General features: G+C 39.2%; 2 protein-coding genes across 4 annotated transcripts; both read right to left on the bottom strand.

Moving 5' to 3' along the window:
* Window positions 1–344: 344 nt before the first annotated feature.
* On the bottom strand, window positions 345–96,275 carry LOC108701192 (putative uncharacterized protein MYH16). Of its 3 annotated transcripts, XM_018235494.2 has the most exons (22): window positions 95,948–96,275; window positions 95,347–95,550; window positions 91,513–91,608; window positions 87,806–88,332; window positions 82,620–82,710; window positions 69,322–69,378; window positions 51,674–51,760; window positions 50,087–50,332; window positions 42,652–42,769; window positions 32,549–32,676; window positions 28,138–28,334; window positions 26,967–27,099; window positions 25,485–25,701; window positions 24,845–24,981; window positions 15,992–16,095; window positions 14,215–14,407; window positions 13,276–13,479; window positions 9,223–9,348; window positions 5,174–5,344; window positions 1,847–2,047; window positions 1,036–1,182; window positions 345–929 (listed from the first exon to the last, which is right to left on the bottom strand). In XM_018235494.2, the coding sequence occupies exons 2-22, from the start codon at window positions 95,482–95,484 to the stop codon at window positions 789–791; spliced, it is 3,459 nt and encodes a 1,152-aa protein (XP_018090983.1). In that variant the 5' UTR covers window positions 95,485–95,550; window positions 95,948–96,275; the 3' UTR covers window positions 345–788. The 3 variants fall into 3 exon arrangements, with proteins under 3 accessions (XP_018090983.1, XP_018090981.1, XP_018090982.1); XM_018235492.2 differs by lacking the exon at window positions 95,948–96,275 and having other exon boundaries at window positions 95,347–95,692; XM_018235493.2 differs by lacking the exons at window positions 91,513–91,608; window positions 95,948–96,275 and having other exon boundaries at window positions 95,347–95,691.
* An 11,159-nt stretch (window positions 96,276–107,434) lies between these two features.
* rcvrn.1.L (recoverin, gene 1 L homeolog) lies at window positions 107,435–114,496 on the bottom strand. The gene is made up of 3 exons (XM_018235491.2): window positions 113,987–114,496; window positions 111,286–111,397; window positions 107,435–108,168 (listed from the first exon to the last, which is right to left on the bottom strand). The coding sequence occupies exons 1-3, from the start codon at window positions 114,365–114,367 to the stop codon at window positions 108,053–108,055; spliced, it is 609 nt and encodes a 202-aa protein (XP_018090980.1). The 5' UTR covers window positions 114,368–114,496; the 3' UTR covers window positions 107,435–108,052.
* Window positions 114,497–114,791: the final 295 nt, after the last annotated feature.

Genomic DNA, 114,791 nt, shown 5'->3' with positions numbered 1-114,791 from the left:
AGTTCACCCTTTGATAAATACGCCTATAAAAATCCCATAGAAATGAATGGAGAGTGGCGGAATTTTACTCTAGTGGCGGAACTTCACTATTAACTTCACTCTTTGATAAATATATAGTGAATAAAGTAGCCCCTCTTGTAAAATATAAGGATATTATAAGTTACCGAGGAGTTTCATGACCATATAAAAACACGAGGCCGAAGGCCGAGTGTTTTTATACAGGTCATGGAACTCCGAGTTAACTTCTAATATCCTCATATTTTACAACTGGGGGTACTTTATTTATTATAATACACACATTTCAGTGAGTCATGTGACAGAAATGACATCAACACTCACCGTTTATAACTGATGACATCAGAACTCACCATTTATAAGGATATAATTTACAAGATATTCATAGCTTTTGTGTATTATACCCCTTTATGTAGTCGTATGCACTTTAATCTAGCTTTCTGAGCTGTATCTTTCAACTTTTTCCAAAGTTCAGATGAGCTACTGTGTTGAGAAATACATGAAATGTGAGGCTCAGTTTCAAATACACATTGGAATAAATGGCTTCCTTTCTGCAAATGTCCAAGGATATGCATGTAGTATTACACTCAGTTTAACTGCATTTTAGGAACTATTTTCCTTTTTGAACATGTTTGACATTTTGTGCAAATTTATACAAGTTCAAAGTATATTATTATTTAATGTTTTCATTAAGGCAACAACACTTAGGTTGGTTTTTTGGATAAAGCATTGTTTATGCCTAAAGTGAGTACCCATGAATACCTCACACAAAGCTATTCTGCCATTAATTTCTTCAGTGAGTCCAGATAAGCAGGAATTAGTGATGTTGTTTCCTCCTCCGTCTTCTCAACCCGACCATCCAATCCTGTTAAGCTGGGGGATCTGACAAGAATAGCCAATGGGGAGGCACAGCCCTGTAATAAAGCAGAAAGAGTCTTGAATATGATGGCTACTACTTTGTAGCTTAAGGCCTTGCATATTCTTTATCAGAATAAGATTTGCTTTAAATGCGCCACTTACCGAGGAGAAGCCTTTACCAAAACTAGCTCTGTTCTTTGTGCGGATTTTAGAAAGTGCAGACTCTGCAATATCTGCTCTCTCTTCTGCATCATCAAGTTCGTTTATGGTCTTTCTATATTTGTTTAGGTTCAGGTTTGCTTGTTCCTCCTACAGTGAAAATCAAAATGTTCAGAAATGTTCAGACTGGATGTTATAGGTTATTTATTGCAGGGGGTGTAAACTATTTTCCACTCTGGCTACTCTAAAATTTGTGGGTCACTTAGACTCAATGTCAGGTGTGGTTCCAGCAATGGTGGGTGTTAATATTATCTGCATTGTTCTCCCAATCAGCAGTAGGAGAAACCTTTTAATAAATCCTGCCTTGCTTTACTCCTTGCCTGAACAAAATTTTGTTGAAAAATCTGTCAAGCCTTTGCTTGTGTATGATTTTGGCTTGTTTCCTGACCATCCGCTTTTTCTCATCTCTTGGCGCTACGTTTCTCTGATTCCTGTGTATGACCTGGCTAGATCTCACAAACTGCTCTGTTGTGTGTCCTGATTGACACTCCCCAACCACTGACTGCCCTAACTTCCAAGCAAGTTTCTACATTGACAGAGTTACCTTCTCATACCTGTGCCTAGCCTGCAGCAGTCCTGTAGTACTTGTAATGGGGGAAGAGTATATGCAATTCATGCAGCTTGCAACCTGCCCTTGGTGTGACCCACTGGGGTCTATTTCCCAATGAATCAGATTCCTTAACACTCAGCTGCATACAATGAACCCCGTGATGTATTGTATGGTATTACCAACAAACATCAGCAGAATACACACCGCTTCTTCTGCCATTCTCTTGTACGTCTTCAGTTTGCTCTGCAGCCTCTCAACAAGGTCTTGGGTCCGCTGCTGAGTCTTCTGATCTTCTTCTGCCTGAAAGATTAGCTCCTTCATACGCCTTTCGTATTTTTTTAAAGTCTTAGTCGTTTCTGCGTGTTTTTTCTGCTCAAAGTCCAGTTCTGTCTCAAGTTCTTTTACCTTCAAAAAACACAATGTAATGCTTCATGTCAAAGTTAATGGACTTGTATTTTATTTACTTCTTTTATTCAGCTTTTCAAAGGCTTTTTAGCTAAGTAAATATGGCCACTGCAATAAGTTGAAGGGGCTTATTTGAGAATTTTTTAGGTTCCCAAAGGCAAGTGTTCTACCATTTTTAGAAAGCCTGTTGGGTAAGATTTGCTGTGAATGACAGATGCCCTGAATACTCCAGGAACTATAGCAGCGTGCTTGAAAGTTTCTGAAATCTTCTATATTTTTATATGAATGTGACCTAAACATTATCTGATTTTCAAACACATCCTAAAAGTTGATGAAGAAAACTTAGCTCAACAAATAAAACTAAAATTGTTATATTTGGTCATGTATTTATTGAAAACAATTATCTAATAACATATCTGTGTGTGGCAAAAGTAATGCAAAAAAAAAAGTAAAAGTGGCAAAAGTAAGCAAATCCTTAGGATTATCAAATAATTTGAAGGCAAAATCAGAGACTTTCAGTCAATGGGATGACCTGTAACATAGCAAGTTTGGTTGAAAAAAGACACACGTCCATCAAGTTCAACCTTTGAACTTTTTTTTATACTGCCTAACTACTAGTTGATCCAGAGGAAGGCAAAAAACCCCATCTGAAGCCTCTCCAATTTGCCTCAGAGGGGAGTAAGAGAGAGATCCTGTTTTATTTAAAGAATGGGGATCCAGCACAGCCTGATCACAAAAAATATTTTTTTTTGATGTGTATCATGGCTTGAAAAAAGGAGGTGTCTGAGGACCTGAGAATAAAAGTTATTAATGCCTATAAAGTTGGAAAAGGATTACAAGACTATCTCAAAAGAGCTTGGACTCCACCAATCAACAGACAGACAGATTGTGTACAAATGGAGGAAATTCAAGACTACTGTTACCCCTACCCAGAATTGGTCAACCATCAAAGATAACTCCAACCGCAAGGCGTCTAATAGTTCGAGAGGTTAGAAAGAAACCCAGGGTAACTTCTAAGCAACAGAAGGCCTGTCTTACATTGGCTAATGTTGATGTTCACCATTAGGTGAACACTGAACAGCAATGGTATGTATGGCAGGATAGGAAGTAGAAAGCCACTGCTCTCCCCCAAAGATATTACTGAACATTTACAGTTTGCTAATATCCTGTGAACATACCAGAACAATACTAGAAAAATGTTTTGGACGGACGAAGCTTGCTTTTTGGCTTAAAGGAGAAGGAAAGTCCTTTTATACTTGGGGGTGGCAAAAGTTGGGAGAAAACTGCACCGGCCTGGGATTCTTCCAGCGAGCACCACAGAACAATCATCTTCCGGCTACTTCTTTCTTCTTTGAGCGAAAAGCCAAACTTTAACAAAAAAGTTGGCTGTTTTGTTCTACTGCCAAATGCGTCTGCCCCAGAAAATTTGAAGAAAGAAGAAGCAAGAAAACGATTGCTGTGCATTGCTCATTGGAATAACCCCGGGCCGGTGCAGTTTTGTCCAGATAGGAGCACCGGCCCGGGGTGTCAAGTAAGTAAAACCTAACTTTTGGCACCCCAAGTAAAAAGGAATTTTTGTTGAAGCGAAACTGCTCAGATGCACCCATCATTGAATTGGAACAATGAATTCTAAACTATAACAGTAAATCCTAAAGGAAAATGACAATACATCTGTCCCTGAACTGAATCTCAAGAGTTATGCAGCAAGACAACGATCCTCAACACACAAGTCCTTCTAGCAAAGAATGGTTAAAGCTGATGCTACAGAGCTGATGACTAAACTCTTTTGCTAACTGTGCTGTTTCTGAGCTTCCATGTACCAATAATCTGAATTATTTACTAATTAGCCCAATATTATGACATCTATATTTATATATTCAGTATATTGTGAGTGGGTCCCTAAGCTCAGTATTTGACAGCAGCAAAGAGAATTTGCAGTGAATCAGTAGAAAAGAAGATGGGGAGCTACTTGGGCATCTTTGGAGACACAAATTTTTACTGCTAAAGGGCTGTGGTTGCATTAGGCTGGCACAGAACCACAAACATCACGTACAACATTTCTAGCTAGTTCTTTAGTTCAGATTCAGTTTTCCTTTAAGCTTTAAAAGTACATTAGAAGGCATTATAGACAGATAGTGGGGGATCTTTTTCCATAGAAAAGACCAATGCACCACAGACCACCCCTTTAGACTTGAGAAACTGAGCTTGGCTCTTCATGTTGAAGGCAGTGAGGTTGTGGAATTGCCAGCGGAGTGATGGCAAATTCTATTCTAATTCTCATTATTATTGATTTCTTGAACAAACATATTATCCAAGGCTATTTATATAAATTTTGACGCCCGCATTAAAGTCAATGGGCGTCCGATTAATGTTGACGTGCGACAGTTTTGGCACTCGTGAATTTTCGCCTCAGTTTCGCGAATGTATTCGCTGTCGGCGAAACGCGGAAATTAGTCGTTGTTTGTGTATCTATTGCAGGTTTGATAGGAGGGGGTTGAACTTGATGGACTTTGGTCTCTTTCTTTTGGAAACTAGTCTTAAAGGAAAACTATACCCCCAAAATTAACACTTAAGCAACAGATAGTTCAAATCATATTAAGTGGCATATTAAAGAATCTTACCAAACTGGAATATATATTTAAGTAAATATTTCCCTTTTACATCTCTTGCCTTGAACCACCATTTCGTGATGGTCTGTGTGCTGCCTCAGAGATCACCTGACCAGAAATACTACAACTCTAACTGTAACAGGAAGAAGTGTGGAAGCAAAAGACACAACTCTGTCTGTTAATTGGCTCATGTGACCTAACCGGTATGGTTTGTTGGTATGTTTGTGAGTACAGTGAATCCTACGATCCCAGGGGGCGGCCCTTATTTTTTAAAATGGCAATTTTCTATTTATGATTACCCAATGGCACATACTACTAGAAAATTATATTGTTATGAAAACGGTTTATTTACATGAAGCAGGGTTTTACATATGAGCTGTTTTATGCAATATCTATTTATAAAGACCTACATTGTTTGGGGGGTATAGTTTTCCTTTAAAGTATTAGTGCATTCTAATGAACAGAGCCTTGTTACCCCTCAGCAGTATCACAGGTGGACCTGATGTTTCCAACTCACCTTTCCTTCCAGTTTCTGAATGAACTTTTTTTCATCTTTTAAGGTCATCTGCTCAGCTTCCTCAATTTTGGCATTTAGTTCTCTAATCTGATTCTCTAGTCCTTTCTTTATCTTCTGTAAGTGGTGTGTGAGGCCTTGTTCATGGTGCAGTTCATCTGCCATTCTTGAAGCCTAGAAGCAGTAGAGCCCCAGGTTTTAATTTTAGAAACAAGATGAATAGGAGGGGTCTCAACAGAAATAGGGGTAATAAAAACCATAGTAACCAGCAGTAACTAGCCATATAGAGCACTTGTTTTTTAGATGGGATCAGTGACCCCCTCATTTAAAAGCTGGAATGAGTCAGAAGAAGAAGGCAAATAATTCAAAAACTGTAAAAAAGAAACAGTTGTTTAGAATTAGTCATTCTATAACATACTCAAAGTTAACGTAAAGGTGAACTGCCCCTATGAAACAAATAGGAACCTTCTGCAATCCAAGATATTTCATTTTTGAAAAAGTTCGAGAGAAAAATAATAAATACAAGTATAGGACCTGTTATCCAGAATGCTTGGGACCTGGGGGTTTACGGATAACAGATCTTTCCATAATTTGGATCTTCATACCTTAAGTCTACTAGAAATTCATGTAAACATTAAACAACCCCAATAGGCTTATTTTGCTTCCAACAAGGATGAATTATATCTTAGCTTGGTTCAAGTACAAGCTACTGTTTTATTATTACAGAGAAAAGGGTAATCAATTTTTAAAATTTGGATTATTTGGGAGACGGGAATTCCGTAATTCGGAGCTTTCTGGATAACAGGTTTCCGGATAACAGATCCCATACCTGTACCTGAAAAGAAAGATTGAAATAGTAATAATTTAGTAGTCCATTTTTGCTTAAAGGGCATGTAAAGGCAAAAAAATAAAATCCAATTTTTACTTTCTTTAATGAAAAAGAAACCTATCTCCAATATACTTTAATTAAAAAATGTGTACCGTTTTTATAAGAAACCTGACTGTATGCAGTGAAATTCTCCGTTTATTTACTGCTGTGGATAGGAATTGTCAGACCGTCCCTAACTGCTGAGCAGGGAAACAATCATATTATGAACAGCAGGGGGAGCCCCCGCCTTACTTACCAGCCATGCAGAACTCAAGCAGCTTTGTTTAGGACAATCCCTAAGCAGCCCAGACCACACTGAGCATGTGCACAGTCTTAGTCTTGCAAAGATGTTTAACAAAGTTCTAAGATGGTGACCCCCTGTAGCCAACTTTGAAAGCATAAATTATTTGTTTGATTAGGCTTGTGGTGCAGTAAGTTCATGTTTATATTTAGTATACAAAATACAGCATTTCTAGCCTTATTCTATTTTAGACTTTACATGCCCTTTAAGGAATCACAATTTAAATCATCAGAAGGCAGGACACCCCTACAGTTCTTGCCAGCTGGGAGAATATATAGACACCAAAAGAAATTGAACAAATCTTGGACTCCCCCTTTTTTTCTCTACTCATTTGTCTCTATGCATAAAGGTTTTAACAAATGAAATGTGAATGGTATGACATTTTCAATGTATTGACGATGATTTTTTATCAATTTAATGTTGCTGCTGTGAATAAATGTATCAATATGATCAAAACATAAATAATTCTGGGTTTCTTTTTTTTATTGCTGTTTTTTAATTTTAAATTGATTAAAGCATTAGATGTGGCCTCAAAAAAGTGATAAGAAATAAATGTATTAGATGTGCTTTGCTCATGCAACACATTGTTACAAATGAACACTAGATGGAAGCACATTCCTTCTCAATGAATTTTCTCTGAAAGGCAATACACGTCTAACACTAAAGCTTTCAGTTGCCTTCTTCCTTTATCAAAGATATTTGGTATTTTGTAGAGATTGCCAAGTTTTATACAAGGTTCATTAACTGCATTTATAAAATCATCTCCATAGCTATGCAGCTTACTCTCAGCATTTGTCCAGATATTTATTGGCTAGCAACACCTACAAATGTGCATCAAAAATACTAGATATATGCTCATTACAGCCTCAAAAAACATTAAACCTTTGTATGCACTGCCCAGGTAAACTGAAATATTATTAAATCAGCACCATGCATAGTATATTGAGGCACCTATTTTTAATTGTTAATGTAGATGCACCAACTGCTGCAGCCAGGGCCGGAACAAGGGGTAGGCAGAAGAAGGACCTGCCTAGGGCGCAATGAAAGGGGGGCGCTGGGCATGTACCAGTCTTCTGCCTACCCGTAGTCCATGTTTGCGCTCCCTCTCCATTCCCTTTCAGCTCTCTATCGCCCTCCCCTTCAGTTTTTTCCCTCTCCTCTGGCGATATTTCCCCTGCCCTCCCTTGCCAAGCTCATCTCTTCAGTTTTCCCCCTCCCCTCCGTAGCTCTGCGCATGTGTGCGCACGCTGGATGGAGGGGTGTGCACGCGGAGAGGAGCTTGCGCACACACGAGCATGGAGGGGAGCGCGATGGCCGGCTGGGTTGCCTAGGGCGCCCAGTTGGCTTGGCCCGGCACTGGCTGCAGCTTATCCCAGCACCACTTGAGAGGCACCTCCTGTGCCTTCCTTTCCATTAATGTAGTTTGTAGAGCAGGCACTCAAAGAGCAATCCTCCAGGCAGTTACAGTTAAAAAAGTATTTATTGAAGTACAAGTATGGATTACAGCCTTACGTGTTTTGTGTTTTCATAACACTTAATTCCTTCCCACTAACTCAGTTTACCTCCAGTGGGATATGGTTCTTCTGGAATTCCCCCAAGTATTTTCTTCATTTCCCATAAACCCATGCCTTTTCAAACCACACAGCACTTGCCATCTCCTGCTGCCAAACCTTGCAGCTCATCTTTGGAGTTCCGATCCATAACTCCCCCATAAGGAATGTCCCTCTCTCTTTTGAAAACTAAACTCAAATATTACCTTTTTTGTCACCTATAGACCAAGGCCCCAACTATTTTTAGGAGGTTATTTATCAAAGGCCCAGTTTGTGAGTTTTTTTTCTACCTCAAACTCACAACTCAAATGTTTGCTTGTTTATGAAAAAACCCAAATGTAAAAATCTTGATTGAATGCAATCGGGGGGAATAAGTTGAATACTCGAATATCTCAAATTGATCGAGTTTTCGAGTGTAATCCACTGAAAAAACCTGAAAATCATGAAGGCTAAAAACAGCTTCATATGGTTCAAGGGATTTCAAGGGATGCACCGAATCCACTATTTTTGATTTGGCCGAACCCCTGAATCCTCCCCCCTGCGGAATACCGAACCAAATCCTAATTTGCATATGCAAATTAGGGGTGGGAAGGGTAAAACATTTTTTACTTCCTTGTTTTGTGTCAAGAATTCACGCAATTTCCCTCGCTGTCCCTAATTTGCATATGCAAATTAGGATTTGGATTCGGTTCGGCCGGGCAGAATCCTGCTGAAAAAGGCCGAATCCTGGCCAAATCCGGAACCCAATCCTGGATTCGGTTCATCCCTAATTTCTACATGATTTTGACAGGTTTTAGCTGGATTATTTTTAGATTCTGTTTTTTTGCAGTTTTGGGGCATAATAAATCTAGAAAAAAGTTTTTTTTTATCCCGTATTTTTTTTCTTTACTGAAACTACTCTTGAAAAAACATTATTATCTATTGGCCTTTAATAAATAATCTCCCAAATGACTGGTGTAATAACTATTCTGTACATTTCCATAAATTGGAATAATTTCCATAGATTCATAGATTAGAAGATGTTTGGGGCAGGGACTTTTTTTCAGCATAATCCTTTAATCTTAGTTAAAATTGTACATTTTATACTTTTACACATTGTATATTGTTCCCTTTTTTTTTATATTTTTATAGTACATAGATATAAATATATATATATATATATCTAGGCACATAAATTCTTGTCTTGAAAATCATTTTTCACCCTTGCATTCTAAACATTCAGTGTTGTGTATAATAGAACAATAAGTCTCCTACTAACATTTTCTGCCATTAGACATTAGTTGAGTGTGAAATCCATAAATATACATGTTCCATGTGAGATTTTGTTTCTTACCTCCGTTGCAGATTTCTTAGCTCTCTCTTCAGCATGCCGCAGCTCATTTAATAAATCTTCTTTCTCGGCAGTTACCTGCTGCAGGTTGGCATCTTGCTTCTTTTTTGAAAGAGATACGCACTGGAGCTGTCAGATTTTAAAAAAGATCACCCAAAGTAAAAATCAACTGGATCAGTTTATTAATAATAACTACTGTTTTCGTAGGTTTCGATTTAAATGATGTTTCATTATTTCTTATGTAATATGATCTTAGCCTTTTTTTTCCATGCAAAGGAATTACTGGTTTACTGATTTTCACTACAAAGTTATTAGTTATTATATTTGATATATTTTGCGGTTAAAAGTGTTCGTGTACCGTCCTCATGCATTGTGTTGGCTTTAGAGGGTGGCACCTGGATCTTCTAAAGCAAAAAACAAAGGTCTGTATGTGCAAAAGTTCAGGGTGGATTAGGTATTTGCTATACTTTCTGATAGACAAACAGAAGGCTGCTTGTAAGAACGATTACAGTGGTTTCTACATCTGCTATTTTTTCTGTGAGCACCAATTTATTGCTGAAACCACAAGGAGATTGATGGGTTATTTTCACCAAATAGTTTCCAATATTCTAATTAAGTTTTCTTTTTAGGCTACTACTAATGTTACATTCAAAGAAGAAAATTCACAATGCAAGGCCAATCCATTTGTAATCTCACCAGTAGTAAATGGGGTCTGGGTGCACATGCTGCAGACCTACAGCTCCAGGTGAAGGCATCCAACCAAACAGAAGACAGCAGGCACTCACAGATCCCACAAACAAAACAAACTTGTAAAAGAACTTTATTTCAGGCCACAAAGTAAATTAATACATAGCCTTACGCATTTGGGCATTTAAATTGACATCTTGTTCTTCTGACAAAGGCCTCAGAACCACATGGTCCTGTACCTGAAAGAACTGATCAGAAGACTATATGGGAGTTCAGGATGGAGTCTTCTCATATTCTCTAAAGATGTTGCCCGTGCGTCAGAAAAGTCGCTTACGTCAAAACCATTGCACGTCAACATTATTCGGAAGCCCATTGACTTTAACGCCGGAGTCAAGATTGACGTGGGGTCAAATTTCAAGTTTCGCTAATTATTCACCGTTTTGCGAATTTCGAGCGAAATTCATGAATTTTTTGGCGAACCGAAACGGGAGAAATTCGCCCATCACTAATTGTGAGTAGACTGTAAGCTATGATTATTAATCTTTGAATTAATGTGTTACACTATGGGGCCCATTTACTTCGTTTTAGTGAAGGAATAGAGGAAAAAAAGTTAGAATTTCGAATGGCCGAATATGGCTAGTTCGAACATCGAATGGGCTACTTCAACCTTCGACTACGACCTTCGACTTCGATTCAAACTAAAAATCTTTCGACCATTCAATAGTCGAAGTACTGTCTCTTTAAAAATTTCTTCGACCCCCTAGTTCGCCACCTAAAACCTACCAAGGCCAATGTTAGCCTATGGGGAAGGTCCCCATAGGCTTCCTAACAATTTCCTGATTGAAGGAATATCCTTCGATCGATGGATTAAAATCCTTCGAATCGTTCGATTATTCCTTCGATCGTTCAATCATAGGAATAGCGGTAAATCCTTCGACTTCAATATTCGAAGTCGAAGGATTTTACTTCGACGGTCGAATATCGAGGGTTAATTAACCCTCCATATACGACCCTAGGTAAATGTGCCCCTTAATGTGCTTCTTATCATCTTTTTTATGATGAGCTTGGCAACTTATTAAGGTACTCGTTTAAGTCTATGCCCTTTGGAGTGGTTGAGCCTTATATCTTATTTAGTGATGGGCGACACAAATTTACGGGTTTCACCGCACGCAAATTCATTTGCAAAGCTGCAGGCGAAAAAAAAATTAGGGATGCACCGAATCCAGGATTCGGTTCGGGATTCGGCCTGGATTCTGCCTTTTTCAGCAGGATTCGGATTTGGCTGAATCCTTCTGCCTGGCCGAAGCGAATCGGGCGGGGAGGGAAATTGCGTTACTTCTTTCCCCTTCCCACTCCTAATTTGCATATGCAAATTAGGGCTCGGATTCGGTTCGGTATTCGGGCAAATCTTTCGCGAAGGATTTGGGGGTTCGGCCGAATCCAAAATAGTGGATTTGGTGCATCCCTAAAAAAAATTGACGTCAAAATTTGTGTGCATCAAAATTGTTTGGACGCCCATTGACTTTAATGCATTTGGACCAAACAGTCACGTGCGTTATATTTTTTGCCTCCAATCACTTTTATTCGCCGTTCCGCAGTAAATTCCCGGAAACTGCACAGAATTGCCCATCACTAATCTTATTCAATTCGCTTACCACATGTTGGGGTGAAGAGGAATTATTGTTCTGTTGGGGTGAAGGTGAATAACCATGAAATACACTGGTCGCTTTAAAAGTTTTATGTCACACCATAGCCGTTCAAATGGGTGTATATGTTTTCACTAAAATACTACAATACTATTTTGTGAACTTCCTTGTAGCTTGGCTTCTGGTTCACTGTGTTTATTCACTGTTGTTTATGATTGGACTTGTACATATATGCACAATATATTCATAAGGCTTTGTCATCTACCACTTAGACAAAATTGTGGGGGTAGGTTATAACAAAGGAGCGTTCTCAGTTGACACTGATGGAAGACCAATAGTAATATTATTCTTTTTTTCAACTAGCAGATAGACTGTATATGTTGGAGCACATATAAATCTTAGAACATTTTCTGTGGCTTTCTAGGAAGAAGAGCCTAAAGCTATTACTCCTCATCAGGAAATATTGCTTTCTCTGGGTAGTCGTAGCTTTTGTAATAACTTTGTAGGTTGGTGTATTCTATCATGGAAAGGTTGTTGATGTATAAGTCTATTAGTTTATGGCATGTGACCAGGTCAGTATAAAGTCATTATATGTATGTGTGTATATATTTATATGTTTTGTTTTATTGAGTCAACCTTTTTTGGTTCACTGTTTGTTTTCAGGTAGGATAAGCAGAAGGTTACAATCAGGGTCGCTATCAGAAATCATAGGGCCCTGTATGACAAAATTTTCAGGGCCTCGTCCACGCCACACCAGAGTAAAAAGGCCACATAGACATCAGTGCTAAAACAGTAAAAATACCCCCATAAAAGTTATAAAAAGCCATTGGTGGTCAGGGCCCCCCTGCAAAGTTAAAAAAAATTAGGTGGCCTGGTCCCCATCACAAGTTAAAAAAAAACCATTAGTGCCCAGAGTCCACCTATAAGTTAAAAAAAACAAAAAAAACACTGGTGGTCAGCCCCAAAAAAGTAAAAAAAAATATTGTTGGGCAGGGTACCCCATAAAAATTGAAAAAAATATTGATGGCCAGGGTCCCCCATGAAAGTTTTAAAAAAAATTGGTGGCCAGGGGTTTAAAAAAAAAAAACAGAAACAAACAATACAAAAACCAATGGTGTTCAGTGGAACATACCTTTACAGGTCTTCTTTGGCTCTATTGGGGCCTTCCCCTCTACATTGGCTTCTCGCAGTGGCTTTTGCCACCTTGTGCTGCCCTTTGACTACATTTAGAGGCTTTCGGCTCCTTTCGGCAGGGTCAGACTGGAGCATTGGGGCCGACCAGTCAAAATGAGGGGCCCTCCTGGCAGTCCCGAACTCCAAACCCCTGCCCATGAAAGATGCGGCACGCATGTGCGAAAGTCGCAAAAGCTGGGGGAGGCCCCCATGATGTTTATCTGGTTTTGTAGCACCACTTGGGTTAAATAGCAAAATTCTGTTTTTTGACATTATTGGTTTTTTTTATGTATCCCCTTTAGGTATCTGAATAAGTCTCCTGGAGCATCTAATTATAGCAACTGCAAATTTGGTGCCATGCTTTATAAGAATGGAAAGAGGCAAAAATAAATTTTTATTGATGGATGTGATGCTATATTGAATCACTATAATTGTTTTGGTAAACTCTGAAAATGGTCTCAAAGTAATTTTTCCAAGTAGTCAAGTAGTCTAGTTTACCTGTACAGTATTTCTTGCTACCGTAATGCATGTTATCAGCTGTTATGCTTACTTGGTTTTGGAACTCATTGCATTTCTCATTTATTTCCATCAGCTCCTGTTCTTGCGCCTTCCGGGACCGATCTGATGCCTCAATAGCATTCCTTAACTCCTCCAGTTCAGATACTAGCATGCCATTCCGTCTTTCCAGCAAATTCTGCTCTTCAACCACTTGTTCGTGTTGACGGGCTTCTTCTTCCATCTGTGTTTGCAGGTCCTACAAAGCATGGCATCATGTTGATATTGAATTTTATTTTACACATACAAATAGCAATAAAATAATGTTTTTGTTTCATCATAATTTCTGTGTTTTAACTGTAGGTTATAATTAACTGACCAATGTGTATTTAGTCCCAGTGTAAAAACCTCAGACTTAGCATTTCTGTAATAATACTATCAATTAATACTTGGCATTAATAACATATGTTGTTATGACTCCAGGTCTCCTGTAAGCAAGTAAGACACCAAATCTACTGAATTAGAATTTTAATTTAGATTATTTTTAGATAAATCTTACAGCCTTTGTAAATACTAACAAAAGATAAATATAGGGACTGCACACTCAAAATTTAAAAGGCAAAAGTTTATTACATTTACAAAAAATACACTCACATGTTCAGCTATGGCCCAGTATTGGCCCAATACTGGGCCATAGCTGAACATGTGAGTGTATTGTTTGTAAATGTAATAAACTTTTGCCTTTTAAATTTTGAGTGTGCAGTCCCTATATTTATCTTTTGTTTGATTATTTTTTGGAGACTTTATATGGGCGGTCTTCATGGGACAAGCACCTCACTATCAAATTGAAAAAAATCTAATTTGTTTGTAAATAGTAAAGATTTGGTTAAGTTGAATGTTGATTTTTCAATCATTATAATAGAACCTTTTAAGTCTAAGAACCTCTTAAGTCCCAATTGTAATGGTCCTTATCATTGTTAGGATATCAATTTACCTTCAGCTGTAGCTGTTGTTTTTTTACCAACTTCATCAATTCTCCTGTGTTTTTATTTGAATTTTCTAGCTGTATCTCCAATTCATTAATATCACTTTCTAACTTTTTTTTCAGCCTTGTGACTTCGGTGCGTCCTTTCACTTCTGTGTCCAAGCTGGCCTGTAAGGATTCAAGAGTGCGTTGATGGTTCTTCCTAGTGGGACGAGAAAGGTTCGTTTAGTACAATAGATGTAGTTTGTTTCAGAATTGAAAGGCAACACTGTCTAATTGTCTGTACCTAAGATGGCCTTCCATGAAAAAATGTTGCAGTATAGGAGAATTAAAGAAGGATTCCGAGCCCTCTAATAGGCTGTTAATGTTTAATTTCAAAACTTGTTTCTAAGATTCTATCAGGGAATTGTAATATATGAAATTCTGAGAGAGGGTTTACAGAGCAGCATTAATCTTTATTTATACTGATAGGCTACTCGTCCATATTCTTGGAATTTGCTCACTCAGTATACTACTGCCTTTTTGTGGCTTGGTTGACGGACTCCTCCTTTAATTTTTAGGGAAGAAAGGAAGTGTAGCACTGAAACTATACAATATTTCATTTTAAAGAATTTTTTCATTTGAAGATAACTAGAGGACCAGGCTGAAATTTTGGCTAGGACAGCTCCTATTGACTTCTACATTGACTTGCAAGCTTTTAGATGACAATGTACTACATTCAAGGACTTCTGAAACAATTCTACTGCTTTCATCTAGTAGCTCTGCTTTTTCAGTCCTGGTCGACTCAGACCTCTAACTACATTTTATTGATTGAGTGTACAGTATGTACCAAATGATGTTTTTGGTACAATCTTGTAGAAGCCTTGACACCCTTTTCTTTTTTGTAAACTGTCTGACTCTAAGAGGAGTTATCATAGTAGAAACAAAAGTCTCTGGCAATTCAGATAGCTTTTCATAAATGGAGAACTTTGGTTCCAACTAGAATTTTATATGATCGAACCAGGCCAAGCTTTATAAACCAGCAGTTTAAGGCTACGCTGAGCTAGTTTAATGTGGCTGACTCTAGCTGCTTGACCTGACCTTATATTGCTGTCTGTTCTGGTTTTGACCTTTACCCTTGTCTAAAGTGTGCTGTTTTGTCAATTGCAGCATTCGACTTGTCTGTCCTTGACTTAGCAGCCCATTTATTATAGGTTGACTTTTAGAAGCTTTTTGAAAGCATGATTAAACTAATTTTCTCTAAAATCATGAATGCCATGAGAGTTTTTAATAAATCTGAATATAAAAAGTAAAAAGATTAACAAACAACAAAAGGCTGGAGTGAAGCCAAAACATTGTCTTTGGCACTTAAGTAAAGTTTCTCACTTTTTACAAATATTAACGGAGTGCTGCTGTTTTTCCTTGATTTGAACGTTCCAAATAATAATACAAAGACCTCTAAAAATTGTAAGTTTTTTTGGAAAATTACTAGCAGAAAAGAATGAAAATTTCTAAAAGTCTGAATTGCTGAATAAAAGCATAAATGCAGCTCCCATTGACTTCTATAGGACTTTCAGTAGGATTGCTTTTAAATTGTTGAAGTTTTGTATTAGAGTTTTTCATGGTTTTGACATTTTTTAAATGTGATATTTTTAGAGTTTTAGAGAGATTTAAAAAAACTAATTTATAGAGAAAAAATTTGTAATAAAAAAGAAATCATTTTTTTTTAAATAATTTCTGACCCTTCCTACCTGTCTTTCCTAATGTCTTCCCCCCCCACCCATTTATTAGCATATGAATACTTTACCTGGTTGCTTCTAATTCCTCCTCTTTATCTTGGACTCTTCTGTCAATGTCTGCCTTTAGCTGTGTGATGTCTAGCTGCAGTCTAGCTACTTTGGCCTCTTCAACCTGTTAGAAGAATGTTAAATAAAATCACAGTCGCAAAAATACTGGCAACTAGGGTAATGGATATACTCCAGGTAATTCCATTATAAATTCTAGTTTGTTCAAACAACAAAGCAAGAGTAAGTTTTACAGTTTCGAAGGTTTTTGTGTTGAAATGTGACCCATCATGAGAAACACATTTTGGGGCACATTTACTAAGGGTCAAATTTCGAAGTGGTAAAACACTTGAAATTCAACCATCGAATTGTAGAAATTCGATAGTCTAAGTTTTTTTTGAGTGAATTTAGCCGTTTTTTTCAATCGAATTCAAATCATTCGACCGAACGTAGAAATCAATCGATCGAACGATTTTCAAAAAACTTCTAAAAACTTAGCCAAATACTGGCTATAGTTTCTAGGAGGTCCCCATAGGCTAACATAACAATTCGGCATGTTTAAGGTGGTGAAGTGTCGAAGTTTTTTTTAAAGAGACAGTACTTAGATTTTCGAATGGTCGAATATTCGAAGTTTTTTCAATTCAAATCGAATTTTCGCCTTATCGATGGTCGAAGTTTTTGAATTCGAAAATTCACTTCTAATTCACTTCGACCCTTAGTAAATGTGCCCCTAAGTGTTGTTAGCATCGCTTTTAACATTACCTATATGTTTTAATTAGGTGAATTCATTTTTAAGGATATTTATGTATAAATAAAGCTACAGGAAAATTTATTGGTTTAATTGATGTTTGGATGTTAGCTTGTGGTGTTGCCCCCAACATTCATATCAGCTATTGACAACTTCCTTTAGTTTTTTTATGTGGTGTAGTTCAGTGACTAGAAAATTGGTTTGATGGTGGCCGGCGGGTTGCTGGTCGGGTTGCGGTTAAGGCAGTTGCAGGTCCGGGTCGGGTAGCAGATCAAAGTGGATTAATATGCGGGTTGCGGTTCGGGTCGCATGCTGGGGGTTGGGGTCTTAGAAATTAGTTCCGTGCAGGACTCTAGAACATGGTCCATAAGAACATACTTGGGCGTTTTTGGACTCTCCATGTAACTCCATTCTGAGTGTTACATGATTAGTACAGAACACTCCCTACGACGGGGGACACAGGTTATTGGAAGGAATGAGCCCACAGCAAGCACTCTCTCGGTATGTCTCTCTCAAAGTGACTGGTATGTAATTTAGCTCTGCATCATTCGTTCTATAAATTTTATGTTATTTTAGTATAAACTTTTGTTTCCTCTAAATTTGATGTAAAAATCATAATTGAGAAACTGAGATTCTAAAAAGATCATGTACAAGTTGAGGAAACTGATGGTTAAACTGTGGATGTCAACTAATTTGTAATCCTGATACACCTAACTGTGATTAAAATGCTGCGTAAAGGAGCTGCTGCAATATTTATGAATAGAGAATTATGAATAAATCAACTGAGTTTATGATGACGCGTCCCCGGTAATATAAATTCGTATGAAGATTAAATCCTGTGTTCTGAAACTGTGCATTTTTAATCTCTCCTTCTATATTAATCCTCTTGACTAAACATGTAGAGTTCTTGTGCTGACAACGGTTATTTCAAACCAAGTTATTAAAATGAGTTCCTTTGATCTCCGCAAAGTCAGATCAGTAATTGGAAATATAGGAGATGAGGCAGTAAAGGAGGGCAAATTGTCTGTTTAGGTCTTTGAAAACATTGTGGAGATTGATGAGTGGCAAAGAGAAGACTAGTGAAGACTATAGTTAGAAAGGTGAGTCACTTGAGAGCCCAAAGAAGAACCCTGAACATGAAAAAACATTTTGGGGAGGCCTCTTAGCTCAAGATCATAACCTAAGGAAATGGTGTTTAGAACACAGGGAAACTCTATGAGTTGATTCTACACATTGGCAAAATACCAACGCTGTCCCCCAATTAGATCAGCTGCTGAGGTACCTGGTTTCTTGTGGCAGGTTTGGGCTGAGACTTGCACTGTTGCCAGGGAGTCTTGGTATTGCCCCAACACTTGTTTTTGAAGGGAGAGGATTGTACAGAGGTTAAAATGGCCTTATAACTCTGAAATCCTTGGATCCTTGAAAATTGCCCGACTGCACTTAGAGTCAAACACAAACTTGACTCTGTTTTGAGTGAGAAAGGTGTTACCCCCTGTAGCCTGAGAAATAACTTTGTCTAATTCATCTCTAAAAAGCTTAGAACCCTTGAAGGGGATGGATGATTGATGAATGATTTTGAGCTCAGGACCAAAGCTTCAGCCATAATCTTTGAGCTGCAACCTTCAAGGCTGAAGAACAAGCAAGCACCCAAGCCACATCTAGGAATTCATCTGCTAAACAAGTATTGGCCTCCTGGCTGTAGAATACTAATTGGATGATTTGGACCTTAGGGCCATCATCTGGCATGCAGAAAGGGGGAAAAAGGAAAAGCTGGACCAAGTCTCAACATCCCAACTCACCTTGGCTGAAGCAAGAATAGAACACAGCCAGTGGCGGAACTACCGGGGGAGCAGGGGGTGCAATTGGGCCAGGGCCCGCACCCCCTCAGGGTCCCCGGCAGCTCACGCACTGCCGATTTCCGGCCACATCGGTCGGTTTCGGGTAAATAAATCTGGTACGGAGGGGGGCGGGGGCCCAGCAGCATGTCCCGCACCAGGGGTCTTTAAAAGCTGAAGCATTAGGAACTGAGTATGGTAACTTTTGACAAACATGATACCGTAGCATCACCCATCAGAGGAGCACTCTTTTTCTCAATATACTCCATAGAATATAGGTACTGGAAAGTGTTTGGTGTCCTGAAACTATATTTCAGCTGTTTGCCATTCGTTTTGGATTAGCACTTCTAACAGCTCATGGGCTGTTACATTGTACTCCTGGCAAGGACTGAGACGGTCCACCCTGGAGCTTCAGAGGAGGTAGCAGGAACATGTGCCTTGCATTGTAAAGTGCCAACCAAGACTCCTGCCGGCTAGGAATCTGCCCCCAATGAGTAGAGATGTCGCGAACTGTTCGCCGGCGAACTTGTTCGCGCGAACATCGGGTGTTCGCGCTCGCCGGAAGTTCGCGAACGTCGCGCGACGTTCGCCATTTTGGGTTCGCCATTGTTGGCGCTTTTTTTTGCCCTCTCACCCCAGACCAGCAGGTACATGGCAGCCAATCAGGAAGCTCTCCCCTGGACCACTCCCCTTCCCTATAAAAACCGAAGCCCTGCAGCGTTTTTTCACTCTGCCTGTGTGTGCTGAAGAGATAGTGTAGGGAGAGAGCTGCTGCCTGTTAGTGATTTCAGGGACAGTTGAAAGTTTGCTGGCTAGTAATCGTTTTGATACTGCTCTGTTATTGGAGGGACAGAAGTCTGCAGGGGTTTGAGGGACATTTAAGCTTAGGTAGCTTTGCTGGCTAGTAATCTACCTTCTACTGCAGTGCTCTGTATGTAGCTGCAGTGGGCAGCTGTCCTGCTTCTGATCTCATCTGCTGACTGCTGCAATAACAGTAGTCCTTGTAAGGACTGCTTTTATTTATTTTTTTGTTGTTTTACTACTACTACTACTACTACTACTATAAGAGCCCAGTGCTATTAGTCTAGCAGTGTTGGGGAGTGGGACTGGTGTGCTAATCTGCTGCTCCTAGTAGTTCAGCAGCACCAACTTTAATTTTTTTTTTTAATATTCATTTTTTTTTTATTTTACTTTTTTTATTTTACTACCGCTGTAGTAGTGTATAAGTTGACCTTTTAGGCATTATTTGCCCTGTAGGCATTATTTGCACACTGTTTTCTTCAACCCGCCATCGAGCTGTGTGACCTTGTTCACATTCTGTCTAAATATCCATAATATTACCGTCTCCAGAAAAAACACCGGAGTCACTTTTTTCAAGCAGCCATAATATATTTTACGTAATCCGTATCCACCGCTGTAGTAGTGTATACGTTGGCCTTGTAGGCATTATTTGCACAGTGTTTTCTTCAACCCGCCATCGAGCTGTGTGAGCTTGTTCACATTTTGTCTAAATATTGATAATATTATCGTCTCTAGAAAAACCACTTGAGTTACTTTTTTTCAAGCAGCATTCATATATTTTACGTAATCCGTATCCACCGCTGTAGTAGTGTATACGTTGACCTTGTAGGCATTATTTGCACACTGTTTTCTTCAACCCGCCATCGAGCTGTGTGAGCTTGTTCACATTTTGTCTAAATATTGATAATATTATCGTCTCTAGAAAAACCACTTGAGTTACTTTTTTTCAAGCAGCATTCATATATTTTACGTAATCCGTATCCACCGCTGTAGTAGTGTATACGTTGACCTTGTAGGCATTATTTGCACACTGTTTTCTTCAACCCGCCATCGAGCTGTGTGAGCTTGTTCACATTTTGTCTAAATATTGATAATATTATCGTCTCTAGAAAAACCACTTGAGTTACTTTTTTTCAAGCAGCATTCATATATTTTACGTAATCCGTATCCACCGCTGTAGTAGTGTATACGTTGACCTTGTAGGCATTGTTTGCCCAGTTTTTTTGGCCGCAGCCACTGAAGCACAGAGGCCAGAAAAAATATGCCATATAAATGCTGAAAATAGTAATTTTTTGCCATACGTTGACTCAACGTATATGGCAAAAAATGACTATTTTCAGCATTTATATGGCATATTTTTTCTGGCAACTGTGCTTCAGTGGCTGCGACCAAAAAAATGCATATTTTCTGCATTTATATGGCATAATTTTTCTGGCCTCTGTGCTTCAGTGGCTGCAACCAAAAAAATTTATATTTTCAGCATTTATATGGCATAATTATTCTGGCAACTGTGCTTCAGTGGCTGCGACCAAAAAAATGCATATTTTCTGCATTTATATGGCATAATTTTTCTGGCCTCTGTGCTTCAGTGGCTGCAACCAAAAAAATTTATATTTTCAGCATTTATATGGCATAATTTTTCTGGCAACTGTGCTTCAGTGGCTGCGTCCAAAAAAACTGGGCAAACAATGTCTACAAGGTCAACGTATGGCGAAAAATTACTATTTTCAGCATTTATATGGCATATTTTTTCTGGCAACTGTGCTTCAGTGGCTGCGTCCAAAAAAACTGGGCAAACAATGCCTACAAGGTCAACGTATGGCAGTTGTTTAAAGAGAACAGTAGATTACTAGCCAGCAAAGCTACCTAAGCTAAAATGTCCCTCAAATCCCTGCAGACTTCTGTCCCTCCAATACAGAGCAGTATCAAGCAGATTACTAGCCAGCAAGCTTACTATCATCTGTCCCTGAAATCACTAACAGCTCTCCCCCTACACTATCTCTTCCAAGCACACACAGGCAGATTTTTCAGATACATTTTTGCCCTTGATCCCCCTCTGGCATGCCACTGTCCAGGTCGTTGCACCCTTTAAACAACTTTAAAATCATTTTTCTGGCCAGAAATGTCTTTTCTAGATGTTAAAGTTCGCCTTCCCATTGAAGTCTATGGGGTTCGCGAACCGTTCGCGAACCGCTCGCATTTTTGCGCAAGTTCGCGAATATGTTCGCGAACTTTTTTTCCGACGTTCGCTACATCCCTACCAATGAGCATGGGTAGGGTTGCAAGATGAGCAGGGAGGATCAACTTGTGAAGGCATTTTGTTCAGTCATCAAAGGTAACCATGGGGCCCTATTGCCTGTCCCACTAGATCCCACTTCACCCTCCCAGTGATGAGGGAGCTGGGATGCACAGGGCCACGCTGATTGGACCTCAGACTGTGATGTTAGAAACTGGAGACAGCCACTGCTTGCAGCTCCTAGATCAATGCAGAAAAGGTTTTTCTTTGGAATTTTTTATAGCCATTTCAGCAAAGCAGGAGGAGGCAGAGAGACAGCACACGAGAATTGGAAATGTTTGTTTTAATGTTTTCAATCTGGCCATTTCTGCAGTGATCTTGCTGGTTTTTCTAGGGTTAATGGGGTGCTCATTGTTCATTTTTTCCAGGTGTGTGTGGGGTAAATGGAGTGCTCATTGTTAATCTCTTCATTGATTTTACTGGCATGAGTGGGGTTCACAGAGTGCTCTTTTTCTAATTTCTGCAGTGATCTTACAGGCATGAGGGGATGGTGGACACACTTATGTTGGCAGCTGGGCCCATAAACTCCAGTCTGACACTGCCATTCCATGATGGTGCAAGTGAATACTCTCTTGTAGCCTCCCCAGAGGCCAGTCCTAACCTCCTGGATAAGGAAACTTCAAAAAACTGTCACTTCATGGCATAGGGAAGGGATCGAGGTGAAGAGGAAGGTATGCAGCTCTGAATTGACTGCAGTGTCCTTCCTGTGTGAGAGAAAAGTTATAAAGCTACGACTTTTGATGATTTGTTACGTTATTTTAATATGCAGGCCTTTAGGTTATTTCCAGGTAATCCTGCTGATACAGAACATCCCATTTTCCAGGTTTAGGACTAATTGCAAATCCTCTAAAGGCTTGAAGACTCCTTCCCTTGTTTATTGCAGCTATCAACTCTTATGTGCCTCAGAGAGGTATCAAGAGATCTCTTGTTTCTTCTAAAAGGTTTTGTTGCTGATTTCCATGCTAGCTCAATAGGCGTTTGAGTGACACATTTAGATCTAGGTCTGGAGTAATTTTTACAGTTTAATTTGAGCAAAGCCTTGCATGCAAATTTCCCAGAAATCATGCTCAAATTACAATCTGCAGCTGAAAATTGCTTCGTAACAACAAGTGCTGTGTGACAGATTGGACGGCATGTTAACTAGCTTCTCTAGGCTTTTTCCACTGCTTGTGTTTTCGTAGTCCCTGCATTGTTTAACATAATATTTCAAGACAAAATATTAGGGGGATTCATCATTTCCGAGATTTGTAAAATCTCTTTCGAGCATTATAGAACACACTATATAATGCGCATTTCCTTTAAACGTATTGAAATCTGAAATTGAAACGCATTTGAATTTACTAAAATCGAAAAATGTAAATAAATGTTTTTGCTTTTGCCACTTATATATCTAAATTCGAGATGTTCATAACTAAGGTGAAAGCCTAATTTGGGGTTGAAATATCTGCTGCCCTCTGAAGCAGACAAGCGGAACAAATGGGTTTCCGTGATATATTACTGTACACTTGGGGATTAATGAGAGGACATAGCTTGTTCACATTCTGTTACATGAAATTGAATCATTTCCCTAGACTTTCATTTACTCTCTAATTAAGCTTCTGTTTTCATGGGCTTGGACATCTGCAAGGTTTCTTTTGCCGCTGCCCAGCAATTTTGCTGGAAATGTCAATGCGGTTTAGTGTGGATCGTGAATATAAATGTATGTTGTATTTTATTGGCAAGTTAAACTAAGTGATGTATGAATGCTTTTCCAACATAGATATCAGATGACCTGTCCCCTAGAATGGATTGCTGGTAGAAACATAATATTGACTTGTTCAACATCGTTACAATTAGTATTCTGCATTTATATATTAAAATGAACAGACTTTATATATTTGATTATATAAAGATTTATAGATACAGGTATAGGACATGTTATCCAGAATGTTGCCTTTAACCTGTGCGTGTATATATACATTTTGTGTGCAGTACACATGAGACATTGTGCTACACACAAAGGATTTTGTGACAAAAATAAACTTTTATAGGGGCCCTGGCACCACAATTTTTTTTCAACTTATAGGGGGGCCCTGACCATCAATGGCTTTTTATAACTTGTGTGTGGGGGAGTTTAGCGTTTTTTAGTGCTGATGTCTGTGGTGTGGGGTTGGCAGGATCTGGGGTGGGGCTTGAGGTCTGGGGTGGGGCTTGAGGGCTGCTAATGGCGGCCCTGAGTGCACTGTGGGCAAAATATATGGTGATCTGCCCTGGATTTTTACACCAAAGCTTCACTTAATGGATTTGCATTTATATTTGTGTATCATAAAATAGAGTTTTAACTTAAAAAAAGACAAAAAATAGTCAAAGTGTTTTATGCCAGTTGATTTAAATAATATATAGAATATATTGTCATGAAGGTAGCCTGTTACTAGTTCCAAGAATACAGGACAGTAAATAAATCAACCCTGTCACACCTGGGACACAAACTATTCGTTGGGACTATTAGTTGGGAACCTCTAATAGTAATAAGTTTTACCTTAAATGATCTTAATTTGTAAAAATATAAAAAGAAGAAACTGCCCTTGTTCTGTCTCTTTACACTTGTACTGTTGTTGTGCAGGAATACTGTACAGCAAGGACTTTATACATTAACTGCCTGCCCATGGGGTCAAGTGACAGTTTGATTGTCCTAATTGCCTACTCTTTGAAATATAGCATCCACCAGAAAGACAGACAATAGCAAATAAACCTGTTCTGAATTCTCTTAATGGGGCAAGTTTGAAGGCATAATGCCAAACATTAAATAGACGAATCAGGTATCTTAGAGGGCATCAGGCAGGACAGAGACTGCCAACAGGAGTGGGGTAACAAAATTCTGTATCTACTATATTATATGCAAATTGTACCTGAGCCGACGTGCAGAACAGACTTACAATGAAACCTAAAAAGACAGATTGCAGAGAGCTTTCTTCTTTACCCTCGGGAACAAATGGTGCATTTTTTATTTTGTTATGGAGCTCTATAAAAGATCAAGATGCCGTATATATGTACACACGGTGCTTTATAGAAATCTCTTTAATTGGGATACTGAATTAAAATGACCCTCCATCCTTCACCCTTCTACTGGCCATAAATCTGTACCTCATTTACACTTGGAGCAGAGATATTCCAATGACCCCTTCTGCATTATTCATCAGACCAGTTCTCCACTTACCTCTAAAGCAGCCTCTGCTTCTTCATAAGCCACTTGCATTTCTTCTTTTTCCATTTCTGATTTCTTCTTTGATTTCTGAAGTTCAAGGGTGTTTTTCCCACTATCCCTGAGTTGCTCAGACAGATCAGCAATCTCTTCTGCAGCACCGGAAAAAAAAAACACATAAAAAGTTGCATGAGGTGTGTATGTATATATATATATATCTGTCTTGAAGGAGATCTCTTTTCTTTTTATGCTTACAAAATAGTTGTGATCATCCTGTCCTGACTACGTTTGTGATTGTGACACACTGAGATGGTTGTTACCAAACTGTGGGGTTAGGCGCTTGGGGGTATGTGGAAACTAATTTGGGCCTGACTTTGCTAGTCTAGGCCTGGCTCTACCCTTGTACGTTTACAGCATAGACTAGCAATGAATAAGCCTTAACATATGGGATATGTATTTACCAGTAAGAGGTTTGTTATCTTACTCCAGTATGTGAACCTTTACTTGTGCCAAGTTTTGGCAAACACACCACAGGACAGTGAACTTATTGCAAGGTAATGGAAACAGAAGTTTCAAGGCTTAAAACAAATAAGATGAATACAGTGGGTAAAATGTGGGATCTGATTTTGATATTGATTATAGTGATATAACTTACCTTGCAATACCTTATTCTCTCTCTTGAGTGCTATGACATGCTCATGGGTCTCTTCAAAGGCAGTTTTAATCTTGAATAGTTCTGTAGTGTAGAGGCGACATTCCTTCTGTGACGTTTCCAGGTTGCTTTGAACTTCCTCAAATTTTTGTCTCCACTCGATTATCTGCTTGTCAATCATCCGCTGTTTCTTGTCTAGGGCCTCTGCTGCTGCGTTTGCCTGGACCATAAATCAAGTCTCCTTAGATATGTTTGTAATGAGCTACCTAAATGTGTACTTGCAAGCATATATTATGTCTGAGACTGGGCTGTTGGTCAGTTTATTAGTAAGTCTAATCGATTGAGCTGGACTACGTAGCTATGCATAATACAAACCAAAGACATATGTTTCCTTGACATGTTGGAAGTTCAAGGAGACTTCAATTCTATATCGGTTAAAGAGATCCTGACAATTTTTTTTTTTTACATCCTTTTTACATCTATCAGCATTCTTTTCATGCTATTTCTACATTTGCCATATAAGTATTCACCCAATGCTTTTTACATTACCTGTGTGATCCCCATCTGCCTCTATGAGGGGGCTGCCATATTTGTGCAGCAGTAGTCTGTGAGCATTAGAAACTCTTGCCAGGTTGAGAAGGGACAGTCAGGTTGGCTTAAGTCAGGTTTAGGAACTTCAAGTAACAATTACAAAAAATGAATCAACACTACCTTTTGGTAACTTCCAATGTACATTCATATTTTGAATATTAGAGAATATTAGAATAATAAAGGGCTTTGTTGGTTTCCCGTGTTGTAATATCCCATTTACCCTTAGATAAATATGCCCCCTTACCCACCCTCAGTGTTCAAATTCATGACAATGGGACAAAACACTCCTCTAGTCTTAATTGCAATTTTATTGTTCAAGTTTGTAGTGATTTTCCATTGGATGAAAGATTATACCAGTTTTTAAGCCATCATTCTTCACAATTATGCCACCAATGGAGGATGTGGACTCTCCAGGTCTAAGAGGTCATTGTATAAGGGCAACCTGGGAAAGCTGTATTCCTCCAGGAAATATCACAGAATATGAACCGCTCTGTATCAGTAATTTTTAGGACTAAATTAATTGCCTCCATGCAAAAGAAGCCTGATGATAAAGTTAAGGTGTCTTTCAAAATACTTTTGCTTTCTTTAAATTGATAGCTAAATAGATAAAGAAATACATTTTGTTTTGTTGAACAGAACACCCAGAAAAAGGGTAAGCTGTTTAGATGGCAATGTTTTATTAATGGGTTTTCAGGGAACATGGAGAAATTGCTGATCGTTTTTGAGATTATGCAACCGGGGATTGTAGACTAACGCTGTTTGCCATTAAAGCAGATCTTAGCCTGAGATCCAAATCCCCATTGCCCTGCTGAATAATCTCCAACTCTGTCAACTGAGTAAATTAGTTTTATGTTATAACACTGTTCCCACTTTGTGCAAGCTCATTATTTTTACCTTTTCAAGATCCATGCAGACATCTTCTATCTCTACCTGAAGCCTCTGTTTTGTTTTTTCCAAATTAGAACATTTGATCTGAGTTGCCTCGACGGCTTCTTCTGCTTCTTGTAAGCGTGTCGTCAACTTTTTCCTGTCAGTGATATCAATCAAATGTTACATAATGCCACTTTGAACATTGCTTTAAAAGGAGGCTGACAGTTTTTTTTAAATTGTGTGATGTCCTGGGATGGATCATTTTTTTGCGTATTGCCTTTTTTTTCCAAACTAGGCCAGACTCACAAAAGAGGTAGGGTTCCTGCTCACTTCAGACTATGTGAATCTCAATTAGCCAGAGGAATTACTGTAGAATAAAATGGTATAATCAACCTTTTCTGACTCTATTTGTAACAACTTACCCTGGTGGTCTACTGGGAGGACCGCAGGCGCCGGTTTCTTAGGGCGCCAGCACGCATTGGCGTAAAAATTCAAATGTATTAAAGGGACATTTTTAATTTTCACACTGCCCATTATAGGATCTTGTTCCTGGTGCTTCTGTGCTATTGAGCTTCTGTTCGTTTTGTGATTGATTGCTGTTTTGGCCCCTGCCTGACTATTGAAGATCCTGAACTCCTGTATCCTGACCCCTTGCCTGATTACCGACCCCGATTCTGCTTAACCCTCTGATTAAGTAAACTGACTACGTTTACTCTCTGCCTGCCTCGACCCAGCCTGATCTGACTACGATTCTGCCTTGTACCACAACCTTCTGCCCAGAGACTTTCGCTTACAGTTGTGCCCCTTTGTCTGCCCAGAACCCCTCGCCTAGCACCTCTCGTTATAAAGACCTGGCGGCATCTGAGTAGCTGAGGGCTCCTCCCGAAGCCAAAGGCGGCTGCTACAGGCAGAGGCACGAGCTGAGACCAGGGTGCTTGGCATCGGTTCTGGGTTTAGGGTGCCAACCGTTACACTATCCCTTCTACCTTGCCTGATGGTGATAAAGCGCATTATAGGAGCAGAATTCTCAGATGTATAAAATCAGAGTTGCTACTGACCTAACCACAGTTTTGGACCTCTTAGACCATTATTTTGTGGATTTGTCCTTATGGGTAAAAGTTTAAATCCAGATTGGACATTTCAAATAAGATTAGAATTTCAGGATAATACGTGAAAGAGTGATTCCTAGTCTTACTTTGTCTCTTCCAGTTCCTCTGTTCGGTGTATTGCTTCATTCTCATAACGTGTTCTCCAGTGGGTGTTGTCACTGTTGAGTTTCGATATCTGTCTCTGGAGCTCTGATTTGCTCTCCAGCTCTTCCTCGAGCTGCTCTTTTAACAACTCACACTCAAGCTTGAGGTTGGCCAGGTTGCCCATTGCTGTAGTCTTTACCTTGATGTTTGAGGAGAGACAAAGGTCAAGTCAGAAACTGGTATCATCATAATTCTGATAGGGGCCCTTTCATGTACAGGTATGAGATCCGCTATCCCTTATCCAGAAAAAATATGGAATGCCCATCTCCCATTTTTATCCAAAAAATCCAAATTTTTAAAAATGATTTCCTTTTTCTCTGTAATTATAAAACATTAAACCAGCCTATTGGATTTAATTAATGTTGACTTGATTTTCTAGTAGACTTAAGTTGTGAAGATCCAAATTACGGAAAGATCCATTATACGGAAAACCACAGGTCCTGAGCATTCTGGATAACAGGTCCTATATTTGTGCTTTATAATTAGATAAATATTCTTTCAAATAGGTACCCGTTAAATATTTTAATTAAAAAACTTTTTTTTATTTCATTCTATTGGAGCTTTATGATCTGTAGTTTTATAAATGGATCCTTTAGAAGATGCCTTTTTGCTTCCATAGTAAATCTTTTTATTATAAAGCCAGATGATGGGTATCATTTATAAATGCCTTCTCGGAGACTAAAATATTTATATTTATGTAGGTTGTTGCTTCATTTTAGAAAAACAAAGTTTTTTTTCAAGTTTTCGATAAAAGCCACATGTTTTGTTTTTTTGTAAAGCACACAGATATTTATTTTATACCAAATATATTTATATGTACCAATTTTGTGATGCACTGGGTCACAGTGAGAGCCACATACAGCAAACAGCTCAGCTGGTATCAATGACAAAATATACTTGCTAACAAATAGGGATCTTAAACGTGGATTTGGCGCCGTATTCCAACTGTTTTTTGCAGGGTTTGGGTGTGCCTGGCCAAAATGAAGCCGAATCCTAATTATAATGTGACTTTTTTATTCTTGCTAATTTTTTTTCAGTGATTTTGATCATTAGTATTTGCACTCGATATGGTTCAGGTTCAGTGGAATCTTTTGTGTTGCATTTGATATTTGGCCAAATCTAAAAATTGGGGATGAGGTGTATACTTACATGACATACGTCCCTACTTGATTCCTCTTCTGTACATTTTTGGCTGGTATATAACTACTGTTTATAGATGGCTTCTCTGCTTTGCTTCTATCTATGTCGTCCCCCCTCAGAACCATGATCCAATATCTTGGATCTTACTGATGAGATCTAAGGATATTGAAACAGGCTGTCTGCAAGCTTGGTTTGGCTGTATTTGCACTAGTAAACCAGTGGTTCTGGATGCATAGTTGACCACAGGGGCATCAAAGGAATTGTTCAGTGTGAAAAAAAAACTGGATAAATAGATAGGCTGTGCAAAATAAAAAATGTTTCTAATATAGTTAGTTAGCCAAAAATGTAATGTATAAAGGCTGGAGTCACTGGATGTCTAACATAATAGCCAGAACACTATTTCCTGCTTTGCTTTTTTCAGTGACTTGAGGGGGGGGGGGCACTTGGGTCATATCTGTTGCTTTTGAATCTGAGCTGAATGCTAAGGATCAATTGCAAACTCACTGAACAGTTATGTCTCATGTGGCCCCCCTTCAAGTTGCTGACTAACTCAGAGTTAGAGAGCTGAAAAGTAGGAAGTGGTGTTCTGGCTATTATGTTAGACCAGGCCCGGGCAAAGCAACCTGGGCGCCCAAGGCAACCCGGCTGGCCAATTCGCCCCCTTGCCGGCACAGCTCCCAAGTGCGCATACACGCACGTGTCTGGGATTGCGTGTCACCGAGTGTGAACGCGTCCGGGAGTGTGCGCGTCATGGAGGATACGCATCCCGGAGTGTGCATGCGCACACTTCCTGAAATGCGCATCTGCAGTCAATATTTAAATTTGTGGAGGGGGGAACCAGTGCCGATGGAAGAGAAAGGGTCTGGACCAGGGATAGGATGAAGGAAGAGGTACGTGTTTGGCGCCCCCACTTCATTGCGCCCTAGGCACGTGCCTCTCTGCCTACCCCTAGTTCAGGCCCTGTGTTAGACATCCAAGTCACTCCAGCCTTTATACATTACATTTTTGGCTAACTAACTATATTAGAAACATTTTTTTTATTTTGCACAGCCTATCTATTTACCCAGTTTTTATTTTTACACTGAACTGTTCCTTTAAGGAGCAATTTGCATGTTTACATCCATTTAAGTGAAGGATAGAGCCTCTTATTTTGGGGGTTTAAGGCAGTGTTATGTTAGAAGCACAAGACCTGTGAATATCTTTTATTTTAAGCAGACTTTTACTGCACGGTTTGCCATTTAAATGCCTCTGGGATGATTTCATGATACAATAGCTTTATCTTGGACACTCTAGGCACTATTACTGCTTAATTAATTAAGACAGTGAGCACAGAGGTAAATGATAATGGTTACACTGTAGCCAGCCTACTTTTAGGGGTTTCTTTAATCCTAAAAACATTTTATGATCTTTGATTATTACCTTCTTGAGTGTGAAACCTCAAATGTGACTGTGACAGAAGATTGCCAGTAGTGATGGGCGAATTTATTCGCCAGGCGCGAATTTGCAGCGAATTTGCGCGATTCGCCACCAGCGAATAAATTTGCGAAACGCCAGTGAAAATTCGCCTGAAAAAATTCGCCGGCGTCAAAAACGGGCGCCGCCATCAAAAACGAGACTCCTCGCAAATTTTTCGCCATTTTGCAAATTTCGCACGAAATTCGCAAATTTTCCGGCGAAGCAAAACGGCGCAAATTCGCCCATCACTAATTGCCAGATTACCAATGTCAAGTTTTCTATTCAAGTTTGTCTCATTTAATAAATCTTGAAAAGTATAGAAAACCCAAATTTGAAAGTAACCTCCATCACCTTGTTTTCACAGGTTAAACACAATTTCCCATTTTAATAAATAAACCATTTAATGTTTAATTAGGAGAGACTGACATTCACCAATTTTAACTTTAAGGCACACAGTCTATTTGCATAGTTTAGAGGCAAGTTCCAATATATTATTGCTGAGCCAGAGGCTATTTTGGTCGCTGGATCTGATATATTTTAATGGACTCTTTACAAAATAAAATGAACACTGTTTCATTTATAGTGAAGCCCAAACAATATCCTTTGTTTGCCAGGACTTGTTCTGAAACAAATGTAATGCTGTAAAGCTATTGAAGTGGAAAATCTGCTTGTGTGTAAAGAACAACTTTCTGGAGATTGTTTGTTGAACATGATATTCTGTACATCAGAGCTGGAGACAGATCAAATTTACCAACCGTACAGTTTGTCTAGGGGGATAAAACTCTTTTTTGTTATGTAACTCAAGCTAAATTTTCATGGATCCAGAAAAAAAGCACTTAGAAGTATGTCAGCAAAAGTACAGAGATAAAGCTATATATTAACTTATAGCTTATTTTATTTAATGACCAGCTGGATAGTTATCTATTCGAACTATAATCAGTAGGGATGGGCGAATTTTTTCGCCTCGTAAAAAATGACGCCCATAGATTTGTATGGCGGCGTGCATCAAAAAAAAAAGACGCGTGTCAAAAATTTTTTGACGCCCATAGACTTTAATGGGCGTCTGCGAGATTTGGCCGGTGGCGAATTTTTGGCGAAATGAAACGGGTCAAATTCGCCCATCCCTGATAATCAGCTCAATTTATGGGGTTATTGTCCCTAAAATAAACATGGCATGATAGTGTGCTGTACAGTACTTTGCATTTCCTGTGTGTGTTGATAAAAAGTAAGGCTATTTCTTGATTACATATGGCCTTCTATGAACAATTGTTATGGGCTAAGTTCTGCCTAGTACGTAAATCCTGCTACATCCATGTGCTACCAAAAAATGTTTGACTATTCGTGTTACCCATGTGCCCCCTATTTTGAAGCTTAAAAGCTTTTATTATGGTTAGTATGGCTCTCATTAATCCCATGTATATCATAGAGGATGTATGAAGTTCTACCTCAGACCTCGGCGTTAGCACTACTGTGCCTATCCCTGGCCTGCTAGGATGAATTTAAACGCTCCTGATTTTCAAATGTAAGGGCCAGGATAAGGCCTGGATTGGGAGTCAAAATAGGCCCTGCCATTCCAAGTACACAGAGGCCCAAACAGCCCCCTACCAGCCAAACAGCCCCCTATCAGCCCACTATATGGTACCTTTCTATTGAACCGTACAGCAGCCCCTCTGGCATTTGCCAGAACCCACAGATTGCCAGTCCGGGCCGGGCCAGGATGCGTTGAAGAAACATTTCGCATTGGAGAAACATTTTTACCTTAGATTCTTCATCAACTTGCTTTTTTAGCTCTTCAGTTTGAGATGCGAGTAGCAGCTTTGTCCGATTGAGTTGAGAAATCCTGTTTTCAAGTTCTTCCACTTGATGGGTCAAATCGCTGTTTTCTACTGCAATTATAACAAGTTTGTCAACATTTCTAAGAGAAAAAGTGGTGCATATTTATTTCTACTGCAGTGTTGACAGGAAAGAGTTATGACATTTTTAAATCTTATGCACTTGGAGACAAGTCCTGTTCGATGCCATCCCCATCACCCTTTATTTAGTCATATTACTGTTTCTATGGCCATAACTAGGGTAGGCTGCAGAGGTATATGTCTCTGGTTCAACTGAGGGGGTTGCAAAAGGAGGGTTACTGATTGACGATTTTGGGCGAATTTGTGCCGTTAGCGAAACACATTGAAGTCAATGGGCGTCAAAATAATTTGGATGCGCGCCAATTTCGATGCCTGCGACAGTTTTTATATGAGTGCCTATTTTGTCCAAATGCATTAAAGTCATTGGGCGTCCAAATAATTTTGACACGCAACAATTATTATGCGCGCGACTATTCTGATTTTTTTTTTTCACAGCAGTTTCGCAAATATATTCATTGGTGGCGAAACGCAGAGATTCGCCATGAATTTGCACCTGCCGAATTTATTCACCCAACACTAATTGACGGGTGAGTGGCAGGGGTGTAAGAGCAGACCAGGGGGGTGAGCAAACCAGGCACGAGTATTGTTTCTTTTAAAAATGTCCTATGCAACTGAAATGTTCTAAAACTCATGTAACAACCCCCTCCCAACAAATAGTGAAGTGTATGTCTACTATGTTTCCTACACAATATGACTCAGTGTCAGTGATCTAGACATCTGCTTCAGTCAACAACCTATAGCATTTTCTCTTCAGTCCTTTCTTGTCATTGTCAATCTCACATATTCGCCAGCAGTAATAAAGACAGATGAATGTATGGTAATATATGCATCTGCGCAAACTTGTCTTACGTTCTCACTGTCTGTGGTTATTAGGGATGTAGCGAACTGTTCTGCTGTGAACTAGTTCGCGCGAACTTCGACCGTTCGCGTCCGCTGAATGTTCGCGAACGTTTGGGAACGTTCGCATTTTGAGTTCGCGTTCGATTCGAATACAAGTCGTTCGACCATTCGACCATTTGAATTCCTTCGACCGCTAAAAATCAAACGATTTCCATTAGTTCGAACGATTGTAAGCATTCGATCGAATGAAAAGCATTCGATCGAATGGCTTCGATCGTTCGATTCGAATGAAAATCCTTCGATCGAATGATTAAAATCCTTCGATCGTTCGAATCGAACGATTTTAGCGGGTGTTCGAAGTTCGCGAACTGTCCGCGAACGTTCGCATTTTTTGCCGTGTTCGCGAACGCGTTCGCGAACACCAAATCGGCAGTTCGCTACATCCCTAGTGGTTATGATTCTGTGTTTGTGTGTTGATAAAGGGTAGGGACACACATCAAGGGCTGAATTACCGAGCCTCAGAATTTCAGAACTGTGAAGGGCTTAAAACATGATGCAGCTTGTGTTTGTGAAATTCAGATTCTGGATATTAAGGTGTGTAAAGAGGTAGTATTGAATTTCATGCATGGTAAAACCTCCATCGAAATCACCTTACAGCGACAAATATCAAGTGACTTCTCCCAGGTCAAAATAAGAAAATTATATTCAGTCCCGGCTTGATTCTGCTTGTTACACAGTTTGCCTCCTAATCAACACAGAAAGAAAGAGAGAAAATGTCTCTCAATAAACAGAAAACAAATGTTATTTTTCGCTGTGCTCATTCTTGTCACTTGGAGTTTGTATGAATCATAAATAATTGGGACACACATCAAAAAAGTGCTATTTGCTCAGTGTGATTATTTTTGAAAACCAGAGTTGCTGAAAAGTTGAGTTTTCAGGATGAATGTTTATTTCTTCCCCTGTAACCTTGTTATGAGCTAAAGGGGCCCAGCCTGAAGGTAATTTAGAATGAGATGTGGGGTAAGTGCTTATATGTGCCCTGGGTACCCCTGGAACTATAATAGGGTGACTGTTACCCCAATCTTTCTATATGTCTGTAACCTTGTTATGAGCTAAGGGGGTCCAGGCTGAAGGCCAGTTAGGGTGAGATTTGGGTTGAGTGTTTATTTGTGCCCTGGGTACCCCAGGAACTTTAGCAGGGTGAAGGTTACCCCACTGTTTCTATATATCTGTAATCTTGTTATGAGCTAAGGAGGCTCAGCCTGAAGGTCAGTTAGGGTGAGATTTGGGTGAGTGCTTATTTGTGCCCTGAGTACCCCTGGAACTATAGCAGGGTGACTGTTACCCCAATGTTTCTATATATCTGTAACCTTGTTATGAACTAAGGGGGCCCAGCCTGAAGGCCAGTTAGGGTGAGATTTGGGGTGAGTGATTATTTGTACCCTGGGTACCCCTGGAACTGTAGCATGGTGACTGTTACCCCAATGTTTCTATATATCTGTAACCTTGTTATGAGCTAAGGGGCCCAGCCTGAAGTCCTATTTGGGTGAATGCTTATTTATGTATTTTAACCCAAAAATAAGGAAAAACAGCAAAATTGTATATAAATATATAGGATTAATGGGAAATGTGTTCACTCCGTTTTACCTGTGAAATAAATATATACTTTTGCTCTGTCTTTGTTTGGTTTGTAATATTGATGTTTTATAAATGACAAACTCAACATAGATGGCACTTCTGGACAGGATTTATTGTAGCAGGTTGCTGTACAAAAGGCCCAACGCGTTTCGGATGAAATCCCTTAATCATCCCGAAACGTGTTAGGCCTTTTGTCCAGCAACCCGCTACAATAAATCCTGTCCAGAAGTGCCGTCTATGTTGAGTTTGTCATGGGATACAGTGGGGACACTGAAGACTGAGCACCTGGCAGGGGAAGGAAAAAGCAGTGAGCTTGAGCGGTCTTTACTTTTTAATTTTTTACTTGATATTTTATAAACTCTGCAACTTGATGACGTTTTCGAAAGTTCCCCTGAATGTGTCATTTTATCCAAAGATTGTATTTTACCCATAAATATTTGTATATTTTATATATGAATGCTGTTTTCATGAATCTTTATCCCAAGTTTCCAACTGACACCATCATGATCTCTAACAATTTTTTTTTATGTTTTTGCTGATACGAGAACGGGGGGAAACTGATGATCTTCTGATGCCAAAGTAATTTGGATTCATGGACGTATTGTATCTGAACGAAAACCAATACATCAGATTACTTTTTTTTGCATCAGGATGATGAACAAGCTCGACATCAGACAGGGGAGGCCAAGTTATAAAAATTAATGAGGTAAAGATGTTATGCATTTTCTTTTCCAAGAAATGACAGTACCGTATAAGTTATGGATTGGCCTTTCTGCTTCTAAATATAACATACTTGTCAGGGAACTGGAGGTTTGTTTGTTTTGTTTTTTGTTTTTTCATGAAAACAAATTACAGATTAGTTTGAATAGATAGAAGCTGAAATGTATTAATATAAAATATATATAATGGAAGGCTGCATCTAAAGCCTACACTTCCTCTACTCTGGAGAGACTTACGGGGTTATTTATCAAAATCCACATTTTTCTGATAAATGTATTTAAAAAAGTCTGAGCAAACTAGACCAAACAATGACCTTATTTATTATTAAAAAAGCACAATTTTAATTGGATCTGGGAAAAACTTGATAAACTAGAAATTTGAATCATACAATTTTTTGGATTGTTTTCCAAATTGCTCGATTTTTTCGAGCTTTTTCCTGAAAAGTCCTAATTTTTGTCCGAAAAGCCCAAAATAGTTTGAATTTTGGGCTAATTCCAGCGCAAACCACAGCAACTTCATATTCTAACTTTTTCCATCCTCGGGGTATAATAAATCTCAAAAAATTTAAGTTTACGTTTTTTTCCACTAAATCTTCTGATTTTATAGAAAAAAAATTATATTTTTTTCTTAGAATTTTAGAATTCAGACTTTAATAAATAAGCCCCTAAGTGTTTACATTCCCAGGGCATTTATTGGAATATACTAGTGGTTGTACTGAAATGTTTGCTTTGCATTTTGGATGCAGTATAGTGAAGACAAGGAACCATCATTGTTAAGGTGAAAAAGGCCCAGATTTGTGAAAAGGCCACAAAGGCTCAGGCCTAGGGTGGTAGAAGATCTGGAAGCAGCATGCTGCCCAATCACACCTGCATTGGTTCAGAAGCACTGGGGATTCACAGGAAATACAGGAAGTACTCTGGACCCGATGCTGAAAATTTGTGCATGTACACAAAGGAAGAGGAGGGGATGGGGGTGAGCCAAAGAGCCCATCACAATGCAAGACATAAAGCCACATTTAGACAGAATAGGGATGTGTTTAGTTTAGTGTTTTTCATTGAAACAATTGGAGGCAGATTTATCACATTTTTCATTTTTGAGTTTCTTTTATCAAATTCATAACAATTCGAAACTCTGAAATAATACATGTGCACTCATCTAAGAAAAACAACTTGAAAACTCCATCCCTAAATGAAAACTTGAAATACCGTATATACTCGAGTATAAGCCGAGTTTTTCAGCATCCAAAACGTGCTGAAAAAGTCGACCTCGGCTTATACTCAAGTCAGTGGGCAGTAGCTGAGATTGCAGTCACTTTTAATCATTCCTATACCAGCAGTTCGCTTGGGGAGAGACTGCAATATCACACAGCGCCCTCTGTTGGTTCTATGAAAGAATAACATTGCGCCCTCTGTTGGTTATATGAAAGAATAACAGTGACTGCAATATCACACAGCGACCTCTGTTGGTTATATGAAAGAATTACAGTGACTGCAATATCACACAGCGCCCTCTTGGTTATATGAAGGATTAACAGTGATGGCAATATCACACAGCGCCCTCTGTTGGTTATACGAAAGATTAACAGTGATGGCAATATCACACAGCACCCTCTGCACATGGTAGTGGGACAGTGGGACAATGCACACAGTAATCCGTTTGGCAATTCTCTGTCACCATCAACTTTGCAAAGAAGTCCGGTTGATCAGGGGGGGGGTCGCTTTGGTGGAATGTGCGCTGCTGGGAGACAGGGCTGTAGTTGTGTCTAGGCTTATACTCGAGTCAATACGTTTTCCCAGTTTTCGTAGGTAAAATTAGGTACCCCGGTTTATACTCTGGTCGGCTTATACTCGAGTATATACGGTAATCAATTTTGAAAAACTCAAGTTGGAATGTTGATAAATCAGCTCCTTAGATAAGTCTGTTCAATTTTGTATCATAGTGGTGTGGCCAGATTGATCAAATTACACCTAGAAATCTTTTTCAAAAAATATATGGGTTATAAGTATGGACACTTTCATCATACATAGCAGGAAATGTTGTGACACATAATGCGGTCCTTATGATAATATAAATGTTTTGCAGTGGGTTCTGTAATTTCCGTTTTGCTTTATATGGCTATTTTTGTGTTGACTTCTTAGTTCAGGGCTGTCCAACTGGCGGCCACAGAAAGTCTGCTGGCTGTGTCTGCTTACCATGTGTAAGCTTTAAAAGATATCACTACAGAGATAACTGGCCCCTGCATTGTTTAAAGGGATCCTGTCATCGGAAAACATGTTTTTCTCAAAACGCACCGGTTAATAGTGCTACTCCATTTCTCAAAAGAGCAAACAGATTTTTTTATATTCAATTTTGAAATCTGACATGGGGCTAGGCATTTTGTCAATTTCCCAGCTGCCCCTGGTCATGTGACTTGTGCCTGCACTTTAGGAGAGAAATTCTTTCTGGCAGGCTGCTGTTTTTCCTTCTCAATGTAACTGAATGTGTCTCAGTGGGACATGGGTTTTTACTATTGAGTGTTGTTCTTAGATCTACCAGGCAGCTGTTATCTTGTGTTAGGGAGCTGTTATCTGGTTACCTTCCCATTGTTCTTTTGTTTGGCTGCTGGGGGGGAAAAGGGAGGGGGGTGATATCACTCCAACTTGCGGTACAGCAGTAAAGAGTGATTGAAGTTCATCAGAGCACAAGTCACATGACTTGGGGCAGCTGGGAAATTGACAATATGTCTAGCCCCATGTCAGATTTCAAAATTGAATATAAACAAATCAGTTTGCTCTTTTGAGAAATGGATTTCAGAATTCTGCTGGAGTAGTACTATTAACCGATTCATTTTGAAAAATTTTTTTTTTCCCATGACAGTATCCCTTTAATCAAATTCAGACTGTAATCCCCTGTATTGTTCAACCCGATCTAACTATGTTACAATTTATGTATATACACTCTCCATGGGTTCAATTTTTGACTCCTATAGGCTTTATTGGAGAGGTGTTCATGGTGTAACAAATGTTATCAAGCCTCCATGTCACTGTCATGTGAATGAACACTAGCAGAGTGCCATTCCAGGGACCCCTCTCTTTTACTCTCTAGGTTTCCCTTCCTCTGGCTGGCTTATACAGCTCCAGTAAGCTCCCTCTAACCTACACCTGAATGCTCTCAATTTCCTCGTTGGGACAACAGGCTGTCCTTGCATCCACAGTGAGGCACAGAAGGGTTAAAAAAATTCAAGGTCCAGGCAAAGTCCCCTACCAGGTTAAGAGAATATTGCTGCACATAAATCTCCTCAGGAGGACCGATTGCAGGCCAGGGGAAGTGGATCTGAGCCCAGGAGGGGCATGCATCTTACAGAAGCAGAGCAACACGTTTTACCAAATAATATTACAGTATCTTTTTAAGGTAGAAGCACTCTGGAAAATCTGTATGCATTGCAGCATGCTCCTGCTTTACAGCCTTAACCTCAGTAGTGGCCATTTTTGTTGCAGGGTAATCTACCATTTTGAATAAAGCATCTTGAGTTTTGTGCTTACAAATCAGACTCTTCTCTGACTTGTGAAATAAATCTCTCTACCATATTTGCATTTTCCATTATTTTCCATGTGAGGCAAATAGTACAGAAACCAGCAGAGGTCTGGGCTGGGGAACCTCATGACTGGACAGAGCAGCAATGACCTTGCTTCTCTATCATTTGTCTCTTGCTGAAATTGAACCGGTTTCAAACACTGGAGGATTTTGTTATAACTTAAATGGTACGTATAAAAGTAAAAGCTTTTTGCCAGAGCAAAGGGGACTGAAGAATTGTACGTCTGAAATCTCTAGGCAGTAGTGGGTGAAAAATTTGGGCAATGTAATATGCCTCATTTGTTCTTAAATAGTTTGAGTTATTGTTTTATTGCTCCACCTTATGAACTGTTTTATCTATTTATTAATTCTGTTTTATTGTTAATTATGTGTCTAGAGGACAATCTGTTGAAGCAATGATCCTGTACAGGTCTATGGAGGAATAAAATACTTTACCACCTGGTAAAATTAAATATTGAGAGAAGGGAGCATCCTTAACTGAGAAAGTTTTGGAGGTATTTGTGGATAACAAGCTGTGTACCTCTAGACTGTCTTGCATAAAAAAAAGTCAACTCAAGGGATGAAAAACTACATTTTCCTTTTTATAGGTCCCTGGTATGGCTTTAACTTGAGTATGCAGTGAAGTTTAGGGCTCCAGTCCTTAAGACATATGTTAATGAGCTGGAGAGAGTGCAGAGACATGCAACTACACTGGAACATTAGTGGACATGAGTGACAGATAGCGGAGATCTTTTTTTTCTCATAAGAAGAATCAACAAACCAGAGGCCCCTCTTTAGATTTGAGGAACTGAACTTTCATTGGAAACAGCATAGGAGGATCTTCACAGTGAGGACAGTGAGGTTGTGGAATATACTGCCTGGTGATGTTGTTATGGCAGATTCTATTAATGCTGTTAAGAATGAATTTTTGATTTTTGAATCTGCATTGTGTACAGAGTATACAGAAAGGTCTGTATAAGTATATGTATGCTGGGGGTTGAACTTGATAGACTTTAGTCTTTTTTTGTAACCCAAATTAACTATGAAACATCACACACAACCTTAAAAAAAAAATTCTATGGTATAGAAAGAATATTTAGGGGGTTATTTACTAAAATCCGAATTAAACTCATTATTTCGATTATAAAAAAAACTACCAAACTCCTATACACGATTATACCTTATTTATTTATTTTTTTTTAAAAAAAAAGCTTGATTTACTCGGTTTGGGTAAAAACCCGATAAAATCATGCAAATTTTTCCAGGGTTTCTTCCGAATCGTTAGATGACCTCTGCCATTGACTTATACATAACCTCGGAAGGTCTGAGATGGTAGAGTTTCGGATACCGGCTTTTTTAAAAAAAAAAAAACATAAAATTTGAGTTTTGCCCGAAAAAGCCTGACCAGATAAATTCAGAGTTTAGTAACCCCCTTAGTGTCCATAACGTCCAACCCCTCCAAATGAAAACCCAGCATCCATACACACACCCCTCCCTACTTTCACATAAATTCTATATACCCATACCTATGCTAACTATAGAGCTTAGTATCACAATAGCCTTTGATATTATGTCTATCCAAGAAATCATCCAAGCCACTCGTAAAGGCATTAACAGAATCAGCCATCACATCATCACCCAGCAGTGCATGAAGGTATCTTAAAAGACAACTAAAACCTAAGAAATTAATATGGCTAAAAATACCATATTTTATATACTGAACTTATTGCACCAGCCTCAGGTCTTGGCTTCTCTTTGGCTTAGCAGCAATGATCCAGGACTTCAAACTTGTCACAGGGGGTCACCATATTGGAAGTGTCTGTGACACTTAGATGCTCAGTGGGCTTTGAACAGCTATAATCTTAGGGGCCATTGCAAATTTTCCAGCAGAAAATGAGGTTGGCCTATAATACAATCTGATAATACAGGACAGGTTTTGCTCCTTGCGAATCTTATTACATATCCCCCTAAGTGTACTGTACATTTTGAGTGGGTCCCTAAGCTCAGCAAGTGACAGCAGTACAGAGCATGTGCAGTGAATTAGCAGAAAAGAAGATGTGGAGCTACTGGGGCATCTTTGGAGACACATATCTTCCCTTCTAAAAGGTTGTGGTTGCCTTGGGCTGGTACAAAATTTCAGAACATAATGTACACCATTTCTAGCTACTTCTTTAGTTAAGCCTTAGTTCTCCTTTAAAGACTGAACCTCTGTGGTAGTCATGCTTTAACAGTGGGAACAGAAAGTAGTTCACAAATGGAAAAAAATGTCAAAAACCTAGAAAAGAGAGATGCTCAAATGCTCTAGTATATTCTCTTGTTATTCCGCACTTATAATTTGTGTTATCCCAAAGACCAACTGGCAAATGTTTAACAGTTTTAATCGCCCAGCAAGGTGCATGACTGCTCAACCATTCTGCTTTGGCCTGTTACATTTCCTAAATTTCGATCTCAAGATTATTGTAGGAGCTGTACAAACTCGTGGGGCCAGATATGCAGGGCATTGAATGTATGTAAATATGTAAACTTGTTTCATTTCAATGTGATTGTTTGTAACTGTTTCCAAGCCTATGTAAACATTGTCAGGTTAAACACTTACTAGAGCCCACCATAGGTATACGTGATGAGCAATGGTGAGTTGCCAGTCCGGGTTGTTTACCAAAGCCTAGTAAATTAGCTCATGTTTGTGATACATGGAGCAATGTTATGAAAAAGTCATTATAAGATTAAGGTATTTAGGAAGGTATTTACTAAAGCTTGAGTTTATCTCAGTTTTTTTATTAAAACAAATTCGACCTAATGCCCATCTACAAATTTAATTCATTTATCAATAATTGTTCTCAAAAAAGTTGGTGCGAAAAAATTTTGCAAAAATTTGTGCGTCAATTCGAATCGTACAACAGGTACGACAGGTTTCAGATGGAGTATTTTTTTATTTGGATTTTTAGCAGCTTTGGGGTATAAGACATTTCCAAAAATTTCTAGGTTTTTTTTCCATAAAAAAAGTTTTTCACTTTAAAAACAATACCAAAAAAATTGGAGGTTTAATAAATGGGACCCTAACTATTGCCAGGCCTTTTTCATTGTAATTACTATTATTATTACAAATGTTGCAAGAGCCATAAAGTTCATTTCTCTTGTTCGTTACATATTTACTGCCTCAGAAATCTGTACAAATGATGTGTAGAAGAAAATACATACCTAAAAGCTTGTTCTTGGAATTATTTTGATCTGTGACTAATTTTTGAAGCTCTTCGTTTTTAAAATTTGCTTCTGAAAGCAAATCTTCCATCTTCCGGAGCTGGGCATCACTACTCGCCTAGCCAGAAAAAAAGCAACAAATAGGCAAATTAGACAAAAATTACCATTTTGAACACAGAACACAAAGCCTATGATTAAGGGATACAATCCCGAAACGCGTTAGGTGGTACACAGCAGCCTTTTCCCAATAAATCTATCCAGAAGTGCCGTCTGTCTGCAGAGTTTTTGTAATAATAAATGTAGTCCCTTATATGCAGCGGACTGGGCCAGCGGGACACTGGGAAAAAATGTGGTAGTCCCCTGCCCTCATGGGCCTCCGCCGGCCCAGACCCGCTCCCTGATCGGCTGGCCCTCCCCAAAAAATTATATGTGGCCTGGCGCACCGGCGCTCCTGCATGCGCGGAGGCCCCAGAAGTTTGGAACCCGATGGGCGCCCAATGCTCCAGTACTTCTCTGCTTATATGTTTAAAATATTATTGGTTGGGCCAGCCCAAAACCAGGCCTGGACTGGGAGTCAAAATAGGCCCTGCCATTCCAAGTACACAGAGGCCCAAACAGCCCCCTACCAGCCCACTCTATGGTAACTTTCTATGGAACGATACAGCAGCCTCTCTGGCATTTGCCAGAACCCACAGATTGCCAGTCCGGGCCTGCCCAAAACCCATGGATAGGTAGGCTGGATAAATGACACATCCAGGCGGTTGCACTTTTGAATCCCTTACGGTTCTTGCCATAGTAAACAACCCCTTAGGATTAAAAAAACATGCTGGTAACATCAGAGATGGGTGGGTGAGTTACAGGTTTATAAATGATGGCAGCATGGCAGGCCAGTCTGGTAGAGGCTCATCAGGTTGGAAATTTCTCTTATCATAGACAAAATTATAGAATTAATCACTGGAGGAAAGGAGATTTCACATTCAACACTGAAGGGTTTTCTTTCTTTAATAAGATGCCATGGGTAATTAAATGATTCAAGGTGAAACCATAGAAAGTGATAAATCTATGCACACTCATGTAAAAATAAATTCCTTGCACAATAGTTTCAGTTTAATGAAGATGTTACATGTCGCACAGTGAATCACATAAGGATGTTTTATAATGTTTTTCAGGCTAATATTTCAGATTTCTTATTAAATATCATCAGTATCGTGTTTCCTCCACTCCATTTCATGCCTCTCTGACTCCAATTGCTTTTGTGGGTCACTGAAATGTTACAATTCCCTGCACTGCCAGGCAAAGTGTATCCTGTCCTCACAGCTTCTCAATTACAACTGCGGTGCTCGCACGTGCGGACATTTGAGATGACGTTGGAAGTAAGGAGTCATTTGTGTGCTGATATTCATCTATGCAGTGATGTATTACAGAGAGACATACCAAGGGCGCTGCTGGTTTTAAAAGCTTCTACAATAATATTTTTCTTGTCTATGAAAACACTTTCATCACCGACGCTCTACCCTTTAGAAAATGATTGCGTAATGTTTCATACTTTAAAATATTGATAATATTATTGGTCTTGTCCACTTAGTTAAAAATCTTTATATTTGTTTGACCTGTATAGAAAGTGAACCCTGGCATCTTTGATAACTTTACCATCTGCTGAGAACTACAGATTTTGTGTTAAAGGTGCATTATGGCTTATCCGAGAGCAACATCTTCTACTGACTCGAAAGCCAGATGTTTAAAGGCCTCTCCTTTATTAAATATGGGCATGACTATACAATGAAACAATTCACACTCAGGATGTGACCAAACACATGCAGTATCGACGGCCTGGAGACTCTAAAACAATGCTGGCCAAAAATGTGATCTCTTGGTTGGTGACCTTGTGATCTCTTGGTTGGTGACCTTAAAAACCCAACACGGGCATCATGGGCATCTCCATGAATTCAGTCTTTCCATATTTTACATTTTAAAAAATTCAATTGGCAAATGGGTAATGGCTATATACATGCAGAAATAATTAAAAACAACAAATGCTGCAGTGTTTTTGTAACTGTAACAGAGTACTTGGATTGGAGTTTTATGGTGTAGAAGATCCCGCAGTGGCAAAGACTGGGCACCTCTGCCCCACAATATGTTGACGGTGAAAGCTTAATTGCTCCCTTAGTAAGATATGAATAATGTCTTATTGATGTTTGCTTTAAAAGTAATTAAAAGAATGTTTTAAGATCCAAGTGATGATGGATTTGCTGTTGGAAGTTCATGTCAAGGACATTTGTTGCTGTCTAGTTGACATTTAGCAGCGTAAAAGTAAATGTTGCTTAATTAGATTGTTGGAAAGGGTTGTATGAGGCTTAGTGACAAAAGAACTTTTTATATTTGAACATCCCTGTTGAAGTTATTGAGGCTGATACAAAAAAGGAAACCAGTGCATCTTTATACTCAGAATGCAGAATGAATCTTGGCTCTTTAGTAATCAAGGGATGTGCATGCTGTTTTAATTCTTTCTTTATAAGATGTTGATTGCTCCATCAGCAATGGCTTTAGAGCTTCTGGCAGATCTACTGATGAAAGACAGATAGAAGGATGGAATTACAAAGCCTGATTTTTTTTCATATTGCTGTAAAACAGTGGTTTCCAAACTCTGGGACAGTTGGTCTGAGTTTGAAGGACATTTTTGGTGAGAATTGTGTAGAATAGCCCTTGGATCTCTTCATGTGCCAAGGTGGGACCTGATCAAAGGGTGACATGTCTTGAACTGATGAAGTTTGAAATAAATCTTAAGAGGGCCCTGGGCCCACAGTCACTCCCAAGTCCCCCCCTGATACCTGCCCACTAGTCCACCCACTACTTGCCCATGTGCCTGCCGGCTCTCAATAAGAAAAAGCGAAGGGGAGATTTCCAGGTAACTTTAGAGGAAGCAGACCCAGCAATACAAGCCTCCCCCCACGACCTAAGGGTCTGCATTTAATTTAATTATACCACTTACCATTATTGTAGAGTTATAGTCGTCTTTTTCTTAAACTGTTAGGCCTGAAGCTTGCCTGGAAATGTAACATTTTATTTTATAGATGTTAGCAAATAAAATAAGTCTGGAGGTATGATGAACAGAAAATGCCATCATTAAAAATGATCTAGCAGAGATAACTTCTTGGGAGAACCAAGTTCTTCAACTAGAAGAACACATTTGCGAGCTTTCTCAACATAACCTCCTATGAAGTCCACAAAGCAATTTTATTTCTTTGTTGAATTTCCTATAACCAGGGCAGATTGGTGTGTGTATGTGCCCCCTTCCCCCAAGATGGCCTTTTTGATGAGAGCTAAATTGCACTAAAAAAAAAAATCAAAATTTAAATCTCTTAAAATAACCAGTAGCAGCTTTTTCTGTCTGTCATCATAGCAGCAGCACCCTGCCTTTAACACTTTTTATCATATTAGTATAATCAAAATGCAATCCATTTTTTAAGTAATGACTGAAACTAATATCAGGGTGTCAGATCCTCTAAAGTAGGTGTAAGTTATAGAGAGAAAGGATATATGGTGTTTTTCCCATTACCTATGTACAACAAACCTTTGAGTAAAAGACTAATTAAACACAAGTTCACTCAATAAAAGTGTCTGTACTCTACATTGCTAAATTGATCACATATTTCTCTTCTGTAAAATGGCAACTAATCTATAACTTGCCTCTGCTTAATTTTCAAGATATTTCAGTTGAAATCATGAAATAGTGCAGAAATGAGTTATGATTGATGAAAGCACTTGATGGATTATATCTAGAGGGCTCGGCGTCTTCTGAATCGATTTGGTTGGAATTTTATCTTGGTGTTTCAAAAGATTCATTTCATTTACAGTATTTTAATTGAAAATGATATTTAGTTGCAGCCAACTGAGTTGGTTGGATCATACCCATTTGTCAGCCATTAGCAAAGAATGTGAGTAAGTGATATATCTAGTAATGTCAGTATAGAACTGCTGCTTGTTTAGTCTGCATTCTACCATTAAAACTATCTTAATCTCAATATAATAATAATATTAATGATGAAAGCTACGATGAATTGTTTAATTAGATGAATGCTTCAATTGAAGGGGAAATATCTATCTCTACACTGTTCCTCTCAGTTCAATAAGGAACAGATGGTCTTCTGGAATCTTGCAGGAATCTGAATAGAGTTTTCACTTTGATTTACAAGAGACAGGTGGCTTGTGATTCATTGGAATGATTCATTTTTCAACCATCAGCAGAAATGAGCAAATCTCTACACATTATAGAAATGACTAATAAACACTGTTTTGTAGAACATAAATGTTGCTCGTAGCAAATGGCAAGGCTGGCTCAGATGATTGGGTTTGTTTTACCCACGCATATATTTATTCAGGCTTTTAAGGCTTAGGTGAATGGGCATTAGATCATATTGGACATCAAGCTATGACTTAATACTCAGAACTGCAATGCACAGTGTAGCCTCCTAATTTAACTATAGGCATATTAGGAAGAAAAATGCAGTCACCGTGTCATATACAAATATATATACATATAACATTTTAGTTGAGCACCATATATCAGAAGAGGCAGGTTGGACACAATGACAACCATGTAGAAGTGAACCATAATGAATTGGCGTTCTCTATTGCAACCACTTGTGATTGCTGTCATAAATGTTCCCTGAAGACATTGCACTTACAATATAGTTATTTGTTGGAGGTTTATAGCGATCTGAATAGTGATGGGCGAATTTGCATCACTGACGCCGGCGCCCGTTTTTGACGCCGGCGCCCGTTTTTCCGACGCCGGCGCCCGTTTTTTGCGCCGGCGTCCGTTTTTCGAAAAAAAATTTTTTGACGCCGGCGAATTTTTTGCCGCGAATTTTCGCGGGCGATTCGCGAATTTATTCGCTGGCGGCGAAACGCGCAAATTCGCCGCGAATTCGCGCCTGGCGAATAAATTCGCCCATCACTAGATCTGAATAATAAGCCTCATTACACAGCAGGACCGGAACTAAGGCTAGGCAGTAGAGTCACGTCTCTAGGGAGCAATAAAGTGGGGCGCCAAGCACGTACCTCTTCTTTCACCTACACCTGGCCCGGACCCTTGTTTCCCTACCGGCACTTCTCTCCATGGTCCTCTCTCTGTGCATCGTCACATTGTTTCACTCAAGCAGTGACAAAGTGCCTGACAAAGTGCCTTACTGGCTTGGCATGGGATTGTTCCACAGTTCAACCTAAGCCCTGTTTATTACACTCATGTTATCCAAAGAAGTAATTAGCCCAATTATGGCAACCCATCTTATTTTCTTACCTAGCCTCATCCATTTTTGACTGGCTCTGATCAGAATTTGCAATGATGTTATATACTGCACCAATGACTGCAGTAAGGTCGATCTAGGCCTAGATGATTGCAAGATTTGTGCCTGACAGAATAGCAATCTGCACCTGCCATGTAAAAGGTCCACATATCTGCCCTATCACCTTTATGAAGGAATGGCTATTGTCCCCTACCTTCACTAGTGCTAGCTTCTTTCTGCTCTCGTGTACAGGCTTTGGAGGCAGAAGACAGTTAATGAAGGGATATGACATTGCTATGATGCCAGTATAAATAATTATAAGGGGCCTGATTATTTAAATCCAATATTGTTTTTTTTCCACAAGGTACAACACTCTTAATTAAAAAGTAAATTTGAATATTTTTTCTATTTTTTTAATAGAAAAAAGCCATAACCTTTCTAGCTTATACTGTATATCTTTCTAGCTTATACTGTATATAAGTCAGTGTGAAGGTGTATTTTCAACAGTTACGGACTTTTTGCATTCTCAAATTTGTTAAAAAGTTGTAAATCAATGGAAGAATTTGATTTTCATTGCTAAAAGTTTTCTCTATAAATGAATGCAAAATGAATGCAGATCTTTAAAATGAAATCTCCTCTTCTGTGGGCAACGAATCTTCTCCAAATGTATTCCCTTTGGCAATAAAGTGGATCACCAGTGGAAAAAAATATGCAGTGCTTTGTTTTTCCAAAGTTGCCTCAATTCACTTGGGGAAGCATTTGAAGGAGATCAGCCGCTCATAGAAGAGGAGATTTGTCTCACGTGACTTATCTCCTCATGTGTCATTGCCCCAAATGTACTTGCACGCAAAGACACTCCTTGTCCATCCCTAGTGTTGTGTCCAGCACTACTGCCCCCACCCTCTCTCCTCTAACGAATTGTGCACAAGTGTGTCTGCTTAGGAACCCCTTAGATACTGCCACCTTAAAGCTGGTAGTAATTCCCAGGTTCCCTCTGTGGGTTGTATCCTCTGTAATACAGAAAATTTGCGCAAAGTGGATAACATTATAATAAAATCACCTTTAAGTTAACTTTGTGTGTTATAGAATGACCAGTTCTAAGCAACTTCTCAGTTGGTCTTCATGTTTTCTTTTTTGTAGTTTTCTAATTATTTGCCTTCTTTTTCTGACAGTTTCCACCTTTTAAATGGCGGTCACTGACCCCTTCTAAAAGGCATTATTTTACATAATAAAACACACTCTCCCATTAATTTATACAGGACCTCGACAGGTCTGAGATGGCGGATTTTCGGATTCAAGCTTTTTGCAGCATTAAAGTGGACCTGTCACCCAGACACAAAAATCTGTATAATAAAAATACATTTCAATTTAAACATGAAATCCAATTTCTATTTTTTATTAAAGCATTCATAGCTGTTGTAAACTCTTTTAAAAATCTCAGCTGCCAATCAAATATTGTCTGCCATGGGCATAGAGGAGGGGCAGACAATTACTTTCACTTTCCATTCAGCACTTCCTAGATGTCTCTACTTTCCCTACATTCCCCTGTTCTCTTTACCATTTAATTGTGTAGCCAGGGCATCGGAATCGACATCATTCTGGTGCACAAACAAGATTCTGAGATGATGCAAGGCTTTCCTAAACAACAGTGTCCACAAAATGGCTGCTGCCTGCTTGCTATCATTTTGAATTCCCAGACTGAAGGAAACAAGATTCAAATAATTTATACAGTGTAATTAAAGTTCTTTTTGCTTGACTAATGTGATAAAATAGGATTTTGAATAATTTTTTTTGGGTGACAGTTCCCCTTTAAGGTATAATAAATCTTGAAAAAGTTTTTTTCACGAAAAATTTTAGTTTTTGCCCCAAAAAGCCCAGAGTCAGACAGATAAATTTGAGGTTTAGTAAATAACCCCTATAATGCACACCATTTGCATTTACTAATGGCATTACATGACTCCTCATTATGATCACATATATTGGAATAATTATATATATATATATATAGAGAGAGAGAGAGAGAGAGAGAGAGAGAGAGAGAGAGAGAGAGAGAGAGAGAGAGAGAGAGAGAGAGAGAGAGAGAGAGAGAGAGAGAGAGAGAGAGAGAGAGAGAGAGTAAATTCCACCAGCCGCATAAAAATATACTGTACCTTTGCCTTCTGAAGGTTCTCATTTGTTACTGCAAGTTCTTCAATTTCCCCTTTCAAATTCTGTTTCTCTTTTTCCAGCTTCATCCGCACTCTTTGCATGCTTTCGTGTTGTTCCGTTGCTTCGACCAATGACGCGGCATGTTTTTTCCGTAGTGCTGAAGTCGTAGCTTCTGATTGGAGCAACGCTTCTTCCAGTTCTTGCCGTAAGTGTGCAAGTTCAGCTTCACGTTTTTTGTTAATCTCAACCTGGTAATAGAACTATTTAGTGAATGGCTGGATTTTGCTTTTCATCTTTACTGTTTGCTATCCAACCAAAATTCTATTATGTCATCATTTTAACAACACCATTTTGCTCACCTAACTGGTTGAAAGATGTTCAATTTCTGATAGGCTACAGTTATACAACACTAGGTTTCTGATAGGTCTGTGTCAAAATAGTCTCAGTCATAAAGCAGGGCAGGACTGCTGCGTACAATGGATACATGGCAATTGTTTATTTTTTCTTAAAACATCAGATAACACTTTATTCTTTTGTTGATGCAAGGGCCAGGTATAATCATATTTATTTTCCATATAACAAATGCCTGTCCTTCTTGCATTTGTGTTTTCACTGTTTTCCTCTGAAAATCAATGTTTCTCCTGCGGATCATCAATTATTAACACACAGTATGGAGCGGTGGGAGTAATAAATCTACAGCACAATATCTGTGCGACTGCTCCAATGAGTAGTAGATTTTTACACTAGTCATGACTGCTGAACTCCCTGTGCAAAGTGACAGGCAGTTATTGTAATGGGAGATTGATCCACATTGTATTAAAATGACATTTAGTTAAAAAAAAAGAAGAAATTCAATAAATTAGAATGCTAGTTTATAGGATTATAAACTCCTTTCTTCCTCTGAATAATATATACTAGACTGATGGGAATAAACGGAGCAGGACTATATTTATCTGAGTGGGTTTTGGCAGACATTAGCCATGGTTTGATTAGTTTAGAGGACATATAGATGACATGAGGGTGTATATATTATGTACAGGGTAAAAAGCAAACAACAAATAAAATGCCCCATTTTTAATGAGCATTAAGGACCTTGCCCTTGCACTTCTATAGTACGAAGGCCTATTGTAATTCATAGTATCTGTATCAGACAATAGTCTACATGTACAGTATACCTCAAGCTAGTATTACACCTCCTTTCTATGTGATCATTGTTCCATATTGAGAACTTCTGAGGGACAGTTTAATAGGTCATCATGTGGTCCCATTGGATCACATTCATTCTGTATAGATTGATACTTCTCTTCTACTTATAGTAACAGGGGCAATGCCTCTCTAGTAATTGATTTCAGGTGCAACTGTTCTTCAAATCAGCTAAACCAACAACATCCTATTGTTCTATGTTTGATAATTGAATTAAATGCAATTGCTTTGTCATGAAACTTTATTAGCTACTCCACAAAAATAGGTTAAAAAACAATACAATTTATTTTAGCTGGGCAATGATGGTGCCCAATGTATTGAATTATATTTTTTGTTTCATCCTCATGCTGATGTATAAGAGTTGTCTATAAAGAAACTGTGGATACCTGAGATGCAGCAGATCCTCCAAGCTCTTCAAGCTTGTCATGGAGATCATCGACTTCATTGCACAGGTCCAACCGTTGCTTTTCAATCTATTTGAAATGATATTAGTAAGGTAAATGTATTTAGCAAGAGCTGAACAGTTATCGCTAATTGTGCACAAATTAGTAGGTAGTTTGGCATTCTATGGTAATAGAGTCAGTTATTCTTAATGCTTAAGCCTGGATAAAGTTTGCAATATCAACAGGCTATAGTAGTAAAGGCATATTTAGGAAACATGTACACTGAAATGGTAGGTTCATTAACCTAAATAGGCATTTCCAGTTATTGCCTGTTAAACACTTTAAGTGCAGTAACAACAGAGACCTAGAGAAATTGAGGCTTCATAAAAGATCCTGCCTCCGTGAGTTCAATCATCTGGGATGGTCTGTCTTTTAAAATCAGTCAAATGCTGCCATGGGTTTGCAAAGGAGGAATGTGCCGGGTCAAGTAGATTTTGCTCTGATTAACTCAGCAGAGAAACAGTTTATTCTCATGTCATTGTGCAGAAATAATTGTTTCCTGCTCTTTGTAAATTGCTTATACCTCTCTCTGGTTAATGATAAACACAAGACATAACCGACCAAGTAAATGATGAATAAAACAACTTTAACTGCTGTTTATATCGTTCCTGCTATTGTAAACTCTCAAAATGAAATGCATGGGGCTTGATGGCATGCATATTCAGTTATATTAACTGTCATTATAACTCAGCAGTTCTGTTGTGAGAACAACGTTTTCATATACAAGTTGAAAGTGCAATCCCCATATCCAAAAAAAGTTGGGACATTGTGTAAAACACAGTATGAAAATTAAGAGAATGGGAAGATGTATAATTCGCTTAAACCTGATATTTTGTTGCAAATAGTACAATTAAAACACATCAAATGCTGAAACTTCTGAATCTGATGCCAGCAACTATATCTGAAACCATTTGGGAACTGAGGAGACCAATGGCTGGAGTTTTGTCACATTCTTGCCTGATTTAGGATTTTAGCTTTGAAGGCTCCTTTATCATATTTTTCCTTTCATAATGTGCCAAATGTTTTTAGTGGGTGACAAATCAGGACTGCAGGCAGGGGCCGGTTTAGTACCCAAGCTCTTTTTCTACGGAGCCATGTTGGTGTAATATGTGCAGAATGCAGTTTGACATTTTCTTCCTGAAATAAGCAAGTCTTCCCTGAAAAGATGTTATCTGGATGGCACCGTATGTTGCTTCAAAAGTGCCTCAGGCAGCAGCACCCCCTGGTTGCCAGGCGTGGCAAAAATGCTGCTCCTAGTAACTAAGAGGTGAATTTCCATTTTTCAACCCGGAAATTCAGCTCTTGCGCTCTCTGTACTAGCGACTGGACCGCCCACGACCCCCTCCAGCGATGAAAGGTGAGTTCCGTGGGGAGGGGTGGCAAAATGAAGGCCAAAATTGACAAAATCACCCCTGAATGCCATATTCACTGATGCGCCCCTACACTATCACATATGCTGGCTTTTGAAGTGAATGCTGATAACAAATTGGATGGTCCTTCTACTCTTTAGCCCAGAGGACGCACTGTCCATGATTTCCGAAAAAGAATTGTGAGACCACAGGACAGTTTTCCGCTTCTGCTTCTTCAGTGAAGCAGTGGTTCTTCTGGATCATGTTTATTAGCCTACGGAGTGATTTCCACTACAGAATTGGGTCTGCTTTTAATGCAGTGCTATCTAAGGGCCCCAAGATCACGGCCATCCCATATTTGCCTATACTGTGTCCCCATCTTTAATACTGAGAGATACCACCTCTCCGGAATCCATACTTTTTGTACCCAATAATGTTATTGACCCGGTGCCAATTGGTGAGATCATGTTCCACCTGGTGTATATTTTTAGGATTACACAATTTTCCCTTAATTTTGCTGCCCTGTCCAAACATTTTTTGAAATGTGTTTCTGGCATCAAATTAAAAATTAGCAGATATTTTATCAATTATTTAGTTTCAGCATCTGATATGTTCTCTTTGTACTGTTTGCAATTAAATATAGTGTTAAACTAGAGAATGTTTAAAGGAGAACTAAAGCCTAACTAAAGAAGAAGGGTTGGAATGTTATACATTATGTTTTGGTCTTCTGAACCAGCCCAAAGCAACCACAGCCCTTTAGCTGTAAAGATCTGTGTCTCCAAAGATGCCCCAGTAGCTCCCCATTTTCTTTTCTGCTGATTCACTGCACATGCTCTGTGCTGCAGTCACTTACTGAGCTTAGGGACCCACTCACAATATACAGTACACATAGAATATAAATGTCACACTATAAGGCTGACTAGTAATTAATACAGATAATTACTACATGGCAGCACAGAAACCAGTGCAATTAGCATGAGAATCTAATAATCAGACCTGTAGCATCAGCTTATATTACAGGCCAACCTCATTTTCTGCTTGATAATTTGCAACGACCACTAAGCTTAGCTTCTCAACAGCTGCTTAGAGCCCACTGAGCATGTGAGTGTCACAGACACTTTCCAAGATGGTGACCCCATGACAAGTTTGAAGTTCTGGATCATTGCTGCTATTGAGATGCTGAAACTTTAGGCTGGTGCAATAAGTGCAGTATAATATATGGAATTTCTAGCCATATTCATTTTTAGGGTTTACTTCTCCTTTAAGAGTTTTTTTTATCAAGAACTATAACTGAATGTAGCTCAAAAAAACTTTATTTTTAAATTTAGTAAGTATTCAGATGAAATGCTGCAATGAAACAAGGATGCCCCAAACTGTGGTGCCCTTTATTCTACTGAAAATACAAAACAAAAGATCTGAAGAAGTGTGTTTTTAAATCTTAATATGTTGCGCTTTCTTGTCCATAAAGTTGAGTTCATTGTGAGTTGAAAGCTAATATAGTGCAATTTCTAATCTGTTTTATAGAGTTATTGGCACAATCCCATAATGCATTGCTCTGTTAACTTTCGCTTGCAGTTGGCTGATAATCCAATATACTACAGTGGCCCATTTACTTAGTTCGAGTGAAGGAATTGAGGAAAAAAAGTTCGAATTTCGAATGGTCGAATGGGCTACTTCGACCTTCGACTGCGACCTTCGACTTCGAATCGAACGATTCGAACTAAAAATCGTTCGACTATTCGACCATTCGATAGTCGAAGTACTGTCTCTTTAATAATTTCTTCGACCCCCTAGTTCGCCACCTAAAACCTACTGAGGCCAATGTTAGCCTATGGGGAAGGTCCCCATAGGCTTCCCAAGAATATCCTTCGATCGATGGATTAAAATCCTTCGAATCGTTCGATCGTAGGAATATCGCAAAATCCTTCGATTTCGAAGGATTTTTACTTCGACGGTCGAATATCGAGGGTTAATTAACCTACGTGTGCAGGTTGGTCTATAGACAGACAAGTCTATGGGGGCCTCAGCTGGGGGCAGAGGAGACTACAATTCCCATATGTATCTGACTTTACATGGTTTCTATCAAACAGGTACTATACATTTAAATCTTCCCACCTGCTATTTCTTTTGGATTTCATAATGTTGGCATTATGTATTCTGTTGGTGCCCTGTCTGCTTTGTTGGGAAGTGCATAAGAAAATGAAAATCCAAAGTGCTTCTGCTAGGGTAAAAACATTATTCATCAGGAATTATCTGACAGCAAATCAATAGTCCCTTCTCTCATGTGATGTTACCTTCTGCTGCGTCTGGCACCATAAAATTCTCATCAACAAGTCTAAAGTAGAGACTGTAACTACCAGCCATGGTGTGACCATCAGACAGCAATGTTGTTAGCACAAAGGAAAGATTATAGATAGAAGGTTCATGAACGGAACATTTTATTTTAATAAGTGCTTAAGGCAGAACATTTCTGATTGCCTGGTCTGCACATTGTCCATGTTTCTACTGAGCCAAATATCTAGATATTCCCAATTGTTTGGGATGTGCCTTACAAATGCCTTTTTTTTTTTTTGCCTTGAAAAGCGCTACAATTTAAGATTTTGTGCATGTATTTTATTTATTTTTAATGTATACTATTCAGTTTTAATTGCAAGTAGGCAAGCAGAAGTATATATAAGTAGAAATGATTGCATACATGTAGATGAGATTATAACTTATATAATATAATTCCAGTTTGGTTGTATTGCCTATTCATTGGTACAACATTGTACTATGCAGTTCTGCCAGTGCTATCTGAATTTTGTAATGGGGTGAGATAGGGAGAATGGACTATTAGATTTAAGATTTGAAATTAAATATGAATGTATTTTTTTATATGCTGGTCAATCATGGACAACAAAGGGGTTGAGACAACATTTTTTTCCTCCCAAAGTGATGCATCCCATTAGAGTTAATGAAGATTGAAAAATACACAGCACAGGGGAAGTAAGGTCGTGCAGGAAAACAAAAAAATAGCTCCAAATATAAATACATTTAAATAAACATAAAGACATACAAAAATAAGAAATAGAAAAATAGAAATAGAAAAAATATACAAGTAAACATAAATAAGTACAAGTATAAGAAATATGAAATTGAAATGTAAGTAAATATAATAAAGGTATCACATATAAATACATTTGATAATAGGCAAGCAGTACACACAGCCTTGAAAAAGCAATTTTGTGAAACGCGCGTTGGCTTGCCATTTTCACTGGTTTATACCATTTTTAGATAAAACCTTGGGGGGTTCTTTTTACAAAAAAACTTTTTTATAGTGATCTTGGCGCTTCTCTCTGCCCAGATTATAGGAGATTCCTCATCTGCATTCTTGTTTTACTGTTTTCACTATAAGTGCTCTGGAATTTGTCTGTTTTTTAGACAAGACAGCTTCTCAATCTAGCTAGTTAAAATAGAACGGAGACCACAGTTCCAGAAGCACTGACTTCTGCACCTTTGGGGGGGGGTCCCGCAGTTAGGAAAACAATCAGCTAGACAATACGGGACTTCTCCACCCTTCTACCAATTTCCTTTTCCTACCTTCTCTTGGAATCAGAGATATTTATAATTGCACTTTAATTAATTCATATGTGAATTAATCACAATTGGTGGTACTTTACCATCCTTATTGGTGTTTTAGCTGGTTGATAGTAATTCATTACTTAATGTTAAATGAATTGTTTATGAGTTAGAATACACAATATTTAAAAGGAAAATTAATTGTGTCTTAGTTTTACCCTATTTAATGCTAATTTATTGAGGTTAAGCACTAGCACTATGTGGGATTAATTATTAAGGGTGGAACCTATAGATACTGGATCACGAGACCAAATGGTTTAACTGAAATCAAATCACACAGTGATAATATATAACTTTCTGTATTTTTTCTGATTAAGAAGACGGGGATACTTTCCTTCTTTTCTCCTATACAAAAATTACATAATACATAATAAAAAAATATATTAAAATATAATAAATATACAATATAAATAAACATAAGTAAATATAATAAATGTATACAGATATAAACATAGAAAAAGAAATGTTATTTTGCATGATTGATCCTGAGATAACAAATGTTGTTTTCTGATTAGGGATGTAGCGAACGTCGGAAAAAATGTTCGCGAACATGTTCGCGAACTTCCAGACAAAAATGCGAATGGTTCGCGAACGTCGCAAACCCCATAGACTTCAATGGGAAGGCGAATTTTAAAAGATAGAAAAGACATTTCTGGCCAGAAAAATGATTTTAAAGTTGTTTAAAGGGTGCAACGACCTGGACAGTGGCATGCCAGAGGGGGATCAAGGGCAAAAATGTTTCTGAAAAATACATTGTTGACACAGCGCTGCGTTTTGTGCTGTAAAGGGCAGAAATCACACTACGTCACTCAGGTGATGTTTCTGGACACGGAATGTGAAAAAGCTCACACAGCTAGGTGGCCGTTGTTTGAAAATGAAGAACACACTGGGCAAACAATGCCTGCAAGGTCAACGTATACACTACAGCAGTGGATACGGAATATATTATTGCTGCTTGAAAAATGTCACTCAGGTGGTGTTTCTGGAGATGGTATTATTATTGATATTTAGACAGAATGTGAACAAGCTCACACAGCTAGGTGGCCGTTGTTTGAAAATGAAGAACACACTGGGCAAACAAATTGAAACAATGCCTGCAAGGTCAACGTATACACTACAGCAGTGGATACGGAATATATTATTGCTGCTTGAAAAACGTCACTCAGGTGGTGTTTCTGGAGACGGTATTATTATTGATATTTAGACAGAATGTGAACAAGCTCACACAGCTAGCTGGCAGTTGTTTGAAAATGAAGAACACACTGGGCAAACAAATTGAAACAATGCCTGCAAGGTCAACGTATACACTACAGCAGTGGATACGGAATATATTATTGCTGCTTGAAAAACGTCACTCAGGTGGTGTTTCTGGAGACGGTATTATTATTGATATTTAGACAGAATGTGAACAAGCTCACACAGCTAGGTGGCAGTTGTTTGAAGAACACACTGGGCAAACAATGCCTGCAAGGTCAACGTATGCACTACAGCAGTGGATACGGAATATATTATTGCTGCTTGAAAAACGTCACTCAAGTGGTGTTTCTGGAGACGGTATTATTATTGATATTTAGACAGAATGTGAACAAGCTCACACAGCTAGGTGGCCGTTGTTTGAAAATGAAGAACACACTGGGCAAACAAATTGAAACAATGCCTGCAAGGTCAACGTATACACTACAGCAGTGGATACGGAATATATTATTGCTGCTTGAAAAACGTCACTCAGGTGGTGTTTCTGGAGACGGTATTATTATTGATATTTAGACAGAATGTGAACAAGCTCACACAGCTAGGTGGCAGTTGTTTGAAGAACACACTGGGCAAATAATGCCTGCAAGTGCACTACTATTGGTGCACTACTATGAAGAACAGCAAACAGCACTGGACACGTTAAAGAACAGTGAGATATGTAAAATAAAAAAATATATATATATATTAAAAAAAAAAATTACTTTGGTTGGTGCTGAACTACTAGGAGCAGCACACCAGTCCCACTCCCCAACACAGCTAGACTAATAGCACTGGGCTCTTATAGTAGCAAAGTAAAAAAACAAAAAAGAAAATAAAAGCAGTCCTTACAAGGACTATTGGGTTACAGGCAGCAGTCAGCAGATGAGAGATCAGCAGCAGTGCCCACAGCAGCTACATACAGAGCACTGCAGTAGAAGGTAGATTACTAGCCAGCAAAGCTACCTAACCTAAAATGTCCCTCAAATCCCTGCAGAGTTCTGTCCCTACAATACAGAGCAGTATCAAGTAGATTACTAGCCAGCAAAGTTACTATCAACTGTCCCTCAAATCACTAACAGCTCTCTCCCTACACTAGCTCTTCCAAGCACACACAGGCAGAATGAAAAAACGCTGCAGGGCTTCAGTTTATATATGGAAGGGGAGTGGTCCAGGGGGTGTGGGGGTGGTCCAGGAGGGAGAGCTTCCTGATTGGCTGCCATGTATCTGCTGGTCTGGGGTGAGAGGTCAAAAATAAGCGCCAGCTAAGGCGAACCCAAATTGGCGAACGTCGCGCGACGTTCGCGAACATTCGGCGGACGCGAACACCCGATGTTCGCGCGAACTAGTTCGCGGGCGAACAGTCCGCGACATCCCTATTTCTGATACAGGTCTGAGTTAAAAACTGATTCAATAGGTGATATTATATGCCTCCATAAATAAGTGTGTCGGTTCAAGCCCCCTTTTGAGGTCTAGCTGTGATCAGGGCAAGCTCACAGCAATAGGAGAACATTAACCCATTTGTCTAGCTAATAAGTGTTTACCTTAATCTTAACCTACCTGACCCTCAAACAAGGCTTCCAGGAGAACCAAGGATAACTAATAGGCATTCACCTCACATTTCATCCTAACTGGCCCTCAGGTCCTATCCCTAGGGGAGCAGAACTGCTTTGTTCTTCCCAAGGAGGGCATCAGAAGACTTCACTAATGGTCTCTGTGAATGATAGAAAGTTACTATATCAGCAACACTGTCACAATATTCTCTTTATATTATTCAGGGTCACTGTAAGGAATGTACCTGTCCCTGGTGGTCTAGCGGGTGGTGGGGACGCCCACCGCGCCACTTGCGCGGAATGCCTTAAGTACGGCTCGCTCATGTGCACTGTTCCTTTTACACACTCGCTTCCAGGTTTGCTGCACACCAGCATCATAACGTCATTGCGTCTGGGCACGAAATTCGAAAATTTATAGGGGCCTTGGGCCTTGGGCAGTTACTCATTGCCCAATGTAGCTCTATTTCCTGGGTGTGTTTCTAGTGTGTATCTTCTGTGTTTGACCCTGCCTGTCCCTGTTCCTGCCTTGTCTGCTGCCAGTCCTGACCCTAGCCTGTACCTTGACTATTCTCTCGGATCCTGTCTTGAACCCGCTACTTTGGTATTCTGACCTGGCTTGTGACATTGACTACGTTTTGTCTCTGGATTCTGTACTAAAACACATTCTGACCCTGCCTGTGACCCGACTATGATTTGTCCCTTGATTTGGTATTGCACTGCCTGATTTTGGTTCTGACACTGCCTGTCTTGTGACCATGCTTCTAATCTCCGTTCCTGTTTCACGTAAGGTTCCCTTGCTCGCCCAGAACTCTCTCCTTGGTTCTCTCACACTTGGGGGCAGAATTCGATGCTCGAATTGAAATCCCTCGACTTTGAATATCGAAGTCGAGGGATTTTTACGGTATTCGAATAGAAATCATTCAATGGACCGATTAAATTGCTCGAATCGAACGATTTGTACGATTTTTAGCGATCGATCGAAGGATTTTTAATCGATCAAAATAAACTTAGAAAAGTGCTCTGGAAGGTCCCCATAGGCTAACATTGCACTTCGGTAGCTGTAATTTGGCGAAGTATGAAGTCGAAGTTTTTTTGAAGAGACAGTACTTCGATTATCGAATGGTCGAATAGTCAAACGATTTTTACTTTGAATCGTTCTAATCAAAGTCGAATGGTCGAATATAGCCTATTCGATGGTCGAAGTACCCAAAAATTTACTTTGAAATTCAAACCATCACTCAAGCTTAGTAAATCTGCCCCTAAGACCTGGTGGCATCCGAGTAGCAGATCTCTCCTCTGAAGTGAAAGGCAGTTGCTAAAGGCAGAACAGTGAGCAATGACCTTGGGTTTGTTCTGGGTTTGGGACACCTAACGTCACAGTCACATTACACTTATATATTATCAACTGCAAGGTCAATTGGAAAATGAGAGCAAATTCGCATTTCTGAAAACAAATTATTAGTGCATTCATATTTTTGTCATGTAGAGAATGGATTAGGGCAAATAAGTTTAAATCTGAAATATTACACAAGCAGAAGGTGATGCTTCCTGGATAGTGGTGAACCTGCGTTGAAAATTGCATACAAAGCACCCAGATACTATCTTTTGGTTGTCAGATTTATAATTAGTTATGCATGTGTTTGTAGGCTAGTAGTTAGTGATGGGCGAATTTATTCGCCAGGCGCGAATTTGCGGCGAATTTGCGTGATTCGCCGCCAGCGAATAAATTCGCAAAACGCTCACGAAAATTCACCGGCGTCAAAAACAAATTTCAAAAACGAGACGCCAGCGATGTTTCGCGAATTTTTCACCGTTTCGTGAATTTCGCGGGAAATTCACAAATTTTCTGGCGAAGCGAAATGGCGCAAATTCACCCATCACTACTAGTAGTAATATATAAACTATATATGGTACTTTTTACTTAAATAGCAACATACTGTAGTAGTAGCAGTGGAACAGAGGAAAGGTAAAAAAGATAAAAAAAATCACAGAAATTTTTTAAGAAATTGACAACATGGGACTTTTTTTCTACTGAAAAAGCAGTTGTAGTATAGTGGATAGGAGGTTCTCGAACAATGTAGGACATGTGTGTAACAGTATACTGAACAAAAATGCATGTGCTTTTGCCTTCCCCTGACAGATCTGTCAAGACTTGAAAGTAAGGAAAACTTTTTTTTGGTAGCCACAAAAAAATGGCAATTTACTCATACTAATGCTTGTTCCAGCAGTTTTTCTAATTTTTCAGCGAAGAGAAACTGGACAGATCTCATCACTATTCCTGGAGCAATAAAGGGTAAATATTTCTCACTCTTCTATAGATTTAGTTGGATAATACGGTGATCTTTAACTGAGTGACTTTCTTGGCAATGTTGGGTAGATATTGAGAGTAATGAAAGCCTTTTTTCCATGGAAGTTATATTGACCCCTGGATATTTTCCATAGGCACATTTTGAGTTGACTATCTGAAACACTGTATTCCCCATGGCCTTATATATATATATATATACACTCAGTCTGGTTGGGGTAAATGAGTTCCTAACAGCCATAAGCATTTAATCATGGTTCCCTTTCTGGCAGAGTAGTATTCTCGATACAGTATAGAGTGTTATGCAATTTTCTCTAGAGCTGCTTTAAAAGAACCCTCAGCACAAAATGTTTAAATCAAGATGACCCCGAAGGCTGCTGTATGCCCATTCTTCATTGTCTCTTTGTCTGGCGAACATATGTAGAGATGATGTTTGCATGCCTTCTTGAAGGTGTATATAAACTCCATTGTTTACTTGCTTTTCAGATACCACCAAGACTGGTGCCTGGGCCAGCCCATGGGTTAAGTAGGTTCAGGCTGGAAAATTATCCTCAGTATTGATTGCAGACCACTACATTGATGATTACCTTCCCTGTTCAGGTCCAATCACACACACAATCACTTTGCGCCACCCATCTGTGATGTCACTGGAGGTACATCGGGTGCAGGTTTGAAAAGCTTGTTGAAGCATCAAGATCGGATTACTGGTTGGTTAGCATTCATCAAACTGGGTCAGTGCAGGTTGGCAGTTTGCTGGGGCGAACCTATCGCTAAAGCCTAATGATGTTTTGCCCTCCGCACTTACCTTTTCTTTGCAGGTGGGGGTCTGAGCAGAGCCACAACACTGGTTTTATAACCCGGAAATACGTCTCTAAAGGAGTGTTTTTTTACTGCCCCTGGTAACTTGTAGGGAACTTACGCCTGATAAAAATACAGAAATGCCCCTGGAAATGTGTGAACCCACACATCACTAGACCCTTTTAATATTATATTGCCTTTACAGTCAGGGTCCAACAGGCACATCAGATGACAGGCACAAGTGTGAAATCCAGCGCACCGCACATATTTTTGTTTAAGTTAAACTAGATTGGGGAGCGGGTCTGGCCCGACGGGGGCCCATGAGGGTCGGGGGAAACACAGTTTTTTTCCTGGTGTCCCGCCGGTCCAGTCCGACTCTGTTTACAGCGACCAGCAGGGGACCCCGCACAGTAAACATGGTCAGCTGATATGTCTGTTAAACTGAAAGTAAACTGATATCATTAGCTCAGTGAACTAATTTGCTCATCACTTCCATTTCAGCTAAGCTTCCCTCTCGTTCCTTCCCATTGCATATTTCAACTTTTAGAATCAGTAGCAGTTTGGGAATCCCCATCTAGGGAGATGTATTTGGCTGCTGATTCCCTTACAGATGATCTCATTTCTCACATTCTTTCCCTCTGTTTTATGGTCATATGTGGATTGTTTTTATTGGATGGGTCATAATGACTGTTTCCATGCCCCTTAATAGTATCCATAAAACAAAACGCTGCTATCGGTAGTTATGCAGATCCAACCACCATATATGCAGAAGCGTTTTATACCGATTAAGCTTGGACAGGTTCATGGGTGAGGCTAGTGTGTATGGGGTGCCGTTTGTCCCAAATACATTCTGTATACAAAACTATCCCTAATACACAGAATGAATGTCTCTCATGTTATATAAGTATTTGTGACCATACACAGAGAAAACAAATATACAAAAGACTTATTTCTATTAAAGAATGAAAACAAAATCTGGTTAGTGCACAAAAGGATGTCATTATATCACAAACTCCATTCTGTACATTTTAACAAGCAATCTGTCTCACAAATGTATAACCTCCATGTAACGGACACACTTATGTGCAAAGTTACTTACAGAATGAATTATGTAAAAACAAAGTTGGACATAATATATAATAGTGTAACTAACTAGTGCTTGTCAAGCTAGATTTGAATGACAAAATAGATATCTGCGACAGAAAGCAAGATTTTATAGCACAGGATTCATTCTTTCCACAAAATGACAGTTTTGTTTCACAAAACAGATAAAATAACCATTCTGTGAAGCAACACTGTCAGTCACATTCCTGAACCAATAAGAACAAAGCTTATTGCCATATACAAACAAGATGAGAAGTGGCCAGCTCTGCTCCACATGGCTAAGGCAAAGTATCTGACCTGCTATAGAGGGCGCCCTCTAATGTCCCCTGTGCTGCATAGTAATAAACATGAACAAACCTTTCCTAAAAGAGCTGCTGTTAAACACTACAGATTCATAAATGCAAGTTTTTACAAATGGCTGAGAAATATAATGCTGCACTTATAATAATTGTAGAGAAAGAAAAGTATGCAAAACATAAATATGATCATTTTAGGTGAAATAGCTATTCTTATTATAGTAACCTGCTTGTGTGGCCATTTTGGTTAAGGGCATTCCTGCTGTTTTGCCATTGTCTTAGACTCACTCCTGTTCCTCTTCCTGTCTAAGCTGAGAGCAATAATGGGACAGGCCACACCCACCTGCAATGTTGTATTAAATGTACCAGAAGTTACTGTGCTTGTCTGGCTGCTTTGCATGACTCTCAGAGTCAGTTATAAGTTTTGTATATGATAGTTAGACTCCAATGTCTCCTCCTAGTTGTAATCTTGCATTTTGGAAATAAAAAGAAAGACAAAAAAATTTTTTGCATGTAGTGCAGCAATTTTTTTGACCACACCCATTTTATGGCCGCATCCCCTAATTACCATGTTTATTTTACAAAGTTTGGCAGGTTATAAAAATGTGAAAATATTTCTCCTTATCTAAACTGTTAATTACTTATTTTCTTATCTCAAAATTGTTATAAAGCATCTTAGTTGCACCTGTTAGCTGTACTGGCCTCTCTGCCAAAAGCCAATTAAGTTAGAAACTTTGTTTCTTTTTCTGGCTGTTCAGTGCAGAGAAAAGAGGGACTTTCCAGTTAGGGTTGCCACCTTTTATAAAAAATTTACCGGCTGCTGGGGGCGGGGCCTCAAAAGGGGCGGGTGTGACGTCAAAAGGGGCAGGGCGTGATGTCAAAAGGGGCGTGGCCACGCGACGGAGACCCGCGGACGCTAGAAGAGGCAAAAAAAGGTAAGTTGCAGGAGATTGGGGGCAGGCCGAGGGCTCCTTTTGATCGTGTTACACATTTACCGGCAGCTACATTGCCGGTAAATTTGTAATACAGGCCCCGGCCTTGGCAGGTATTTTACCGGCTAGGCCGGTAAAATACCGGCCAGGTGGCAACCCTATTTTCAGTACAAATGAGGTTGAGCTGTCAAAAGAGGGACTGTCCCTCTGAAAAAGGGACAGTTGGGAGGTATGTGCACATGATCAGTCCCAAGTCTCTGGCTAAAGCTATTATGTAGTAGTTGAACTATAGCTAGACTACTACAAGCTAACTGGTGCAAGATTACAGCTAGGAGGAGACATTGGAGTCTAACTATCATATACAAAACGTATAAAGGTGGCCATACACGGGCCGATAAAAGCTGCCGACAGAACGAGTCGGCAGCTTATTGGCCCATGTATGGGGGCCCCCGACGGGCTTCCCCGATCGAGATCTGGCCGAAAGTCAGCCAGATCTCTATCGGATGGGATTAAAAATCCTTTCGGATCGTGGCCGCATCTGTTCGTTGATGCGGTCCCGCGATCCGATTTGCGCGATCCCGCGATCCCGTTTGCGTTCGCTAGGATCCGATCATTGGGCCCTAGGGCCCACGATCGGATCAGCACAATATTGCCCACCTCAAGTTGGGCATATCGGAGGGAGATCCGCTCATTTGGCGACATCGCCAAACGAGCGGATCTCTCCATGTATGGGCACCTTAAATGTCTCTGAGAGTCAGGCAAAGCAGCCAGACAAGCACAGTAACTTCTGGTACATTTAATACAACATTGCAGGTGGGTGTGGCCTGTCCCATTATTGCTCTCAGCTTAGACAGGAAGAGGAACAGGAGTGAGTCATAAGATAATGGCAAAACAGCAGGAATGCCCTTAACCAAAATGGCCACACAAGCAGGTTACTACAATAAGAAAAGCCATATCACCTAAAATGATCATATTTATGTTTTGCATACTTTTCTTTCTCTACAATCATTATAAGTGCAGCATTATATTTCTCGGCCATTTGTAAAAACTTCCATTTATGAACCGGTGCTGTTTAACAGCAGCTCTTTTAGGAAAGGTTTGTTCATGTTTATTACTATGCAGCACAGGGGACATTAGAGGGCGCCCTCTATAGCAGGTCAGATACTTTGCCTTAGCCATGTGGAGCAGAGCTGGCCACTTCTCATCTTGTTTGTATATGGCAATAAGCTTTGTTCTTATTGGTTCAGGAATGTGACTGACAGTGTTGCTTCACAGAATGGTTATTTTATCTGTTTTGTGAAACAAAACTGTCATTTTGTGGAAAGAATGAATCCTGTGCTATAAAATCTTGCTTTCTGTCGCAGATATCTATTTTGTCAGTCAAATCTAGCTTGACAAGCACTAGTTAGTTACACTATTATATATTATGTCCAACTTTGTTTTTACATAATTCATTCTGTAAGTAACTTTGCACATAAGTGCGTCCGTTACATGGAGGTTATACATTTGTGCGACAGATTGCTTGTTAAACTGTACAGAATGGAGTTTGTGATATAATGACATCCTTTTGTGCACTAACCAGATTTTGTTTTCATTCTTTAATAGAAATAAGTCTTTTGTATATTTGTTTTCTCTGTGTATGGTCACAAATACTTATATAACATGAGAGACATTCATTCTGTGTATTAGGGATAGTTTTGTATACAGAATGTATTTGGGACAAACGGCACCCCATAAGTGTGCCCCAACTATGTAACCACTATGATATAAGGATAGAGACCAAATTACATGAGGGGGTTGAGAAAGAGACACTAGGCCTACAACTGATTTAGAACACACTCTTCTGGTCAAGATTTTTTCTCCTAATATGATACATTGGATTGGGACCAAAATGGGCATATGTGAAATACAGGGCGGTACAGCAGTCAGGGGCCCCATGGTAGAGGGAGCACTAAGGTGTAAGTGCAATTTGGGGGTGCAAAGGGGGCAGGGATTATGGGTGATTTAGGGGGGGACTTGGCTGGATATTGATATGCAGGCTGGCCTGATACCTGCAGGGTGGTTCGGGCCAACCTTGACCCCTCTTTCCAGGTCGCGGGCCTGCTCTCCCCGTCCGTGACCTTACAATGTCGGCTTCCAGGTTCCACTTTTATAGACGCGCGCCTGCTCGCCCCGCCCCCTTTTGTGATGTCATCGGTTGGTGGGGCGGCGCAGGTCTACAAAAGGAAGTCGGGCGCGGGTGGGCGCGGGCGGGTGGAGGGAGGGCAGATATCGGGCGGGTGCGCACATCACTAGATAGTGGGTATAGGATAAGGCATTATAGGAGTGGATTAGGGCTCTCCACCCAGGGGCTTAGGGACCAATTGATTATTAACTGCCCCCTAGATGGTCGGGACCTACTAAACATGGGGCCCCTTGTTTCATGATGTTTTTTCTTACAGCATGGCCCTGACGTTAGATTTTAGACATACTGTACGTCCTAGACAATGATACCTTGGTTAACATTGCACTGTGGTTAAATTCTGATCATGGGGAGATTGTATGACCCTACTGTGTTTGTGTCGAATAAAGACACTTTCATATTCAGTTATATTATGCCCAAAAATATCCATTCAGTTTTATTATTTTCTTTTCCATGGAAATAATGTAATGGGGCAAATGAAGTCATTTTTTTGTTGTAATCCTTTGTGCATATAGAAACAGTGTTGGATTGTGGAAACCATCCAGATATAATATTTGTAATTTGATTACACCTCCCCCCCAATAACAACATGATTATAGAGATTTGACATCCAGGCTTTTCTAGAAACCTGTTCTACAGTGAGCTCATGTTGGCCTTTATTCTGTTTTCTGTAACTTGTGCCTGTAAAGTTTTATTGCCTGAGTATAACTGAGTTAATGTCAACTGCGAATGTTCACAACTTTAGTTTTGCCTGCAGAAGGAAGCCAATGTTCTGTCAGAGCTGGGAGATTTACAGAGGTCATACAGCCTGGGCATTAAAGGGCCACTTCTACTTTCCTGTCAAACTGTGCTTAGTACAGGGGGGAGTTATACAGTCTTATGATATCTCTCTGTATAGGCAAACTTAGGGGGTTACTAAGGTAAAAAATTACACCTCACTTATTTATATGTATTTATATGTGCCTTCATACTCCAAGGAGATGTTTTTGAGAGCTTTAGCTTTTGTGACTTTCTTAGGCCATTTTGGTTCTAGAGGAGTCGTTTTCAGTCTGTTTTTGAGGCTTTTAGTCTATTCTTTTCTGTTTTGTTTTTTGTTGAGAAATTGGAAACAAAATGCCCCCTACAGAGAAAGCTGTGGCAATAATACCAGGGGATGGCTAGGATCCAGAAGTCGGAAGCTTTGTGGAAGATGAGCCCAGCTTTGTGCTAAGAGATTCTTGGGCTGAAATTTTGGAAGGGTGATAATGCCTGGCTAAATTATGAAGCAAAGCTGGATATTTAAAAGACAACAGTTCAGCATTGGAAAGGATGGAGGATTAATTTATTAAGGCATTTTTAATCCTGTTGTTTTTGTTTATGTTCTGTGTGTTCCATTTACCAGACTCTTTCTATGTTCAAGTCTTTGACCTATTCTTACAGATGCTCTTTAGGAGTAGGCTAAACCCAGTAAAAAGTAGGATGAAGTTCCTACAAAGATAAACATGGTGGTTTGCGGATGGCCTGTCCAGTTTTTTTTGTGTCATGTTCTCAAAAATTAAATTTTGGGAACTTGACCCAAAGAACGAATACCCTACGGAAATGTTGTATAAGGTCCTGGGCATGGTCTTTTATCAAGGGATGGTTAGAGGGTGATAGGGTGAAGGAAGCCCGAATGAGGCAAAACTATGTCTTACCACATATGCTCAGGGTATTAAACAATGGGTTTATTGGGGAATAGTAGATTGCCTCAGTGCTAAGGAAGCTGTTCTGCAACAAGTTCTCAGCTATCTGAATGGTACAAGGTTATCAGGGAAGTTCTTTAATAACTCCTGGCTGTCTCTGACAGGGATATTGTTTGTCAGGGGCAATATGAAGTACTTACACAATGAATCAGAAGTGTTTTTTTTTTTTTGGAGTACTGGGCCTTTATGGTGTGTGTAGTCACAATTATGCTGAAAAGGGATAGTCAGCAGCATCACTTTATTAAGGAGACTGTCTTTATAATTTTCTCAGTTATAAGATATTTTCTGTGGTCTATGAGGAGTAACAACCCGGGACCAATATGGTAGTTCGCACCTCACATTTATAAGTACAAATATAGAGAGGGGTTATATTCTGTTTGTACATTCAGATCACCCATTGTCCATATAACATACATTCATTTTTGGAAAAATTTTGCATTTGAATAATAAATATTCAGATCACAGTATTATTTCGGTATATAAAAGATTTATCACATTCCTACCTTGGCTCTTATATTCCTTTCTGCCTCCAGCTCCTCTTCTAGCTCTTCAATGTGAGCCTATAAATGAAGGGCATGATTAATTAAATGTGCTAGCATTTCCCAGTCACTCATTAGGACTGATGATAAGATCAGAGGAAATTGAAATGACCCAAGACCTTAAACAAAAATAAGTGCAGGAGAAATCATTTATGAATTATGCATATGTTAATACATATATACGGTACATTGTAATTCTTTAATTGCTTGCTCTATTGTGCCTGAGCCTGAATTCAAGGTTTGTATTTATTATTATTGTATAACTGATTTAAAGGACAAGGAAAAGTAGAATCATTGAGGGTGCCAAGTTAAGTACAACACCCTAAATGTTTCTAGATGCTTACTTCCACCCACAGTTGGCGCTCCTCTACTCTTGGCCAAGGCTGTTGCACTTTTGAAGAAGAGAGGTGCCATCTCAGGGGCAGAAGAAAGTGATTAGATTCTCTGGGTGGTGAATAACACTCCAATGATTCTTCCTTTACTTTTTCTTTAAAACCTACAACCAAATAGTTGGTGCACACTTAGATCAGACTTTACTACCAGCAGTGCAGCAAATACAAGTTCTACATGTTCTAGCATGAACAAACAGTCAAAAATATGCAGTCCTCATTCTGAGGAAGAAAGTACTATGGTATAGTAAGATTTTTATAGAAAAGGCACCATGTGCTGGGCCAGAAGGCTAGCATTTAGCCTCACTGTAGGGTGCCTAAAACCCCAAAAATAAAGAACATTTCCATTGATAAAAGTCTCTTGGAGTGTTAAAAATAATTGGCAGTTCCTGGGAATTAGAGACTGTCACAATGGAACAGGTGATTAAAGATGGAGTTGCACTGGCCAACTAGGGGCAACAAAAGAATCTAACTTTGGTCACTTTAGCCAATTTCCCGCTTGCCAGCTGTTGTTTAATAATTCGATTTCTGGCCAATTTTCTAATACACTGCTCCTTTATGATTCTGTCTCTTGTGCGTGTCCTTGTTTATTCGCTACAAACAGAAGATATTACCTGGAAATAGAAGAGGATAAATGAGAAGAGACAGAGGAACAGCTGGGATAGGAGAGCCAGAAGATTGGGAAATGAGATGATTTAACGCTTTGGCAGTTTAAGATTACTGCCGAGAATTTATTGCAGGTATCTAACTAAGCAGCTATGAAATCACAATGGGCTTGTGCTTATGAGGGATATACTTGTTGTTACACCCCTGAAATGATTTCTGGGTACACTAAAATCTGAAGATGGGCAGTTATTAATTTGCTACTCAAATATAAGAATAAAAAAAGTTTCATTTATAGGAAAGCATTATTTTTCTGGGATTTTTCTGGGATTTTTTTGCATGTGTGCATGCAGGAGGGGTGTGGAGGGAGGTCAGAAACGTAAATTTCATTATCAAATACAATTTCTGTGATGTCATTCTATGATGTCAGAATGCCGAGACATTAAAAGGGGCAAATGGGCACATGCAGTACAAAAACATATGATAACTATATGTATAGGATTAAAAAAGGCAGAATTACACAAGTTCTGATTTACTGATAAAATACCCATTATAAGTTAATTTATGGAAAGAGTTTCAGAAAAATAACACATCCATACTGATTTTTATATAGTTTTGCCAGGTTTTTCTTGCAAACCTTTTTTCACTCAAACTTTTGAGATTTTCCTATGGATGAACCTTGAAAATGTTAGTTTTAACGAAAAAATTAAAATCACATTCTTCAATTCAGTTTCACAAAAATGTTTTAAAAAAAAATACAATAAAATATATTGAATCTCAAAAATACACCTCCTTATTGACTTCTATAGAACCAGTTTTATTTTCCAGATATTTTCATTAAAATGGAGCATTTTTTTTGGCTGTTATTTTCTCAGATCAGAAAACCTTAATCACATTAACTCTTCCATTGATTTGAAAAAAAATTTTATATGAAAAATATAAATATCTAATTGTATAAAAAAGTTGCAAACATATCTTCATATTCACACGTATAGAAAATCACCAGGTTTTAGTTGCTACCTTGTTTTTTTCAAATAATCTCTAAAATTTGATTTCAGGAAAAAAAGTCTTTCGACTTTGCTTTGCTGCAATTTTCTCAAATCACAGAACAAACATTATTTCCGATTTTACTAATTTTGTTACACAGTCTTATTGGATTGCTCCCCCCATCAAGGAGTCTTCAGATTTTTAATGGAAGACTAAATCGAAGCAAAAAGGTTTTCTTTGTATACTGGTGTGTGTGGAGAAAATAACAGTCACTACACAGCAAATGGGATGTCCATGTAACTCACCCCCACACTTCTTCATAGTTTTACAGCAGATACAGAGAACAATAAGGAGACTGATAATAAGGATAGAGTGATGGAAAGCCTTGAGTGAGGGGAAAGAATATAGGTCTTGACACCACCAATAATAAGTTGTTTTTCCCTCTTTGACCCTTCCTTATAAGAAATTCATGAGCTTGCCTTCATTACATAGTGACAATTTTCAGACTTTGCTGGTAGTAATGAACGAGACTCATGAGAATATGTGCCGTGTGCAGGCTTTATGCATTTCTCACCGGCCCCAGACAAGGTACATAGAAAAAAAATATCCTTTTTTTTTTTTAGGGTTTTCAAACATTTTAATTGAAGTTTTACCATAAAACAAGCAGAATCAAAACGCAGCCTGTTAAGATGCAGTCATGAAGACATATATGGCAAATGTCAGAAAAATCAGACAAGTCCTCAATAAATAGGGACATATCAAAGGCAATCATTTAACAAATAAATCAAACTGTGACTGCAGACTGTAAACTAATATGCATATATATATATATATATATATATACACACACACATATACATACACATATACGCAGACATATATACACCCAGTGGACATAGATGAAACTAGAATGAAAAAGACCATTGTTTCCATAAATTTGCTCAGAATGAAATAAAATTAAATATGGAGGAACTTATAGATTTGATCTTTGTTTTTGGAGTCAAATGTCTCAAAATAGAGTGACCAAGTATTTTTAAAGGATTGCTTCGACTTGGTGTCATCAGTTTTAGCCTTAATAGCTTCCTGCCAGCTCAGTTGATTAAGTAGTGAAATGGTATCTGCTATAAGAGGAGAATCATTCTTTAATTAATGGTTGAACAAGGCTTTCTTGGAAGCAGCCATAAATAAACCAACCAATTTCTTAGTTCCTTGGGATATTGGATCAAGACTAGGTTTTAAGAAGAGCTTATTGTCATCAACATGCAATAAAGCAAAACTAGGGGATAACGTAAAATTAGTTTTCAACTTAGAATTCAAAAATCTCGAGACTTCACTCCAAATAATACTTAACTTAGGACAGGACCAGAGATAATGGAATAAACTGACATTGTGTTCTTCACATTTAGGGCAATAAGAATAAGATCTGGAGGACTCATCTTTTGCATTCATTTTCCCATAGCCCAGATGAACAAGTTTAAACTGCTGAACTCTCCAGCTCTCAGAGAGAATCATAATGTTATAATTATATATAGATTTAACAAGATCAGAGGGAGATTAGGGATGTAGCGAACGTCGGAAAAAAAGTTCGCGAACATATTCGCGAACTTGCGCAAAAATGCGAGCGGTTCGCGAACGGTTCGCGAACCCCATAGACTTCAATGGGAAGGCGAACTTTAACATCTAGAAAAGACATTTCTGGCCAGAAAAATGATTTTAAAGTTGTTTAAAGGGTGCAACGACCTGGACAGTGGCATGCCAGAGGGGGATCAAGGGCAAAAATGTATCTGAAAAATCTGCCTGTGTGTGCTTGGAAGAGATAGTGTAGGGGGAGAGCTGTTAGTGATTTCAGGGACAGATGATAGTAAGCTTGCTGGCTAGTAATCTGCTTGATACTGCTCTGTATTGGAGGGACAGAAGTCTGCAGGGATTTGAGGGACATTTTAGCTTAGGTAGCTTTGCTGGCTAGTAATCTACTGTTCTCTTTAAACAACTGCCATACGTTGACCTTGTAGGCATTGTTTGCCCAGTTTTTTTGGACGCAGCCACTGAAGCACAGTTGCCAGAAAAAATATGCCATATAAATGCTGAAAATAGTAATTTTTCGCCATACGTTGACCTTGTAGACATTGTTTGCCCAGTTTTTTTGGACGCAGCCACTGAAGCACAGTTGCCAGAAAAATTATGCCATATAAATGCTGAAAATATAAATTTTTTTGGTTGCAGCCACTGAAGCACAGAGGCCAGAAAAATTATGCCATATAAATGCAGAAAATATGCATTTTTTTGGTCGCAGCCACTGAAGCACAGTTGCCAGAATAATTATGCCATATAAATGCTGAAAATATAAATTTTTTTGGTTGCAGCCACTGAAGCACAGAGGCCAGAAAAATTATGCCATATAAATGCAGAAAATATGCATTTTTTTGGTCGCAGCCACTGAAGCACAGTTGCCAGAAAAAATATGCCATATAAATGCTGAAAATAGTCATTTTTTGCCATATACGTTGAGTCAACGTATGGCAAAAAATTACTATTTTCAGCATTTATATGGCATATTTTTTCTGGCCTCTGTGCTTCAGTGGCTGCGGCCAAAAAAACTGGGCAAACAATGCCTACAAGGTCAACGTCGTTGACCTTGTAGGCATTGTTTGCCCAGTTTTTTTGGCCGCAGCCACTGAAGCACAGAGGCCAGAAAAAATATGCCATATAAATGCTGAAAATAGTAATTTTTTTGGTCGCAGCCACTGAAGCACAGTTGCCAGAAAAATTATGCCATATAAATGCTGAAAATATAAATTTTTTTGGTTGCAGCCACTGAAGCACAGAGGCCAGAAAAATTATGCCATATAAATGCTGAAAATATAAATTTTTTTGGTTGCAGCCACTGAAGCACAGAGGCCAGAAAAATTATGCCATATAAATGCAGAAAATATGCATTTTTTTGGTCGCAGCCACTGAAGCACAGTTGCCAGAAAATTATGCCATATAAATGCAGAAAATATGCATTTTTTTGGACGCAGCCACTGAAGCACAGTTGCCAGAAAAAATATGCCATATAAATGCTGAAAATAGTCATTTTTTGCCATACGTTGACCTTGTAGACATTGTTTGCCCAGTTTTTTGGTTGCAGCCACTGAAGCACAGAGGCCAGAAAAAATTAAACCAGTAGGGTTTGCACCCTAGTTTGTAACGGTGGCGGAGGGAGGAGGAGGACGCTAAAGGACAGCTGTGTGTGGAGTCATGAGGCTTGAAGAGAAGGACAGCTGCATAGAAGTCAGAACAAGTCTTCCGGCGTGCAGTAACCCTCCGAGATCCACCCCTCATTCATTTTAATAAAGGTCAGGTAATCGACACTTTTGTGACCTAGGCGAGTTCTCTTCTCAGTTACAATCCCTCCTGCTGCACTGAAGGTCCTTTCTGAGAGCACACTTGAGGCTGGGCAAGACAAGAGGTTCATGGCAAATTGTGACAGCTCTGGCCACAGATCAAGCCTGCGCACCCAGTAGTCCAGGGGTTCATCGCTCCTCAGAGTGTCGATATCTGCAGTTAATGCCAGGTAGTCCGCTACCTGCCGGTCGAGGCGTTCTTTGAGGGTGGATCCAGAAGGGTTGTGGCGCTGCCTTGGACAGAAAAACATTTGCATGTCTGACGTTACAGACTGGCCAAAGGGCTTTGTCCTTGCAGGTGTGCTCGTGGCAGGATTACTGGCACCTCTGCCCCTGGAATGTTGATGAGTTCCTGAAGTGACATCACCCTTAAAAGCATTGTACAACATGTTTTGCAGGCTGGTTTGTAAATGCCGCATCTTTTCGGACTTGTGGTATGTTGGTAACATTTCTGACACTTTATGCTTGTACCGAGGGTCTAGTAGCGTTGCGACCCAGTACAGGTCCTTCTCCTTAAGCCTCTTGATACGGGGGTCCTTCAACAGGCATGACAGCATGAAAGACCCCATTCTCACAAGGTTGGATGCAGAGCTATCCATCTCCGCTTCCTCATTATCAAGGACTGCATCATCCACGGTCTCCTCCCCCCAGCCACGTACAAGACCAGGGGTCCCCAAAAGGTCACCACTAGCCCCCTGGGAAGCCTGCTCCTGTTGGTCCTCCTCCTCCTCCTCCACAAAGCCACCTTCCTCCTCTGACTCCACTTCTGGCACCTCTCCCTGCGTTGCAGCAGGTGCCTGGGTTCGTTCTGGTGATTCCGACCAGAAATCGTGCGCTTCCAGCTCCTCGTCACGCTGGTCTACAGCCTCATCTGTCACTCGTCGCACGGCACGCTCCAGGAAGAAAGCGAAGGGTATTAGGTCGCTGATGGTGCCTTCGGTGCGACTGACCATATTTGTCACCTCTTCAAAAGGTCGCATGAGCCTGCAGGCATCGCGCATAAGCACCCAGTAACGGGGGAAAAAAATCCCCAGCTGTGCAGATCCAGTCCTACCACCCAGTTCAAAAAGGTACTCGTTGACGGCCCTTTGTTGTTGCAGCAGACGTTCCAACATAAGGAGCGTTGAATTCCAGTGAGTCTGGCTGTCAGAAATCAAACGCCTGACTGGCATGTTGTAGCGCTGCTGAATGTCAGCAAGGCGTGCCATGGCTGTGTAGGAACGTCTGAAATGGGCCGACACCTTTCTGGACTGGGTGAGAACGTCCTGGAATCCTGGGTACTTGGAGACAAAACGTTGGACTATTAAATTTAACACATGTGCCATGCAGGGCACATGTGTTAAATTGCCTAGTCTCAACGCTGCCAACAGATTGCTTCCATTGTCACACACCACTTTTCCGATCTGCAGTTGGTGTGGGGTCAGCCACCGATCGGCCTGTGACTGCAGAGATGACAGGAGTACAGATCCGGTATGGTTTTTGCTTTCCAGGCACGTCATCCCCAAGACAGCGTGACAACGGCGTACCTGGCACGTCGAATAGCCTAGGGGAGCTGGGGGTGCACAGGTGTGGAGGAGGAGAAGGAGGACCCAGCAGCAGAGTAAGAAGAAGAAGAAGACGAGGTAGAGAGCGATGGAGGAGTAGAGGTGGTGGCAGAACCGCGTGCAATCCGTGGCGGTGACACCAACTCCACTGTTGTTGTTGAGCTACCCATTCCCTGCTTCCCAGCCATTACCAAGTTCACCCAGTGGGCAGTGTAGGTGACATACCTGCCCTGACCATGCTTGGAGGACCATGCGTCAGTAGTCATATGGACCTTTGGCCCAACACTAAGTGACAGAGATGCGGTAACTTGGCTCTGCACATGTTGGTACAGGTGTGGTATTCCCTTTTTAGAAAAAAAATTGCGGCTGGGTACCTTCCACTGCGGTGTCCCAATTGCTACAAATTTGCGGAAGGCCTCAGAGTCCACCAGCTGGTATGGTAAAAGCTGGCGGGCTAAGAGTGCAGACAAGCCAGCTGTCAGACGCCGGGCAAGGGGGTGACAGTCAGACATTGGCTTCTTACGCTCAAACATGGCCTTCACAGAAACTTGGCTGGTGGCAGATGACTGGGAATGGGAACAGGTGGTCAAGGTGGAAGGCGGAGTGGAGGGTGGTTCAGACGGGTCAAGGAGAGCAGAGGTAGAGCAGTAAGATGCTGGACCAGAAGGAGTGTGGCTTTTAGTTTGCCTGTTGCCTTTGAGGTGTTGCTCCCAAAGTGCTTTGTGCTTGCCGCTCATGTGCCTTCGCATAGAAGTTGTACCTATGTGGCTGTTGGGCTTACCAAGGCTCAGTTTCTGACTGCACTCATTGCAAATTACAATGCTTTTGTCAGAGGCACACACATTAAAAAAATCCCACACTGCTGACTTTTTGGAAGTGTGCGATCTGGCGGTAACAGTAGAAGTTGGCGGAGTTGGCGGTATTGGCGGCAATGGCGGGTGCGTTGGCCGGCTGAACACAGGTGCCGATACATGTTGTTGCCCTGCTGATCCCTGCGGGCTGTCCTCCCTGCTTCTTCTAAGTCTTATTCTCCTACTGCCTCTCTGACTCTCCGTCTCTCCATCTGAACTACCCTCCTCTTGCTCTCTTCTACTAGGCACCCACAAAACATCAATCTCCTCATCATCATTCTCCTCAGATGCATCAATTTCTTCTGACACATCACAGAAGGAAGCAGCAGCGGGGACCTCCTCCTCATCACTCATTATGTCCATCTCTATCGTGTTCTCTGCCAGAATTAAATCTGGTGTAAGGTCCTCATCTCCTTCATCTTCTTCTGGCAATAATGGTTGCGCATTACTCAGTTCAAGAAAACTCATTGGAAAATAACTCCTCTGACCCCAGTGAAGAAGGGGCACCGGTGGGGAGGAAGTGTTACGTGGGGTGGCCATAGCAGTGGAGGATGAGGAGGATGTTGTGGTAAAGTTAGAAACGGTAGAGGATGGGGTGTGCTGTGTAAGCCAGTCAACTACCTCTTCAGCATTTTGGGAGTTCAGGGTCATTGGCTTTTTTAAAACTGGGAAATTTGCTAGGGCCACAGGATTGCATAGCAGCACGGCCCCTAGCACGGCCTCTGCGTGGCGGCCTGCCTTTGCCTGGCATTATTTTTAAAAAAACAACAACAACAACAAAAACTCAGTTGGTTTTTCTGGAAACGATAATACACACAGCTAGATGGCGGGTTGAAGAAAACACTGTGCAAATAATGCCTACAAAGTCAACGTATACACTACTACAGCGGTGGATACGGATTACGTAAAATATATGAATGCTGCTTGAAAAAAAGTAACTCAAGTGGTTTTTCTAGAGACGATAATATTATCAATATTTAGACAAAATGTGAACAAGGTCACACAGCTCGATGGCGGGTTGAAGAAAACAGTGTGCAAATAATGCCTACAAGGTCAACGTATACACTACTACAGCGGTGGATACGGATTACGTAAAATATATGAATGCTGCTTGAAAAAAAGTAACTCAAGTGGTTTTTCTAGAGACGATAATATTATCAATATTTAGACAAAATGTGAACAAGCTCACACAGCTCGATGGCGGGTTGAAGAAAACACTGTGCAAATAATGCCTACAAGGTCAACGTATACACTACTACAGCGGTGGATACGGATTACGTAAAATATATGAATGCTGCTTGAAAAAAAGTAACTCAAGTGGTTTTTCTAGAGACGATAATATTATCAATATTTAGACAAAATGTGAACAAGCTCACACAGCTCGATGGCGGGTTGAAGAAAACAGTGTGCAAATAATGCCTACAAGGTCAACGTATACACTACTACAGCGGTGGATACGGATTACGTAAAATATATGAATGCTGCTTGAAAAAAAGTAACTCAAGTGGTTTTTCTAGAGACGATAATATTATCAATATTTAGACAAAATGTGAACAAGCTCACACAGCTCGATGGCGGGTTGAAGAAAACAGTGTGTAAATAATGCCTACAAGGTCAACGTATACACTACTACAGCGGTGGATACGGATTACGTAAAATATATGAATGCTGCTTGAAAAAAAGTAACTCAAGTGGTTTTTCTAGAGACGATAATATTATCAATATTTAGACAAAATGTGAACAAGCTCACACAGCTCGATGGCGGGTTGAAGAAAACACTGTGCAAATAATGCCTACAAGGTCAACGTATACACTACTACAGCGGTGGATACGGATTACGTAAAATATATGAATGCTGCTTGAAAAAAAGTAACTCAAGTGGTTTTTCTAGAGACGATAATATTATCAATATTTAGACAAAATGTGAACAAGCTCACACAGCTCGATGGCGGGTTGAAGAAAACAGTGTGCAAATAATGCCTACAAGGTCAACGTATACACTACTACAGCGGTGGATACGGATTACGTAAAATATATGAATGCTGCTTGAAAAAAAGTAACTCAAGTGGTTTTTCTAGAGACGATAATATTATCAATATTTAGACAAAATGTGAACAAGCTCACACAGCTCGATGGCGGGTTGAAGAAAACACTGTGCAAATAATGCCTACAAGGCCAACGTATACACTACTACAGCGGTGGATACGGATTACGTAAAATATATGAATGCTGCTTGAAAAAAGTGACTCCGGTGTTTTTTCTGGAGACGGTAATATTATGGATATTTAGACAGAATGGGAACAAGGTCACACAGCTCGATGGCGGGTTGAAGAAAACAGTGTGCAAATAATGCCTACAAGGCCAACGTATACACTACTACAGCGGTGGATACGGATTACGTAAAATATATGAATGCTGCTTGAAAAAAGTGACTCCGGTGTTTTTTCTGGAGACGGTAATATTATGGATATTTAGACAGAATGGGAACAAGGTCACACAGCTCGATGGCGGGTTGAAGAAAACAGTGTGCAAATAATGCCTACAAGGCCAACGTATACACTACTACAGCGGTGGATACGGATTACGTAAAATATATGAATGCTGCTTGAAAAAAGTGACTCCGGTGTTTTTTCTGGAGACGGTAATATTATGGATATTTAGACAGAATGGGAACAAGGTCACACAGCTCGATGGCGGGTTGAAGAAAACAGTGTGCAAATAATGCCTACAAGGCCAACGTATACACTACTACAGCGGTGGATACGGATTACGTAAAATATATTATGGCTGCTTGAAAAAAGTGACTCCGGTGTTTTTTCTGGAGACGGTAATATTATGGATATTTAGACAGAATGTGAACAAGGTCACACAGCTCGATGGCGGGTTGAAGAAAACAGTGTGCAAATAATGCCTACAGGGCAAATAATGCCTAAAAGGTCAACTTATACACTACTACAGCGGTAGTAAAATAAAAAAAAGTAAAATAAAAAAAAAATGAATATTAAAAAAAAAAATTAAAGTTGGTGCTGCTGAACTACTAGGAGCAGCAGATTAGCACACCAGTCCCACTCCCCAACACTGCTAGACTAATAGCACTGGGCTCTTATAGTAGTAGTAGTAGTAGTAGTAGTAAAACAACAAAAAAATAAATAAAAGCAGTCCTTACAAGGACTACTGTTATTGCAGCAGTCAGCAGATGAGATCAGAAGCAGGACAGCTGCCCACTGCAGCTACATACAGAGCACTGCAGTAGAAGGTAGATTACTAGCCAGCAAAGCTACCTAAGCTTAAATGTCCCTCAAACCCCTGCAGACTTCTGTCCCTCCAATAACAGAGCAGTATCAAAACGATTACTAGCCAGCAAACTTTCAACTGTCCCTGAAATCACTAACAGGCAGCAGCTCTCTCCCTACACTATCTCTTCAGCACACACAGGCAGAGTGAAAAAACGCTGCAGGGCTTCGGTTTTTATAGGGAAGGGGAGTGGTCCAGGGGAGAGCTTCCTGATTGGCTGCCATGTACCTGCTGGTCTGGGGTGAGAGGGCAAAAAAAAGCGCCAACAATGGCGAACCCAAAATGGCGAACGTCGCGCGACGTTCGCGAACTTCCGGCGAGCGCGAACACCCGATGTTCGCGCGAACAAGTTCGCCGGCGAACAGTTCGCGACATCTCTAAGGGAGATACACAATGTTGAAGAAAAAATATCCTTCTTAAAAATCTGCCTCCAGGGAAAATGCTTATCAAGGGTGTGAAAATGTACAACTTGACCTGATTAACTGGCAGCTTTTGAAATGCCTGTAACTGAAGAACAGTAAATGGTGGTCATCTGCTCGTAATAAAGAAGGAAATTGGAGAGCAACAAGAATACCAGTCGGGTTGCCTGTGTGCAAATGCTGTTAGTTAATAAGATGTTTCAGCCTCATCTATCCCCTTCCAAAGCAATAAAACTCTCCAAGTCACGAGTCTTATGAATTAAAGCTTAAGTAGCAAACTGTCAGCTGGCTATTCCCAATCCTTTTTGAGGCACATTCACTTCCTTTGTTTTAAAGGGGCATCTTTCATTTTATAGTTACAGAGAAATATCAGTATCACGTTTTATGACATTGGCCAACACAAAAAATGCCTTATCTCAACCATTGTTGCCAACCCCATTTGTCCTTATCTGGTTCTTCCATTGCCCTCCATATGGGTTGTCCCAAAGTAACTGCTTTTAAAGCCAAGCATTCTCATCATATTTCAAGATATATTGTCCACTGGACAATGGAGTAGCAGTGGGTGCCTACAAGACTCCATATTCTTGAGGGGTAATTTACTACCTGCAAGGCAGGTTTTTTGTATTTTGCATTTTGCCCTGCCCCATTTTTAATACAGTGCTGCCTGCATTCACACAACCAGACCCCATGAGCACTATCTGCCTCTTTTGCACTTTTGTCTGGGTCTATGTGATCTACTTGGAAACAATGACCATGAACACAAATCTTAAACTCAATTACACTCAATTCAGGCAGATATGTTTAAATGGAAGGTAACATTATAATGAGGGTAAAATCTGAAAATGATAAATGGCCAGCTAAAAGCCAATCACAGCTAATAAAGTAAAAATTTACCATGTACCCAATGCAAAAGGCACTTTTAGATGCCTTAAAAGCGTGTAACTTACTTAGTTTAGTCAATACATTAACAAGCATTACAATTATAAATCTCCTCTTCTCATAAGATGAGAGCGGAAAACCAATGATAAGAAGAATTATTGCAGAGAACTGGTGAAAGAGACGACAAGAATCCTGCTGGAAACCTGTCCTTTTGTGAGTCATTATTTGGCAAAGCGACGGCTGTACATTGCTCGATAGGAAAAATACAGTTATGAAATCTTTAGAAGCGCTACGAGAAGCATCTATTTCCATCCAAATCTCATCTTATATCACTGCCTTCATAAATAACTTCACCAATGCAGCTTTTATTTCTCTCTGCCTTGTGCTGCTTTAAATGATACCAAGAATATAGGTTGTAATAATTCAATATTACTGTGATATTGGACTTTGCTTATCTGCAGGGTAGTTTTCTTCATTATCCAGTTCATAGCAATGTGGACATTCATAGAAATTACATATTTATCCCATGCAGCACCAAACCAACGTGTAATGTATTTAGTTTGGTTTTAATAATAAATTCAATCACTAATTTTAGACTTTAACACAAAAATGTCCTAATATTAATACCCCTTTTTCTTTTAATATAGAAGATCCTTTTACATTGAGTTTCTCCATGGTGTGTGCAAGACAAAGGAAAACATTGTTTAAAACGTCAATGTTGTACTATCTTTGTATGGCCCATGAATCCTGATGATATACAACATGGAAACATATTCTACCAATGCATTCATCTCCTAGGGTTATCTCACATTCTAATCATCACTTTGTTATTTTCTCTGCACAGAATTTTTTATGAGAAGCTCCAGATATAGATACCCTGCTCCATATTTTTGAAAAATAAATGACTTACTAGGAATTCCTTGTTCTTCCTTTGCAAATCCATGGACACAGATTGTTGTTCTTCAAGTTTCATTGAGATTGTGCTGATCTCCAAGTCTTTTCTTGAGTGAGGGAAGAAAAAGGCTTAAATGATTTTACCTTACAAAAGAAGACAATATGCCACACTTTGCCCCCTGACAATTAAAAGAACAGAGCGGAAATGGAGAATAAACTGATATATTACTTGCAGACAGATTACAACCTTGAGTGGAAATACAGGCTGACTTAAGAGAAAGTTTAGGAAAAAAAGAGAAAATGCACTAATTCTCTAGTTTGCTACTAAACCAGCTCTGCTTTATTCTGTTCTGTTAACTTGAAATACCCCAAATTATTCAGCTTGTTTTATGTCTCCAAACGTAAACGGTTACCTGTGGAATTCTCTTAAAAGACAGGCAGCTATTAATCTTTAAAAGAAAGTTCACTTCATCTCTGACAGGGCCGTTTCACAAAATCTAAACATAAAAAAAGTTCCTCCAATCTTGCAGGGTGGTATTTTTGCTGCCCAGTAAAGTGTTTGAAATTTAATTTCTTATACTGGGGAAAGTAATCTGGACATACCCCCTCAGAAGCCATGTTCCAATATCTTGCACTGGTGAGCTCTAAAACAAGATCAAAACAGGCTGTCTTCAAGTTTGGATATATGACTCTGAACCATTAGGGCAGAGACACACGGTCAGATTCTGGGAGATTTAGTTGCCCATCAATAAATCGTCTCTTCTTCGGGGCAACTAATCTCCCCTAACTGCCTCCCGCTCGTGAGGCAACTTTGGCCTACTTCGGAAAACGAAGCGCACCGATTGCCACAACTCAGTTGTGTTGTCACACAAAAAACCTCCATTGCAAAGAAAATCTAATTTTTCCATTCATTTTTCATGAATCTGTAAAAATGTAACTGTTTAAAAAAACTTCAAAAGAACAATGTGCATGTACGTTAAAATACACCTCCTATAAACTTTATTTTTAAGATTTTTTTGATGGGAGTAACTTGTTTATTTTATATTTTATCAAATTCCAGAAACATTTCATTTTGATGGATTTGATGGACACCTTTCCCCTAATAAGGATTCCTGAGGTTTCTAAAGGAAAAAAATAAATGGAAAATGTCTCAAATTTTCTTTTTTTGAATTCTCATTTTTTTTCCAATTGACCAATTGAAAACTGAAATTCAAAAAAATCCAGCCTGCTTTTTAACCACTAGAGTCTATCTATCATCAATCTATCAAATATATATATATATATAGTTAGTCATAACACTTTAATATTCATACTTGTGCATACTTAATGCACAAGTATGAATATTAAAGTGTTATGACTCACTGACATTGGAGTGTGGGTCCTTCTTTTATATAATTTTTATATAATATTTTATATAATACAATTTTGTCTAGCACCCATTATAACAGATGACTGGTTTGGGTGCGAGCATTTGGTTACATATGTATATATATATATATATATCTCTATATATATATATATATATATATATATATATATATATATATATATATATATATATATATATATAGATAGATATATATATATAGATATATAGATAGATATATATATATAGATATATAGATAGATATATACATATGTATATGACTTAATTACGATATTACATTTGTATTCTATTGCACAGTGGGGTAATGGGAAAAGGGACCTCCTCCTTCAGTGCATATTAACTAAAGAATAGTCAGCTATAAATCCAGACTGTTCCAGCTGGATATAAATATTTTCTGGAATTCTACCAGAAAAACACTTACAGCCCAAACATTTATGATTTGATATTTCAAATATTTATTTTCCTAGCACCAAACTTGTAAATTCTAGCACTTTACCCTTTTATATATACCAGTTAGCACTTCTGTATCTTCAGAATGAGTTCCCTAAGGCAAATAATGGATAATGTTTATGTTTTCCTTATTTTATTAGCTGAATTGCATTCATTTTCCTGTCTAACAGTCAAGCTCGTTGGAATTGACTAAATGTCAGACAGGAGTTTTACTGGCCAAGTAGCCATTCCTCCTTCTCTTATACGTCCTTATTTTAAAGCTGACAACCTTCTGGACAGGAAAACATTCTGTTCTACCTTGTACCAGTCTGCCTTAAAGCACTGTCTGGGTCAAAGGGGAATCATTGGTCATAATTTTCCTTTGCAGTAGAGTGGTGCTATTTGCAGTTTAGTTGTTGTGAAATCTGGGATGAAAAAAATACAAGTGGATTTATAACAAGAGCTCAACCGTTGAATATTGGGCATTACTGATCAATTTATACGCAACCTTAAAACTAAATGTCAGACAGGAGTTTTACTGGCCAAGTAGCCATTCCTCCTTCTCTTATACTTCCTTATTTTAAAGCTGACAATCTTCTGGATAGGAAAACATTCTGTTCTACCGTGTACCAATCTGCCTTAATGCACTGTCTGGGTCAAAGGTGAATCATTGGTCATAATTTTCCTTTGCAGTAGGGTGGTGCTATGTGCAGTTTAGTTGTTGTGAAATCTGGGATTTATAAATACAAGTGGATTTATAACAAGAGCTCAACCGTTGAATATTGGGCATTACTGATCAATTTATACGCAACCTTAAAACTTCTTTAAAGTGCAAGTTCAATTTGGATAGAACCATGGCCCATCTACATTAACAGGATACTTTTCTTGAGTGAATGAATCTATGCCCCATCCAATACTTACGCTAATGCAGATGACTGAATTTCTGTACATCTGTTCTCTTTCCCCTGGTCAAGCAGCACCATCCTATGTGTAAGCCTCTTAATTCTCCTTCTAGTACTTACTAAGGTGCCCTGATTTGTTTGTACTTCTTTCTCATGGTCACTGAATCTAATCTCTCCCAATATTTACCCAGTTAAAGAGCCCTGAAGTTTTGTACAGTACTCCCTGCTTCTCCCATTGAATATAATTTGTTCCCATGCACAAATTGAAATTGGTAATTGGGGTTGCAGGAGAGCCAGATGTTTATCTCATTTCTTTCCAGTAATCTACAGCCAGTACACTTATTCTTACAGTACATTACCTATAAGAAGGAAGGAAATGGATCTATAAGGGCACACCTACAGGGCACGGGAAACAACAAGTTGATATGGTTCCCCTGGGTGGAATTTAAAAGACCAGTCATCATGATTTGTCATGGAACCAAACTACCTTTAATTACTCTGGTCCCCTCCATAGATCACTGATCTATGCTTGTTTATTACAAATGTTAATTGTTTTCAATAAATGAATTAAAAAAAGGCAACGGTTGTTGCAATATTAATATTGATGAGGCTCACTGATTTCGGTCTGTGAAAGTCGGAAGAAAGTTTGTATCTGCCTTTCATAGCTAAGATATATTGGGTCCGTCGATTGCCTTGGAACATTTAGGCAAACATGAAATATTATACCCTGATGCTCAGCTTTTAGTATTACAGTTTATATTATAGTTTAATCCATCTTCACTATTATATGGAGATTAACCCCCTTTGAAGTCCTGTTCTGTAAGGATTAAAGGATCATGTATTTTAATTTCCATTCCTAACCTTGTTGATTTCAGGGGTACTCAGAATAGTCTAAAGTCAAGAATGATATAAATCAAGGATTAAATAAAGAACCTGGCGTATAATTAAGTCCCAAACATAACTCTTTATTCCAGAGCCAATTATCATATAGTTCATAGACTTATTTATTCGTTTTTATGGGGGCTTGTTCTGAATTCTGCAGAAAGACTGTATTACTGTCCAAAATCAGCATCATGTTATAATAACAATATAACAGGGCAATGATTAAGTACCTAGTTAGCAGCAAATGTTTCTTTAGGAAACGTATTTTGTTATTCCAGTTCTGAGGGATTTGTGATTCAGGAAGGGTCATGTGTTCTGTGTTGTATTTGTTGCGACTTGTTAGAAGGGGTAAGGGTTTACTTTTAAGGCGATCACTGTATATGATAATGGTTTGTAAATAGCAGACTTATTGCCATTTCAAGAATAGTCCCAGGGTGTGTTCAAAAAAATGTAATGTCTAAGTTCCCCAGTTCATCACTTTCAACATTCCTTGGAACATTAACCAAGCAAGCAGGCTTTCCATGATGGTCTACAAAGATATAGTGAATAAAGCACCTCCTTTTGTAAAATATAAGGATATTACAAGTCACAGAGGAGTTCCATGACCATATAAAAGTACGAGGCCGGAGGCTGAGTGGTTTTATACAGGTCATAGAACTCTGAGGTGACTTCCAACAGGGGATACTTTATTTATTATAATACACAAGTTTTAGTGACATCACTACTCACCGTTTATAACTGATGACATCACCAGTCACCGTTTATAAGGATATAATTTACAAGATATTCATGGCTTTTGTGTATTATAATGAAATAAATGTTTAACATCTGGATAGATGGATGAACCATAGATGACAATAGAAGCAATATTTATTCAAATTTGAATTTTTGCCATGATTTGAAAGAAAAAAACCAAAAATCCCCCCCAAAAAGCTAAAAATGATGCAATGAAAACCATACGAGATTCTGTGTAAGTCAATGGGAGGTGTATTTTCAACATTTCGGGTATTTTATAATTCAAGATTTTTTTTAAACAAATTGAATAATGTGATTTACATGGCAATTGAATTTATTTTGTGAATTAAAGGAAAACTATACCCCCCAAACAATGTAGGTCTCTATAAAAAGATATTGCATAAAACAGCTCATATGTAAAATCCTGCTTCATGTAAATAAATCATTTTCATAATAATATACTTTTCTAGTAGTATGAGCCATTGGGTAATCATAAATAGAAAATTGCCATTTTAAAAAATAAGGGCCGCCCCCTGGGATCGTAGGATTCACTGTACTCACAAACATACCAACTAACCATACATGTCAGGTCACATGAGCCAATTAACAGACAGAGTTGTGATATGAACTATCTGTTGCTTAAGTGTTCATTTTGGGGGTATAGTTTTCCTTTAAAAGGATTTTTGTAAATATGCAAGTAGTTGAAGAAAAGATTGTCCCATAGAGCCAGGTACAATTCAGTGTGAAAAACCTATTTTCTTTTCTCTGCAAATTGAATCTCATCTGTGAGTTTTCACGTGATAAACTATAAAATAGGTTTTTCTCATTGATTTTAATCTGGCCAATTATTTGGTATAATTCACTTACCTCTTTGTTTCTTCCTCCAGGCTTTCCTTTTGCTTCTCTTCCATTTTGTCAAAGGTCATGTTTAAACTGTTACTTATCTCTTGTGTCTTTCCCTCGAGGGAGTTAATGGCTACTTTGTCTTTAACTACTTTGTTTTTAACCTCTACAGACATTTCAATATTACTTTCTGCTTTATATTCTGGAGTTCTGCTTGAGTTCTTGAGAATCATTCCATCCTCATCCTTTTGATCGTTTAAAATTGTTCCATGTTTTTTTTCCTCTTCAATTTTATTTTCACAGGAACTTAGAACGGGCCCTTGCTCCGTCTTCTCAGTAGTATTTAAAATAGTTCCTTGGTGGTCCTTTTCATGCAAATTTATAACAATTCCTTCACTATTCTCTTTGGAGCTTAAAATTGTTCCAGCAAGTTTTGTTTCTGCAGATTTTGAAATGGTTCCTTTCTTCTTTTTCAGAGACTTTAAAATGTTTTCTTCTGCTTTTATCTCTGTGCCTCTTGTAATATCTTTCTTCTCTGTTTGTTTCAAAGTCTGAAAAAAGAAAGAATTTATCATACAAATGGCAAGCCTTTCAAGTCATCATTGCACCATATAACTAGTCCAAATATCATAATGCAATGGCACTTCCCTGCAGGTTTGCTTTAAATAGCCCTCTGCAGAAGACCAAAAGAAAGAAGATCTTTATGCATGAGAGCGAAAACAATTGCAAGACAAGTAAAAAAGGAAGTTTGTGATGGTGCCTAATTCATGTGCCATTTTTGACAGTGAAAGGATCAGGACTATTACATTTAAAACCAGATTGCTGAAAAGCTTCCATTTTCCAACCACAAGTAGAAGGGTAAAAAAAGACATTATCAGACAGAATGACCCAACAGCTACATGGGTCCCTAGAAGATGAGAGTGCCAAAGTTAGAACTGAATAACTCAACATATACTAGGGGCCTTTTTGGAATTTAAATTTTACCACTACTGTAGAAGTACAAGGATACCAAAGAAATACAGAAGTAGCAAAGACTCTGTCTGGAAGTGTCAGTCCGGTCCTTGCCTGGTGGAAGCAATAACTTCAATGAGCCTTGCTGGTACAGGTATACTGTAGGATCTGGGGTTTTCTGGATAACCCAGTAGGACTGTTTTACCATTAATTTGATTTGGTTCATGTAGCTTAGTTAGGATCAAGTACAAGGCACTGTTTTATTACAGTGACATCGGCTCCATCATGTATGATTAGGAAAACTTAGGACCAGCTTAGAGACACCCTGGACACCAGGTCTTGAATCAGTGATGCATGCACATGTCCCACTAATGACTTGGCTGTTCATTTATTCATCCTGATGCTGGTTTCCTTGTCTGGAAAAGACCCATAGGCTATTGTATACTTATCCCATCTCTGGTATTGACCCTAGCCTTATCCTGACATCTACTTGTTTTTTTGCCTGCTCTTACCAATTTATTGTACCTGGGTTCTTCTACTGCTCTTTTAAACTGACATATTCCAAAAGGATGTTTCTCTTTCTGGAAGTTTTTTTCTTGCAAGGTGATAATAATCCTGCAATTGTTTGTCCTTTACTGTTCCCTGTATAGTAGTTATTTGAGGGTTCACACGTTGTCTTTGCACGTAGACCCTAACCCACCCATTTCCAACTCCAACTGCCAATAGTTTGAATTCTGAAATGCCACTTAAGGGGCCGTAAATGTTGGTCTGTAACACAGAGGTGGCCTTGCCAGCGGGGAAGGCCCGCAACCAAACACAGGGATTAATTACCTGAACTTGCCTTTACCACAGGTGAACCAGTAAGTCTTGGATGAGCCCACACACTACTTATGCAGCCACACATATTGAAGCACTTTGGGATAAGTGTCTAATGCAAAATTGTTGAGAAATGCAGATTGCTTTGCCGTGTTTTAGACCATTATTTCAAAAACAAAATCTTGTCCTGTCTACAAGTAATATTAATAAAAAGTTTCCCACTGCATACAATCTACTGTATTCTGCTTATTAAAGCAATAAATTTAAAGTCTTTCCCGACAGGCTGCATTTTAGAGAACAAAAAATAAATTTGCATCAAGACCTGATGCTGAGATGATGTGAAATGTGCCATCTTTTGTCTGTGCTCTATTCTTTGTCCTTCGACTTCAGTTCCTTAATCTCCACGGTCAATTCCATAGTTTCCAGAGAAATCTTAAAGATCTGGCATTCGTATATCTATTTATACAGTAGGATAAATGGACCCCTCTTTCTATCAATTGTCTCTTTGTTGTGTTTGCTCTGTAATGTATAAACTATAACTCTTGAGCTTCTTTCAGAGTCCGTTGTGTCACTGGCTTTTATAGAATGAAAAATCTGTAAAGGTCTAATTTTTTTTATTTTTAAATTAATTTATAATTGCTTACCCGTTGCTATTACTAATTTAGAGAACAGGAGCACTGGCATGGGGTATCACCTTCCCACCTTTCCAATGATTTTAAATGTTGTTCCCCTTTAAATGCAATTCTAGGCTTCAGTCATGGATCCTTTACATTAAAACAAGAAATGTCATTTTATCTACCTAATTAGGACAGTTGGCCTCATCCTTTCTTTACAACTTGTACACTGTTCTATGGGCACAGGGCTTCCCGTTTTAGGTGTAAAAACCAAAACAATGGTCTATTTGGTTTGATACCTTTCATCTAGACATAAACATATTTTATAGTGTTATCACAGAGCATGAATAAAGGAGTAGCTGTACAGCTGAAGCAGTAAATGATGCATCATATGTATCCATATGTCTGGTGATTGATTCATGCCCCATCACTGTGCAGGGTATAGGAAAAAATATTTAATGTCTGTTGTTTCGTTTAACATAATATACTTAATAAGAAATCAATGCAGAGTCAATACACAACATGATGTGTAGCTTAATAACAACATAAATATTGCTGGCATTGAGAATATGGACATAGATGCGTGAATAAATGAGATCAGCTATTGTATCTGGGATATTGATCCCATATTTATTTGCGGATTGGTAACTATGCAGTATGCTGCAGCTAATTAAAATGAAACGTTACAATTCTGTTTAGGGGTTTAGCGTGATTCTTTTTATCTGAAATATGGTTTGATTAGATTGTTTGATCCTAAAAATCAAATGAAAGAAAATATCATTCTAAGCAGCTTCCCAGAATCCATTTATTACACATTTTAAATGGTTTTACAGTTGTGTTTAAATTTATTTTCTGTGGAAAGCAGTGTTTCCTTATTCCTTACTGCCAGAAAAGTACTTTGGTTGAGGAGATACTCATTTGTATGCAAAGCAGAAGGAATTCTGGGAATAAATACCACCATTGCTCCTAAAATTACCATTTATATGGGATATTCCATATGAATTGTATTATTGATTAGGTTCGTATGTTTCAATCCTGTTGTTTTGTCTGTCTCATTTTATGCAAATTAGATTATATTAATCAAATAATAAAATTGTTCTTGCTGCAAATCAAGTGAATTAAGTCATTATTCAGATCGTTTACAAGTGACTCCAAGAAATGAATGGGCCTTGAACTCTAACATAGCAGCTTACAGGGAGAACAGTGGCATTGGTTTGTGATGTTCATATAATTTCTCTGAAGATGGAAGTGAATTTTAAACTTTAGGGAAAGAATTCTGATATAGGATTGGAATATTCAGTTTACTCCAAGATACTGTTTCTGTGTTGCCAAGTGACTGTGTTTTCCTACCTTCTGATCCTCCTTCTCTTCCTCTAGCAATATTTTAATAACAATCTCCTCTGTTTCTGTATGAACTGTCAGGTTTTGAAGCTTTTCATCTGAAGTCTGGAATGAAAATAGCTTTCAAATTTACTTTTGCTTTTTTTTTTTCAAAATAATATAAAAAGAAATTACCATGTGAATTGGCAAAATAATATAAGAAGAGTATACACCTGTGGCCAGCATAAAAATATTGTGTTATAAATGCATTATTCTTATTATTTAAGTATACAATACATTGCAGCTGATGGAGAAAGTATTTAATCAGATCTTCTTCCCTATTAAAACCTATTAATGAACTTCTCCTTATCTATAATGCTGAGACACAGGACTTATTATAGGAGCTTGTTATCATTCATATTAGCTCTGTTGTTAATTAGAAAAGTTGTCTTACAAGTGAGAGATGTATAATGTCCCTATAACAGTGTGATAACAGTGGGGGTGACAATTTTCTATGCACTCCCTAGTAATCATAAAAGCTAACCTCAGACTCCAGGTCAGTGCTCCTCTTTGTTGAGAACTGTGCCAGCCAGGGGTGCTATGTTATCGAGTACTGTGCCTTCATGTTCTCGACTCTCCCAGAATACCTTGCAGCTTCCCTTACTAGTAGTGATGGGCGAATAAATTTGGCAAAATAGAAAAAGTTTTGCTGCCTGCGAATAAATTTGCAAAACTTACGTGAAAATTCGCCAGAGTAAAAAAAACAACACTATTTGGAGGCCCATTGACTTTAACGCTGGCGTCAACATTTACGCCATCAAAATTGTCATGAATTGATGCGGGCATCAAAATTGACGCAGGAGTCAACATTTGAGTTTCGCTAATTTTTCACCATTTCGCGGGAAATTCATGAAATTGTTGGCGAAATGGGAAAAATTTGCCCATCACTACTTGCTAGCTTCTTCTGGACAAAGTGACACCCCCACACCCAGGTTCATACACGATTGGCAGTACTGAGGACAGGGCAGGCAGAAGATTTTGACAACTATTTGAATCTCTCATTGGCCCAATACTTCTAATCATATATGAAGCCTGGGGTGCAAGAAGGGGGGAACCAACCCCTGGTCAACCCCACCTCCCGGTGACTTTCCTTCTGCTTTAAGGGCATAGACACACTGTTAGTGATGGGCGAATTTATTCGCCAGGCGCGAATTCGCAGCGAATTTGCGCGATTTGCCGCCAGCGAATAAATTTGCGAAACCCCCACGAAAATTCGCGGCAAAAATTCGCCGGCGTCAAAAATTTTTTTTTTTGAAAAAACAAAAAAAAAAGACGCCGGCGACGTTTCGCAAACTTTTCGCCGTTTCGCGAATTTCGCAAATTTCGCAAGTTTTCCGGCGAAGCAAAACGACGCAAATTCAACCATCATTACACACTGTCTGATTGGGGAGATTAGTCGCCCAGCGACAAATCTCCTCTTCTTCGGGGTGACTAATCTCCCCAAACTGCCTTCCCCTGCCTTCCCGCCAGCTAGAATGAAAATGAAATAAATGTGCAAAACTGCGGCGAAAAATACGGTACGTCAAAAACATTTAACTCTGACGCGCACATAAAAATTTCGCATGTCAAAATTATTCGGATGCCCATTGACTTTGATGCAATCGGACAAAATAGGCGCACGTATAAAAATTTCGCCGGTGTCAAAACTGACGTGTGTCAAAATAACTGACTTCAATGCTTTTCACAAATTTTTCGGGACAAATTCGCCCATCACTAAATATAATATATAGACTGCAAAAGTTCACAGTTTATTAATGAAAGCTGTGCTAGTGTTAATTTAATTTCCAATAATGAACAGGTGTTTAGTACAGATGATAGACGGAAGCAAATTGGTTTTATATTTTGGGAACAGCAAGATGTCACTGGCTTGTTCGAAGCCCCAACCTTTGCTTTATGGTCCAATATACAGAGCTCTGATCTTATTATTTCTTTGTTTCTGTCCTCTGCACACCTGCTGCTGCCGTATTCATTTTTAGGCTTTATTTATCATTTAAAAGTAGCTGTGTTGCACTTTACATATGATGGACAGTCAGGAGAAAGTGTTGGGAGAAACTGTGGAAATTTAAACCAAAAGTGCAGTGTTTCCTTAAATTTCTTTAATCTGAAGTCACAGAAAAAGCCTGAAAGTATTTTATCATATTGAGAAAAGACTAAGACTGGAAGGAAAACACTAAAATATTTTAAGATCTTGGAATGATTGTTCCAACTTATTGAATAGTTATTGCATTCCTTCCCTTGCAAGTCACTGTAAGTAGTAATAAGAGCTGACGGCTGGGCTCCTGGCCTACCTAAAAAGCTGCTGCTAGCACTCAATAGGTTTTTAAGTTTTTTGTGTGGGGAAAATGTTAGGGTATAGCATCTCTTCGAAATATGAAATGCTGTGCCCCTGTGGCAAATGAGAACCAAAGGCTTAAGGTGGCCATACACGTAAAGATAGGCCGATATTGCCCACCTCGATGTGCGCATGTCGGGGAGAGATCCGCTCATTTGGTGAAATTGGCAAAAGAGTGGATCTCTCCCTGATATGCCCACAATGAGGTGTGCGATATTGGGCTGATCCGATAGTGGGCCCTAGGGCCCGAACAATCGGATCATAATGCAGGCAATACGGGTGGTCGAATTGTGGGACCGCATCAACAAACAGATGCGCCCGTGATGTGACGGGATTTTTAACCCTGCCTGATCAACATCTGGCCATATCGATCGGGGTAGCCCATCGGAGGGCCCCACACATGGGCCAATTAACTGCCGACAGTCTGTCAGCAGCTTTTATTGGCCCGTGTATGGCCAGCTTTAGTGTGATGAGTGATAATTAGAGTGATGATTGTATGCCACAGGGAGTTCCACTGACTCAAATAGTTTCTATCCTCTGGAATTGAACTTCTTTGCAGCAGATTTTTCAAGATGGATCAACCCCCATTTTTTATTAAGAGGCACTAAGTTTGCCCAGCTGCAGTGTCCCATTGCAGCCAATAAGATGTTTGATTTTGAGCAGGTGACCGGTAAATGTAAACTGCTGATTGGTTGCTATGGATTACTGCACCTAGCTTATTTTAGTTGGGCTTATTCACACAGGTGCACAAGCTCACATAAAAAGGTCACATGAAAATGGACACAATTGTGTGTATTGATGCCAATCATTAAAACTGCTTACACCTTAGCACTTTACCCTGCTTTAGTTGTAAAATGCAATTTTATCTAGACCAGTGGCATTATCAGTAAGCATAAGGGCACCATTTCCGACTGGTCATCTGCCTCCCCTGAGTGTTGGGCCCTGCCAAAAAGTAACATGGGACCCTCAATGAAAAAAAAGCCCCTTGCATGCATGTTTTGCCTTGGCCACTGCCTAATTTTGCCAAAAGCCCCCCCCCCCACTATTCCACTAAACTGCAGTATCCCCTGTAACCCTCTGTAACCTGCCCTGCCAATGGTTGTCAGACTTTTTGAGTTCAAGAGAACCAAACTTAAATCAGGACCCCTAATAACAAGGTTAAAAGATATTGGAAAGTATCAGCTTCAGCCATTGTTTCCTCAATATCTAGGGCAGCAAAAAAGCAAAAGTCACAAATCTCATGGCTTTCAAGGGCATCTTGGAGAGCAAATACACATTCTTTCCAGATCTTGCCCTAACTGGTGCTGTGCTCGAGGTGCCACAGATTTAGGTTGTAAGCTCTTCATCCAAGGACTTACAGTATAAATAAAAGTAAAGTAATTTGCAAAAAAGTAAATTAATTTAAACATTACGTGCAAGATTAATGCAGGCCACATGATCCAAGCTTTTTGGGGATGAATATAAGTTCTTACCTGCGCCTCTAAAACCGTCGGAGCATTTGATCCCACAGCATCTTGCTCTGGATTTAAACTCCTGGCTCTTGGATCACTGGCTGGGCAAGTCTTCGGCTCCAAGTGAGCACTTTTTTCATTTGGGCAGCCTGACAGCATTTGCACCTGATTCTCTTCCAAAGGAAGCGTGTGTTCTTCTGCAGCCTCCCGGAACTTTCCTTGCTTCTGTAAAGGCAACGCACAGCTGTAAGATTCACATGTCCCTTCATCTCTCACATCCATCTGCCTTTGAAACTCAATCTACTGGAACCAACGCAAAGTTAAAAGAACTTCTGGCAGCTTAAAAAAGAAAACCCATTTCTAGTTCTAGTGCCCCCCCCTCCCAAAACTCTATCCCCTTTATCAATGTATTCATCCCTTGGCTGTTACATGGGCCCACTAGATCTGTCAGAATTAGATCCAAATCAGCACTAAATAAATCCACATAAAACAAAGACCGAACCTGCTCCATGTGCCAATTGCCTCACTATAAAGAAATCATTCTTTCCCTGTGCGTATTGTTGTGGGTATGACGGATGGTCTCGCATGTATAAACGCAACGCAGAGTCCAACAACAAAATACCTAATTGTCTCAGGAACGCCGGAATCGTTGCCATGATTCAACAGGATCCAAGTGCATAGTTTTCCTTAAAAGTGCCTGGCGTGCTCCTGAGAGCAGCGACGTTCCATATGCCCCGCAAGCTTCTGGCTTGTTGGATGCAGGCCAGAAATTTAAAGGAATAAAAAAAAAAAAGAAAGAAAGTAAATTGCCAGTTTCAGAAGCACAGGCTGCAGCAGGTAGAGCCAAAGAAAAGAGTGAAACCAGGGTCGCTGTAACTTTTCTGTGCCCTTGATCTGTATCTAAGTGGAAAAACGTTGTAGGACCCCATAGAACTTTGGAAAGTTCATTAATCATTAGCAGCCCCCAGTCCTGGGAATTGTCACGCCTCTGTCTTTAAGTTTCAGATCAGCCCTTCCAGATAATCCAAGCATGCAGGGTGTGTATGCACAATCATTTGCAACTTGGGATCCCTATGCTAATTAGACTGAAGAATTTGTTTCTGATTAAATGAACAGGAAATTTAAGGAAAAAAAACCCATCCAGTTTTCAGTTTGTTGGAGAATTATTTGCATGTGAAACATAAATGGTTTGTTTACCTTTAAATGAACTCTTAGTTAGATCTTAGAATATTTACAGCTTTTTAGGGGAGGGTCACTGACAGCCACAGGGTCTGCTTCCTCTGTAGTTACACCCCTGCCTTGCAGTTGACTGATGGGTACGTTTTCAGGGCTGTAACAAGTTATTTAGATGGAGTGTTCCTTATATATAGATACGTTTTGCCTTCCCTGATTAAATTATACCATGTGGCATGTAAAATGGGTAAATGGGTGGGGCTTGTGCCAGGCCTAGGAGATATTTGCCCTGTGACAAGTAGAATGATAGGTTAGTAGAACCTATACAGACGAAAAGCAAATATCTGATTGGTTGCTATGGGTAAACTGCATTCATGCAAATTAGCACCTACATGCATAAATCTGCCCCTCCTACTAAGAGGTGTTTTTTGGGTGTAACCAACTTGGGCTCTCAACATGTACTTTCATGGGCCCCCCTGCAAAAATGTTTTGCGGCCCCCTATATGTCACATTATCACAACACCCTGCGGGCTGAAGGTCCTTCACCTGCTCCCTTTCCATTATGCTGTGTAATGAGTCAAAACATAAATATAAAGCCTTGGCCATGGTGGCCCTGTGAAACATTTCTACCCTTCTGGATGCTTTGGGAGTCACCCACATTTATGCCCTGGTGTGGGTGAGGTGTAGTCATCTGGATTCAGTAGGAACCCTGCCATTTTGTGATCTCCTTTTGTTTCCACATTTTCTGCATTAAAATATAATTATGACATTTCATGCTGATTGTCCTGAACTTTTCCTAATTCTGCCTGATATAAACAGCAGGTTGGTTGCTTCTATTTTAAACTGCTGTCCTGGAAGCTGTCAGTCCTCTCTGCGTTTCTCTGTTATTTACCTATTTTAAAATATTATAATTCCAAAGCAAATTTGAAGTATCTGTCACCCTGACACTGCTGGTAATGTACCGTCCCCTGATCTATAAATCACCTGCATGTGCCGGATCCGCCAGAAGGAAAGGAGACATTCTGCTCTAGTGACTGGCAGCTCCTCTAAGCAAACTCTTATTTCTATTTCTATTATTCCTCTCCTAATCCTCCTGCGAGTCCATCAGATTCCTTATAATAACCATCAGTGCGGCATTGTGGCATTACTGGGTCATGCAGCTGGTACTTACAGATGAGTGATTTTATATCATAAAGGTTATTGAAACATGACATTTAAAAGGGTTGTTCACCTTTGAGTTAACTTTTAGTATGATGTAAAGAGTGGTATTCTGAGACAATTTGCAATTGATTTTCATGTTTTATTATCTGTGGTTTTTGAGTTATTAAGCTTTTTATTTAGCAGTTCTCCAGTTTGCAATTTAAGCAATCTGGATTATTGGATCGGGTCCAAATTACCCTAGCAACCATACATTGATTGGAATAAGAAAGTGGAATATTAATAGGAGAGGGCCTGAGTAAAAAGATAAATAATAAAAAGTAACAATACATTAGCAGCCTTACACATCATTTGTTTTTTAGATGAAAGCTGGAAAGAGTCAGAAGAAGAAGGCTAATAATTCAAAAACTATAAAAAATGAATAAATACTGAAGACCATTTCAGGGCCTCTCTGGCCATGAGGCAAGGTGAGAATCATGCCTCAGGTGGCACGGAGTGGCCAGTTACCAGGGGCGGCAAAAAGCGTGGATCGGGGGCGGCGACATTGGGGCTGCTGCCTCAGACGGCAGCAGCCCCTGAAATGGGCCTGGACCATTTGAAAATTGCCCATTCTTTAACATACTAAAAGTTAACTTACAGGTGAGTCATCCCTTTAAAAGTATTGTTCAGTATAAAAATAAAAACTGGCTAAATAGATAAAATAAATGTTTTTAATATAGGTAGTTAGCCAAAAATGTAATGTATAAAGGCTGGATTGACTGGATGTCTAACATAATAGCCAGAACACTACTTCCTGCTTGGTTATCAATGACTGGTTACCAGGCTGTAACCAATCAGTGACTTTAGGGGGGGGCACATGGGTCATAGCTGTTGCTTTTGAATCTGAGCTGAATACTGAGGATCAATTGCAAAGTTACTGAACAGTTATGTCCCATTTGGTCCCCCTTCAAGTCACTGACTAACTCAGAGTTAGAGAGCTGAAAAGCAGGAAGTAGTGTTCTGGCTATTATATTAGACATCCAGTCACTACAGCCTTTATACATTACATTTTTGCCTAACTAACTATATTAAAAACATTTTTTTATTTTGTACAGCCTATCTAATTACCAGTTTTTGTTTTTACACTGAACTGTTCCTTCTCTGTATAAAAATCTTAGCTGGTTGTTTCTGCTGAATTGTGATTAATACATGGGGATACCTATGCTCGTACCCTGTATAGTTTTATGTTATTTCTCTGTACAGGCTATGAGCAAACTTAGGGGACTATTTCTGCTGAATTGTGCTTAGTACAGTAGAAAATCAATGCTGCAGGGCGGGAACTAGGGGTAGTCAGAAGAGGCACATGCCTAGGGCACAATACTGGGGGTTCGCTGGGCACGTATATCCTCTTTCTGCCTATTCCTAGTTCGGAATCCTAGAGGCAGCAGCCTTTGGAACAACTTTTGCTAGGCCCTGCTCTCCTATGTAGCCATATGGTATCTTTCTGTAGGCTATGAGCAAACATAGGTGGCTGTTCCTGCTCATAACCTGTACAGATAGATAACTCAGTGTCGGACTGGGACACCATGGGCCCACCAAAAAATCTTAGACCAGGGACCCACTCTCAGTACTATTATTCTTCCTCTCCTCACTCAACCACTATTCTCCTAGTGTCTTTTCTTTACATACTTTAATCTTTTATTCCATCTATTTAGCCTCTTTGTTCTCATATAAATAAGGAATGACCATGAAAAATGCCAAATGTTTAGCAGCATGAGGTCCCACTGACACCTGGGCCCACTGGGACTTTTCCTGGTATCTAGGGATGTAGCGAACTGTTCGCCCGCGAACTAGTTCGCGCGAACTTCGACCGTTCGCGTCCGCCGATTGTTCGAGAACGTTTGGGAACGTTTGCAGTTTGAGTTCGCGTTCGATCGTTCGACCATTCGACCATTCCTTCGACCGCTAAAAATCGAACGATTTCCATTCGTTCGAACGATTGTAAGCATTCGATCCAATGAAAAGCATTCGATCGAATGGCTTCGATCGTTCGATTCGAATGAAAATCCTTCGATCGAACGATTAAAATCCTTCGATCGTTCGATCGAACGATTTTAGCGGGTGTTCGAAGTTCGCGAACTGTTCGCGAACGTTCACATTTTTTGCCGGTGTTCGCGAACGGCGTTCGCGAACACCAAATCGGCAGTTCGCTACATCCCTACTGGTATCCCTGTGGGCCAGTCCGACACTGTAGATACTATAAAACTATACCAATGCAAAGTGACATTTTAGACACAAATGGTTTTCACACATAATGCAATTTGTTTTTACATAATTATAACAAGCAGTTGCACCAATTGAGCCAGATTCAATTCAAGAGAGAAAAAGTTTATCAAATGAAAATTCATGGATGAGATTCAATTTGAGAGGCAATTCAATTCAGAAAACCATATCTCCTGGTTTATCACATGAAAACAATATTGACGTCTCTGGGAAAAAAAACTGGAACTGAATTTGGAAAAAAAGTCTTTTCTCCTTGAATTGAATCTCATCCATGTAAGAGAACTTTTTCTGAGTGAACTGAATCTGGCCCATTGTGTCAACACTAATTGCTAGATGCAAATTGTGGCTAACATTCTCAGAATCAACATTGTGTCACTGCCAGTGCTCTAATGTTATCACATGTGTCATTTTTTGGTGCAAGTCTGCGGTGCCTATTGACGGAACTTACAGCCATGGTCAGTTTGGTGGTAGTTATAGGGTACAATTAATAATGAATGGAGGGCACACCAAAACTTTCAAAGATTAGCGAGAGGTGCAGAAACAAATGTTACCCCTACTGAAGGCAAACAAGTAGATTAATTGTAGTTATAGGGTACCCCAGTGCCAGTCGGCAGGATGGAAACAATGTTTTTTGGCACAATTAGAAGGAATTGAAAGGATTGTGTTTGAAAACAAAGTACATTTAATGAATAGCATCATTAAGTGTAATATTTGCGTCCATTTTCGGGCTCAATACCACGTGCTATCCTACTGGTGCTTCCAAGGCCACTGTGCTCTGTCTACAATCAGTTGCAGGATGTAGGTGAAGGAGGCTCTGTAACACGATAACAAACACGTGCCGAAGGGTTCTTAACCAGGCAGTATTGATTAAATAAACACAGAGGCAGAATAAAAACAATGTGCAGCTGAACATCAGTGCAATGTGCATTAATATATAGCATCCCGGTTATTCTCCAGCCCTTTTTCTGTGGGTGTACCCCTTCTCCTTAATCCTGTCTTGGGCACCTGTCCTGATGCATATCATGAGGGCATTGAGGCAGCTCCATAATCCTTACTTACTGTGCCCTTTATCAATCAATAGTTATAAAGATAAGCTGCAAGGCAATTTATTAGTGAATGAATTTGGCTAAAAATGACATATTTTACATACTGAACTTTTTGCATCAGCCTAAAGTTCGAGTTTCTCAATAGCAGCAATGATCCAGGACTTCAAACTTGTCACAGGGGGTCACCTTCTTGGAAAGTATTTGTGACACTCACATGCTCAGTGGGCTCTGAGCAGCTGTTGAGAAGCTAAGCTTAGGGGTCGTCAAAAATTATCAAGCAGAAAATAAGCTTGGCCTGTAATATAAGCTCATACTACAAAATTGATTATTAAATTCTGATGCTAATTGCACTGGTCTCTGTGCTGCCATGTAGTCATTATCTGTATTAATTACTAATCAGCCTTATATTGTGACATTTCTATTCTATGTGTACTGTATATTGTGAGTGGATCCCTAAGGTCAGTAAGTGACAGCAGCACAGAGCATGTGCAGTGAATCAGCAGAAAAGAAGATGGGGAGTTACTGGGGCAATTCTGGAGACACAGATCTTCACTGCTAAAGGGTTGTGGTTGCCTTGGGCTGATACAGAAGTCCAAAACATAATGTGTAACATTTCTAGCCTGATTTTTTAGTTTAGCTTTAGTTGTCCTTTAACGTTACAGAATCAGCTGGAAATATGCTTTTCTCCTTGCTGCCCTCTAGTGTCTCTTTTGCTTTGTGTCCTCTGTCTCATCATTTATATTTCTATGAACATGAAGCTGCTCCAATAGCAGAACCAAAATTTTCATATGCGGATAAAGGTGCCGACATCTTACTGGGGTGAGATCAGTCGGCCTGGTCAAAAATCCCTGCAACTACTTCAGGTCAGAAAATAAATGCAAAGAGCTGGTTGGCTGATGTGGGTGACTGCCCTGGTGCACTTCTAGTTTTAAGACAGCCTTTAACTGCCCCCCTCCATATTCTTCCAATACCATTGCCAGCACGTCTGCCACCTCTGCCTTAAAAGTAGCGATCCCCACTTTTCCCTGCTGTTGGTTTAGATGCTTGGCCTTAAGCATATTACATTATACGCCACTTCAAATCTTGTACTAAGGGGGCTGAGTGAAGTAGCAGTGGTATCAGTCTTAAACTAGTTTTACACAAATAGCTTGCTCTAGGTATTGATGGAACAATGGCTGTATGGCTGATAGATAGGGATGTAGCGAACGTCGGAAAAAAAGTTCGCGAACATATTCGCGAACTTGCGCAAAAACGCGAGCGGTTCGCGAACGGTTCGCGAACCCCATAGACTTCAATGGGAAGGTGAACTTTAACATCTAGAAAAGACATTTCTGGCCAGAAAAATGATTTTAAAGTTGTTTAAAGGGTGCAACGACCTGGACAGTGGCATGCCAGAGGGGGATCAAGGGCAAAAATGTATCTGAAAAATCTGCCTGTGTGTGCTTGGAAGAGATAGTGTAGGGGGAGAGCTGTTAGTGATTTCAGGGACAGATGATAGTAAGTTTGCTGGCTAGTAATCTGCTTGATACTGCTCTGTATTGGAGGGACAGAAGTCTGCAGGGATTTGAGGGACATTTTATCTTAGGTAGCTTTGCTGGCTAGTAATCTACTGTTCTCTTTAAACAACTGCCATACGTTGACCTTGTAGGCATTGTTTGGTGTTTTTTCTGGAGACGGTAATATTATGGATATTTAGACAGAATGTGAACAAGGTCACACAGCTCGATGGCGGGTTGAAGAAAACAGTGTGCAAATAATGCCTACAAGGCCAACGTATACACTACTACAGCGGTGGATACGGATTACGTAAAATATATGAATGCTGCTTGAAAAAAGTGACTCCGGTGTTTTTTCTGGAGACGGTAATATTATGGATATTTAGACAGAATGGGAACAAGGTCACACAGCTCGATGGCGGGTTGAAGAAACAGTGTGCAAATAATGCCTACAAGGCCAACGTATACACTACTACAGCGGTGGATACGGATTACGTAAAATATATTATGGCTGCTTGAAAAAAGTGACTCCGGTGTTTTTTCTGGAGACGGTAATATTATGGATATTTAGACAGAATGTGAACAAGGTCACACAGCTCGATGGCGGGTTGAAGAAAACAGTGTGCAAATAATGCCTACAGGGCAAATAATGCCTAAAAGGTCAACTTATACACTACTACAGCGGTAGTAAAATAAAAAAAGTAAAATAAAAAAAAATGAATATTAAAAAAAAAAATTAAAGTTGGTGCTGCTGAACTACTAGGAGCAGCAGATTAGCACACCAGTCCCACTCCCCAACACTGCTAGACTAATAGCACTGGGCTCTTATAGTAGTAGTAGTAGTAGTAGTAGTAAAACAACAAAAAAATAAATAAAAGCAGTCCTTACAAGGACTACTGTTATTGCAGCAGTCAGCAGATGAGATCAGAAGCAGGACAGCTGCCCACTGCAGCTACATACAGAGCACTGCAGTAGAAGGTAGATTACTAGCCAGCAAAGCTACCTAAGCTTAAATGTCCCTCAAACCCCTGCAGACTTCTGTCCCTCCAATAACAGAGCAGTATCAAAACGATTACTAGCCAGCAAACTTTCAACTGTCCCTGAAATCACTAACAGGCAGCAGCTCTCTCCCTACACTATCTCTTCAGCACACACAGGCAGAGTGAAAAAACGCTGCAGGGCTTCGGTTTTTATAGGGAAGGGGAGTTGGTCCAGGGGAGAGCTTCCTGATTGGCTGCCATGTACCTGCTGGTCTGGGGTGAGAGGGCAAAAAAAAAGCGCCAACAATGGCGAACCCAAAATGGCGAACGTCGCGCGACGTTCGCGAACTTCCGGCGAGCGCGAACACCCGATGTTCGCGCGAACAAGTTCGCCGGCGAACAGTTCGCGACATCTCTACTGATAGACAATGCTTTCCTATCTCTGCAACCTTAATATAAACCAACGGATGCCTTATCTACAGTTGAACTTCCAATGGTGGCCTGAAATCTGACATCACAGATCTTACAACATATTCTAATGTTTCAACAAGGTGGTTTCTTGCCAGTGGACATTCGTCCTATTAGTTATTCATATGGTATAAACCAATCAGAGGTCTCCACAATGCCTAATAGAACATCTCTGACCTGATTTGTTTTAGCTTTCCTCTCCTTATATTTGTTGGGGGAGCAGTTGACTTCTCTGTGGAATATGAGACAGAAATCCAGCTTCATTGCATAAAAACTAAACCTCTTTAAAGTTTAATGTATTGATCTAAAAGCTGAACCTAATTGGACTCTCGAGGAACATTGCGTTTGGCTCAAAGTTGCACAACTGTTCATTATCCTCGAAACCTTGGAGACCAGTGGATTAAGGTTAATACAGCAGCCATGGATTACGTCTGCTTAGAAAGTTAGCGATATGTAGCCTATTTTAAGTAGGCAGGCCCATGCGTAAGGATACTGTATGTAGGCTTTAAGTTGTGTCGATTTTATAGATTCCAGGCATGTTATTGAAGGGCACAGAGTTTATTCTTATATAAGGCTTTCAATTAAGAAACAAAAACAACCATCTTCAAAATGTACCCCATTTAATATTGAAAATTATATATATATATATATATATATATATATATATATATATATATATATATATATATATATAAATAATCGATATAAAGGGATATGTCACTTTACTCTACCAGATCAAAGTGAAATACTGAGATATTAAAGAGATACTGACACCAGAAAAGAATCTTTTTTATATCCATCATAACATTATCATTGAATAAAGGGGTGCTTCGCCAATGAGGCAAGTTGAGGCTGTCGCCTCAGGCGGCAGCGCCCCACTAGGTACCAGGGGCAGCGAAAATGCTGCTTCTGGTACTTTAAGAGCGAATTTCCGGGGGAGGGGGGGCAGCAGCAACTGCTGCTGCCTCAGGTGGCAGAGGGGCCAGGATCGCCCCTGATTGAATACTATTTATAATTTTGCCATAAAAATATTCGCCTGATGCTTTTGCATTAACTTTCTTACCCCCCATGTTCCTCCATGCGGGGGCTGCCATATTTGTGTAGTAGTAGTCGGTTAAAGGTAACTTTTAGTATGTTGATTGTAAGCAACTTTTCAATTGGTTTTCATTATTTATTTTTTTATAGTTTTATAATTATTTGTCTTTTTCTTCAGACTCTTTGCAGCTTTCAAATGGGCGTCACTGACCCCATCTAAAAACAAATGCTCTGTAAGGCTACAAATGTATTGTTATTGCTATTTTTTATTACTCATCTTTATATTCAGGCCTACTCCCATTCATATCCCAGTCTCTTATGCAAATCAATGCATGGTTGCTAGGGTAATTTGTACCCTAGCTACCAGATTGCCTAACATGCAAATTAAAGAGCTGCTGAATAAAAAGCTAAATAACTCAAAAACCTTAACTAATAAAAAATTAAAACCAATTGCAAATATCACTCTCTACATCATACTAAAAGTAATCTCAAAGGTGAACAACCCCTTTAATTAGAAACTCTGACATGTTGAGAAGGGACAGTCAGGTTGGCAAAACATTCAGGTTTAGGAACTTTAAGTAACAATTACTGAACTATCAGCAAAAAATGATCAACGGTAAGGTAAATTTTAATGTAGATTTATATTTTGAAAAGAAAATTTTTAGTGTCGGCAACCACATTTGAGACATTTACAGACCCATTTACCGACATTTTTTCCTACTGCAATTTAAATGAAAAAGCAATTGTTTGAAGATTCATACACATGGCTATGGCTACAACTTCACCCCTTTGCATTTACAAAACAATAATTCTGGGACAGAATTATATGTTTTCCTTCAAGGTTCTTCACTGGAGAGAAATCACTATATTTCAGTGGGTCCCAAAATGTGGGTCTGCACCACTGGGAAAGGAGGGGGTTCAGCCTGAAGGCCTTTCTGTATACATACCTGAAACCTAGCTTAAAGGTCAATTAAGGTGAGATTTTGGGTTAAAACTATTTTTTTGTCCTAGATACAGTAATCTTGTAAGTACTACTGAATGTCTGGTTACACCAATTTTACAATGTGTGTAATCTGCTTATGAGATACATAGGGCCCCCAACCAACTACGGCTATAACCCAAACCTCAAACACCCTGCCTTCCAAATACAACTAGATCATGAGTTGACAGCTGCACACCAAGTCATTGGTGCTCAGAAGTATCTGGTCGATGCTTGTTGATAAATATTCCATAATTAAACCAGCACACACAGATCTTGGGCCTTGATCAAACTCCATGTGCAGGGTTATTTCTTCTTCAAAAAGTGTTAGCTATAGCGGCAGATGAAAGAGTACAATTGGGCATTACATAGTAGGAGAGATCTGAGAAGAGAAAAAGAAATGTTACATTTTGGGTGGCACAGCCTGTTGCATTTACAGTATATGGTCTGCCTGTATCAGTCAAATGCTCAGTTAATAAGTCTGCAAACAAAAATGGAACTAGAAAGTTTTATAAGGTGTTGTATGTGTGTTACGCATGGGCGTCCCCGGTTGCGCACTGTTACGCATGCGCGTACTTGGTTGCACACTGCTGCGGCTGGGGCCAAAGTGGCAGGTCCGGTTGCCTACAGCACCCGGCTGGCCTGGCACTGATAGGGTGTCTGGGCTGCCATTCATAGACCAGAAGATTATAATGTTAAAGTAAGATTAAAGGGTCACAGACTGGGAAAGAACAGCATGAGATACTGAAATGAACAAAATAAAACCCTTCAAAAGCTAAAAGGAAAAAAATCTCTTTTTTAAAACAATTCTCACTTTAATTGGTTTCTTTAAATAATCCAGTCACACTAAAAGCAGAGAAAACACAAGCATGTTCTTTATCTCCCATTATCATCCCTGCAAATCTTTCATATTTTCCTCTGAGATTTGCCTGTGGAGAATTCACTAACAGTGGGGACTCAGTAAGGGGATTGTATATATATATATTTCTTATTTACTTTTAGTACAAGAAATTTTCTTTTGTAAACTTCAGTTCAAAAATCAGAGTAAATAAAGAAAAGAAAATAACAATACAATTCCAGGTTTCTCAGAGTATTTGGGTTGGGTCTGAGCTCAAGAGAACTTAACAAAAATTAGAAGACGTCAGCACCATAAGCAAAAGGGTGATGTATATTGATATACTACTGTTTATTATGTAATGTATGTTTTAAAACATGATTAATGTATATTTCTTAAATAGGTATGGGATCTGTTATTCAGAATGCTCAGGACTTTGAGGTTTCTGGATAAGGGGTCTTTCCGTAATTTGGATCTTCATGTCTGAAGTCTATTAAAAAACCATGTAAACATTAAATAACCCCAAATAGGCTGGTTTTGCTTCCAATAAGGATTAATTATATCTTAGTTTGGATCAAGTACAAGGTACAGTTTAATTATTACAGAGAAAAAGGAAATGATTTTAAAGATTTTGGATTATTTGATTATAATGGAGTCTATGGGAGATGACCTCTGTAATTTGGAGCTTTCTGGATAACGGGTTTCTGGATAATGGATCCCATACCTGTACTTTTTTTTATTATTATTATGATTTATTTTTGCATTTATATTTACTTTTTGTTTCGTATAAAATATCTGTTATTTTTCTGGTTAAACAATGTAGGAGCGATTTTAAGTTAATATCCTTGTGACTATTCCCAGCGGAGCAGAGATCTCGGACCGTGTCGTTTTTGTACCATTCGTTATAGTGAATTATTATATGCAAATGTTGCGAGACGTGTCTGTATATTTACTAAAGTTGATAGCTGGAATAATATTTATTCTTTAGTAATCCACATTCTCCAGATATTTAAGTATTAAATGCACAGAGAGCTGGAGTTAATGAAATGAGATTATAGTCTATGACCTTCACAGTGTAAGAAGGTTCAACCATAATCTAAGGATTATTAGTTGCCCTAATTATCATACAGAGAGCACAACATAAATGTATTGTGTTAATGAAGATTAAGGACAACAAGGATTTCAGATCAGTTCAAATAACACTGGAATCTGTGATGGTCTTGCTGGTATAGTAAGTAGGTAATGTTGCTGATTGAACAGTCTTAGGAAAATTGGTTTTGGCTGGTGCTCTTCATTTAATGCTTTTTCTCTTTTAGCTTTTCCTTTACTTTCAGGGGCTCAAACTGAATCAAGCGGAGAATTTCCTTGTTGTTCATGATGCCTTGGATGAATTCACCCTCAGTGAGTTTATCTGTGGTGAAGACAAACAATGTTATTGTATGAGTATTATATGAGTGGAGAACTGAACAAAGCTTCCTTTACAGGTCATTCAACAAAATGAGAGGAGTCATTTTATAATGAGGAAAATTGACTCTTTAAAAATAAGAGACCAAAGAAACAAACAAGCAGGGTATAGTTATGATTCCACCAATCATTGAGTTCGAAGTTAGTTTCTAAAGACAATATCTACAAAAGGCAATAAACAGAAGTGATGCTATAAAGATAGACCCAGCCATTTTAATATATAAAGTCTGATACAAATCACGTAGAGAGGATATGTAATAGACCTCACTTTCAATTGTGTGTTCAGGTTTGTAGACCACATGTGTTGACTTTACCTACTCAAAAAATGACTAATAAAATGGGCATAATCTTTGGAATTAAATTTATCAGACTAGACTTGGAGGAAGGAAGATAGTAGGTAGTGTAAGAACCAAATACTAGAAGCAGAAACTGTATCCTGAAGGGAGAAGGTAGGAGACTCAAGAATAATGTCGGCATGTGATGTTGTTCTGAAAGAGAGTAGGAGTTTACTGTGAAGCAGAAGGGACAGAAGGAAGAGATATAGCAATAAACTGGGGCTCACACCCAGTAGTTTAGGGAACCCATCAGAAATTGTATGGACTGAATAGAACAGTTTTATGAACTTTAGATTATTGCAGTTAATGGTGACTGAAGAAAGGGCAGAACCAAATAAGTAATGTATAGAATTGCTTCTTAAAGGAAAAGTCAAATTGGCAAGATCTTGAGTATTGACAGGAAGTCCCCTTTTTTTGTCAGTATTAACAGTTGCTACACTGTGGCCTTGAGGATTGCAGGCTTGGTACAGGTCTAAGTCATCTTTTTCCAACTCTCTTGAAAACATAATCAGACTTTTAAGACATTATTAGCTTTGTCAACATCATCACACTTAACCAGTTGACACATATAAAATTACTGTTTCCCCCACAAACGATAGGGGTTGCAATTGTCTTGAGAGATGTCTTCAACTTTCATTAATATTATTGGGCAGCTCACGACAATTTCAGATACAATTTTGTTGAGTTAAACAAGACTTAAGGCAGCAATACATTCAACAATGGTGGAAAAATGGAGTCAATTTCAGCATTATTGTCCTACCATTGCTATATGTAAGCCCTATAAGATGCAGTGTGTATTGATTATCTTGTGAGTCTATACTAAACAAACCACAGAAGATCTAATGTTTGGAAATCTCCCATTTTTGTGCATTTATGGGTGGTTGTTAATTAATTTAGAATTAAGAGATAATTAATCAATGCTCCTATGTAAAAGAACATTTTATACTCATCAATTTTATAAACCTCAACTGACTCTGGAATGAACTCAGATCAGTCAACTGCTTGGCCCATTTTCTTATGTGGATCAGATGCCCAAGGTTATGTAACTACAATACTGTCCCTCTAACCATATAAATTTTAGGTTCTGAAAGCAGCCATCTGTAGAGATGTGAAATAAGACTGAAGGCTTAAAATGTAATTTCTTCCTACAGTGCTAGGGGTTGGTAGCACTACCAAATAATATATAGAAAAGACAAAGGGAAATTTTGGAGTGGTTTCTGCTCACTTTCCTATCATCTCCACTACAGATATAGGCATTTGTTGAACTAGATACTCCCATACTGTAGGGAAATATTATGGTAAGTCCCATCCACTGCTATAAATACAAATATACAGAGAAGGAATGTTCTGGGAGCACAATGAGCTATACTCTTATACTGTACTGTCTAAGGAAAATAATATTGCACCTCCCACCCATATTTATATAGTGAATAAAGTACCCCCTCTTGTAAAATATAAGGATATTATAAGTTACCGAGGAGTTTCATGACCATATAAAAGCACAAGGCCGAAGGCCGAGTGTTTTTATACAGGTCATGGAACTCCGAGGTAACTTCTAATATCCTCATATTTTGCAACTGGGGGTACTTTATTTATTATAATACACAAGTTTCAGCGAGTCATGTGACAGAAATGACATCAGAACTTACCGTTTATAACTGATGACATCAGAACTCACCGTTTATAAGGATATCATTTACAAGATATTCATGGCTTTTGTGTATTATAAATAGATATATATACAGAGAAGGAATGTTCTGGGCACACAATAGGCTATACACATACTGTATTGTCTAAGGGAATATGGCACCTCCCATCCATATGAATAAATAAAAATATATAATGCTCTAGACCATTGATCCCCAACCAGTAGCTCGCGAGCAACATGTTGCTCACCAACCCCTTGGATGTTGCTCCAAGTAGCCTCAAAGCAGGTGCTTATTTTTGAATTTCAGACTTAGAGGCAAATTTTGGTTTCATCAGTAGTGATGGGCGAATTTATTCGCCAGGCGCGAATTCGCGGCGAATTTGTGCGATTCGCGGCAGGCGAATAAATTCGGGAAACGCCCGCGAAAATTCGCCGAAAAAAAATCGCCGGCGGCAAAATTTTTTCCGAAAAAGCAGACGCCGGCGTCAACAACGGGCGCCGGCGTCAAAAACGGGTGCCAGCATCGAAAAACGGGCGGGCGTCAAAAACTAGACGCCGGCACCGTTTCGCGAATTTTTCGCCGTTTCGCGAATTTCGCGAATTTTTCGGCGAAGCGAAACGGCGCAAATTCGCCCATCACTATTCATCAGGTGTTGTGCCAAATAGAGCCCCATGGACTTTCTCATGCTTGTGTTGCTCTCCAACTCTTTTTACACTTAAATGTGGCTCACAAGTAAAAAAGGTTGAGGAATCCTGCTCTAGACACACAATAAACTACCCTCATACTGTACTATCCAAAGGCCTCAGTACAGCAGCTCCTACTGGCAATATGACAGGTCTCATCTATATGCATAAATACAGCTGTAGAATAAGTCTCTTTTATCAAAATGTGATCTATTTGTTCCTTTTAAAGAATGATTTTTCAAGACCCTTTGGGATAAAGTAATATGGCTTATCGAAGCATTCATTTAACACTTTTGCTAAATCAGCACCTGCAGGTTTCATACGTCTGACTCCCAAATCTCATTATCACCTCCCTACATGCAGAACGTTAATAACCACTAGAGCAGGTTCAATTTACCATTGTCTTTCTTCCCAAAGAAATCCCATATTTTATTTGTTCTCTTTTCTGGTGTATTTTCATCCTCTGGTAGATGCTTCTGGTCTTCAGTATTTATCATTTTGAATATGGCCTAGGAAGAAAAAACACATTTCTATCACTGCCCATTCCAAGCACATAACTAACCTATTCAGTCCACAGTCTCAACAGTCAGTCAGTAAATATTGGGACTGGATTTCTTTGTGCGCAATCAAATATACAGGTCTCTAGAGATCAAGGCAGTATTGGATTCCACTGGAATAAATTGACATGTGGTTTACAATGAACAAGATGTTGGGAGAAGGCATGATGAATGTATTGGAGGAATATAACTGCAACCTTAAAATTCTAATTCTGAATTTTAGTGACCTGATCTGACCTCCAAGTCTTTAAAAGTCTGGTATCCACCGCAACTTTTGTAGTTTGTCTTAGGGCGTGCATGCCTCTAGTGTACTTTTAATCAAATGTTAAATTGACTGAGCCCCCTCAAACCCACAGGTTATATCAGTACTAACCACTGAGCCACCCTTAAAAGTAGTTGACAGAACATCATAATACCCCATGACAAAGTATTGGCTACTGGCTTTATGGGTACCAAAATGGTGCATGGCAGATATACAACATCCCACTGAGACCAATTTGGTTGAAGACCCCCTTTAAGGTCCACTATTCAAGCAAGGCCTCCCTTAGCTCTTTACAAGGTTATAGAGATATGTAATTTTGTTGTATCAGTATAGTTCCAAAACTATGCAGCAAAGAATCTGACCTTAAATGGGCTTCAAATGGGGTTTTCAGGTATATCTAAGAGCGCAAACAGGAATTCTCCCCAAAACTTTTCATAATTGCATTTCAGACAACCCCCTAACCATTGCTTCAGGCACCATTAGGGGGCTGTTCCACACTGCCTTGAAGGAGAAGGAAAGGCTCTCTTTACTTGGGGGTGCCAAAAGTTAGGCACCCCCATAATTCTATATAAATACCTCACACCCCAGGCCGGTGCTCCTATCAGCAGAAAACTGCACCGGCCCAAGGTTCTTCCAGTGAGCACCACAGAGCGATCTGCTTCAGGCTTCTTCTCTCTTTGCAGGAATGCATGCACAGTAGCGCGAAACGCCAAACTTTAGCAAAGAAGTTGACTATTTCTTTCTAATGCACATGCGTCTGCCCTGGGAAATTTGAAGATAAAAGAAGAAGAAAGCTGATTGCTCCGTGGTGCTCGCTCGAAGAACCTTGGGCCAGTGCATTTTTCTGCTGATAGAAGCACCGGCCCGGCGTGTGAGGTAGGTATATATAATGACTTTGGGGTGACTAACTTTTTGCACCCCCAATTAAATATGCTTTTCCTTCTCCTTTAAGCTGGTGACAAAGGTGGCACTTGTCAGAACCAGTTGCATGGGGTAGATTTATCAAAGGTCGAAATGAAAATTTGAATTAAATAAATTCAAATTTCGAGCTAATTTTTGTGTACTTTGACTAGGGACTAGTCCAAATTCGATTTGAATTTGAAACAAATTCGAATATTGAAATTTATCATGTACTGTCTCTTTAAAAATTCTACTTCGACCATTCACAAAACCTGCCAAATTGCTATTTTAGCCTGAGGGACCTCCTAAAACCTATTTGGAGTTGGACTCTGAAAAAACAAATTCGATGCACTGTTACTTTGATTCGTACGATTCGAATTACATTGAAAACGGACCTATTGGGCCAAAAAAAACCTTCGATTTTTTGATGAATTTCGATTGGTCTTTTTTAATCCGAATTTCGATGTTATGGGAGTTCAAAAAAACTCCTATTACTTCGGAATTCAACCCTTGATAAATCTGCCCATCTGTATTCAAGCCTGAACTAAGCTTTTGTTTATCTATGGTGAAGGACAGTAAGTGACCCAGGTGGATAAGACAATAGAAATTGCAATCTCCTTAATAATTCCTAACCAGCATTTAAGGTAGTGACTACAAATCTTTAACATTTAAGTTAATAACTACAAATCTATAATAGAAAAGAAAGGCATCAAGTTTTCATTTGATAGCATATAAAATGATTCTGTATGGATTTGCCCCTTAGGCTATTGAAGGATATAGCAACCGCAGAAAAGAAATGCATATAAAAGAGAATTTGGTACATTTAATCCTAATTCCAATTAACTGCATGTTTTTTTCCCGTAGTATCCAATGAGTGCATAATAAACGAAATAGGGAAATGGGCAGAGATACAAAACGTTAACACTTAATTAATGCACTGTTTGCATGTTACAGTCTTGTCCTCTCATATAATAAGCTTGATTTACAATTAATGTCAGAAAATAATTAGACCATCTCTGGAGAATCCTGAGAGCTTTATGTTCGGGGACTATTAGGATTATAAGAAAAATGAAACCAGATATTTCTCCTATCTCCTTCATTAGTTCTTTTAACCTTGTACTGCAAATTCAATTTGGTAGGCTATAGTAATTAATTCATACATAAAGGCATTTCAAACAAGTTGTGGGATGAGATACAAATACGTTTCGTGAATGGTTATTTTATGGCTAGCGCTAATTTTTCATTGTTTTTATGAGGTTTCTTTTATCAATTCATTTTTTACTAAGACATCCAAGATTTGGTAACTCCTCTGCATGATAATTTTTGCTTTTGTTGTTTGTTCAAAAGATATTTGGGTTGGTTAAAAACTGAAAGTTTACCATAATTATTTCAAGAACTTCTAGTTTGTTGATAGTTCCGTTACCGTCAACATCATATAAGGAAAAAGCCCACTCCAGTTTTTGATTTGTTTTGCCAGATGATGTCATGTGAAGGGCAATCATGTATTCCTTAAAGTCCAACGTGCCATCGTTATTTGCATCAAAACTTCTAAATACATGGCGGGCATAGGCTTTGGGGTCTGCGTCTGGGAAGAATTTAGAATAAATGCCCTCAAATTGCTGTTTGGAGATCCTTCCTGTGGGACATTCCTTGAGAAAGGACTGATACCACGTGCACAGTTCCTCTTGGGTGAATTTGGTGTTGAGTTGCAGTTCTTCTAGAATTTCTTTGGAAAGCGCTCCACTTTTGCTGTTCCCCATAATAAAAAAATAAATGAGTCTAAAGGCGAAAAAGTCTCCTGTTGTTGAACAGCACAAAACTCAAGGAGGTAATGACACAGACATCCTGCATGCATTTAAATCCAGATAAAGCTTTTTTAAGGATTACACAGGTTTAAGCGTCAGCCAAAGACAGTGCTCACTCTGTGATATTACCTGAATCCTCCATTCTAATCACTTCACTGGGCATGTTTGGGTTTGGGCAACAGGTTTATAACAGATTGCATTTCGGTGTATTAGAGTCATGGCTTAATGAGGGAAAACTGAACACAGCACGTAACCTTGTTTAGTCTTATTTGTTTTTAATTATTTATACAAAAAAATCTCCTTTTTTTCTTCCGCCTGTTTAAATAGAACCTTTTTCTATCTACATATTATTATTTCTTCCTTTCTTTTTCTTTCTTTC

Source organism: Xenopus laevis, chromosome 9_10L (assembly GCF_017654675.1).
Source record: "Xenopus laevis strain J_2021 chromosome 9_10L, Xenopus_laevis_v10.1, whole genome shotgun sequence".
In the NCBI taxonomy this organism is placed as follows: Eukaryota; Metazoa; Chordata; class Amphibia; order Anura; family Pipidae; genus Xenopus; species Xenopus laevis.
Note: the sequence above shows the minus strand (reverse complement) of the source record. Positions and strands in the feature narration are given on the sequence as shown.

Bases quoted from the DNA above. Each gene is read 5' to 3' on its own strand.
- LOC108701192 (XM_018235492.2), bottom strand. From the start codon at position 95,607: ATGGATGTGAGAGATGAAGGGACATGTGAATCTTACAGCTGTGCGTTG. The intron at 14,408-15,991 runs GTAAAGTATTCA...TCGTCCCACTAG, and splicing joins GAGGAATTAGAAGCAACCAG to GAAGAACCATCAACGCACTC. The intron at 5,345-9,222 runs GTAAGAAACAAA...TACTGCTTCTAG, and splicing joins CTAAGAAATCTGCAACGGAG to GCTTCAAGAATGGCAGATGA.
- rcvrn.1.L (XM_018235491.2), bottom strand. From the start codon at position 114,367: ATGGGGAACAGCAAAAGTGGAGCGCTTTCCAAAGAAATTCTAGAAGAA. The intron at 111,398-113,986 runs GTAAACTTTCAG...TTTTCTTCCTAG, and splicing joins AAGTTCTTGAAATAATTATG to GCCATATTCAAAATGATAAA. The intron at 108,169-111,285 runs GTAAATTGAACC...TCTTCACCACAG, and splicing joins CTTTGGGAAGAAAGACAATG to ATAAACTCACTGAGGGTGAA.